This window comes from Cornus florida, unplaced genomic scaffold (genome assembly GCF_030987335.1).
Source record: "Cornus florida cultivar Cherokee Brave unplaced genomic scaffold, ASM3098733v1 CherokeeBrave_3.0.0_Hap2_Chr01, whole genome shotgun sequence".
NCBI lineage: Eukaryota > Viridiplantae > Streptophyta > Magnoliopsida > Cornales > Cornaceae > Cornus > Cornus florida.
This window is the reverse complement of record NW_026775571.1, coordinates 72,725,899-72,870,077: the sequence shown is the minus strand read 5'-3', so window position 1 is coordinate 72,870,077 and position 144,179 is coordinate 72,725,899. Positions and strand designations below refer to the sequence as shown.

At 34.9% G+C, this 144,179-nt stretch overlaps 10 protein-coding genes across 16 annotated transcripts; 6 read left to right on the top strand and 4 right to left on the bottom strand.

The window, feature by feature from the left end:
• Positions 1-27,225: 27,225 nt before the first annotated feature.
• Positions 27,226-28,419, bottom strand: LOC132274577 (F-box protein CPR1-like). The gene is made up of 3 exons (XM_059775892.1): positions 28,340-28,419; positions 27,634-28,231; positions 27,226-27,531 (listed from the first exon to the last, which is right to left on the bottom strand). The coding sequence occupies exons 1-3, from the start codon at positions 28,417-28,419 to the stop codon at positions 27,226-27,228; spliced, it is 984 nt and encodes a 327-aa protein (XP_059631875.1).
• A 5,302-nt stretch (positions 28,420-33,721) lies between these two features.
• Positions 33,722-46,899, top strand: LOC132300500 (uncharacterized). The gene is made up of 4 exons (XM_059797608.1): positions 33,722-35,813; positions 38,446-38,686; positions 44,281-44,458; positions 45,926-46,899. Exons 1-4 carry the CDS (start codon positions 33,947-33,949, stop codon positions 46,514-46,516), a joined length of 2,877 nt encoding a protein of 958 aa, XP_059653591.1. The 5' UTR covers positions 33,722-33,946; the 3' UTR covers positions 46,517-46,899.
• Positions 46,900-48,214: 1,315 nt separating this feature from the next.
• Positions 48,215-48,985, bottom strand: LOC132274569 (B3 domain-containing protein At3g25182-like). Its single transcript, XM_059775881.1, has one exon. It carries the CDS (start codon positions 48,983-48,985, stop codon positions 48,236-48,238), a length of 750 nt encoding a protein of 249 aa, XP_059631864.1. The 3' UTR covers positions 48,215-48,235.
• An 11,765-nt stretch (positions 48,986-60,750) lies between these two features.
• LOC132300475 (kinetochore-associated protein KNL-2 homolog) lies at positions 60,751-65,206 on the top strand. Of its 3 annotated transcripts, none has more exons than XM_059797586.1 (5): positions 60,751-61,250; positions 61,355-61,545; positions 61,650-61,735; positions 63,281-63,425; positions 64,061-65,206. In XM_059797586.1, the coding sequence occupies exons 2-5, from the start codon at positions 61,471-61,473 to the stop codon at positions 64,982-64,984; spliced, it is 1,230 nt and encodes a 409-aa protein (XP_059653569.1). In that variant the 5' UTR covers positions 60,751-61,250; positions 61,355-61,470; the 3' UTR covers positions 64,985-65,206. The 3 variants fall into 3 exon arrangements, with proteins under 3 accessions (XP_059653569.1, XP_059653562.1, XP_059653554.1); XM_059797579.1 differs by having other exon boundaries at positions 61,350-61,545; XM_059797571.1 differs by lacking the exon at positions 60,751-61,250 and having other exon boundaries at positions 61,257-61,545.
• Positions 65,207-66,906: 1,700 nt separating this feature from the next.
• Positions 66,907-77,630, bottom strand: LOC132300494 (uncharacterized). The gene is made up of 7 exons (XM_059797597.1): positions 76,771-77,630; positions 71,088-71,143; positions 69,558-69,667; positions 69,283-69,442; positions 68,813-68,905; positions 67,835-67,966; positions 66,907-67,032 (listed from the first exon to the last, which is right to left on the bottom strand). The coding sequence occupies exons 1-7, from the start codon at positions 77,561-77,563 to the stop codon at positions 66,985-66,987; spliced, it is 1,392 nt and encodes a 463-aa protein (XP_059653580.1). The 5' UTR covers positions 77,564-77,630; the 3' UTR covers positions 66,907-66,984.
• Positions 77,631-103,504: 25,874 nt separating this feature from the next.
• LOC132274558 (NAC domain-containing protein 41-like) lies at positions 103,505-104,539 on the top strand. The gene is made up of 2 exons (XM_059775874.1): positions 103,505-103,636; positions 103,724-104,539. Exons 1-2 carry the CDS (start codon positions 103,505-103,507, stop codon positions 104,537-104,539), a joined length of 948 nt encoding a protein of 315 aa, XP_059631857.1.
• A 2,828-nt stretch (positions 104,540-107,367) lies between these two features.
• LOC132274549 (NAC domain-containing protein 41-like) lies at positions 107,368-108,405 on the top strand. Its single transcript, XM_059775861.1, has one exon. It carries the CDS (start codon positions 107,368-107,370, stop codon positions 108,403-108,405), a length of 1,038 nt encoding a protein of 345 aa, XP_059631844.1.
• A 405-nt stretch (positions 108,406-108,810) lies between these two features.
• On the top strand, positions 108,811-109,425 carry LOC132274542 (B3 domain-containing protein At2g32645-like). Its single transcript, XM_059775851.1, has one exon. The coding sequence runs from the start codon at positions 108,811-108,813 to the stop codon at positions 109,423-109,425; it is 615 nt and encodes a 204-aa protein (XP_059631834.1).
• A 2,515-nt stretch (positions 109,426-111,940) lies between these two features.
• On the bottom strand, positions 111,941-137,185 carry LOC132300463 (CMP-sialic acid transporter 2-like). 3 transcript variants are annotated; one of them, XM_059797539.1, is made up of 17 exons: positions 137,056-137,183; positions 136,786-136,907; positions 136,092-136,298; positions 127,548-127,664; positions 126,927-126,983; positions 125,946-126,023; positions 121,846-121,890; positions 118,941-119,000; positions 118,289-118,411; positions 118,058-118,135; positions 116,949-117,018; positions 115,224-115,331; positions 114,893-115,026; positions 114,732-114,811; positions 114,148-114,196; positions 113,983-114,045; positions 111,941-112,464 (listed from the first exon to the last, which is right to left on the bottom strand). In XM_059797539.1, the coding sequence occupies exons 3-16, from the start codon at positions 136,245-136,247 to the stop codon at positions 113,995-113,997; spliced, it is 1,206 nt and encodes a 401-aa protein (XP_059653522.1). In that variant the 5' UTR covers positions 136,248-136,298; positions 136,786-136,907; positions 137,056-137,183; the 3' UTR covers positions 111,941-112,464; positions 113,983-113,994. The 3 variants fall into 3 exon arrangements, with proteins under 3 accessions (XP_059653522.1, XP_059653542.1, XP_059653532.1); XM_059797559.1 differs by having other exon boundaries at positions 137,068-137,183; XM_059797549.1 differs by lacking the exon at positions 111,941-112,464 and adding an exon at positions 113,348-113,782 and having other exon boundaries at positions 137,056-137,185.
• A 1,324-nt stretch (positions 137,186-138,509) lies between these two features.
• Positions 138,510-141,947, top strand: LOC132300449 (uncharacterized). Of its 3 annotated transcripts, none has more exons than XR_009480440.1 (2): positions 138,510-138,761; positions 141,357-141,726. XR_009480440.1 is itself a non-coding variant. In XM_059797520.1 (2 exons), exons 1-2 carry the CDS (start codon positions 138,657-138,659, stop codon positions 141,823-141,825), a joined length of 459 nt encoding a protein of 152 aa, XP_059653503.1. In that variant the 5' UTR covers positions 138,531-138,656; the 3' UTR covers positions 141,826-141,947. The 3 variants fall into 3 exon arrangements, 1 of the variants encoding a protein (XP_059653503.1); XR_009480441.1 differs by having other exon boundaries at positions 139,453-141,726; XM_059797520.1 differs by having other exon boundaries at positions 138,531-138,761; positions 141,472-141,947.
• Positions 141,948-144,179: the final 2,232 nt, after the last annotated feature.

Here is a 144,179-nt window from a genome sequence, read left to right as displayed (position 1 = left end):
GACTTGACTATTTTCATTATCCTCCTTGTGACTATTACCCTCCCTCACCATTTTATGAAGAACCAAATCCATCACCTTCTAGGTACTCACCTGGATTTGAAGAAAAAGTGTTAGCTTTACTAGATGTGCATATTTCACAAATTCCACTTATTAATTCACATTCTCAAATTTTAGCCAATCTCGAAGCTCAAGTTGAGCAAATTGCAAGTACTCTTTCTCGTGAAGAGGATGAGGAAGAGGCAAATGAAAAAATGGCAAGAACTTCAATGTATATAGATGAGAATGAGGAGAGTGAGGAAGAAGTAGAAAGTGAGCTAATGCCTAGCACTCTATCTTGTATAGAGGAGGAAGTGGCAAGTGAGTTAGTGGCTAATCCAATAGAGCATAACATGATTAATAAGGACTTTCCTTATTTTGATTATAATTTTATCTTGGCCGTTGATACTTTAGAGAGTGAGGAGATGTTGACCACTATAGAGATAGGAGAGAAGGAGAAGGAATTTGTTGAAGAGGACCTTCCTTCTATTATCTCCAAAGACCTTCTTGAGACATGGCTTTTCGAAATGTATAAAAATTGTGGTTTTGACATTGAAAACTCCAAAAATGAAATAAACTCTCTAATAGACTCCTTAGCTAACTTGGAAGGTGTTTCTTGATATTCCAAGTGAGTATTTGAAAGACAATGCCTCACCAATTATCAAAGTAAATGATCATTTGAATGTATTTTAAGAACACAACAAAGAGGCGAGCCCAACCATTATTGATTTTGTTTTCAAGACCGTGGATGAAAGAAACAATATCATCTCTTTCATTTCTTTTCAAGTCATTCTTTTGGAGGATGATTTCATTATCATAAGTGAGGCATCAAATGAGAAAAGTGAAAAGAGGATCAATAAGGATGTCTCATATCCGGTTTTTGATTCTTTTGATTAGTGAGTCGAACTAACGTCTTGCTAGAGACGTTAAACATTAGCATTCGTAGAGTTTTCAACTCTATTCCTCTCCCATTTCTTTTTATCTTTCACTTCTTGTGGCGTCTAGATATGTTCCATTGAGCTTCATTGAAGATTTCATACATGTTAGGTATAAACACTAGTTTTTTTGTAGAGTTTCAAAACTCTATTCCTCCCTAATTTCTTTTTATTTTTCGTTTTTGTGTACATTCTTCCATTCATTTTTCAATTTTCATTCTTGTTACCATCATTGGGGCTTAACATATGATTTTCTGCACTTTCATCTCAAAATTAGGCATTTGGTGCCGGTTTGATCGATCACAAGTGTCCCTTCAATCGATCTAACCTCTCTGCAATCAATTCTCTGCAGAAATCAGCTCTCTGTGTATCGAGCAAATTTCATTTCAGATCGATCTGAGTGTTCCAAGATCGATCGAGATTTTCCTTAGATCGATCTTCATTCCATACTTAGAAAAATTTTAGAGCTCTGCATTTTTCACCTTTCTGTGTATCGATCGAGCTTTCTGCAGGTTTTTACATCTTCGATCAATCAAGTTTAGATCGATCATTCTTCGATCGATCACAACTTTGCCCCTTTGACCTTTTGACTTTTTCTTTCTTTCTATTTTTATTTTATTTTACTTTTCATTTTCTTTTACTTTTGTCATTTTCATTTCTTTTATTTAATTACTTTTAAAAAAAAAAAAAAAATTTTGCATTCTTTATTTCCTTACATTTTTACTTCTTCTATTTTTATTTACTTGCCCTTTTATTTTTGTTTGTGTACATACTTGTTTTGTCTAAAAATAATAAATAAATAAAAAACTTTCAAAGTGGCATTTCGTCTCGCTAGAGACGTTAAACTTAGCACCCATTTTATATATTACTTGCATTTTCGTTTTTCTTTGTGTGTTTCAAAAAAAATAATAATAAAAAAAAAAGAAAAAAAAAACTAGAGTTTCTATTTTTCATTTTTCTTTATTTTGTTCTTGCATTCTTTCTTACTTTTTGGTTTCATTTCTTGTATTGTACATATTCTTTCATTGCATTTTGCCTTCTTTATTTTTCTTTTTGCATTTTGTTTATGCATTTTATTCTTTATTTTTCTTTCATTTTGTATATACTTGCTTTCATTAAATGAAAAATATAAAAAAAATTCACCATTATGCCCTTATGTGTAGTCATGCTACTTTCATATTTTCTATTGGGCTAGATCTCATATCTTTATTTCATCTTGTGCTATATTGCCTTAGATTGCATGCCTTGGTTATTCTTATCTCATTGGATATTTGATGTGAGTTTGCTAGTGTGGTTATTCAAATAGGTTGTTGATTCCAAGTTTGGGGGGAGATCCTTTTCATATTGGATCATTACCAGGCTTCATGCTTTCGCCACCACTGTATACTCTTTCCATCTTTTTCATTGTTCTCATTGCACATTGAGGACAATGTGTGGTTTAAGTTTGGGGGTAAGGTGAATTTGTTGCATTCTACTTAAAGTTGAGTTTTAAATGCACGATTGAGATTGGAGATCCATGTTAGCTATGGTTTTGATCTTTTGAAGACTATATTACTTAAAATTTAAAAATTGCCTGAACCTTAAAGCTCGAGCATCTGTTCTAAAGCTCGAGCTTCCTATGACATGTCAGATTTAAAGTACAGGATTGCCTCTTTATCAGCCGTATCTCATCTTAGATGGGCCAAAAGACCTAAAAACTCACCAGATCCTTATTTTCTTCTATAATAGAAGAGGTCCAAGATTTCAAGTTTTTTTACAGTGTTATTCAGAAGGCTAGTAGTGTGGTGGCTCTGGCAATCACCTGTTTCATTTAATATTTTCTACATTCAGTGAGTTTGACCTCAAATTTGATGCTGCTGGTGTATCTTCTAAACACTAACTAGAAATTTTGCACAATTGGTGATCTTTCAGGTATCCACTTGTTCTGATGGCAATGTTCAACGTCTGGGATCTAATATCAAGTTAAATTCCCCTCGCAAAGTGCCTGAAATTGGAGTCAAGAAAGGGGCTTATGGTTGCAATACTGTCCCGTTTCTTGCTCATCCCTTCACTTTATTTCACTGCAAAATATGGTGATCAGGGATGGATGATAATACTCATATCCTTCTTGGGACTAACCAATGGTTATCTTACCGTTTGTGTCCTTACAGTGGCTCCTAAAGGCTACAAGGTTGGTGAACATTATTCTTCATGAAGCTCTTGGGATACATAGCATCAGAGTCCAAAATCTGCATGAATTCAAAATTTTCCTACTAAATTATTTCCCGATTTTTTGTTTTGTAGGGTCCGGAGCAAAATGCATTGGGCAATATGCTAGTGTTATGTCTTTTAGGTGGCGTATTTGCAGGGGTTGCCCTCGATTGGTTGTGGCTAATTGGGAATGACAAATTTTGAAGAGCCAAATTCTTGATCTTCATTAAACAAAGCTAGTTCCTCACACAAAGTGCTTCAAATCTGGATGGAGATAAAGTAGGAGCCATACTCTCGAGTACTAACAAAATTTACTGAGCTAGCAACGGAATCTTAATCCTTAATCTGGAATGTGTTTCCAAATAGTATAAATGTGATGTTTTTACATCTTTTTTTGATGTATACAAGATGGTAGTTTGTGTGGACATGAAATAAAGATCAAGAAACTTTTATGGAGTATTAAATCAGCTAATGAAACTGAGAAATAGGTTAAGCAGTTACTTAGAAATCTGATGGATTTTTAAGTGGAAGATACAAAATCAGGGCTGAGAACTAAGGACCTTATAGGCCACATGTGGGAGAGGTTCAACTTTAGATAATTCCTAGTGCTGGTCGTGCCTTAATTTTTGTTAGATTTCTAATAGTTAGATAACGGTTTGCAATAAATGAAATAGTTTAGGGGGTTAAGTGTGTTTTAGATAGTTCGGGGGGTTTTTTTGGGAAAGCGAAGAAAGCTCAGGGGGATTAGTTCACTTTACCCTAATTACAATAACAATAATTATAATTATTATTTTCTATTCAATTTAGAATTCTAAGAAACATTAAATTAATTATACCACATAATAATAATAATAAATGTTAATTTTTGTTCAATTTAGAATTCTAAAAGGCACAAAACTAATCACCTACAGAAAACTATTTCCTAAGTTTCCTACAAAATGTAAAAGTAATATATATCCATATAATTATAATAACAATAATTCTAATTGTTAATTCCTATTCGATTTAGAATTCAACAAAAAGTAAAAGTAATATATATTAAAATAATTATAATAAAAGTATTTATAATTGTTAATAAAAAAGAAAACATATTCCTAAGCTTTCTAAAACAAGTAAAAGTAATATATATATGTATGCATATCATTATAATAACAATAATTATGACTGTTAATTCCTATTCAATTTAGAATCCTAAAAGGCACAAAATTAATCACACTAAAAGATTTTTACAAAAAGTAAAAATAATATATATACACACGCAATTTATGCTATAAAATTTAAGTGTCTACGTATTACCTAACGGCACATTCTTACATGTAACGACCTAAACAAATATAACGGTCGACGGTATCAACAAAAAAAATAAAATAAATAAATAAATAAAATTCAGCATGACCTCCGCAGAAAAAGTCCTACTATGACATGTTGAAATACATAAAAATGCAATGGTCTCACTTGAACTTAAAACTAATCTATATTGTCTCAACACACAATGCAAATATATATATATATATATAACATTCCCAATTCAATAACATACATATAAAAAGTTCTGTTCCTCCATCTCATCCAAACAAGGAATCACCAGTTCACTACCTAGTTCGATAATCCTTTACAAGGAACACACTTTAATTATATTAAGTTACAGTTCATGAAATATAGCTAAAATTTAAAAGTCCATAACTTACAACATTATACAAATTAAACTAAAGTTTCACAAAATAGTTATGTAATACCCCTAATTTTCAAAAGGATAGTCTCGGTATTTTGTTTAATTGTTTTCTGTTCATTAATGGTTTTTGGTTCATTAATCGTTTTGAATATGTTTTAATTGATTTTTTTTTAATTATTTGATTTACTTGACTTATTTGTGTTCTTTGAATTACTTAGTTGATTTATTTGTTTTCTTTGCTTTCATTAATTATTTGAATTATTTACATTAATTATGTGTTTTATTGTAATGGTGTTATATTTAATTCTTTATTGTAAATTTAAATTGGTAATTGTCTTGATTTAATAATTAGGGTTAAATTGGAAATTGTCTTGATTTAATAAGTAGGGTTTTACTGTTAATCAGTTTGTAAGCCGTCGTAGGTTTCTCAGTATGTTGGATGGGCCGGTTAGGATTTCAGTTGGGGCTTGAATTAATTTAGGGTTTAGTAAAATCCTATAAATATATGTTAGATGTTTGGTTAGGGTTTGAGAAACATAACAAAACCAAGTATACGACTGTGGAGACAAAGGAAGAACAGAGAGGGTTCACGTTGGTTTTCGTCGGACCTTTAGAGACAGCGTAGAGATTTTTGGACAAAGATCTCAAAGGCAAGTTCTAACCTTACTCTCTCCCTTATACTCGTGTTCTTTGCATACTCAATAGTTCCAGGATGAATTACATGTTTAAAAACATAAAAACGTTAGCTGTTTCATGTTCAGAGTTTCACTGAAACGGAATTTGTTTTAAAATTGTAAACTGTTTAAACTTTGAACTTTCTTGTTTAATTCTTGGTTTAATCCATATTAGTAGCATAATAAGGACTGAATTAAGGGTTGGAATCTTCTGGGATTAAGTTAAACTCTCTGAAAACCTATACTGTGAAGTGTCGGAGGCGTAAACGGCGACCGGAGAGGAGAACACGAAGAAGATGAGGGAGAGAGCCGGCTCCTATTGGATTGGAGCCGGCTCTCCTTGGACTGGAGGCGGCTCCAATGGTCTAGGAGCCGGCTCCAGGGCCATTGGAGGCGGCTCCAATATTCTGGAGCCGGCTCTAGGTTGTTTGTTCGTGGGTTTTTTGGTTCTGTTGGTTGTTTTTCCACTTTGCAGTGATTAGGCTTCCTAGTGATTGTTTTAATATGTTTTAGTGGAGAATGAATACTGTAATGGATGGTTTAGGAGTGGTCTAGGGTAAACATAAATATGCAAAGACCAGATTAATATAGAATTGGACACAAAGCATTAATCATTAGGATTACATGGAGTTAATTACGAATGTCTTGTAGACTGTGTGGATTTGGAGTTTCTAATTTCTTAATTATATTAAAAAATTTCTGTGAGAGCTTGTCCACTCGAATTATATGTTCATGGAAATAGAAATTATGCTAAAAATTTATATTTCACTGAAAGTTAGTTGATGATTAAATTTAACGGTTAGTGCGTCAAGTTGTTAGACAGGAAACTATAAGTATAATAGATTACTTATATTTATTTTGCATGCTATAGATTTGAGTGGGAAAATATCTATTTAGGCTCTGTTAATTCTATGGAAACTGGGAATAGGTCATAATTACAAATAAAGCCCTGTATGATCCAATTATGGATTCTGAATTGGCTTACTTAAGCATGTTTGTTAATCTGTTCTAACATGTTTAGTTTGGAACTGTTGGTATTGACATTTATATAGTCATTATTTTATCAACTGTAAATGTAAATAAGCATGTTGATTATCTATTTCAATATGCATAGTAAGGAGTAGTTGACATTGATATTTATATTTTCAATGTGAATCAATTATTGGTATTTTTAAGAATGGTTGCTAATGCATTCTATTATGTTTAGTATGGAATTGTTGATATTGTTGTTATTATTATCGATGCTTTATCAACTATTGGATGGATTGGACTGTATGTACCGGTATGGGACGGTGACATACTAGGTTTGGACGGCACAAGTTGCTAAGTTCTACCTATTTGGAATGAGGGTACGGGTTATTAAATAAATCCTCCTTATATGTAAGTAAGTCGGTGTGGTTGACTACGCCGAACGACTTAATGGATTTCTTGAGGATGGATGGAATTGGAGTTTAAATATATTTTTATGGTACCGTGACATGAGCTTGAGTCTCAGAGTCAACGGTTAGGATGCGTATATGCAGTTGGATGTGTAGCTGACTGTGAAGGTTGAGGTATACCCTGTTTAGGTTTAGGTACTCATGCCCACTCAGGTGCGTATTGTGTGATGCCTTCTATCCAGGTTGAGACCCCCTTCATGGCCTAGCGAGAGTCCAGTAGTGTGGATATATTTATGTACGGATTATTAGTTATTGTTGAACTATTTAGTATGTACATGCGTATCGAGTCTCTGCTTGGATTGTAGTAGGATAGAACTTGTTCGAGGGCCTGACCCACTCCTATTTTTCAGGTGTACGTTAGTTCCAGGCTTGAGCTTGTTCGTGCTGAGTAGAGACGATCTTCCATTCTACCGACGATGTAGGATTTCTTTCCAGATCTTGGATTTGGGTTTTATCTTTCATTTTACTTTCATTCAGTGTGAGATTTTTATTAGGGGTCCACTAGAGATGGATTCCCGAGTTGTTCAAATTATGGATATTTGGTTTATCAAATTTAAGTATTTAATTATTTAGGGATTATCTTTTAGTTTCTTTTCAGCTTTAACCTTTCATTTCTTAATTCATTTTGTATTCCGTATTCGTTATAAAATATTAATTGTTTGATATTCCCTCGGGTTTGGGCCTGGGCCTGATCAACCCGTGTCTCGGATCCGAGGGGTATCATAAGTTAAGATTACATACACAAAATATTAAAGTACTAATACAAAAGATAGCAAAATATAGATCTCCAATCCCGTCTAAACTTGTGGTGGATCGTCGTCCACTATCTCTTTCCCGTGTCCTAAAAATATTAAAGTAATGGGGTGAGCCAATCGCTCAGTAGGAAATGTCTAAGACACACCTCTTATGACCCCGTGAATTCACATAGAGAATAGAAACAAGTAAATGGGATCATGCTTCGGGAAGTAAGTAAAACAACAATAACATCATCAAGTATGTATACAAGTCATCTGACTACCAAGTGTACACAATATGCCAATAAAATGCCATGCTATGCAATGTCGTTCCCCATTTTTCGAAACCACTCCGTTTCACCTTTTCAAACTGTTAGTATAATCCGACCAATGACAATTCCATAGCGTCACGAGACGAGGATTGGCTAGCAATCCCTGACCACATGCAACTCCAATGCGTCACGGGCCTAGGTAGCTCAACCTCGCTAGGATCTCTTCCTAACTTCTCTAGACCACACTAACGCCACGGACCACTAAGCGATTCCTAGGCGTCCAGGTTTTTGTAAACACTTTTCGAAAATATTTTTCCCAAAACAATTTCATTTGTTTTTAAAACACTTTTTCCCTTTTTCCTTCCCAATGAATGCATGAATGCTTCATATTTTTAAATGCCAATTCGATACTAAAATTTTCACACATTTCATCTACATCATGACATTCTTGATAGGGAGCTCTAAACATTTATTTCCATAATTAAAACATAATTTTTCATTTCAATTAAAATCATAAAACATACAACATACCAACACTAAGCATGCTTCTTTACAAAATAAAAACCATCATATTAACAAGCCCAATTAACACATAACACACATTTATCACCTTAAAAACAAATAGCCCTAACAAACACAATCAAAAGAAATTAAAATTAAGCATGCTTAAAGTCAAATTAAAGGAAAAAATTCACAAAAAAATCCAAGAGATAATGGATTAGAGCACCCCTACCTCAAATTGGTGAAAATGCCCTAAAAATGCCCAATTTTTGAATTCCCAATTGGTGGCCAAACGGAGATTGGCTCCTATCAAAACGATGGCATCGACGAGCTCTCCAACTTTGCCTTAAGTGGCAAAGCAAAATTCTCAAAGGTAGAAGAGATCAAACCTACAATTAGAAGAAGAAAAAAAAAAAAAAAATGTGTGTACAGAGAGACTAACTGACGTCCAGATGAAGACAAATAAGGTCTGCAAATGGCCTTATGATAATTTGTGATGATAAATAAAAAGAGTGGGCCCCATGCCTTTTAAATATCTTATAACTTTAACATTATATATATATATATATAAACAAATCATTTTACAACCAAAATAAACATTTAAATAATTAACTTATGCACAAAATAAGAATGTATGAAATGCAATGGACTTGTGACACAACCCCCGTGCACAACAACCCTAGTAGCGGGTCCTACCTGGGACCTCCCGGCCCGAAAAATAAAAAAAATACTAAAATAACAACCAATACATTTCTAAGAGTTTTGAACTCAAGGAAACGTCCCAATCAACACCCTGACACACCTAGCACACCCTACGGTGTTTGGCACGTAAAACGAGAAAAAACGATAATATCCTCGAAAAAGCAAAAAATTTCAGAAAATGGAAAATGACGAAAATCGGAAACATTACATTACAAATAAATTTTGCCTCCACTTATTCTAAAATAAATCTATATCTATATCAAATTTATATAATTTACAGTATTGACTTATAAAATAATTTATCTAAATTTACAATTTTTGTTAAGATCACCATCACATCAAATACATTAAAAGAATTTTTTTGACAATTTTACTTAGATTTTAAATCACTTGCATTACATGTGCTCTTTGCTAGTATATATAAATATTTCAACAAGTTCCATTTTTAGATGAGTAAGAATCATTTTTATGAATTTAATTTAATTTTCAAAATAAAAAGAAACAAATTGTGTAGCACTACCTAAATTGATTGATTTATGTGGTTATAATTAAACAAACATACATAATATTTAACTTAGACAACCATTTTCATTATTAGATATTCTACTACACTATTATAAATTCATTTAGTTGATTTTTTAATCATGCAAGAACGAAGGCAAAATTTCATTTTAGGCGACATAAAGTATTAACTAGTAAGTGAATATTTGAGTGACAAAATCATGTAAATGTAACTTTATAAATCTGATTACAAGTTTAAGGTTACATTTACATGAACGTGCATGTCAATCAAATATTCACTCATTACAAGACAAGACAAAACAAATATGTCAAATTTACCATATCAAAATATTGTATGTCAAATAAATTAATCATATTATTTTTAATATATGAGTCCCACGTATCGTTATAACTTTCATGAAAATACGTTAAAATATTAATAAATTTAACATATATAAAGTTCTTATATATATGTCACATCATACCCCAGCACAGACTTGGTTAACGACCAGTGGGGGCGCTGGATTTTTTTCTATTTGCATTGTTACCTCTATTTTTTTTGTTAAAATCTTAAAAGTGCCCCCTCATTTATAAAAATTAAAAAATGCCCCCTCTCAATTTGTAAAAATACCCATCCCACTTCATATTCTTGCCCCCACTGATTTTTTTAATACAAAAGATAATAATCTCTTTTTCACTATCTACCACCCTACTAGATTCATGATTCCCTCTCACACATTTTGATATTCCCACTCAATTTTTAAAAATACGCACTATATATATTCTTGCATCCACTAATATTTTTAGATCCAAAAGAAAGTAAAGTAAATCGGCTTTCTTGTTTCTTCACTCTTTACTATCCCACATTCTTGATAATCTAGGAAATACGGACATGGCTGAAAGATCAAAAAATCTAAGTCGAATAAGCCACATGAAAATTAAATTCTTATATTTATTATTTTATTTTTTAAAAAAAATCTTCAATTTTATTTTATTTTTCAATAGCGCCCCCCTCAAAAAAATTCCTAGGTCCTTCAATGATCATACCTCAAATAAATTTAACATATAAAATTTGAAAATTTGGATATAGATAATCTTAGTGACTTTACAAATATGATTGTCTTTCTTTAAGAAGATAGTACATAATTGTTTTTTACGACTAGTTGTAGCAAGTTGGGATTGTTTAAAGGGTCGTTGGTTATCATGTATATATGGGGAGGTGACTAGGATGTACCTCTGCAAAGTGAAGAAAAAAAAAAAGTCCCATAATTGATGAGAAGCATAAAAGCAAAAGTGTTCCTCTTATCATTCTCTATCACATAGCCAAATGATTTCATTTTCGGAGGAGCGGTGATTATTTTACAAAATTTTAAAGTTTTTAGATCTAAGACTTTGGAGCGGTGATTTTGTCGGCTATGTTTACACCAAACATTTTTCTGTTCTGCCGCCGTTGACTGCCGTTAATCGACATTGACCGCGTTGATCGACGTTGACTTTTCCAGTCGGGGATGCATTTTGGCTACTTTTGAGGTAGGGATGTCTAAACCATTAAGTTTTGACTTTAGTTTAGTTCGTATACTTGAATTCTTGATAAACATGCTTAAAATGATAAATTTCAGAAAAATTGAATGTCGGTTATGTGCTTACGTGTTTACGCGACGAAACATACTCTAGATGATATTAATTGTGTATGTATATATATGCTTGGTTGCAAAGTTGTTTAATGAACATGTCTTGCGTTTAATTATTTTATTGAGATTACTTATATATACACGATGATGATGATGAGTATGTATTATTAAATTGATAAAGTTCAAGCATGTTTATATCGATTTCATTCATGCATGATTCCATTCATGGCATGGGCATGGTTTGGGAAAATTGAGGTTAAAATGATTCTTTTTAAAGTAATGTGTTTGAAAAAAGGTTGTGAGAAAAAGTTTTGTAAATGGAACCGAGGTTCGCGAGCTCGGGGCTAATTCGATCTAGAGGGAGCACGAGCTGGTGTAGGGCGTGAAAAAAGTTGATACTAGGCCCGAAACGGTTGCTAGATTTGGAACCGGGGATAACTATCAATTTTGCCTTGGTAAAGTCAGTTAGCAGTTTTCGGTGTACGTTGTGTTGGTGTGATACCCCCGAATTTCCAAATGCGGGTTGGCTAGGCCCACACCCGAATACCCGAGGATATAAAAAACAAATCGGTAATAATCGAACACAGAATACAAATATGGTAAATAAGAATAAGAAAATTGCTGAAAAGACACTAAAATGATAATCCATTAATAAAATCATCAGAATAAATTTTCATAAATAATAAAATATTCTGATATATCCAATCCTTCAATACTAATACAACTCGGGAATCCATACTATGTGGGCCCCTAGAAAATCCCAACAAAACAAGTGACAGTAATAACTGTCTACATCAGAATACTGAAATATAAAGGAAACTTGTGATACCCCCGGATTTCCGGATGCGGGTTGGCCAGGCCCACGCCCGATTACCCGAGGATATCAAAACAATTAGCAATTTAATGAACACAGAATACAATATAGAAAACAAGAATGAATAAAATTTTGTTGAAAAGAACCTAAAATGATAATCCAATAATTGAAAACCTCAGAATAAATAATTTCATTGATAGTTAAAACTATTTTGATACAACTGATCCACCACGAATGGAAATCGTTCTCCAATTTATACAACTCGGGAATCCATTTAGTGGGCCCCTAAAATATCCAATGGTACTCAAAAGACTGGAACAAAACCCAAGTCTTAACATGAAATAAAATCCTACGCCATCAGTAGAGTGAATAACTGTATCTGCTCAGCACGATCAAGCTCTACAACCCAGAACTGACGAACACCTGAAAAAAATAATAAAAGGGTGGGTCAGGCCCACGAGCAAGTTCTAATCTAACTGCAATCCATACAGTGACCCGATACGCAGATACACCATAGATACCTCACAATATCTATCTAGTCCATACATATATATATATCCACACTATGGGACATTCACTGAACTACAGTAGGGATCTCAACCTGAATAGAAGGCAACATGCGAATACGCACCCAAAGGTGGGCATGAGTACCTAGACCTAACAGGGTACACCCAACCTACTATAACCAGCTACACATCCACTGCATATACGCACCCTAACCAACAAGTTTGAGACTCAAGCTCAACTCGTGGTACCATAAACATATATATCTAAACTCCATTCCTAACCATTCACAAGAAATCCAATAAGTCATTCGGCGTATTCAACCGTACCGACTTATATATATATAAGGAGGATTTATTTAACAACCCGTTCCCTTATTCCAAAATAGGTAGGACTGAGTATTTTAAATCAGTCTGTCCCTAGTATGCCACCGTCCCATACCGGTGCATACAATCCACAAAGTCCATATAATTGATAGAACCAGTCATACTGTTCACCAATTAAAATCCATGAGGTAGGAATTAACATTTTGAGCTAAACCATACCTAGTATGCCACCGTCCCATACCGGTGCATACCATCCTCCATATCCATGTAAATTACAACATTCAAATGATAAGCAAGTAATTTACAATGCAAAACCAAACCCAGATAATTGACAGAATTTTAATGTGAGAATTCAGCAATAAAAATCCAATACATAATTCCAAATAATTGGTCAACTTTAATATAAGAATTCAGCAATTATAATCCAATATATGATTCCAAATAATTGACCGAATTAAGTATAAGAATTCAGCAATTATGTTCCAATACATAATTCCAGGTAAATTACAAGGCATAAATAATAAGCACGTAACTTATAGTCCAAAACCAACCATCCATATCATTGCAGAATAGTATTTAGTTTTCCAATAACTTAAATCCAAAACCATGTAAATTACAGGCTATAAATAATAGTACAATAATTTAAAATCCAAAACCAATATCCAAATAATTACAGAAGATTTTTAAATGTTTCAGCAATTTAAATCCAAACAATTAACCATATAGTTGCAGGAGATGATTTAATAAATCAACAACTAACATCCAGAGCCTGCATAGATCACATCTAACACATCAATGACCCTATAATATATTTAAAACCATTTTATAAATATATTACATCCCACTGGAATGCCTAAAAATAAGCTTAAGCATTTAAAACTTCATCCATCCACCAACCGTATACAATTGTACATACGTGTTATACAGTTTGATCCGTTAATTTAGAAATAACCTTAAATCAATATAGGGTCTTAATAACACCCAAAATTAACTATTTAATCCCCCCGTGAAGTCTCATTAAATTTCTAAAATTTAATCAAGCCATTTAGTTCCTTTCTCTGTTAGTAGCATACACTGTTGTATATTTTTACACTGCTTCATCCTTTGTCTTAAAGACTTAAACCATACAACAATAAGTTTAATAACACTTTGAATTAACTACTTAGATCCTTTGTTAAGTCCCTACAGTTCATTAGAATCACTCAGAAGCTCAAACAGTGCTCAAAACACCAAACAGAGCCCTAGAAAACACTTTCTGGGCGTAAAACAAATTGGAGCCGGCTCTTGGAATGGAAGAGCCGGCTCTTCCCCTATTGGAGCCTGCTCCAATTCCCTAGGAGCCGGCTCTTGCTGAAGGGGAGCCGGCTTTTGACTTTCTAGAGCCGGCTCTCTCCCTCTTGAGAGCCTCCAGTTCATCTCTGCTCCGTTTTTACCTATCTGCTCGTTCTCTGGTCAGTCCCTACCCTTCTGTTTATTTCTTAAACTGATCTTAAGGGTTTATTATCACTCTATTAACATCTCCAAGGTTTGATTACAGTAATTTAAAACAATTACAAAGCTTAAGGTTGCTATTGAACTTACCAAGCTTTTAGTATCAAAACTAAAACTATATACAGAAATAGAACCGGAACAGATTGCACACGTATTTAAAACAGAATAATAACATCCCTATGAGTTTTGTATAACCCCAGTAGAGTTCCTATATTGTGTCTACAAGAGTTGCAATCAAATACAGAAACTAAGGCTACGATAGAAACCATATGCTTAAAGTACAGAAAACTGAAACAACACTTACATACACTGTAACAGATATTGCAGAAATCATCACAGAAATAATTCAAAGCATACATATGATTAATTTGATGTATAACATACATGAATGATTTAGTTGTTAATTTCCTTAAAACCCTAGAGCATATCTAGGTGCACAGAACACGGCTCAAAGGGAAAGAGGAAGATAGAACTTACCTGAATAGGTTTGCAAACAAACCCTTGTTGCCGTTGGTCTCAGTTTTTCCGACATCCACTGAAACTTGTCTAACCTCCTAGAACCTCTGCTCCTTCCTTCTCCTTGGTTAAACCTTGGAACCCCAGTCGAAATTCTCACAAACTGCTCTGTTCTCACCAAAACTCCCTCTGTAACTCTCTCTATTTGGTAGACTTTTCCATGTAAAAGTTACGACAATATGTAAACCTAGGTTTAACATATACTGAGGTATTTATAATTGCAAGATTAAAACCCTAATCCACAGAGCCCTAAGTTCGTCGGCCCACAAAGTAACCCAGTTTAGTTACATATCAGATGCTTATGAGACGGCTCCAAAAACCCTAACTAAAACGTATCTAAAACCCTAGTTAATGGGAATTACATAATTACCCTATTCAAAAATTAAATACTTAATAAATAATTAATTTAATAAAACCCATTAATTAAATCAAATAAGCAAGCAACGAATCACTTAAAACACATAAAATAAATAAAACAATTAATTAAAATAAACAAACAAATAAAGAATTACACCCTTAATTAAAATAAACAAACAATTAAAAAAAAATAACAAAATGAATTAAAATAAACAAACAATTGGACACATAAGCATATAGATACAAAATCAATTTAAAATGCACAAAAATAAAGTTTAAATTCCATTTTTATCCCTTTTGAAATTAGGGGTATTACAAAACTCCTATGTAGAAAATCCGGAAGAGTGAAGTAGACTGATCCCTGCTCAGCACGAATAACCTCTACTCTTGACGAACACCTGAAAAATAATGGTGGATCAGGCCCACAAACAAGTTATGCTATACTACAGCCCAAGCAGATATCTGATACACGTATACATCCTAATCAATCCAATAATAACTAGTAATCCGTATATATACATATACACATTAAAGGAACCTCACTAAACTATAGGGTTGCCTCAACCTGAATAGTAGGTAACATGCAAAACACACATATGGTGGGCATGAGTACCTAGACATACCAGGGCACACGACTACACTATATCTAGTTACACATCCTTGGTGATATATACGCCCTAACCACTGATACTGAGACTCAAGTTCATATCATGATACATAATTATATATATATATATATATATATATATATATATATATATATATATATATATATATAAAATCCAGTAACCATCCTATCTAGTAAAAAGTAATCATCTATAAGTCATTTAACTTATTTAGCTGACCTGACTTGAATATAAGTATGACTTAATATTTTAGCTAATCCATTCCCTTATACAAAATAGGTAGGGCTTAACATTCTTTTGGTTAATCCGTCCCTAGAGTGCCACCATCCCATACTGGTGAACTACATCCACATAATCCAATAATCGATTTAACAAATAAAATAATACATCAATTAATCCAACAATTAACATAATAATAGAATATCATGCCATCACAAAATAGAAATAACTTAATAAACCTCTTTAAGCTTCCTACATCCTGTATCCTACATAACTGAATCTTAAATATGCTGATATTTATTTTACAGCCAAGTAAGCATTCTCCATATCCAATTCATGCTACACATTTAATCTCAATTGTTAGAACAATTTAAAAAGATTAAATCCATTCATTCCTTAAAAAACTCAAATAGCATGCATTGTTGCATTTAAGTCCGTTTAGAATTTGTTTAAACTCATACCGAGTCCTTGTTTAATGATTAGGACCCCTCAAAATCAATTAAAATTAATTTAACGCTGTTTACGAAACTTCCTCAGGTAAGGCTCGAGTTTTTGTCCTAATTGCTCGAGCTTCCTGTTTCAGGCTTGAGCTTTTCACCTATTGCTCGAGCTTTTCTTTTTAGGCTCCAGCTTTACCACCTATGGCTCGAGCTTTTCTTTTCAAACTCAAACTTTACATCCCAGGCTCGAGCATTGTAACGGCGGATCAAGCACTGTTACGCGATTCTGTCCAGAAACTCTACTGTAAATTTATTCTTTACTGTTTTAAGAATTCTAAGGCATGTTTCTAGGTTCCATTAATCCACAGATATGAAAATACATCATTCAAACATGTAAAATTTCATAAATGAATCAAATCAAATCCATGAATTTATCAATTCATAAAATAAGAACAAATATGAACCAATTTCATAAAATCTATATTCTAATCCAATTAAACATGCATAATTATTTAGTTTTATGTGTTTAAGAATCCTGAAATCTCCTAGGCATGTATAAAAACACAAATCTAAGAGAGAGAGATGGAAGAAGAACTTGCCTTAAACTTTCGGGTCAAAAGTTAAACTTCTTCTTCCTTGATCTTCTTCTCTAAAGATTCTTCTCCTCCTTCCTTCCTTTTCCTCCTTGTCTCTCTAACTCTCTCTAAAATATATTACGTGATATTTTTTGACCCCCTTTTACAACTTATAGTTATATATTTATAGGCTAAATAAAAACCCTATTCCTTTTCCCAATCCAAATCAACTTAATAACGAAAATAAAAATTAAAATATTGAAAAGGTAACTTAAAATATGTTACGTCTATAATCTATGTATATCCTTATTAAATAAATAAAATATATACATCAGATTATTTATTAACAAATTATTTAATAATACTTAAGTTACCATAATATTAAAAAGTAACTTAAAACATGATACGTATAAAATCTATGAACATCCTGATTATATAAATATATAAAATGTAAATATTAATACTAAAGTTATTATAAAAGTAATTAATAAATTACTTTCCTTTTTATATATGTATATATATATAAATATATATATATACATATACAACTATCCATGGGTAATTATACATACCCATTGAACCTTCTATCTAAGTAGTCCATGGGACCTAATTGGTTGGCCATTACTACTAACCATAACCATAAAATAAAATATATAATAAAAATAAAATAAAATAAAACATTTAATCATTTAATCTACAATTAATTACAATTAATCAAACACATCATTTAAGCACACAATCTAATAAACAAATATTAAAAATAACACCTAGACAATTAGTCAAAAAAATCAAGTAACACTTAATTCAATTAAACACATAAACAATTAGTCAAAAAAAAAAATCAATTAAATAATTAAAAATGTAATTAAAACAAATAAATAAATATCGAGACTATCCTTTTAAAATTAGGGGTATTACATTCTTCTCCCCTAACAAAGGAATCCTGATCCGGTAATGATCTATATCGTTGTACTATAAAACTACTATGAAGTTCTAAAATGAACATTACTCCAATTAATGTTCTCAAACGAAATTTCTCTATCCACCACTCTTAATCCATATGAAAATTGAAATTCTAATTCAATGTCAATAATTTCCACCGACCGTCCACTCCTAGTTTTAGTTCCCTTTAATTAAATGTCTAGTTTTGTCATTTTTCGTTTACAATAAAGAATTGTACTAAATAAATAAAGAAGTTACTTAAAATATGCAAAAGGAAAATTTATTAGTTACTTAAAATATGAAAAGGGAAAGCTTATTAACTAATTGCCGTAGAATTAGATTTTAAGGTTATGATTAAAAATGAGTATACTACTTCCTAGACACTAAGGAGCAATTGAACACCACTGTATAAATTATGTATGCATTTGTAACCATAAAGGGCTTAAGTTTCATCAATTTGTTTATTCAAATTATTGATTGTAACCCTATGAAATTAATGATTTTTTTTTTCTTTTATGTATATATAAATTTATGTATATATATAAATATATATATATATATATATATTATAAATTTTAATATCTTAAGCAGATGAAGATCCAACACTGATCAATTTCAACAATATCCATATTAATAATAAAATTCAATTTCAACATAGTCATTCCTAATTATCAATATCCAAGTTAATTAATGTTACTTGGATTATTAAATTTATAAATACTCCCTCCGTCCAAAAATAAGTGTTCACAGACCACCTATTCATTTTTATCCGTCCCAAAATAAGTGTCTCATTTGAAAAGTCAATAACTATTTTTTGTAATATTACTAATTTAAACTTCTTGACTGAACTTATAAAAAGTAAATTATCACATCACTTCGACTCACTAGGGATAAATTTGATAATTTATTCACTACTAATATAATAAAATAATAATAATAATCATTTTTTTAAAAAAAAGTTAGATTCCCCAAAATGAACACTTATTTTGAGACAGAGTGAGTATTTTTTATGAAAGTGGATATATATACTCTTTAATCTCTTCATTTAAGATAAAACACCCACAAATGGTTAGAGGTGGAAAAAACTACAAATATATGTACTTACAAAACTTATACTACATATTAAATTCCCTTTTATATTTGGCCAAACTTGAAAGAATGTGAGCGTAATTAACCTTTCATTTTAGTATTAAATCTTCTTAAACTTCAATTTTACACCTATGGATTTTTTACTTTTATATTTTTAATTTATCAATTAGTTTTCTTAATTAAGAAATGCCCACAATGGTTGATGGATTGTTTGTCCTCCATGTTATGGCTGCGTGTGTTTTGTGTGGGGTCCACACATTGAAAATAGTAGCAAGCTTCTATAGGAAGCTGCTTGCTGCCCATGATTTGAATGCCTATAAATAGGCATTCTATGTATGAAATGGTTGTGTGGAAAATAAAAAGTCTCTCTCTTTCTGTTATAATTTCTCTCCATTCTCTCACTTAACCTTACTCTCTACTCTATATACATATATACATATATTTATTATACGTTATCTGCACGAGCTCCATCCAACTGAGATTTGAAGAAAAAGCTTTCTCTCCCTCTTTCTATCCCAACTATATATCTATTTTGTGATATTAGTTTTGATAGATTGTTGAGTTGGTTTGCTTTATCGAAGAAAATAGTATTTCTGATTCCAAAAGGTAAGGAAATTTTATTTATGGATTATTACTCATAAAATAAATTTGTTCACTTAAATGATATGTGTGCTCACACTATGGTCGGTTCTACCACCTTTATTATTTAATAATTTATGGCCGATTTTACTGCCTTTATTGTTTAATAATTTATTCCCTATAGCTGATTTTACCACCTTTGTTATTTAAATAATTCATATTATGTTATTGTTTTCATTCAATGTCATTTTATTCATTTATATACTATGCTAAATTATATTTTCATATTGTCGTCACATCTAGTTATTCTAAACATGTCAAATTTGACAAAGCTGGAATTCGTGGCCCTGGATATTTCTGGCAAAAATTATTTATCTTGAATTCTAAATGCTCAGATCCATTTGGATGCCATAGGCCTTGGAGACACAATTAAAGAAAAAAATGATGCATCATTACAAGATAAAGCAAATGCCATGATTTTCCTCCAGCGCTATATTAGTGAAGAACTGAAAACTGAATACCTCACTGAAAGAGATCTACTTTGTTTGTGGAATAATTTGAAAGAAAGATATGATCATCAAAAAACAGTTACCCTCCCAAAGGTCAGGGTTGATTGGCCGCAATTGAGGTTGCAAGATTTTAAAACTGTGGCTGAATATAACTTTGCCCTATTCAAAATCAGCTCTACATTGAAATTATGTGGTGATACTGTTACTGATGAACTTTTGCTAGAAAAAACATTCAGTACATTTCACGCCTCGAATGTACTCTTGCAACAACAATATCGAGAGCGTAGATTTAAAAAATATTCAGAGCTGATATCATGTTTGCTTATGGCAGAGCAAAATAATGAGCTTTTGTTAAGAAACCACCAGTCCTGTCCAACTGGATCAACACCGATCCCTGAAACATATGTTGCCTCATCCTGTTGTCATGGACGTGGTCGTGATAGTAGAAATGGCCACAATAATGAATATGGACATGGTAAAAATAACTACCACAATAATGAATATGGTCGTGGTAGAAATTATTCTTATTCCCGTGAAGGATATCAATCATCACATTTTCGCAATCAGAGATCCACATCATATCATCAAAAGCGAGATTATAATGAAATGAGACAAGTAAAAGGGAAGGATGTGGCTCAACCTCCCAAGGCACGTGATAATACTTGTTATCGGTGTGGCATGACAGGGCATTGGCAAAGTATTTGTCTTATTGGCAAAGTATTTGTCTTACACCTAAGCATCTGGCTGAACTTTACCAAGCTTCAATGAAAAAAAAAAGGGAAACAAAAGGAAATAAATTTCCTTGATCATGATGAGCCAGTTGACATCACAAATTTGGAAATGAATTTCATTGATCATAATGAGCCGGTTAACATCACAAATCTGGATGTATCAGATTTTTTTGAGGACCGTGATGGAAAGATAGACTTTCTGATTGGTGATGAAAATGTCCACACCAATTAATTCTATTTTCTTTTCATGTTTTGTCTACTATGTTTTTGTTATCCTTGTATTAAAGTTTTTATCTTCTAATTTGTATTAAAGTTTCTTTTGTTATAAAAAGTTTTCTTTTCTGATAAAGAACTTTGCATGAATAGGAATGGACTTGATTAGTTCCAAAATAAATGGTGAAGACATATGTCTTGCAGATAGTGGAACAACGCATACAATCCTTCGAGATCAAAAATATTTCACTTAACTCTGACAGACGCTAGTGTCAGTACAATATCAGGTCCCACCGACTTGATTGAAGGCTCCGGATGAGCCAACATCATTTTATCACATGGAACAAGATTACAAATCAATGATACCTTATATTCTACAAGATCTCGGAGAAATCTGTTGAGTTTTAAAGACTTGCGTCGTAATGGGTATCATATTGAGACTGCAAATGAAAGAAATATGGAATATCTCTATATTACTTCCATTACCTTAGGCAAGAAGTTGATATTAGAAAAACTCCATATTTTCTCTTCTGGGTTATATTATACAACTATTAGAACAATTGAGTCAAATGTTGTGATACATAAAAAATTGTGTGACCCAAAACTTTTTATGCTTTGGCATGATCGACTTGGTCACCCGGGGACTACAATGATGCGTCGAATTATTAAAAATTCACATGAATACCCACTAAAAGATCAAAAACTCACCTTACTAAATAATCATCTTTGCACTGCCTGCTCACAAGGTAAGTTGATTATCAGACCATCCCCTTCAAAAGTCATTGTTGAGTCTCCTCCATTTTGACAACGAATTCATCCACCCTCTAGACCATTTCGTTATTTTATGGTCTTAATTGATGCATCAACATGATGGTCACATGTTTGTCTGCTTTTCTGATTACCCAATTAAGACAATCCGTCTTGATAATACCGCTGAATTTTCTTCTCAAATTTTTGATGATTATTGCATGTCAATTGGAATTAATGTTGAACACCCTATTGCACACACTCATACTCAAAATGGTATGGCTGAATCTTTTATTAAACGACTTCAGTTAATTGGTCGTCCTTCGCTTATGCGAACAAAATTACATGTTTCTGCCTGGGGTCATGCCATATTACATGCTGTATCATTAGTTCGTATACGACCAACTGCTTATCATAAGTACTCACCATTGTAACTTGTTTTTGGTCAACAACCAAATATCTCTCACATACGAGTTTTTGGTTGTGCTGTATATGTTCTAATTGCACTACCCCAACGCACTAAAATGGGTCCTCAACATAAACTTGGAATTTATGTTGGTTTTGATTCTCCATCTATTATTAGATATCTTGAACCCATGACAGGTGATGTCTTTAAAGCACGATTTGTTGACTGCCATTTTGATGAGACTGTTTTCCCACCATTAGGAGGAGAAAAGGCACAACAGCAACGTGATCTTACTTGGAATGCCCTGAAATTGTCTCACTTTGATCCTCGCACAAATCAATGTGAATGAGAAATTCAGAGGATCATTCACTTGCAAAATATTGCAAATCAATTACCTGATGTATTTACTGATACAAAGAAAGTGATAAAATCTCATATACCAGCTGCAAATATTCTAGCTCGAATTGCTGTCCCTAAGGGACTTTCAGTCAGTAATACAGCAGATGCATTTAAAACACGCCTAAAACATGGCAGACCAATCGGTGCAAAAGATATTGTTCCTCGTAAGAGGAAATTACAAAGAAAAGCTGGTACTCCTAAAGATGCCACAAAAGGAGCAACAGATATTATTGATCAATCTGAGATAATAACTTTTGATAAAGCAGAGGCTCTTGATGCGTCTCAGGTACCTAAAAATGATTAAATGATAAATATTGATGAGGCAAAGGTAACAAATGATGATATAGCCCTTGATGAGGCACATGCCCTTGATGAGGCAAAGGTACCTAAAAATGATGAGATCTCATTAAATTATGAAACGAGATGGAATAGAAATGAAATTGTTGTCGACAACATATTTTCATATCTCGTTGCTCTTGATATTGATAATGAGGATTCGGAATCTCAAAACGTCTAAGAATGTCGTCGAAGAAATGATTGGCCAAAATGGAAAGAAGCGATACAAGCAGAGCTAAATTCATTAGCTAAACGTGAAGTATTTGGACCAGTAGTTCAGATACCTGAGTGTGTTAATCCTGTTCGGTATAAATGGGTATTTGTACAAAAACATAATGAGAAAAATGAAATCATGAGATTCAAAGCTCGACTGGTAGCTCAAGGTTTCTCACAGAGACCTGGTATTGATTATGAGGAAATATACTCCCCTGTGATTGATGCACCCACTTTTAGATTCATAATACATTTGGCAGTCATAGAAAGATTGCATATGTATCTAAAGAGTGTGGTTACAACATATTTATATGGATCATTAGATAATGATATTTATATGAAAATCCTAGAAGGATTTAAAATGCCTGAAACAAAACCACATAGTATGTACTCGATAAAATTACAACAATCTTTATATGGATTGAAGCAATCTGGACGAATGTGGTATAATCGCCTTAGCGGTTACTTACTCAAAGAAGGATATGTGAACAATCATATTTGTCCATGCATTTTTATTAACAAATCAAAATATCGTTTTTGTTATTGTTGCAGTATATGTTGATGATCTCAATCTTATGGGAACATTAGACGAGATCGAAAAGACGGCCACTTATTTAAAGAAAGAATTCGAAATGAAAAATCTCGGAAAAACAAAATTCTGTCTTAGGCTGCAAGTTGAACATTTTTCAAGAGGTATTCTCATCCATCAATCAACATATACAGAATAGATTCTGAAACGCTTTCATATGGATAAAGCCTATCCATTGAGCTCTCCAATGATTGTCCGATCACTTGACATCAAGAAAGATCATTTTCGTCCTCGAGAGGATGATGAAGAACTCCTTGGTCCTGAAGTGCCCTATCTCAGTGCGATTGGTGCTTTTTTATATCTTGCAAATTGCACAAGACCTGACATAATTTTTTCAGTAAATTTATTAGCAAGGTATAGTTCTGCACTAACCCGCAAACATGGAATGGAATCAAACACATATTGCAATATCTTTGTGGCACAACTGATATGGGATTGTTTTATTCAAAGGCGCCAAATTCTCAATTGATTGGATATGCAGATGTCGGCTATCTCTTTGACCCACATAAAGCCTATTCACAAACAGGGTATGTGTTTACCTGTGGCGGCACAGTTATATCATGGCGATCTGTGAACAAACAATGATTGTCACTTCTTCAAATCATTCTGAGATACTCGCAATTCATGAGGCAAACAGGGAATGCATTTGGTTGAGATCAATGATCCAACATATTCGAACAACATGTGGTCTCTCATCAATAAAAGATAGCCCAACAGTATTATATGAAGATAATGCAGCATGCATTGCACAGATGAAGGAAGGGTATATTAAAAGTGACAGGACCAAGCACATCTTACCAAAATTCTTTTATGCACATGAACTCTAGAAAAAGGGTGATATTGATATTCAAAAGATACGTTCATATGAAAATCTAGCAGATTTATTCACTAAAACGCTTCCAACTACAACATTCAAGAAGTTGGTGCATAACATTGGAATACGTCAACTAAAGGATCTTCAGGGTTGAACTAATGAATGAGAGCAATTGATCGAAGAGGTATTGGCATACTGTACTCTTTTTCCTTCGTCCAGGTTTTGTCCCACTGGGTTTTCCTGGCAAGGTTTTAATGAGGCAGTTTTAATCTATGCAATACCATTTTCAGATACACAAGGATACTGTACTCTTTTTCCTTCGCTAGGGTTTTATTCCACTGAGTTTTCCTTAGTAAGGTTTTAACGAGACATATTCTTAGTATAGTATTGTGAACCCCAAAGGGGAGTGTTATGGCTGCGTGTGTTTTGTGCGGGGTCCACACATTGAAAATAGTAGCAAGCTTCTCTAGGAAGCTGCTTGCTGCCCACGATTTGAATGCCTATAAATAGGCATTCTATGTATGAAATGGTTGCGTGGAAAATAAAAAGTCTCTCTCTTTCTGTTATAATTTATCTCCATTCTCTTACTTAACCTTACTCTCTCACTCTATATACATATATTTATTATACTCCACATATAGTTGTGAAAAAGAAAACAACATTAAAAAAATAAAAAAAATTTGTTTTTTTTAACAGGCGTGTTTTTTTGGGACTGAATCAGTGAAGGGACGGTGGTGTGGTGGTTTGATTTGAAAATTATTTTACAATGTTTATTAAATAAAAGTTTTGATTTAATTATCCTAAGCTGGTCACTAATTAAAAAACTAACTTTTGAGTTTCGCAACTTCTTTATGTATTTTTTTTTGTCATTTTAAAGGTCACGAAAAATCAAACAAATTTTTTATTTTAAATTTGGATCACCAAAATCTAATTTTTTGAATAATAATTTAAATTTTAATATAGAAAAAAATGAAAAAAATTATATTTTGGTAACCAAAATTGAAAAACTTTTAATTTCAGGAAAAAAATAAATAGTAACCAATTTTTAAAAAACATCCACATCCTCATTTAGGACATAAAGAATGGTAATAATGTGTAACGGATGCCATTTGAACACCAATCTGTTGAAAAAAAAAAAAAACCAACGGCTGTATCAGACCCTTACTTTTCAAAAGAAAGTCCACGGTTCCAATAATGGCATGTGGGTGTGAGTACGACTGGCACGAAAAGCTCCCATTCGCAACTAAGAAAAAAAAAATACATACACACACAAATAAAATATGAAATAAGAACCCGAATCCGCGCACAAGTGGGAAACCAAATTATATGGAATAAGCCATTGTCAAAAGCAACAACAATTTACAAATATAAACAACCTGCACCAATTTTACGCTCATTGTGAAAAGCAAGAAAACAAAGAACGGCTCAAGGATACCCACATTGTAGCCCCATCAAAATACTGAAAAGGCGAATTCATTGCCTTTCAAGACATCTATACAAATTCATTGCCTTCATCGCAATGCATTATCGGAGTCTTACAAACAAGGCAACGAAAATAGTAAAGATTATTCTCCTCTAGCAAGATGCAAAACAAGGATCAAAACAAGGATCGTAAGCCGAAACGTAAAATAACAAAAGCATCTCACGAATTCATAACTAGTAAATATGAATTCATAACAAAATCATCTCACGAATTCATAACTATGTCATGTGACTAATGTCATCGATCTCATGAATAAAAAGACAAAATGATCATCGTTCTTGGAGAAAAATGCTAAAGGTTAGGACATCCGTAGACATTAATTACACAAAATTAATATATTCAGAACACTAACAAATATAGCATTGCATTTAAGAATATTTTGTGGAGGAATGAGTGATTCTATTTACATTGAAAAAGCCATTCATATGGTTGGTTTAATCAACCACATCTAATATGTGCAGGAACAATGGTGACTCTATTGAATTTAACATGTAATTATGCCATCTTGATTATAGACATCTAATTATGTGGCTTGAGCACAAACAAGTTTAACTTATAATAAAAAAAGAAATTGAAAACCTACCCAAAAAAATAATAATAATAAGAAACAGATGCACAATTTTTCATCAAAATAATCAAAGCAACCCTCCTAGCACAAAGAAATGGTAAAACAGTGTAATCGTCTCTGTCAACTTTTCAATACACAACTAACATAGATTTTCAGCTTAACTTTTCAATACATAACATTCACGTTAACTTTTCAATACATAACATTCACGGAAAAGAAAGAAGGAAAATCAGCATACCAATTACACATCAGTCTCTAGGTATAATGTCCAACTTTTTTCTTTCTAAGTCTGACATCCAAGACACAACATTCATCCATTCATTGGCAGATAAAGAAGAAGAGCGAAATGAAAATCAGCCACATCAACACCATCATCATTTCTTTTTTTTCCACAATGGGGTCAGGAACGTAATGTTGTTGAATTGGCCCGAGTGTTTGGGCTGCTTGTCCTTTCAATCAAAGCTGCTGGGTGGAACCAGACTCTCCACGGACAAAACTGCTGTTGAAAAATAGGGACAATTACAAATTTTCGTAAGTGAATTTTCTGTAGTACTGTACGATGCTAAGCTTGTCTGATCAAAGTAGTGAGGCCTTTGATAAATATTCAGTAGCAGTTCACGGTTCCTCAAGAAACATAACGGTGTCACCTCGGTAAAGGTGCCCCTGTCACATAGGATTGGGATGGTGATAAACTTACTCCAAGACGCCTTCACGCCATATTCCTTCATCAACCACATCTCAACCCCAGTTCGACTAGCCTTCACGCCATACAAACACAAACATTCTTCAAAAGCTCCCAACACCTAGAAATTCAAATCTGTTTTGCTCTGAACATTATCTAGGGACATCTCACTAAATACCTCCTTTGATAAATCAAGAGAAACAAGTACCCGGGGACGTTGTACAGAACCAGCGCCTGCGGGTATCAGTAGCCAATGAAGGGCTCCATTCACGAAAATTCCATAACCACACATTGTGAATGTCCCCAAATGACCGGAACTCAGGTCTTGTATTCTTCTCCAAGAATTGTGTCTAAGACTGAACACATGGAATCTAATACTTTCACAGGAATTGGAAACGTTAGTTCCCAAAACTAGCTTGTAATCATCATCGAAGGAGTCAAAAGCAAACCCATAATGACAATCAATCCAAGATAGTGGAGAAGTCATGGGTGGTTCTGGCAATTCCTTGCAGACTCTAGTGGAAGGGTTGTACAATATAAATTTGAAGGCATCAACAACGTAACATATCAAACCATTGCAAGAACCAAATGCATAGGTTTTATGGCCAACTTGACAACTCCATAGTGGGCAATTTAACTCTACTAGTGCATTATTATCAACATTAATATTCTCGTTCTTGTTGTTACTGTCAAGTAGTGATTCATAGTCTATTGACTGGGGAGTGAAATTAGGGTTGTTGTTGCCAAGGGCAGAGTCTACTGGATTGAGAGGGAGACTATACCAAAAGATTTTCTGGGAATTTTTAGAGTGAATTGATCGATTGAGATGCAATTTGATGAAATGGGGATGAGAAATAAAAGAGCGAGCTGGTTTCGATACGCACCTGAATTGCAGAAGAGATTTAACAGGAAGCCTGGAGAGTATGTCCAATTCGATTTCTTCAGGTAGGTTAAGGACCGCCATTTGCGTACCCAATTCTTCAAGAGTTCAATCCACTAGCTGAGACCACTCGGCACACTCCAACCCACTTGAATCTCTTCGCCGAAAGCAGATCGATCTTCAATCCACTTGAATCTCTTCACCCATTTTGCTCCACGGAGTTCTCAAATCAAAGCTCGACTGAGTCTGTTAGCTTAATTTGAAAGCGAGATGGAGTTGTTCCTTCACATATCAGTATTGAAGAGAGAGAAAGAGAGACGTTTCTGGGTTTAGCTAAATGTCTGAGAAGGTTTGAGAGGAAAATGGAGGTTCCTTCACATATCAGCATAGGGGGGCGAGAGAGAGGAATTTTAGGGTTTCGCGAAATATGAGAGAAGAAAATCTTCTAAAATTTCAGTGTTTATGGTTTTTTTACTTTTATATTTTCATTTATCAATTATTTTTTTTAATTATAAATTTATTTTTAACTACTTGAAAGTCGGGATTTCCAATTCTCTTGGGCCACTTTCGGAATTTTTTTTCGATAATTACCTAATTTATATGGAATTGGAGGATGGTGGTAAATTATTAGATGCTGTGAGAGCCCCAGAACATCATTAACCAGCAGTTCTAATATTTGAAGCGTTTCAAATAGCTTAAATTAATCATTTTTATGCAATTTGCACTAGAAATTATGGTGGGTTGTTGAATATAAATAAGTATCAAATAAGCTATGCTATGGATTTACATATAATAAATTGGTTTAACACGTCAAATGTTGGTTAAAAACTTGACCCTAGGTCTAAGGTTTGAATCTTATTGGATGCAAACAATTCATTGAGGGAGGGAGTGAATATCAACTAGAAAAAAAAAAAATATTGGTTTTGTGATGTTTGGAAGGTCATAGTAGTTTCTAATTTGAAAGATTATAATGATTGTTATTGTAAAATATGTGTTTTTTAAAGTATAACATTGTTTAAATATTTAGAAAAAATCACTTATGTAATGGAGCAAATTGCACAAATAATCCAATTTTGAAAGCTTAGTTAATTGGAGACCAAAAGTATTGATCACTTGTATAGTGGATCAAATTGCACAAAAGATCCAATTTTGAAAGCTTACTTAATTAGAGACCTAAAGAATTAATCACTTGTATGGTGGAGCAAATTGCAAAAATGATTCAATTTTGAAAGCTTGGTTAATTAGAGACCTTAAGTATTTTCTTGAATTCTTGTAATTAAGAAAGGCAATAGTAATCTTTATTACTCTCCAACAATGGTTAATGGACTGTCTTTCTTTTAGGAGAAAAAATTTATTGCTCGAATTGTATTAGTGACATTGTATCATCATAAGATATTGATACATAGTGATAGGATCCACTAAGCTAGGCTTTGTTTTCTTGCTTTTGACATTTATTATGTTTCCTAAAGTTCTTTAAGAAAACTTTTTAAATTATGCCAATATGCGGTAGTTAATTTAAAATTGAATGAAGCATCAACATTTAACATTACGTGGTGCAAGAGAATTGACATATTTACCCTAATGTTGAGATGATGAACAATTTGACATTATTATAGTCTTTGAATTTCAAGGTTAGACAAATTCTACAGCCAGATGCACCCATCTCCATGCAAAAGTATGGCGTGTATAGAGAATTATGCAAGAAAATATGCTACGTAATTTGTAGTAAGTCACATAATTTTTTTGTAACGGGTGTCGCTCACGCTTCGAGCGCGCTCTCGTTCTCGTACTCACTATTTATAATTTAGTTTTTTCTTTTTTGCGCTCCTACTCTCGAATTCGCTCTTGTTCTCGCTCTCTGTATGTAACTTAGATCATACATGCAACAAGACATTGTTTAGTACACTGTTGACATGCTTGGGTCTTAGACTTATAACAGACTCATAAAACCCAAGCATACTAATCTCTCTATATCCAATTACTTGGATAATTGAATGAATAAACCAACCTAGAAGAATATTTGTTATCTTGAATCTAGATGGGTTATTTTAGGGATTATTCATATTATAAGCAAATATAAGTAAAGTATTCCTGAACTAATTTTGTAATTAAAAAGTAAGGTTTGGGTTGTTGAATGTGTATGAGTATTGAATGAAGACATGATGTGTATTTATAGATAATAAATTGATTGGGGTAAAATTATAAAATCTTTTCGTGCTAATTAAATTGTGAAATGACAAAATTAATTTTATTATTTAATGTTAAATTAAAATATTAATAATTATTATTTAAAATTACGAATTTAATCCTGGCCGGTCTATTCCAATTGAAAGTGTTTGCCTTCAACTGGAATGGACTCCACGAAAATTAAATTTGTCCTTAACCTATCATTTAATTTTGGAGAGAGTTCCATATTCTTATAATGTAGTTCCAGTTCAATGAAGAATTCCATATTATTATAATTTCACTGTATAACATAGTTTCGTGATATATGATATCTTAAGAGTTGTTTCACATTTTTGGAAATTATAATTTATCAAGTATTAAAAAGACAAAAAAAGAAAGAAAATAAAAGATGCTTTCATACCTCCTTTTATTCCAATGGTACTAGAAAGTGTTCACTTGTAATTTTGCTTTTTAAATTATGTCAGATGAACATATTTTCAGTTATAAAATTTTAATACTTTTTATATTAATTTAAATGTAATATACATGATTTTATATAATATGAGAAATTGATATAGATTTTCCTATTAGAATAATTAGAAAAAAGGAAGGTTTTTGTAGTATAAAGTAACCAAGTTCTACGGAGTATTTTTTATTTTTAAAATTACAGACTACTAGAGAAGTCCTTCAGAAATATGAAACAATTAACGGCTCTTAGAAGGTCTGGGGTCGGACAAGCCGTTGGAAGAAAAAAAAATCTTAGCTTTAATCCCATTGTACTAAGGCCCTGTTTGGATTGGCTTTTAAAACGCAGCTTTTGGCTTTTTGGACTTGAAAGCTATTTTGAGTAGTGTTTGATTATATTTTTTTGAACAACTTTTCGTCTGGGAAGAGCGTTTTGGAGAAGTTAGGGGATACCAGCTTCTCTAAAACGCTTTTCGAATATGACATGAGAAGCTAAATGGTGTTTTAATGAAACTTTTAAAAATCCAAGTGTACCTTTTTTATTGCCCAGTTAAAAAATAAAATTCTTAACGTATCCCTATATAAGACGGCTTAAACCCTACTTAAGTGTATTTGGAGAGTTACATTGTACTAAGTGTACTTGGAGAGTTTCATATTCTTATTATCTCGGTATATAGAACAATCACTAGGAGTATTTGGAGAGTTCCATCGTACTAAATGTTTTATGATGTCAGAGTTGTTTTTACATTTGTTGAAAGTATAATCTATCAATTACTAAAACTGAAAAATAAAATAGAAGATACTTTCATACGTGAAGCCTACTCAAGTGAGTTGAAATTAGGTTTAGGCCCGTTTGGCATGCGCCTTTGTTTTAAGCGTATTGTTTTTGGCTAAAACAGAAACAGTATTTTTGTTGTAGGAGGGTTTTGAAAAAAAATTAGAAGCACGTTTAGGAATGCCGTGAAAATGTTGAAAACAGAAACATGCAAACGCATGGTTCTGAGCCATGAACTATTGTCAAAACAAGAAAAAACAACTTTTTGGTGTTTTGGTTTTGGGCCATTGTTCACGAAGTGTTTTAGTATTAAAATAAAACAAGGCTGCACCAAACATGATTTTGTTGTCAAAATCGACACTGCAGCAGTCTAAAAACAAAAATAACAGAAACAAAACGCATGCCAAACAAGACCTTAGTGTGTCACAATGAAATAAATTATTGAATTTTACTGGTTTATATATTAGTAAGGAGGTACCAGAAAAGATGCACGGGCAAATTTTTCACTTTAAATTTTGCTTTGTGAATATGATGAACATATTTTCAATTATGAATTTTTATAGTTTTCATATTAATTTAAATATAGTATACATGATTATACAAAGTACTTGAAAAACCCTCTAAAAATATGAAACCATTTTTTGTTTTTTTGGTCAGGCATCACCACAATTTCAAGAATCAACTATGAACAACCTTTATAAAAAATAAAATAAAATAAAAATTGTTCTAGTTAGGCTAGGGCTGGGGTTTGTTCACGTTGGCTAAAAATCAAGATAGGTTTGAATTTTTCGTTTAAGTTGGCTCATTCAAAAGTTGTACCCTTATTACAAAAAGTTAATTTTATCACCTCAATGAAAATATGAAATAAAAAAAAAAAAATTAAAATTTGAGAAATGTTGACCATAAACATGGGTAGCAATGAAATAAGAACTGTGTAACCACTTTTAAAGCACAAAATGATAATAAAGAATGAGAAAATTAATAATAAAAGAAAAAAAATAAGTAGAAAAATAAAAAAGAAGATCTATTCCTATTGACAATTATCCTAATTGAGTTTTACTTTAAATGACTGACAGAAAAACGCTCTCACCTCGCTCTAACCCAATCTTCGTCTTCGTCTTTTTCCTTTTGTTGTTCCCTACTCCCTTTCATGGGAGTGGGGAGATGCTGGTTGCCTCTCACAGCTAAAATAAACTCGGCATGTTTCAATAAATTCGCTCTGTTGGTGTTTTTATTTATTTATTTATTATTATGCCCTTTTTGGTTTTGTTCGGCTAGATCCACTCATGTGTTGGTTTGTTTTCGGCTTACATGGACAAATCTATTTTGTTTTTCTCCGGCTAGATCTCTGATCTAGGTCGGTTTTTAGTTTTTTCACGCCTAAATTGAATTTTTTTTCCTTGATTTGATCTTGTGCGGTGTTTTGTGTGTGAAACGCCTAGTGGCTATAGCTTTGGAGCGGTTGCCATGATGATGACCAGACTTTTGAGTCTTTCCTGTTTGCTGCGTTTTCCCATGGTGATTCCTTTTGTAGAGTTTGGGCTCTCTTTCCTGCACACATCTGGAACATGTTGGTCATTTTTTATCTATACTTCATGATTTGTATGTCATTTCTGACTTAATTTTATGTTTCTGTAGTACCGCTTTGGCTTAACCTTTGTGCCTTTGAATCACACACAAAAAAAAAAAAAAAAAAAAAAAAAAAAAAAAAAAAATTCACATAATACAAAAATACATGAATTTTAATAATAAGTGTAGTTTACGAAATATTAGGATTCATGAATTTCTTAATATTAGAAGTTGTATGCAAGCAGCCAAGCACTTTCAAGAAAATAAATTTACAAGGTTTAAATTTTTTAATCTACTTTTAATAGGTATATAAAGATAAAAAAAGATTCATTTTTATCAAAAGAGAAACATAATTTTCTTATTTAAAAAAAAAAAAGAAGAAAAAACCTATCACCGCCGTTAAAAAATATTTATCTACTTTTGATAGGTATATAATGGAATAAAAAAAGGATTTATTTTTATCAAAAGAGAAACAGAAAATTAAAAAAAAAAAACAGAAGAAATAACCCACACCACTCTATAAAAACCCCCCATTACCATAATCATAATTCATAAACCCTCTCTCGCTCTCTCTCCCCCTCACTTCAAAGTCCCAAACTGAAGGCTCTTTCTCTCTCTCTAGAAATTGATAGGGTCATGGAGAACGATTTCGATTCCGATACTTGTTTAGGGTCCAAACGAAGAATCTCAGAACTCGACTCTGAGATCGAAGGAGGCACTCAACGCATCGTTGATGAGCAACCCTCCGATTTTCTCTCTCTAGAACAACCATCGTCTGCCATCGGTTCTTCAACGAAAGACGACGAAGAATCTCTCCGAAGCAGTTCTGATTTCGCCTCCGAATCTTGCAATGGCCTCCCGAAGAAGGCCAAGTGTTCTTCGTCTGATGAATCTGAGACCTCCGCTGCTGTTCAAGAGAAGCAAGAAACGGTTCATGACGTCTTGGCTTTGGTCTCTGAAGGTGTGAAAGTGAATCAAGAAATCGATGAAGACAATTTGGGTACTGTTAACGATGTCGTTTCGAAGGTCAATGGTCATGAAGGTCGGTTGGTGAATGAAAAAGACAGAGATTTGGGCAAGTGTGAATTGGGTTTTTCTGGTACTCGAGAACTTGATGAAGTCCATAAGAGTTCAAGTTCATCGTCTTGTGTCTTCACAGCCAGTGAAGATCAGATGGACTCTGTTGTTCGGCATTGCAACACAGGTTTGGTCACTTCTTGTACTGCTTTTGATGAAAATGAATCTGAACTGTTCTTGAGAAACAAAGAAAAGCAGTCTTTTGTGAATGAAAAAGACATAGATTTGGCCAGGTCTGAATTGGGTTTTTCTGGAACCCAAGAACTTGATGAAGTCCAGAAGAGTTCAAGTTCAAGATCGTCTTGGGTCTTCACAGCCGTTGAAGATCAGATGGACTTTGTTGTTCATGATAGCAACGAAGGTTTGGTCACTTCTTGTACTGCTTTTGATGAAAATGAATCCGAACTGTTCTTGAGAAACAAAGAACAGTGTTTGGTGAATGAAACAGACAGAGATTTGGCCAGGTCTGAAATGGGTTTTTCTGGAACTCAAGAACTTGATGAAGTCCAGAAGAGTTCTGTTACAAGATCGTCTTGCGTCTTCACAGCCATTGAAGATCAGATGGACTCTGCTGTTGAGAATAGCAACAAAGGTTTGGTCACTTCTTGTACTGCTTTCGACGAAATTGACTTTGAACTGTTCTTGAGAAACAAAGAAAAGCAGTGTTTGGTTGAACCTGAAGTAGAAATCTTGTCTGATGCTAAGAACCATGTTCTAAAGCCTACCGATTCTGAGAGTTCAAGAACAGTCGTGGATGTTACTATGAGGATCAAAGAAGATTTTGAACATTCTTTAAATGAAGAGCCTGGAACTGAGAAAATAGCAGATACTGATGAAAAGGGAAAGAGTTGTCAAGAAACACAGCAAATTGGGCAGAATGAGAAGTTAGCTGGTCTGAACGGAATTGGAGGGGCTCTTAATCGTTCATTGAAGATCGAAGTAATTGATGAAACAGCGGTTATAGAGACTGTTCCTGCTTCTAAGGTTGGACTTGGCTGTGGAAAGGAGAAAAGATTTATGGGTTTGACCAATCATTCTGAGAGGAGTGGAAACAAGAAAAATATGAAGGAAGAAGCTGATGAAAGGAAGGAGAAACGGTCCAGAAGAAAGGGGAAAGCGGGGAAGAAGGCTTCAGGGGCCAATGAAAAGGAAAAGATTTTGACACCGATTGCTGAAGCTCGAATTGCCTGTGAAATTAAGAGTGGCAAAGCCAAGAGAGCTTACTCAAAGAAGCAAATGGAGTCCCTGAGGTTTGTAGATGTAGAAGCTCAACGGAAGAAGTGGATGGAGGTATACTGTGGGCTTGGACCTTCTGTGGCGAGGGAGTATGATTCCCTGGTTGAGTGTAATCATCAGAAGCACATCCACGTGAACTTTGATCCTCGGAGACAATTTGGGAAGAAGGCAGAGGGCTCTGGAATTTGCAGTACGTCTCTTCTTTCTGTAACATGCTTTTTTTAATTTTTTATTCTTTTGACTATTATTGTTTATTATTTTAATCTTAACATAAAATTATCATGCTTGGTACGTTACGGAACATCATAATCTATGGCAGCTATACCAGGCTACCTATATGTTAATTTTGCAAACTTCCTGTTTCTTTTCACGCTATTGTAATCACATTTGAACAACAGATTACGCTTGACTACTACTTTGAATATTTCCGGATGGTGCTGTAGTATTGAAATGAATTGTCGAAGCTAATAGTCTCAGTGGCCAAAGATTAAAATCTAGGGCTGGCAATGTTACTCTTGTTTCATGGCGTTGTGTTAGGATTGCACTTATGCTTGTTTATTGATATGGCGTATTAGGATCAACTTACTGTTTTTAAATACATCTCAAGCCTTCCACATTCAAGGTGGGAAAGCAATTTGTTATTGCATAGGCAGATTATATTGGACTGAAAAATGATATTTTATTTTTTAAGGTATGGCAGAAATGCTTGCAATTTCTACTTCAAACTGTTTAGATCTTCTTTACTGCTCTAAAAGCTCGTGTAAGAAACAAAATTTGGCATGTTGCCATCTTTGTTCTTAAATGCTTGTCAAGATCACATAATTGTACCTAAGAACCCTTCGTTAGTAATGTTTGAAATGTCAGATTCAGATTTAGAAATCTTCCCTATGTTTTGGACTGACATTTGTTTCTCTGATCACCATGCATACTGTAGATTTTTACTATATTTCAACGTGGTTATAAAATTTCATGTCAACAGCTGTAAACATATTCAACTATATTGTCAACATTTCTTGATTCCATTTTTATTATCAATAAGTTATTTGTAAATAAAGGACCTACACTGAATTAGTAATGTGGGTTAACTTTTGTAGTGTGTACTGTGTCGTTTAACTTAATGTTTTAGTTGTCAATGTGGTTATATTACTGTGATGTGGCTCAGAACATCCTTTTCAATGGGCCTTTCTAGGACTGGGAGCCAGGAGATTGCAGATTTTTAACTATTTTGCATTCTGAGACTTTAGAGAGGAGTTTTTTTTTTTTTTTTTTGGGGGGGGGGGGGGGGGGGGGGGGGGGGCTTTATGTTGAAGTTTTCTCTTCTGGGTTCTTTATATGTGGGTTGTCAACTTGTCATCGAACTTTGCGAGAGATATGTGGCAGTGGAAAGCTCCTCCCAGCTTTGCATTTGGATGTGCAGTATTTTCTAGGTAAATACTGACTTTTGATAATCTTACGAAGAGGAAATATATCCCTGTCAATTGGTGTTGCCCGTGTAAACGGACGGAAAATTGTTGGTCACTTGTTGTTGCATTGCCATGGGGCCAGAGAATGGTGCATCATTCTATTTGCTTGGTTGAGGAGTATGCTGGGTAGTTGGAGAGGCTGCGAGATATGGATGAGGGTTAGAGATATGTGTCGGGTGGCACTCTTCTGCCTTTGGTGGGGCATTTGGGCTGAGAGGGATAGTACATTCTATTTACTCTTTCTTTGGGTTACTGGAAACTCTTCCTCTATGTTAGATTCCTTGGTTGAGGGTTTAGGTGAGATGAGAGTGTTGCTATATGCAGTATGTTGTAGACTTCCTTTGTATATGTCTTTGAATAAACAGCAGAAAGAAGAAGAACAACAACAAATCAAGCCTTTTTGAATACTTTTTTTTTAAAAAAAATTTATTCTTTTCTTGAATGATCAGTTGATCAATTTATATTTCTGCTATTCTGCTTTATCTTCTTTCCAAAAATCCATTCTTGATAACAAGGTTTGCTTCCTTTCAGATATTCTTTTGGGCTGTTTCTTGATTTTGTTTATTGTTTCGCCAATTTTTTTGGATATAATCAACGTTTCTGTTATCAACTGATTATTTGAAAATTTAATACAATTTTAACACCCCCCTCCTTCTACTTCATTTTCTTGCTTTCCTGATTTTTAGTCTTCTTCTTCTTCACTTTCGCGGCCATTGTTATAACTTCAATGAGCTTCTTGTGAAGCCTTTCCGAAAGCTCTGTCATTATGGAAATAGACTCATTCATAATTTTGGAAAAATTGAGTCTATATTGTTTCTCAGTGTTTCTTCTCACAATTTCTTCTCTCTTGGATGTTTGGTTCTGATTGTGTCAATTTGATGGGTTCAATTTCTGTGTACACAGGTGCATTTGCTGCAAAGGGAAGAGGGAACTATCTGAAAATCTTTGTGCATTGAAGATTGGCTTAAAGGAATCTGTCAAAGGCATTATGTGCAATATACCCGAAATTTGACCCTTGATTTGTATACTTAGGCGCATCATGGTTCAAGTTTCTGTGTACTACTTGTATACAATCTCTGTACATGCATTTTATTGCTGTTAGTATAGATGCTTTCTGTGATTGCAATTGTAAATGGAAAGTAATTAGTTGATGATACTACAAATGAAACTCTATTAATGAAACTCAATATTAAAATTGTTGTACTTGAATCTGTGGAAATGCTCTTTCTCCTCTATCTACCAACTGCTTGGGCTTCCTGGATGGTGTGTATATTATTATTTAAATATTTATGCTGGACTAGTACTTCAGGTTTTAAGACTGTCCGATTTTCAGGGACTAAATTTGTTGATACCTTTCAGGTGAAGAGTGTTCCCAAAATGGGGATAATGAAATTGAAAACATGAACCCCCGGGATCCTGCTTGTGGTCTTTGCGTGAGTGATTTAGATGGCTGCACTGCTGTAGAGGGAGAGTGTAGTGAAGATGAAAACAGTGATGAAGATTACAGTAGCATTCAGCGACCTGCTTTCTTTGTTACAGGAAAGCCCAATTTTGATTCTGGGCCTCCAGAAGATGGATTTGAGTATCTTAGGCGTGTAAGGTATCATTCTATTTCTTGAAACTTTTTCCTCTTTTATCTTTTTCATTCACTAATGTTTTTTTTCCCTATGAAATTGATTTTGTATTCCCTGCTTAGTTGCTTTCAGTAACTCTGGTATACAGTGTTATTCAAATCTTACATTTCGATCAGGAGATTGATGATGTAGTAACTAAGATTGGAGTAGGGTGGACAAGATGGAGGCAAGTTAGTTATATCCTATGTGTAACAAATGAATATCAAATAAATTAAAAGGAAAAAATAATGTAGGACGATTATTAGGCCAGCTATATTATATGGAGTAGAGTGTTGAAAGTACAATGCATCCATGTAGCGGAAATGAGGATGTTTAAATTGATGATAAGAAGGGATAAGATTGGTAATAAATGAGTGAGGGAAAAAGTAGTAGTGCATATTAATGATAAAATTAGAGTAAGTAAACGTAGGTGCTGTGGTCATATAAAACGTAGGTCTGAAGATGCACCAACTAGAAGAGAAAGGATTGTTTCTCTAGAAGGTAATCAACAAAGAAGCCAATCAAAACTTACAGGGAATGAATTAATTAAAAATGTTATAAAATAAATAAATATTAGAGGAGACATGGTATATAATGGGAAAGAATGGAAAAGGTGAATTCATGTGACCTACCCCATCCATATGGCACAAGGGCAAGGATGATGGTGATGAAATTCAAATTTGTCTTGTTTGAATAAATTTTTAAAATCTAAATGCTGACTTTTCAATTTTCAGTTACCCCCGCGGGCGCCGCCGTCGTTGTTACCTACCCCATCCATATGGCACAAGGGCAAGGATGACGGTGATGAAATCAAAATTTGTCTTGTTTTAATAAATTTTTAAAATCTAAATGCTGACTTTTCAATTTTTAACAACTTTTATTTTATTTTATAGGTTTCAATTGTTATTTCTGTTGTTGGATTTCTGTTCAACACCTTTTCATAGCATTTGGTATCTTGCATTGTTGAAGTTCTCTTCTCTTGTATATCAACCTCATTTTTCTGTTGTATTCACATGCTCACACTTACCTACTGCTCAAAAACCAACTGATTCAGGTCAAAGTTCTATCTCTTAGAAAATTTAGCATTTCATTTGCTCTTCATCAAATAAAGTAATTAAGTGATTCAAAACAACAGCTTTCAAACAACCAACAACATCAAATGAGTAATGAAATAAAGAAGTGGCGACCATTGAGTGCACAAATCCAAGAAAGTTCTTTTATAAGTAGTGGCAGAAACAAGTTACAGTTAGGATGGAAAAGTTGATCCAATTAATTTTGGTTGTACGATGGAGGTAGGGAAGTGGCTCTATTATTTTCTCCTCCAATAGCTATTTACAAATTTGAGTTAAAACATACTATTTTGCCAATGCAGAAATCAGAAATTTGAAGAGTTCTTAAATTTTGTGCGGATGGTAGCAAGTGTGAATAGCCATTGTATGTAAATTTTCCTCTCTATGTTGTCACTGCTATCATCATGTTACTGCCATTAGTATGCTGCATCCATTATAATCTTCCTCTTTCTATCAACGTTGTAACGTTGGTAAAGCCCTATATTGTGTATGTAAGACTTGTTAGTTTGTGCTGTTGTCTCGCATAGATAGAATTAGTTTGGCTATTCCTTCCCATTACTGCAAGCTATGTTATACTTGGTAAAATTTTGGTGTTTGGATATAAGGGGCATTATGGGTTAATGGGATAACCTGAATATGTTTCAATTACCTGAGGGTCATGGGTTCGAAACTGGAAATAGCCTCTCCATGGGGACGTAAGGCTGTGTATATCTGATCCTCCCCAAACCCCGCAATGGTGGGAGTCTCGTGCATTGGGCTAGCCCTTTTTTTTATTTTGAACTTTACCTATGTTAATTTTGATCTTCCCTTTCACTTTATATTACCCTCAATATGGAGCATGTCACTTTTCTTAGCTGGTGCATTTATAGTAATCTTATTTGTACATGCACAAACTATCTTACTCAATTTTCTATCATTTTATCTTGAATGAGTGCCACTTCAACTATCTCAGAGGTGTTCCTTACCTGTCGTGGTGCTCATTTTTCTTCGCATTTTCTCCACCTTGTTTGTTTATATATTGTTTCTTGGCTGCTCAACATTTTGTCATATAAAGTATGACCGATTGACTGGTCTAATAGTTTTTTATTTTTATAACACCTCCCTATCATTCTTAAAGGGATATGCCGATCACAATCAAACCCACCATGCCTTGGTTCTATGATTAACATTTTATCCCATTTATCTTTCATTGTGAAGAATTGAGCCTAAATAACGAAATTGTTCACTTTTTGGTATCCCTTGATCCTTGATCTTCACATCATCTTCATGATTTACTAATTACACCTTTTGCATTCAGTTTTATTCCTATGGGTTTAATGCTGATTCTTATATTCACATCATCTTAAATTCTTTTAATTTTAGAGTTTCCTTCCAAGCTGCCAACTTAGCACTTACTCCTCTAGTTTTAAAATAATATACCTTATGAAATCTCATCCTGAATGTGTCTCATTAGTTTATCCAAAACTCATCATCAGCTGCCTTTATCCCATCTGAACGGGGTTGTCCACATGAATTCTCCTTTTCCATTCTTTTCTTTCATAATTCATTTCATCTATTAGATTTATTTTAAAAAAAATTATTTCTCATTACTTCATTTCATGATAATTATGGTCTTCCTCTCTTTCTCTTACCATCTATCTGATTGTTGAGGTAAGCTTATAGTAATTGAAAATTCACTTGTCTCACCTAGGGATTCTAACTTCTAACTATAGTCACATTCATTATTGTGGCCCTTTTTTTTCTTCCCCCCGGCCCGCCGAAACCCTTCATATTAGATCTCTAGATACTCTATCCCACAAGCTTTTTCCAAAATTTTAAAAACCACATGAAGATCCTTGTTCTCTCTATATCTTTCTACTAGTCTCCTCAATAAATAAATAGCCTTCATCATTGACTTCCCGACATAAATCCAATTCAATTTTCCTACACTCAAGTTTTACATCTCAATTATTATTCAATCATGCTCTCCCAAAGCTTCGTAGTATGAATCATACCACGGTATCTAGTACAACTTTGTATATCCCCTTTCTGTTGAGTTATAGCTACCCAAATACGTTTGTGCCACTCATTAGGCACTCTCTTAGTTGTTAATATCTTATTAAACAAGCCGGTAGTTGGTTTAGGTAAGTATGCCCCACTAGCTGTATTAAACAATTTTGTTAATCATGACACATCATCATCCTGGAAACACTTCCAAATCTCTATAGGATTGCCGTTTGGTCCTAAAACCCGTCCTCATGTAATTTTTTTAATATATATTTTTACCTTCCATTCTTGGATCTTATGAAATAATGTCTTCTATATTCTCCCTAAGGTTATCTGAGTCTGAACTTCTTAAGTGGTTTTCATTCAACAATTTTTTATTTTTATTTTTTATAAGTGTTTTCATTCAACAATTTCTCAAAGTAATTTTTCATCTTTCTTTAATTTCAGCATCATTTACTGTTACTCATGATACATTTCATATGATTAAAATTCTAATTTTTCTCCCCCTTTGTTTAACAAGTTCATATATTCCCCTGATCTTGTGATTCAGAATAGAAATCATCATATGGCTTTATTTAGTTTATCTCATTGTTTTTTTAACTTCCTTTTTAGCTTCTCTGTATTTTTCAAACGTTTATCTATTTCAAGTATTTGTTTACAGCATACCCTTTTTGTTTTTATGATAGTTCGGACCTGTTCATTCCACCATGAAGTAACTTAGATAATGGCCCTTTTTGTTTTTGATGATTTAGAATGGGTGCTTGTTTTCCCTTTCTTTTTTCAAGGACGCCTTTCCCTTTTTCTTTGGATTCCTGAAGGACATCTTTCCCTTTTTCTTTTGATTCTTCAAGGACATCTTACATTAAATTAGTTTCATCTTTTATACTCCATTTGCTTCTTTTAGCATTCTGTTCTTAAATAATTCTACTTTCTCCCATCTTAAATTCCACCATCTAATTCTGAAGTTTATAATATCCTTTTCCATTTTGGTTGTCCTTATATATATATATATATATATATATATATATATATACAAGTATTAGTTTTTATTGTGATGTTAGGCTCTCTCCTAAGATATCCTTACAATCTTTGCATGTTAATCAATCTACCTTTCTAGTTAGAAGAAAAATCTTTTTGACTCATTTTGATGCACTTTAAGCTATTAATTTTTCATCTCTTTTTATTTTTTATTTTATTTTTATATATATATAAATATTCATTCCCAATTATAAAATTATTGTGACCACAGAGTCTAAAGATATAATCCCAGCCTCATTTTTACTTCCAAATCCATGTCCAACATGTACCATCTCATACCCTCTACAATGTTTGCCTACATGACAATTAAAGTCTCCTCACATGTAAAAACTTTCTAATTCGGGTATCATTTAAATTAATTCATCATATGTTCCCAAAATCGCGCTTTAGTGTGTTCATCTAGTTCTTCTTGGGGTGCATAGGCTTTAACGGTTAACTATATTTTCTCCCATACAAGTTTTACTAATATTATCTTGTCATTTATTTAATAACAGTTACAACGTCTTCTTTAAATTCCTACAACAATTATCCATACTCTATTTGTATGTCCATCATTTCCGGTGTAATAAACTTTTTAAATCCTGTGTTCTCCATTTCTCTAGTTTTTTATTTTTATTTTTTTTCCCCTACCCACACAGTTTATTATAGATATGCTATGTTAACATTCCATCTATATATCGTGTCTACCAACTCCTTTTCTTTACCTGTCAATGCTCCTATATTCTAAGTCCCTAGCCTAGTCTTACGATACTGGACTAACTTCTTTATCTGTGCTCGTCCAAAAAAACAGAACTGTTGCCTACTTTTTACACATCCAGACGACGATACCCCTTGCCAATTTTTTGAGTATAGGAAGCTGATGTAACACGTTGGTTAAGGGAAGACCGACCATCATGACCTGAATATGTATATGGCTTTATATACTGACTGCAACTCAGGGTCCTTCTGATGAAGTATCTCTTGATTATAATAGAAACGTTTTTTCTGTGAAGGTTTCTCTTTTGGTCATCCCCACAGGCAAGACTTATGAATTTGAAAATTTACATTTTTGACATTGATAGATATGATTTGAAATTCACCAGCACGTGTGCATGGGCTATTGCCTTTGTCAAGTTTGAAAGAAAGGCCCAGGCTCTTAGTCACACTCACATGTCAAACAGGGATTGTGAAGAGCTTGGTTTGAATAAATATTAGAATTGAAACAGCCTGTTCAGATTATGACATGATCTATTGATGAGCTTATTGACAAACCATTGCTTCAAATCAGCACCAACTTGAGCATAAGCTTTGTATTTAAATTTTATAACTGATTGAGTGACAAAGTCTATATACATAAAGTTGTGGCATGGTGAATGCCAGTCGTTTTGAATTATATTATTTTGATTTGGCTTTCTGATTGTCATTTGTTGTTGCTATAATTGAATTGTTCCGAAATGCCATGAATCCTTGATTTAGTAATGACTCATAAAGTGTTTTAATTTGCATAGGTGGGAAGCTGCACACATTCCCAAGGTGAAGGTTGCCAAGCTTGAAAGAAAGAAATTAGACAAAGAACAGACTGTTTATATGCCCGAAATTCCCGATATTGCAAAATGCCCAGAGCACTTACTGCCACTGAAACAGTGGGAGGATGGATTTCTTGCTGATTTTTCAGAGCTAAGGCTGGTATGTTTTTCTGCATCCACCTTCTATGGTTTTTAAAATTTGTTGAGGGGAAGAAAAAAAAAAGGAACAGATATAATGAACATATATCTATGTGTGCTGAGACCAAACCAATCAAGAGATAAAACTCTTTTCAAATTTTGAAAGAATGATATATTATTCTTAAATTATTTTAGTGTTCTATTTTCTGAGCCTTTTTCCAATGGCATATAATGATATAATGTCCTCTGAAATGAGAAGGTTTTACTGCTTTCCCCATTTATAATACATGAAAAAACTGAAAACCAAGGCTGATACAGGAAATTGGAGTACCAAAATGGTGATCCTTACATGGTGTGATTAGGTCAGTTAAAAATGTAGAATGCTACTTGTTGAAAACGTGTAAGGAAGGACCCTCTCACCCTTAACATGTCTGTACAGATGCATCAAAAGCTGCCGCATATCCTGATCCATGTTTCATCTCACGTATATCATTTTTGTTCAGTTGACCATCGGTATGCAGCATGCGAATGATTAAATGCCAGTAGCTTGGTCCTTTTTTTGTGTTCTTAGAACCTATAGTTTAAATATTTGGATGAAAAGTTGTGTATAAAAACCTTTAAAAAAAGAAAGAAAAAAAAAAAAAAGTTAATTGAGGAAAAGAGTTAACCATAGGAACATTTTGTCATATACATACAAACTTTCTCAACAACATTTTAGTGTGCCGCTGGGGGTAATTGATTATAGTAAAAAGATTAAACAGTGAAACATAAGTATCAGAGTCCTAGTCCCTTGCAAATCACTTAAATATCTGATAACGTGAATTTAATCAGGCTTTTCACACCAATTGATGTGTTTTCTCCATTGTATTAACTGATGATGATAGATCTCATACAAAATTTTATTTATATATTCCTTCTCTATTATAAATAAACCAGAAGAAATAGTCTAAAAGAAGAAACAATCTCAACCAAAGAGTTGAGATCTGCTATAAATTAGTTCAACAGAAACAACGAGAACATGCTGCCGAGAACGTATGATAGAAGACCTCAAATGACAAAATATGAAATTAAGGTGTCTTCCATAAATCATCTTTTTTATCTTCAACATCTTTTCAAGATACAATTTAGGCTGATTTCCATCTTTTCAGAAAGAAATATCTGTTTGCTTTTGCTTTTAAGTTAGAAGTAGGGATTTGCTTACAAGCTGCTGGCACTAAGTTGCTTGCAATCAGGCCGTTGGCCGGAGAGTAAAAAGCTAATCTGGTCGGACAAGACTCAGCTCTTTGTTAGTCAATTGACTTTTCAAATCATAGCCATGTGCTCATTTCCTAGTCACAGGCATAAATATACACATGACAGGTGGTGGAGCAAGGTAGGACCAATCTCGTCTTGCTCGGTTAGAAGCCATCAGCCATCAGCCAAGTATTGCCCTTTATGTTATCTTAAGCATTAAATGATCTGAGTTTTGTCTATGGCTTTTCCTGTACAGGTTCTGTCACGTTACGAGGGTTCTTGCGCTAAAATTTCTGATAAGGTGCAATCATTGTCCATTGTTCATGATGAAGAAAACTCACAGCAGCTTCCTGACAGTATGATTCTTGAAAATTTTGATAATTTAACCAGCGACAGAGTTGACTCCTGTCAAGCTCTTGACTGCTCCGTTCCTGAATGCCTTAGTGACCCTCTATTGCTCTCAAATGCTGATGAAAATGATACCTCCTCCTCTCACACTCCTGAAAATTCCAGTCATAAGTCTATTCCCGATGGATGTTCCAGCAACAGTCCTACCTTGTCTGCGATTCTAAGGATGGACTCGGTAGCTCGAATTTCAATGTTGAGAAGACGCATTAACGCATTAATGACAATGAGCTCTCTGTCAAGGAATGATTGTGCATGGCTATATGCTCTGTGTGCAGCAGTAGACACTCCACTAGATGGAGACACATCTGCAGCCCTTCGTTGTCTACTCAGGAAGTCTGCAAGCTTACGAGCTGAGAAGTCTGAACTGGACGATGAAGTTATAATGCTTAATATTCTGGCAACAATCTCGGGCAGGTACTTTGGGCAGTCAGATAACTGAAGGTTTTCATTGCATCAAATAACTTCAAGGACAATGGACGGATTATTTTGCAGTTTTCCCTGTTATGTTTGTGCCGGAGTGATGAACACGTTCTAGGCTTCAATGTGCAGTCACTCGTGTTTTTGGAAGTGGTTCTGAATGAACATGTTTGATATTGGAACATTTCAGATTGCAAAGAAGTCTACACTCTATAGTATGGTCATGTAAGCAGGTCTCCTCAGAGGCCTTTTATTTACGAAGGTTTTTCTTATAATTTCTAATTAAGTATTACCTGCCTTCCAAGATGTACCTTGATGTGTGGTTTTCTAGGACTATAAAATGTCTGTAATGTACATTACTTCTGGAAGGACCTTTTTGTCATTATCAGGAACGTTTTCATCATACTTTATTTATTTATGGTAATGGTAGTCCAAAAAACATGTTTAGTAAAAAATATTTTTTTGTACAGTGCTGAAACGTTTTTACATGTTTCAGCGCTTTAACAACGGCTGACAAATAATAATATATATATATATATATTTTTAATTTGAAAAACTCTTAATTGACATTTTTAAACAAATCATTCTATTTTTTAAACTTGCAACACTTTTTTACCAAACATGTTTTATGTTTTTGTTTTAAAAAATCTTGTAACAAATGAACAATACTAAAAATGCTTTCGATTACTTGCTTTTGATTACGTGTTTTATTTTGAATTAAAACAAAATGCGAACCAAACATAACTTACAAAACCAAAATATCCAAAATTAAAGCTCATTTGCTTTTATTCTATTTGAGTGAGTAACATTCAATTCAAGGAAAAATAAGCACCACTTTATTGTTGTCAAGAAAAGCTTATATTCTGATTCAATTAACAAGAGGTCACCAAATTTCCATTACCACCATAGTAGTCAAAATGATATTCATACTAGTCCTTACAATTTGAAAATAGGACTAATTTTGTAAATTTTTCAATGAACTTAAAAGGTTAAAACTCTATAAAGAGCAGGGTAATAACTATATTAGCAAACATTGATATATATATATATATGTGTGAATGAAAGAAAAATGTATATATATATATATATATATGTAAGGAAAAATGGAGCTGAAGGAGCAAAAGCCCACATAGAACAAGGAGCAAAAGCCCACACAGAACAAGGAGCAGAAGCCCAAACAGAACAAGGCACGGGCCTATACAAATCCTAATAGCCCAACAAGCCCATTTTGTTGAAATTCTGTTGAGAAGAGTAACGGTAACAAAAATTCAAACAAGCCTCTTTTAGGTTCTTCAGAACAGAGAGTTTCAGAACAGAGAGTTCCATCTGTGATCACACACAATCTCTTTTGCGAATGTGTAAATATCACCAAACTCAAATCCGATTAAATCAACAACAAAACTTTATAAAACAAAAAATATTTATGTAATGATTGATTCTGTTGAGGAGAGTAACGGTAACAAAAATTCAAACAAAAACTCTGTTGAACTCTCTGTTGAGAACCGAGACTTCCATCTGTGATCACACACAATCTCTTTGGTGAATGGGTAATTATCACCAAACTCAAATCCTATTAAATGAACAACAAACTAGATACAACAAAAAAGTATTTTGTAGAAACAACATCTGTGATCACACACAATCTCATTACATAATAAGCATTTGACTATGTGGAAACAATTACATTGAATTATATACATAAGTCAGTAGAACCCTAAATTTACAGATAAGATTTGAAGCCCTAAAGTTGAAGATGAGCAGGAGTGATTCCCACCTTCACGATTGCAAAACAAAGCTCGGAATGGGGCGATCGGAATGCCCAAACTTGGAGAACATCACCTGCGGCAAAGGAATTGGTTTCGGCAACATGATTCCAAGGACTAACCAGCGCGTACACAAAACTTGATTCCATCTCCCACCGCTTCAATTTCATCCTCCATTCATTCAACTCTGGGTCAATCAGCAGGCATTCAATGGCCACCAAATTCCCATCTCTTCTGGTCTCCAAGATGGCCTTCTCGTCTTCTGTCAGAAACTGGTTCCTGACGGAATTGACCGGAATCGACAGCCGACTATTGCCCTTTTTAAGGTCGGTGGCGAACAACCGCTTCTGTATCACCAGAACCATACCGGAACCACCCATGTGTTGGATACGATTCCTCATGCGTGAAGGCAGTGGTGGTGGGTTCAGACCAATTTCTGCTTTCTTGGCATTTTTCTTGGAGTTTTTCTTGGTTTGATGATGATCAGAGCCTGCAAGAGTTTCCATCTTGGGCAGGTTCAGGAAGTGATTTATGGCCGGCTTCTTGAGAGATGGGGATCGTTTCTTCATCGGCCATGGCGGCGGTCGTAGCGAAGAAGAAAAGGAGTTCTCGGCGTGGTACTTGTGGGTTGCAACCTTCACAACTTCACTTAAATAGTCCATAAGAATCCAGTTTTTCTTGGGTTTGCAGTGAATCACATCGTCTAAGCATATCTCAGTACTCTTCATGATTGGTGAATACAAATGGAAACAGAACAAGTGGGACACAATTAGCGAAGAAGACGAAGAGGAGGAGCGTGATTGAGGCGGTACGTTTTTGGAAAGTGGGTTGGGAAGAAGGAAATATATAGATGGAGGCGGCGGCTAGTAACTTGGAAGGAAAGTAAAACAGATATTGTAATCATTGAAAAAAATCTAAAAAGATATGATCAAATATTTGATTACAATTACGAGTTGTGTTAAGAGAGAGAGAGAGAGAGTAGGGAATGTTTGGAAGGGTAATTACGAGTTGTGTTGAAGCTTGGCTTGATGTCTGCAGATTTGGTATATAAGGCGGCCTATGAGACAATGGAGAAGCAATTAAATTTGGGTTATCAAGTATTGTGAAATACAAAGTAAGTTATGTATCCTGGAATGGACTTATTATACATATATCAACTATATATGGATAATCTTGCTGTTTTCTTCAATTTCAGTGATAAATACTCAACTGCCCAAGGAAATTAGCACCACTTTTATTGAACTCAAGCAAGAGCTTTGAATCTGATTCAACTAACAATAAATTGGTGGTCATCAAATATAATATTAGTGTGTGAATTAATCCCATAAAAATTTGGTAAACTTCCAATAAAAGAGCCATTACAACTTCTTGAAACTCCTCCATAAGCTGACTCCATGTCCTTTTACACATTTAACTACTGAATCATACCAAATAATTTAACTCTGTTGACAAAAGTAGTAGCTATTTCCCTTTTTATTTTCTAAGATGTTTCAAAGACTCTTTCATACAAATATATAAAAAAACTTCACAAACTTGATAAGAGAAATATTGATATAACTTCAGGTAAGGCTAGCAGCCTCCGTTCATTGAATCAAGAGGTTGTGAGCGTTTTGTGGGCGTCTCATGATGTAACGAATAATGGCATGAGTTCTTGCTGAGACCACCACCATCATAAACTAATTAATTTTGAAATTAATTTGTTAAACCATAGTTAAAAATAGATCTCAATGGACAACATAAAAGATGCAGTTCTTAGGAATCTTGGTGGAGCTTTATCATGGATGAAATCTATGGCTGAAGCCTCCTACAACTTTTGTGGGAAAAAAAGATAAGTGAAGAAATACAATCTGAATACAGTCTATACTGCAAATAATTTGATATAATCAAACAAGTTCTAATGGAATTTAAGAACTTTATGGGTGCAGCAATGGAAAAGTGTAAAAGGGTCACTTACAAAATAATGAAGGTGTCAACACACCAATTACAAAATACTTAAGCTATTACACAATATAAGAATGGATACACAGCCTTAAGTATACACAATACAAGAAACCCTAGTTTACACTTCTCTGCAATCAATAGGATAGAACTGTCAAATCACAATGCAGCTTCACTTGATGAACAAACTAGGTTTCCAAAGCCTTGTCACAGCCAAATACACTTGCTTGAATGGAGTACACAGTTAGATAAGCAAGGTAACTCAAGAATAGCTCCCAATAGGCTTAAACCCTAAATTTAAGGGTAAAAAGGTCACTTCACAATGCAGCTCCAAGAATGATCTGCAATTGCCTTCCACATCTCTATATAGCTAAGATACACTTTCTTAAGAGATAAACTCAGTGAAACCATCAAGATATAGCAATGTAAGAACACAACAGCCTTATAGTCTTCAAATCCCTAGTTTTAGCCTCTCAAGTGTAACACTGGAATTTCACCTGAACCTGAAGTTAAACCTGGTTTCCACAGCCTTGATAACTCAATACATACTTGCTCAACAGGCTGAAACAGTGGATGGAGCAAGATAAAATAATCTTAGTTCACAATAGGCTTGAAACACATTAAACCCTAGCTTTCAAGGTCTTCAAGCGTAAATCTGTCAAAACACATGAAACATGTGCTAATACAGGTTCTCACAGCTTCACACAATCATTTTACTCTTGCACAGATGTTCTCAATTAACTCAGCAAGTTTGGAACAATGTACCATAAAACTATAACCAAAAATAGCTCTCAGCGGGTTATGTTTTGCAGCTCTGTAAAGCCTCTGATCCGAGGGTATAAAAGTAATTTTGTGATGTCTCAGGCCTAAACAATGCTCTAATAATCTTGAATCATAATTATAAAAATGCTTAGATAATAATTATAATGATTCAAACATGTTATCTCAGGCTTAGTTCACATATCACATAGATTAGGCTTAAAACCCTAGTTTGTGAGGTTTGCTGTACCAGAACTTGAATGGGTCACTTTCTTGGTCAAGTCTCAGCTTGATTAGCTTCAAATAAACAATGTATTCATGCTCTGATTGTGTACATGATGTTCACAGCATGAATTCAACATGTTATAGATATTTCAGTTGTATTTGCACCAGAAAAACACATTATACTGAGGTTAGAGGCTTATAAATCAAATGCAGCTAGGATATGAAGATAAACTTGATTTCTGAAAATGTAAATAGATGAAACAAACTTTCCTCAACCTTCACTTGGCACTAGAAATGAACAAAACCAGAGTTGTCCTTTCAATCCATAATTCTGCACCAGAAAATCAGCTGCAACTGTCCCCTTCTTGATCTTCATATGAAGCACTCATGATAGATGATTTCTGGGATTAATTTTGGTTCTCTAGGTTAATTAAAATCCCAGAAATACTTGAGACCTTTTTCATTCAAGAGGAGCTTACAAGCTTGCTCAGAAATGCTCTCAAGGGCTCACTCATGTATAAAGTGTTCATACTATCAAGCATGTGAACAAGGTTTTGAGTAATGAGAGTGCAATCACTTTTGGGAAATTATGCCAAATGTTCTATGTACATCAAATTTGCCATTTTTTGCATACCCAATGATGTAACCACCACCATTAATTGGCTTTACTTACCATGTTTTTTTTTTTTTTTTAGTCAGTTCAGTAATATATTCCAATAACTTACCTTGGATCAGTTCAGTAAAAAGAGGGTCAAAATTTTCTGCTGAAGAATAGAAGCTTATAGGTAGTGAAATTATCCTTTTTCTATATTTTTTTTAAGGTTAAGGTGTGCAATTAAAATGATTTTTGGCATGAAGAAGGCCTCTCTCTTTAAATCATGAGCCTCCAGCCTTAGTGGTAAGGCCATATATACTCTCAAAATCTCTTTCCATTGGTCAGTGGGCAAATGCAGCTCCTTTCTATATGTTACTCAGAACCTGCGTGCCATTAATTAATTTGCTAATCAAACACTAGGGAATCTTCCTCCACTGCTTACAGCTTGTGTAACAAGAACATGGAGTCACATTGTCATCTCTTCTTCAATTGTCCGTACTCTCTCTTAATCTGGGAATACTTTGCCCAAAAACTGAACTACCATTATTTTTTGTCATGGCCTCACTTGATTGCCGGAATTGGACAGGATTGGAAACTCACTCTTGCAGCCATGGTTTACTGTCCACTTGAAAAGGTTTGGGAATTCAAAACTGCCAGAAGAAATGAAGCACCCCTTAAATTGAACTCAACCAAGAGCTTATGGTTTATTGTATTTGGAAGGAGAGAAATTCGATAATTTTCAGTCATTCTTCCACGGAAGCCACAGATATCATAGCTGATATAGAGGGTTATGTTTATCAGCTCTTGTAAAGCCTCTGATCTGAGGGTATAAAGGTAACTCTATGATGTCTCAGGCCTAAAAAATAATCTAATAATCTTGAATCATCATTGTAACGATTCAAACATAATATCTCAGGCTTAGTTCACATATCACAGAGATTAGGCTTAAAACCCTAGTTTACGAGGTTCACTATACCAGAACTTGAATGGGTCACTTTCTTGGTCAAGTCTCAGCTTGATTAGCTTCAAATCAACAATTTATTCATGCTCAGATGGTGTACATGATGTTCACAGCATGAATTCAACATGTTATACATATTTCAGTTGTATTTGCACCAGAAAAACACATTATAATGAGGTTAAAGACTCGTAAAACAAATACAGCTAGGATATGAAGATAAACTTGATTTCTGAAAATGTATATAGATAAAACAAACTTGCCTCAACCTTTACTCGGCACTAGAAATGAACCAAACCAGAATTACTGATTTGTTGGTTTTTTTTTTAGCAATCTGTTGAAATGGTAGTAGTTTTTTTTCCTTTTTCTTTTTAAAGATGTTTCAAAGTCTATTCAATACAAATATATAAAAAACTTCTTCGACTTTAGGCCTAATAATCCTTTGAAACTTGGCTTGAGTGTCTCTAAGGCCTATATCAAAATGAATAAGCTTTGATCAATTGTTGATACGATTATGCTTTTGGATTTGGATATTAATTATTGGTGTGCGACAAATTAGGTTATGGAAACTGAAATGGACTTATTATTACTTTGAATGGACTATAAATGGATTATCTTGATGTTTTGTTAGGGATGTAAAGGTCTGTTTATGTGATGTTGCGTAGGATTAACAATGTGCCCTCATTTTTCTAATAACCTGCTATCTCTACTGTGATATTTAGTACTTTTCTTCTATTTCAGTAATTAACACTCATCTGAGTCAATTAATAAGAGGCCATCAAATTTTAATTTATAACAAGGACTCACTCAACTCCAATAAGATGAAGTGAACAAGTACTTAATCTGCAACCATTCTTTAACTTTGATGCTTCAAAGTTTTTGTTTTTCTACTTTCTCATGATCATTGCTTCATTTTCCTGCTGCAGAACAAAAGCACTAATTACGGAAATTCTAGCGAAAAACACATAAGAAGAGCTGACTGGTTGATCTTTCTCAGATTTATCCATTGCAGCTGTTAAGTTTTTCAATTGTATAATCAATTCCCACTACATTAAACTTTGTATGGTCCATATTGAGCCAAAAAAGAAAAAGAAAATAAAACAACATAAAATTTAAAGTTTTTGGCAGTTTAGAGAAATCACCATGTTTTGATATGCTGTTCAATTTTGGAATGTGAATCTGACTAATATCAAGTTACTGAAACCTTGTGGCAAGGTTGGAATGCAATGGAATAGGTTATTGTTGAATTCAAAATTGGGGTTTTCCATGGAAATTTCGATAACTTGAACAATAATGAAATCAACCAGTGACATACTCATATGAATTAACACTCACTTTGAATTCTTGGCAGGAAAAAATTTACTCAAAGAAATGAGGTGAGACCTTTTTTTTATTTTTATTTTATATGTTTTCAAGGTTAAGGTGTGAAATGAAAATTATTTTTGGCATAAAGAAGGCCCTCTCTGTTTAAATCATGAGCATCCAGCCTTAGTAGCAAGTCTATACTCTCAGAATCTTTCCAATGGTCAGTGGCAAATGCAACTCATTCCTATATATTACTCGGAAGTCACAACCTGCGCGCCATCAATTAATAGGGTCACTGATTTGTTGTGTCAGCATCTATATATATGTATGTGTATATCTAAAAATTGGTTGATCTCTTAATGCCACAATCGAAAAGGTGTGCATACATAATAGAGTCACTGATTTGTTGGTTGTTTCTTGAGCAATCTGTTGAAAAAAGTAGTAGTTTTTTTTTTCAAAACAGTCAACTCTTTCAGCGTTCGGCTCAATGAAGTAGTAGAAAGCATGAAGAGGTAGCTTTGCCTAAAAAGGAAGGTGCTTAGGTATAAAAATTTGGCTAGCTGGAATAGAAAGAGAGCTCTTATTGTGAAGCATATTCAATTCCATAAATACTCTTCAACCTGGAAAAGATGAGTACAAATTTATCTGCTAAGGGTATAAACCTCCTGTAGTTAACCTCCTATAGTTTATTGGCTTGGAAAAAATAACTTAAACTAAGGAATGAGGTGAGACCATTTTATTTTTATTTTTTACGGTTAAGGTGCGCAATGAAAATGATATTTGGCATGAAGAAGGGCCTCTCTGTATAAATCATGAGCCTCCAGCCTTAGTAGTAAGGCCATACTCTCAGTGGAAAATGCAGCTCATTCCTATATATTACTCAGAAGTCAGAACCTCCCCATCAATTAATTTGCTGATCAAAGACTATGGGGTCTTCCTCCACTGCCTCTTGTCATATCTTCTTCAATTCTCATTAATGACAATGGCTTCTACATCTTCATATTCTCAACTGATCAATGGTGGAATGAAATAACATTCTTGCAAACGGACCTCACATGATTACGAAAAGACCTCTCATTTAGAAGAAATGGCAGAAAGGTATGCAATTCAACAAAAATTCTTGTAACATTCTTCCTTTGTGGATTAAATTTTACAATATTCCCCTTGAATATTGGACTTCCCCAAGGGTTTTAGTTACATTTCTAGTGTTGTTGGGAGACCCCTATTTCCTGACAAACTCACATAGACTAAAAATAGAATCAGCTTTGCAAAGATATGCATGTAAATTGATGCTTCCAAACCATTCATTGAGAAATTCCAACTGAAAATTTCCCCTGCAAAACACATTGATATCATTGCTGAATTCCAATGGAAACCCTTGGTTTGTTTGAAATGCAGATGTTTTTGCCTCCAAAGTGATAAATGCATTTCTTTGTCAGGGGTGAAAAACCCTAAAAACCAAGCTAATCCAGGTAAAACCACTGAATCAAAAGCTAACAAGGAATGGACCATTGTCCAAATAAGAGGTCTAGCATCCCCTGAACCCTCATCACATCCTACTGAGGATAGTACCCAACATCAAAACCCTACTGCAGAGCCAACTTCCCTTCCCCTTGGCGATAGTGTCTTCAAATAATCTGATAGTCATTCTCCTACCAATGATCCATCAAGCTCCTACATCCCTTATGTCCACATTCATGATAACTCCACTGGAGTTAATACTTTAAATACTGATGATAGTATTGATTTGGTCAACATCGATCAATGACACCTCCTCACAACCTCACCCATAAACCACTCTTTCACCTACACTACCTTCCACGCCTACTCACCACCACATTCCTACAAATCACGTAAACCACATTGAATGTAGTCAGGTTGACAGAGGCTCAAATGCTAATAGAGTTGCCACTAGCAGCTCTGAATCTATAGCTGAATCATCTTTATTAAGCACATCTTTATCCTGCAGTTTAATCTCTATATGGGATGGAGGAGACAACAACCCTACTGGCAATGACAAGAAGAGGAAAAAGAAGGGTGAATCTAACCTTATCCAACCTTTTATACGCTTTACTGGTCTGCTCACTAAGGCTCTTGCCTAATGTTTTTTGCTGCATGGAACATCAGGGGTCTTAATTCCCCTGAAAAAACAAAGAGAAATAAAAAAGTTTACTTTTGAATCTAAACTCCAGATGTTGGCCATTTTGGAAACTAAGGTTCAGGAAGTTAACTTTGCCTCTATTCTCTACTATATCGCCCCTACTTGGCAATTGTTACATAACTATTCTTGCTCTGTTCTTGGTAGCGTTTGGCTTTTAAAAAATCCCACAATTCTCCAAGTCCAAAGGCTTTCTATAACTGACCAGGCCATCCATTGTATTGTGACTTTGCTGGAAGATTACAATCGTATGTTTGTGTCTACCATTTATGCTTTTAATATTGCATCATAGAGAAAAAGCCTTTGGAGTGATCTAGCTATCCAAGCCCCTTGTTTTGCTCCTTCTCCATGGATTCTCTTAGGAGACTTCAACATTATCAGGCATCCCAATCAAAATTTTAGGGGCTCTCAGAGATGGAACCAGACCATTTACGAGTTCAACCTCTGCATCCAAATTGTCTAACTTAAGGTTTAGTGGTATCCTTCACACTAGGACCAACAAAAGTGAAGGTACTACCAATGTGTCCAAGAAGCTTGAGTGCTTACCAATGACAATTAGCTCAACCTCTCTCCAACTGTGTCTTTCTTCCCTATGGTTTATTTGACCATTCTCCAATGGTTATCAACACTGGTAATACAAGCCCAAATAAGAACATATCCTTCAAATTCTTCAACTTTCTTGGCAACCACAGTAAATTCCTTGACACTGTCACATATGTATGGTCTCAAACCATTCATGGAAACACTATGTTTCAATTCACAAATAAGCTCAAGCTCTGTAAGCACCAATTGAAACTCCTTAACACTAAGGAGTATAGTGATATCTCAGCTAGGGTCCTTAAAACTAAGAATGCCCTAAACAAATGTCAAATTGATTTAGATTCCAATCCAATGGACCACCAGCTAAGGCAGACATAGAAATATCTCTTATAGAAATACCATGATTTCTTCACAGTTGAAGAACACATTTTCTTGCAGAAGTTAAGGGTTAAGTGACTAAAAGAAACTGACGAAAACACAAGTTTTTTCCTTAAGTCCTTCAATAAAAGGAAAATTATAAATTTTACTCTACCTAATGGTCAGTCCACTGACTCAATCCTTGAGATCAAGCATGAAGCTATAAGCTACTTCAAGAACCTTCTTTGCAGCCAAGTCAGTACATACCCTGGTATTGCCTCTCTCATAGTTTATTGGCTTGGAAAAAATTACTTAAACTAAGGAATGAGGTGAGACCTTTTTATTTATTTATTATTTTTTAAGGTTAAGGTGCGCAATGAAAATGATTTTTGGCATGAATAGGGGCATCTCTCTTTAAATCACGAGCCTCTAGCCTTGGTAGTAAGGCCATACTCTCAGTGGCAAATGCAGGTCAGAAGTCAGAACGTGCGCCCCATCAATTATTTGTCTGATCAAAGATTATGGGGTCTTCATCCACTTCTTGCACCTTGTGTAACAAGAACATGGAGTCACATTGTCATCTCTTCTTCAATTCTCCATACTCTCTCTTAATCTCAGAATACTTTGTCTAAAAACTGAACTGCAATTTTTTTTTTTGTCATGGTCTCACTTCATTACTGGAATTGGAAAGCTAATACCCTGTTTTAATGGTTCGAAAACTCACTCCTGCAGCCATGGTTTATTGTATCTGGATGGAGAGAAATTCAAGAATATTATGTCATTCTTCCAGGGAAGCCCCAGAGATCATAGCAAATATGACTTAGCCTTCAAGCAAATATGACTTTGCCTTCAAGAAAATTATACAGCAGTATTTAGGTGCAAGCAATAACTTCTCAAAATAGTTAGAAGGATGCACTTCTTTGTTTGAAAATTTTACTTGGTGCCACAATCGAAAGTCTTTTGAAAGGAAAAACTATTCATATGAAGATTTCCGTAAGACAAGCACCCCTCGTTAATTGAATCAAGAGGCTTTGTTGTATGTGTCTCATGATCCAACAAATGAAGGCGCGAGCTCTTGGTAAGACCACCACCATTATAAACTAATTTGTTTTGAAATTAGTTAAATCATAGTTAAAACCTTACTGAGACAGTTTGGTTTTTGGTGACAAGTGGATTGCTGGGTCGAGAGTTGTATCTCCTCTGCAAGGTTTTCTATACTGGTAAATGGTGTTCCTGCAGGCTTTTTCAAGTCAGAGAAGGGTCTTTGTCGAGGATGTCCTGTATCTCCTCTCCTATTCAGCCTAGTTACAGAGTAGTTTTCTAAGCTTGTGGATCAGTAACTTCAAAATGGGGAGCTTGAATTTAGTCCTGAAGTGAGAAATGCGGGGTTTCTGATTGACTCATTTCTTTTTGCAGATGATTTGATCATTTTCCTAGGTTCAATGTCAAATGCTGTTACTTTGCTGGATGTCTTTGATACCTTTAAGCAGGGTTCTGGTCTTCATGTGAATTTTGAAAAAAGCCGCATTTTCTTCTCTCAATATGTTAGAAGAACTAGAGGTATCTTAAGAATTTTGAAAGTCCAAAGAGTCTACCTATGACTTACCTTGGTTTACCTTTGATCTCTGGTGCAACTAAAAACTCTCAGGGCCTCTCATTGACAGGATTACTTATAAGTTGGCTTCTTGGAATGGGCTCTATAGAAGGAAGGGTAGAGCTTATCAAATCTGTGTTGTCTTCTTATGGCTATTATTGGTCCTCTGTCTTTGATCTTCCAGTTAAAGTGATGAGATTTTCTTTGGGGATCTTCTACTGAGAGGAAGAAGATGCGTCATCTGAAGTGGTCCAAAGTCATTCTTCCTAAATTGGAATGGGGTATGGGAATTAGGAGAATTTCATACATTAACAAAGCGTCAAAAAGTGTGTTGGTCTCGGATTTTCTTCAAGGTAAGGATTCTCTATGGGTGGCTTGGTTCAAGATCAAATATGAGAAGAAGATATCTTACTGATCTTGCAATATTAAGAAGTCTGATTCTGCAATTTGGAAGAGCATTTTTACAATGGCAAAAGTGGTTGGCTTTCTGTGTTCCTTAAATATTGCAATCTGGAAAAGATGAGTACAAAATTGTCTGTTGAAGGGTAGAAGGTTATGGATAGTGAAATTAACCTCCTCTAGCTTCTTGGCATGAAAAAAATTACTCAAAAGAAATGAGGTGAGACCTTTATTTTTTTATTTTTTAAGGTTAGGGTGTGCAATGAAAATGATTTTTGGCATGAAGAAGGGCCTCTCTCTTTAAATCATGAGCTTCCAGCCTTAGTAGTTAGGGATGTTAACTACTTTGACTTTAGGCCTAATAATCCCTTGAAGCTTGGCTTGAGTGTCTCTAAGGCCTATGTCAAAATGAATAAGCTATGATCAATTGCTGATATGAATGTCTTTTTCCTTAGAATGCTTTTGGATTTGGATATTAATTATTGGTGTGCTACAAATTAGGTTATGGAATCCGAAATGGACTTATTATTACTTTGAATGGACTATAAATGGATAATCTTGATGTTTTGTTAGGGATGTTAAGGTATGTTTATGTGATGTTGTATAGGATTAAAAATGTGTCCTCATTTTTCTAATAACATGCTCTCTCTGGGGTAACATACTTAGAAAGCTTGGTGAAGCTTTTTCATGGATGAAATCTCAGCTTGAAACCTCCTACAAGTTTGTGTCAATGAAGATAACTGCAGCAGTTGATGCTATCAAACAATTTGTCATCAAAATGAAGAACTGTTTCGGTTCTGCAATGGCGAAAGTGGTTGGCTTTCTGTGTTCCTTGTTTGGCAAGTCTTCTTCGCCAACGGAGGAGATGAAGGAAAAGCTGCATTCTTCATCCAAGAGTACTTTGCTCAATTATCAACTTGATAATGAGATTGACCGGCTTCTGGAGTTGCTAATTATGTTTTGTGCTAATCAACCTGAGGAATTAATCAATTGCTGAAATGAAAGTTGATTAATTTCCTTTTTTATATGGTTTATTAAATATTGGTGTGACAGAAAGTAGGTTTTGGAAACTAAATAGGCTTGTTTGCTTGTTACTTTATATGGGATTATTATCTTGATGTTTTGATTTGCTGGTTTAGTAACTTGTTTATATCAAATGAGTCATTTAACCCGAGTATTAAATATTGGTTATGAGGGGAGGGGGAGGGGAAGGGGCGGATAATTTTAACCCCTTGTCATGTTTGGTTGATTAATGAAGAAAAAGAAAAGAATGAATAATAATCATGTTTAGGGAAAGAAATAAAAGGAAAGAAAATTGTTTTAATAAATTTATTATTATATTTTTTTCTATTTCAAAAGATAAATTTATAAATTTAACTATGCAATATAAAATAAATAATAATTTGATAAAAATAATATTGTTCTTTTGAATTCATCTTATATGCTGGATAGGAAGGAGAAAAAAAAAAAAAAATGTATGCCATATTGGCAACAAAAAAATGTTACTATTTTAATACAAATGAGTTAAATTAAAAGTTACAATAAAAAAAAAAATAGAACTAAAGAATTCATAATATTTATGTGACAAATACATCAAAAATATGAAACAATTATTATTTCTGTGATAAATTATAAAACTCCTCGCAAATAGAATGCAGAAACAATTATTTCAGCCTCCCAATCGCCTCCATCTCGAAATTTATAGGCCATGCAGATGTGGAGTGTTAGTGTTTGTGTTGTTTTGGCTTGTATGTCTTTGCCAAAAATAAAAAAAATAAAAAAATAAAAAAATAAAATAAAAAATTAGGGCAAATCATTTCAGCCTCCCCAATCGCCTCCATCTCTATTCTCGTTCTCAACTCTGAACTTGCCCTCTCTCTCTCTCTCTGCAACTGCAAACTACAAAATCTACAAGAATCAGAAGTTCAAAACCCATACATTTCAGTTTATCTATCAGTCTGCAAGAATCAAAAGTTCAAAACCTATTACCTATATCAAAACCCATATAGGCATATCATTTCAGATTGTTCAAAAAATCAAAACCCATATCTTTCAGTTTCCTCGCCCGCTGTTCCAGTTCGGGTTCGCCGTTCGCAAGCTTCAGCCGCTGGCCCGCTGTCTCTCAACTCTCAAGCTTGCCCCCCTCTCTCTGCAACTGCTAACTTGTATGTATGGGTTTTGTTTATGTATGGGTTTTGTTTTAATTTGTTTTCTAAATCAACTAATCAAGGTCTGCAATTCTTGTTATGCAAACTAAAATCAAGTGTAGAGAAAAACAGTACAGTAGAATGGACCAAATCGACTCCCGCCAAAAACCGTGACAGGGGGGAGAGGGGGAAAATTTTTTGGGGAGAGAGAGAGAGAGAGGAAGGTGTTGCAACTCGCATGGCGAATCCATATCCCAATCTAAATCAGAAAACTTTGAAGGCCACCACCATCTGTTCCTCGTTCATAAAAAATGTAGGTGTTATCCCTTTTCATTAATCTTTATGATATATATATATATATATATATATATATGCATGATTATGTGTATAAATCTTACTCTTGCCATTCTTCTACAGGTGTATTTGCATGATTGGTGGCTGATTAAGGCTGATTTGGGCTCCGGAAGCAGACAATTAGGCGTTGGAGGGTTTTCGAGTAGAGAGTAAGAGTTGCTTTCTTTCCCAATCTTTATTTATCTTGAAATTTTGGTCTAATTTTTGAGCAAATTTCAGCTTCCTAGATCAACATTTGAAGTGATTGAGAGAAATTAAATGAAACCCAAGAAGGGTTTTCACATGTTTGTAGTGTTTTTAGAACAATTTTGAATTCCATTAGAGTAAGAAGATTAGGGTTTTTTTTATTGAAAATTTTGATGGGAAAATATGGATTCCCCTCCCCCTCCCCTCCCCCTATTTCAGTTGCTCCTTCAGTGGCCATGTCAAATATATAAGTCTAAATGATTATTCTAATAAATCTGGAAAAACTGCATAGTATGGCCCTGACCATCAGAAGATGTTTGATATTTACGGTGCATGCCTCATGCTCAATTGCAATATTTACTTGTAATTTCTTACAATCAGTCAATTTGCGGTGCTCAGTTTCAGTGTAGATGGTGCTTCAAGACTAATGATGCTTCATTTTTCTGTTTCCTTCTTTGGGCGCTACTTGGATATGAATTCTTAGGTATATGTCATCAGAAACACTTTAAGTAATTCTCTTTGCCATCAACAATTCTCATGCTGATATTGCATGAATTTCAGTCGAATATATAAAGTCAAGCTTTTTCTCATTCTGCTTTCTCATACCTTTAATTAAATCTCATTTTATTTTTCGTAGACATCTTCAATACTTTCCTCCCTTTAAAAGTTAGGTCTGCCTTCCATTTTTTGTTTATCTTTTTCCAAAAGTTAATACTAAGCTTGGGATTCATCTTTTAATAGTGTTATATAACTACGATTTATAAACGGAATTTGTATTATTGGTAATGTATTTGTTTTTATTTGATTTATACACATTGGTAAATTTTATTTCTTTCCTATTATGTTTATTTAATTGAACTGCGAGTCTTCCCCAAGTACTCCAAATGTTCAAAAGTTACAAACTTACAGTACAGTTTGTCAAATGGTATGACCAAGTAACTAGTAAAAAGTGAAAACATAGCTAAGAATAGTTTAGGTTTGATAGTGAACCTCAATTCGCAAGAGATTAGGGCTTGTTCTCTGAAAACTAGGTAGATGGAATGATTAATCCTGAAATGTGATTCTAAAATAAAACTACTGCTGTTTTGAGTTTACAGTTTATAGATCAATTAATCTAAATTGAATGGTTTAGCTCGGCGAAACCACTGATCATCATATTGCCATAATTCTGATTTGACCTTTATATTCTCTCTAGTTTTTCTTTCTTTTGTTGACACCATAAAGGTTGCTTCTACTCTGTAGTCTGCAGCTTATATACCCTGATAAGATGATTATAATGATGATAATTCTCTTTAGTCATTTTCTTCTTTAATTTAATTTATAGGTGCCCAACATATTGTAATTTTACATCCTTTTAGAAAAAAATTTGTACTATTATTTCTTATAGAAATGTGAGTTTTTGGTAAAAATTGTTTCACTTTGTGGTTGTTGATTGTCAAGATCTATAGCTTAGACATCATCAATTGTTCCAAACTTCCAATAACTGCTTATTGGACTTCCTACCACAGGAGTCGAGGAATAAGAGCTTTTCGAGCTGCAGCAATTGCCAAGAGGCATGACACTGTCACTCTTGAGACGGTTGATGGCATCACGGTTACACTTAGTGGTTTCATAAATAGGTCTCTCACACTTCAGAGTGGCTTTCCATCTGAGGTGAGTTAGTTGAGTGAATCCTTTTGGTTTCAGTACCTTCAGCCTTCTACGCTAATGTGATGATCATATCCTGCTTCATAATATTTCATGGGTACTATATTTAGGTTTCACAAATGACAAGGTTACTATGAGTACATATATGCATCACCCATTAATGGTCATTGGTTTGAGGAATAGCTACATTAAAATGTATTTTCCTGCTACTATTGTATCCAATAATCTGTTTCTAGTTGCTTCTGGGTAACTCTCCCCTCCATTTCTCTGTCCTCCTCTTTTTGAATAAGAGCAATGATATATCCTGTGAATTCGGAGGATGCCAAATAGGGGATATATGAGTTGGGGTGTCGGCCCCCACCACGTGACATCACCTTGACATCATATGGTGGGGCCCACACCCCCACTCACACAATACTCAGTCGGCATCCTCCAAATTTGGAGGATGTATCATTTTTCTTTTAATAATATTTTAATTCTGATCTTGAATTTGAGTATCAAGGGAAAGATCCGTAATATATAGATGCATCTATGACAGACATTGCTAGATTTTAGTTTCTGTATTTAAAAGTAGCTCTTTTACTCTTCCCCCAAACATCTTTCCAAATGGAGTCGAAATTTGAAACTCTTAATTTGAACAGGTTTGCAATCATTTCCTTTTTGGGTTTCCATATTGCTGGGAAGTGTATGCTGCTCGATGTTTTGGTGAAGAATCTACCAGTAGAGCTGTTCCATCAAGGGTTTCTAGTTTAGATGGGTTCAACATGTCTTCCAATGATGGTTCAAACAGTTCTCCGCCAATTTGTTTGGATGATCTTCCAGTGACTCAGATACGTGATATCGTAATGTCCACCCTTGATGATTCTGAAAATTCTTTGTTAGCAAAGAATATTTTCAGTGATATGCTGCGGGAATACGGTGGCAACACTTTCAAAGATAACGGAGCATCATGTCACTCGAACACAGGAAAAAGTAGTCCAATAAAGACTGGTAATTCTGTACTGAATGAAACTCCAAGTGATAAAAAGCTTAAGGTCAAGCGGAAGTTTAGAAGTGATGACGGGATCTCACATGCAACAGATATGGGAAGAGAGATGGGTATCCCGAGCTCAAGTAAAGGTATCGCTACAAGAAGCATGACTAGATTGAAAAACTTAAAAAGCAAGCAAGAAGAGAATCTTTCAGTAAACCCGAACATAAAGCAAGGAACTTGTGAGCCAATTTCTGCATCAGAGGTCTCTGGGAATCAATCTGGAGGGATAAGAACCGGAAGTGATTCAAATATGAGTGATGCAGCCATAATAAGTGAAGAGGAAACAAAAGCCAAGGATTCCCATAATAGATCTACAGACAAAAAATCGGGTAAACTGAAGACTTTAAGTAAGTCATTTTCTAGATCAGAGGCCTCGAGGAACCAACATGTAGGGGTGGTAACTAGAGGAAAGAGTTCAAATGTATTATATGCAAGCATAGTATCCGAGCAGGAAAAGAAAGTCAAGGAAACCCCCGACAAGTCTGCAAAAAGAAGATCCAAGAGATTGAAGAATGTAATGAATGATCTGTAAAAGCCGAGAAAGCCAACAACTGAAACGTAAAATAGTTTTAGCTTAATGGATATTTATCCTGCGAAAGGCTATAAGTGTTGGAAACATGTCTATGAACTACATTTGCTCAAGTTACTTTTATTTTGGAGTTAAATTGAGATCTTATGTTAGAATTTTTCCACAGTGATGATGATCTATGTTATTTTGTTTTCATTCTATATAATGCCTCATTCTTATCAGTTATTTCGCGACAGTTCCTACTGAAAGCTTTTAGTATGTCTGTTGTGTTGCTGTGCTTGGCATTCTCAGAAAATGCTGCTTCTTATTGTTTCAGTTTTTGTCTTCTAATTAGAAAGAAGATAGTATTCATATATCGACCACACTTCGAAGCTTCATCATTTGCTCTGGTTCATATGGCAGTCTCTGATTCTAAGAAAGTTGCTAGACCTGTTGGTTATAATGTTAATGGAAGTCTCAATCTTTAAGTTTGTAAATTTAAATAAACAAGTTGACTAGGAGTTGAGGTTTTTGGTGATCAGCATACATGCACAGCTGTGGAACAAGTTCAAAATTTTCGAACTCGAATCCTTCCAGTTTGCTTCATTGCAAGTATCATTGCAAGTATTATCCTTTTTGCAGTGACGAATGTTATTATGATTATTGAATATTATGTTCAACTTGTTTATTTATTAACAAACTTAAATTTACAATAATAAAGGAAAAAGATCGATTTAGAAATATGAGTATATATCGTTTATGTATAAATTGTTACTTTAATTTAAAGGTAAAGTATGAAAGTAAAGGTCTGTACTAACAAACCTTTTTTCTTTTTTTTTTTGCTTAAAGATGGTATTAGTTGTTTTTTCTTTTTTTAAAATAATAATAATAATAATCACGTGTAATTCATGTTTTGGAAACGGTTGTAAAAACTTATTTAAAGTTACTTTAGTTACAAAATGTTTTGTCAACTTACTATCACATGTAAACAGATAATATATTTATCAACTTCCTTAAAAAATAGATAGTGCACTAAATAAACTCAATGACTTTAGTGTACTAAACTTAATGACTTTTTTTTTGTATTTTAAAAATAATAAAAATGTTTTAAAATAAGAAGAAAAAAAACATAGACTTTTATAATGGTATAAGATAAATTGGTGAATAAAATTAGAAGAATTGGAAAATCTTTTATGCGATCAGAAACCTAGAGTCTTATTATTCGAGTTCGTATTATGTGCCAGAATTTCAATTAGGCAACTTATTTTCTAGCTGTACATGTTGTGATGTCTTCCTTTTGATTCTTAATCCCTTCTGTAAGCCACAATATGAGTGATCGTCCTCTCTACTATTTTGATTGACAAATCTAAGTGTTTTTTTATTTATTATCAAGATTTCAATTTTTTAATGAGCCTCTTCAAAGAATCCCTTTTTTACCTTCCATTTTTCCATGGATTTTTTTTTTTTTTTTTTTTTTTTTGGGTAGAAAAAATCTCAAATTCTAATTTTATTACCACTCCCTACTAAATGCACAAAAACAGAGGCAGCCTTGATAAAACTCCCAAAGGAAAAATTATATAATAAATGGACATTTGACCTTCAATTTAGTATCAGTTGATTTTGTAACCAAAGCCTACCTTTAAATAAAGAAAAAAAATTAAAATTAAAAAAAATCTAACCAGAGTTTCAGCCAAAAATCCCATGATTTTGGTCTATCTAGGCTTAAAAAATGTTGAACTCTAGTCTACCATACTGCCTGGGATAGCAAAATCATGAAACAAAATTACTAGGGGATGCAGTAAAACTGTAAGATAATTGGGTTATTTATATATTTATTTATGATTATAATAAAATCTAACTCATCTTACTAAGGAATCAACCTAAGAGAAAACTATTTTATTTCTGTTTAACAAAAGAAAATAAGAAATTGTAGGCATAGAAGGAGATGATAACAAATGATTAATGTTATACTTCAATTGCTTAAAAAATTAGTCTAATACAATACGTTGATACGTAATTATTATTTACATTTGCTTGTTCTCCTGATAATTGCCAACACCTTCAGTAGTCATCTGAGAGAGAGAGAGAGAGAGAGAGTTATGTCTGATAAAATCAACATGAGAAACATATGCAAAGATGGTAACATAAACAACTAATATACATGTACCATGCATGGAACATGAATCCACATTTCCCTACCATAAATTTCATACATATACAAAATTTAGCCAAATAATCCAACCTAGAAAATAGATATAGCACGGATAACTCAAAGGAATAGCCCAATAATGGCAATATTCTTAGGAGGTTGGGAGTTCAAGTTCCCTTGGGGCGGCCCCAAGAAAATTCCCCGGTGCTTGCCCAGGGCATATAGAACGGGGACTGCATGCTCCCACTAGTGGACTAGGGGTGCTCTAACAGGCCAAACCCCACCATCACCATGTCGACAATATATATATATATATATATATATATATAATAGAAAATTTTGTTAATTTGACAGTCAAGACGGTAGTTTCTGGCTATAGCTCATGCCTGCTTCCTGTTCTGGTAGTTTTGTTGGTATGAATGCGAACAATTATTAAGAAATACGAGATATGGTGGGAATGCAATATATAAGACATGGGGAAATTTTTTAGAAAAAAACAAAGAAAATTTAGACATCACAGAGAGGCCCTCATCATTTTGTCTCTAGAAATATGGTGTATTTCCGTTTTTACCCCTATGGCTATATTGAGTGGAAAACATGCAAAATCTTATCCCAGTGACAAAAACATATCATCTATAATTGGAAAAGAGATGCAGTTTAACACGATAAATGTTCCTGTATCTAGATTTTGCAGCAAAAGTTGAGAAAGAAGCATGTGGATGTACCAGACCCAAAGCTTCTGCCACACTTCTATGGCTCTCTTCGCCACAAACTCCAACAAGCATCTTCATCAAAATTTCCCTTTGTTCCACTTTTAAATGTTTCTCAAGGCCTCTAGCAACCATCTCCATCTCAGGCTGCAGAAAGAGATCCCTCATTATGTACAACAGATCACAATCAGTTTCCCTACCAGAGAAACTGCATATTAGCTATAAAACAGTTCGTATGAACTGGAAAGTTGCTGAACAGAGAATCTCCTCATGGTCAGAAGTATTTTTAGAAAATCCATGCAGGATACTTGCAATGAAAAAGCTAAAAGGAGAGTGAAATAAAAGCACGGGATTTATTGAAACTATCAGACATGTACAGTGTAGAAACCTTCACTTTTTCAAAGAAAGAAAAAAGAAAAAAGACTTCATTGAATACTTCCCTACTTTCCGATATAAGGCGTGGACTGGAAAAGGAAGGAGGGAACAAAAACAAAACTAAAAAATTATAAAAGAGTAAAAAATAATTTCTACGATACCTGGGGAGGTGGGTGCAAAAGGACTACTTAACAGCATTTAAGTAACATATTCATAAAAGAGTGCATTTGTACTGCTTAAAGGCTCTAAAAGGACAACAAGAGCTGAAAAACGACCTCGGTTGAAGTCACGAAAAGGAGGAATGGAAATGTCTTATCTGACAAATTGATGCAAAGCTATAAACTTAGTCCTTGAGAGAATGCTAGGTCAATATTAATGGTATCACATGATAACGAAAAAAGAAATTGCATGGATTATTCAAGCTGCACAATGGAGGGAAGCAGAGAGTTATATAGAATGGAAAAAAGTAGAGGGCATACAGTTCTGTTAATTATCAAATCGATACTTCCAGTTTTCAATAAAAGGTGAACAATTTCCATATGCAATATATAAGAGAGAGAGAGAAAAAGTGATAAGATAGTTTTTCCGAATGAGTCGTGACAAAACCAAAGCACATACCGAACACTCTTCTGGAGGAAATATCCTGTGAAAGAGACATATCTTTGATAGTTCCATCACTGCTTCATAATTTTTACCTTGCATTTCAAAAGCCTGAAATCAAATGGATACCACATAGTAAATAAACTATTTTTAATCAAGAAGCCAAAAGCCATCAGAAGAACCAAAACATGTTTTTCTCAAGAAAAGAAAATTGTAAATGTTCCAAGGATTTTGTGACAGATTTTCAATTACAACATTTGCATAGCTTTAGAAGCATTTGAATTATTATGTTTTAATCTTTTTCTTTTCTATATTACTTAAAAACTGCAAATAACATCTACTTATAAAGAGAGAACGTTTAATATCTCATATTTTCAGCAGTAGCAAAAAACATTAAGCATAAATGCCTTTGCTAATGATATAGTCAATAACAGAAGTGCTGGCACAAAACATCATCAAATTCCAAGTATGAGAATGGAAAAACTTACCCATGCCTGTAAAAAGGATGAACGTGTGCGTGCAGCAACAGCTGCAGACACAATTCTAGCAGCGCGCATGCTCTCAAGCCTGATGTTATCAGCAAGCCCAGCGATGAATTGCCGGGCATCCTCACCATAAATCTGGGCGAAGGTAGAGTAATTTGCCACTCTCGAACACACCAAAACAAGTTATAAAAATGTGAGAAAAGAATAAGTGCGTTAGATAGACTAGTAATAAGCAATTGGCAAGTATGCATGACTTATGCGAGCAGAAAACCAAATACCTGCTGCAATTGTTTAGAACAAAATCAACCGAAGCACGATAAATTGAATTCCGTACATTGATTGTGTCAATGAACACTCTCACTCCAGAGGTCCTGCATATTTGACGCAACTGCTCACCCATACAGACAAGAAAAATAAAGTGCATTATCAAAGGGTCAGCTTATGCACAACGTATTACAATTACAGTTTACAAATTCTCTAAGAAAGTAATTCTAAAATTGATGTGATATCAACTCAATCTAGTAATAATTTGTTTTCTCTGAACTTTTATGGTTAAAATTGACAAAATTTAATGAAGAAAGAGATCATTGTTAACTAGGTTAAATTTCATTTTGGGCATAGATGATGCCTTTAATTTAAGTACTGATTTTTGGGTTGGCAAACCGCATGAAAAGTCAGAACATTTGGGATGTTTGGCTAGGTCTCGTCATGCCTTACTTCTGTCTCTGTAATAAGAGGGAAACTCCCATGGGTGAAGTTGAAGTAAATCATTAGGAGAGCTTTTACTTTGAAGAGCCCCATCAGATTAGGGGGTGGTCCTCTTCGTTGACTTCACAGAGGGAAAAGGAAATTGTTTTTCATTCAAGAAAATGGGAAATTTTCTATACAAATTCATTACAATGGTTTATTACATTAAACATGTGCACCAATTTACAGATATTTTAGTTTCATTTTTAGAAAATAATCGAACACGCGTCCAAGGGCAAAAGAAAGGTGAGAACAATCCCATTCAGCCCTAAAACCAGACCAGCAAGAACATAAGAATTTTTTTTTCCTACTTGAACATAAGATTGTTTGATACGCAACATAACTAACCTTATCCTATTTTTCTTCTTAAGTTACTGTTCAAGGTGTTCACAGCTCCAGTACAGCCCCTACACCATTTCCGATATCCTATTATGTTAACCCTAACCAATCCCAATTTGTTCCTACCTTTTTGACTTTTCTAGTAACATCTAGAACTCTGAAATAGTTGTTATTGAGAATTTCCAGCAATTAGGTATCCCTTTTTATGTAGTTTCACCATAAGTTCACAAATTTACAAGTTCATTCCGTAACATCTAAAACCCTGAACTTTCTATTACCAGGAACTAATCTTGTGAAATACGAATCAATTAACACTAAATAACATCAAAGCAAGCCAAAATGCCCCACCAGAAAAGAATCGTTTTTTAGAATTTTTAAAAAAAGGATCATAAACAATGTATGGGAAAAAAAATTTGTACCTACATGATTATATATGAATAAAAAAAACACCTAAAAAAAGTGTTTCACAAGGAAGGGGGGAGAGAGAGAGGGAGAACTCCTGAAGAAATTAGGAATAAATTTTATCTATGAGTACGATGTATTCTTTTTTTTTTTTTTTTTTTTTTTTTTTAATATATAGATATCTATGAGTATGATGTATTCAGTTGGAAGGCAGAGAAAAGGGACTAAATACATAGTAAAAAGAAATTTATCCACAGCAATGATAGAATGAGTTAGTGCATGTATATAGTAATAATTAAATAAGTCGCAGAAACACTGACTTGAATAATATCATCCTCCAAAATGTCCTGTCCGCTCATTCTATTGTCCATGATCGCTGGAAATCAAGTCGATAAGCTGTGATTCGATGAAGAAAAGCATGACCATAATACTTGTAGAAATTTGAGAATATACATTGTTACCTAGATCAAAGCAAAAAACCCAACTATAAAACCACATCTAATGCAAACCATGCATGGTAGAAGTATGTAAAAGAGGAAGGCATATGAGGCATATGAGAGGAAGGCATATATGACCAGGGTCTCAAGAAACACATCTAAAGTCTAAACATCAAGTTAGATGGAGGTACAGCTGCGGGTCAGAAAATAACTTTATCTCTCATTGATGAACATGAGAGAGAAAGTTCCAATGAAATACACATTTTTTGTTGGACAAAGTTCCAATGAAATATATTTTATAAAAAAAAAAAAAAGAACAAAAAAAAAAAAGAAAAGAAATGGGGCCAAAAAGTTGGGTCGGGGTTAGGCTAAGCACCTATAGTAACATCTATACAATCAACCCCAACTCAAATCCATTTTTAGACAAGTGAAACCCATCAGAAAGCACATCGATGTCTAACATAGTAGAAGGCCCGACAAACTGACCCACATAGCTCATCTACTCCCAACTACTTCCAATTCTACTTGAAAACAAGCCAGAAATAAGAAATATATATTCTTTAGTGAATAATATGTCATTCAATATAACTAAATATGTATGTTACAAGTATCTATCAGTTTACCAGTCAATCACAATGTTAAAGAACTTAAAGTAAAAGATGAGACTGATGACACAGGAATTTTATCAATCATAGTAGTCACAATGGTGGTACAATGACGATGCAAGTTAATAAAGGTGATGCTGATGGTGGCATGATGACTATGTTGATGACTGTTATAAAGCATAAAACGGAAGCGAAGAGACAAATGAAACAAGTAGAACACATAGATATTACGTGGTTCAATCACTAGGGCCTACATCCACGGCACAAAAAGCCCAAAGGGCTACATCACTTTTATAATACTCTCTCAATTCATATACAATACAATGGTGGAGGCTCCTTTACTCAAGTTGGAGCATGAATGCCCAAGTTTCCATTGAGATGACAAGTAACAACAAGTGTGAATGATGAAGAGAGGACAGAAGACAAAGAACAATGCTACCGAACACATCGACAACCCAAACAAGTCAACAAAAAACTGTCGGAGACACGGCAAAGGCGAGGACAATGCTACCTAAAGAAAAATTAAACGAGAAAAACACAAAAATATTACGTGGTTCAGCCACTAGGGCCTACATACACGGCACAAAGAGCCCAAAGGGCAACATTACTTTTATAATACTCTCTCAATTCATATACAATACAATGGTGGAGGCTCCTTTATATAGGAGAAGAAATTATGAGAATGGAAAGAATTAGAAAATAGAAAACATGGAGGATTTTTCTCTACTGTTTCCTCTAACAACACCAAATCTTCAATAATAGGAAACAACATCAATTACTGAAAAAAATTCCTCCACAATAGTAGCACAATAGCATTAATGAGACATTGGCCACAAAGGAGACAATTACAGTGCCTCGGTGAAGGTGAATCTGGGTTTTGCTATGAATCGGATGATGGCTAACAGTGAGGGATCCAAAGTTTGTAGGTGATGTGTTTGGACCAAAGAATGACCCAGGACCGCAGTGCAAGAAAGCAGCATGATGCAGCTGAAGAGGACTTGAAATTTGCTCCTATACCAATTGATGCAGTAGGAGGAGAAGTATGAAATCTGATTAATTCTTCAAATATATATTTATATTTGAACTCTAAAGAAGAAAATACAAAATAACCCTAGAATCCAGACTCTAAAGCCTTGTGTCTATGTTTAGCATATGTGTGGACTGTGCAAGACACATTGGTCCTATCCAAATCCCCATCAACAAAAGACTTCACAAAGCTCCGAGACATGACTAAAAGTGGGGAAGTTTTAAAGTAGAAAACTACTATAGTTGCAAAAAAATATGAACATAATTTGAGGTCATTTTTATATATGTTAAATTGTTAAAGCATAATTATCCATATGCAATTGTTAGTATAGACTAGGATAAACAAGCAAGGTTTATAAATTGTACAATGTTACATGGACTTCTAATTGTATGTACTATGAAATCACACTGGTATAACATACGTGTGGAACATGTCTAGTCTGATACACATAAAAGCGTGTCGGCACTTGGCAAGTCAAAATTTTCCACATTACTATACAAATAACATTCTTATTATGTACGTATCAATATGTTAGCTTCAAAAAAAAAAAAAAAAAAAAAACACATACTAAACACTACATATATACATAAACAAACCACTTCAACCTAGGAAATTCAAAGAAGAATATTAAAGGGCAAGAACATCAAGTTCTCCTTATATCCTTAGATTTGGTAATAAGGTAGATCATGTGACTAAAGACGTATCCATACCTTACACGCATATTTGAGACCATGTAACACAAGATCAAATTATATAATTAAAAATTTTAACATACGCTTTTGAAAGGTTAAAATATTATTTTATGTTATTTTGTCCAAATTCTAATTTTTTCACATTTTGTCATGTTGTTTATCCGCATTATCTGTCCATGTCATGAGTTCATGTCCATGTCCATGTTATGTAGGCCTGCTTCAAAGTTGCAACAAAGAATATCTAGCAAAAATATTTCCTTTTCAAGTCTTGATATAAATTATCCTGAAATTATAGTGTTCCTTTGTCTCCAGTCTGAAAATTACTTAACTGGCCTTTTCTCCAAAATTTATCTTGCTGTAAATGATGGTAATGACAGCAATGATTCTGACTACTTTATTGAACCTTCTTTTATTGCATCATGTGACCTATTTTGGATCTAGTTTCAATTGTCTTTTTCTGATGAAATATCCTTCATCATAGTTGTTATTAAGGTAAGTTGGGACTCATCCATTATATTTGATATTTAAAAAAAAAAAAAAAAAAGTATCTTAGTTGTTTGGTAATATGAATGACTCCTTCACACAGACTTTCTTCCCAAAAACTCCAATACCCAATAAGGTTGCCTTATCATTTGCTGAGCTTGATTGGACAAGATCTTGAGACAGATGATTTGACGTCTATGGGAACAACAGGCTAAGAAGTGCTTTTGACCGCCTTATATTGTCAATGTATCCATGAGCACTAAATCAAGCCTCGAGTATGGACAGAGCCATACACTTTCTTTTCTTGATCTTCATTTTCACAACACCAGCTCCTTTACTGATCAAGATATCAACCAGAATGACGAAACAAGCCACAGATTCCTAGAAGGTCCTAAGTGCCCTCTTACTCAAACAACACCACTATCAGAGAAAGGCCTTTAACGCTGCAATGCAAACTAAGGGACTTTAGAAGGTACTTTGACCTACAAAATGTCCTTCCAAGGGAACTCAGGGCTCTACCTGCCATCCAAAAATCTATAAACCAATCTCACGCCAAACCAACCTTCTTATTAGGGCACCAATATAAAACATCAAATTTCTCCCACACACACCAAAAAACCATATAGGAACTCAAAGAAGGCATCCATAAATTCCACTTTCTAATCTTGAAGAGGGTAAAAATATTGAGGCGCCCAAGTGACCAAAATGGCAAAGATGGATGTGTGACAAGTAGACAAACTCCAAAGCATTCTCTTTATATTAGCAAGTTTCCCTCTAATTTACAGTACTCTCTTCCATCCTGCCAACCAACTCTCAGCCCTCTTGACTACTGAATCTCAAAGCTGGATCGCCTTGAAGAAAGCACAAAGAGGCAAGCCTAAATAAGAAAAATGAAGGAATCCCAACTTGCACCTATTTAAATAATTTCACTTTTTGCCAGATTAATCACTAAGCTTAACACAACTAGATCTTTTAGTTTTTACTTATCAAAAAAAAAACTAGATCTTTTAGTATTGGACTACCAAAGATGACATTAATGTCGATCAATAGAAGACAAGATATTGAAATAGGGAGGCCTCCCGTCATACTGACCTAAAACCCTCCTAAAAAGTAACCACCCACCGACCTTTACTAATGCATCTGGTATATTGAATAAAACTTTCTTGTAGCATTAAAACATATGTATAAGAAAAATAGAATTAAAGATTTGTATAAAATTTACCCGAAGTTTGAAAATATTGGAAAATATATTGTAGAAAGAATTATTAAAGGAGTGAGCATGAGGGTAGAAGAGGAATAGGGTAGAGGAGTCATCAAATTGTCTGTAGATATATCATACATATGTATAATGTATCCATGCACATAAACAAAAACATAAATATCACGTCCTTGTTATGAATCTCTCTATATGACAAACCTGTTTCTATATAACTTATAAGCTATAAATTTCTTCTAGTAATAGTCATAGAACAACAAAATTAATTGTCATAAAGGTAACAAGGTTTGAAGACAAGGATGTGGCCGCTGATGCAAATGTGGGTCATACTGGGTGTAACATAATGGGATCGGTTATCGCGATCGTGAAATTATGTCTTGACTTGGCTAAGACCTTGGAATTCAAAAGAGACTTGGCCGGTTCTCATGTAATTCTGATTCCCACCAATATATCAGCGTGTATCGGGCTCAAACTCTACCAATTTCGTCACCACTCGACATAGTTCTAGTGACTCGACGACGAAAAACTACAAAAGATGGTCACTTCATACAAAATAATGCCAAGTGTTAAGTGTGTCTCCTCCATTCTATCCTCCTGTGGACTCTGCACGGATGGGACATTAATGGGATAATGATCATAATTTACTTTTTTGAATAATACAATTTTCATATAAAAGAAAACATATATTTTACAGTTGTGTCCTCTCCTTAAACTTCTGTAAGATTTGTAGCATGTTTGTGCCTGAAACCTATATCCATCTCCATGCTCCTTACATCTGATCTAACTCCTTCACTTAGCCTCAAAACCCATCCTATCAATAAAATAGGGTGAAAACCCTGATTAACTCTGATTAACGGGATAATATGACTTTTCAACATCAAGATTGTTGAAAAACATTGCACTCCACTTCTTGATCTCGCTCTCATTCACCCAAAATACCACATATCCTCCAACAAAGGCATTATGAGAAAGATAGAATATGACACATGACACATGACCCCTTTCAATCGTATTGCCAAAGTTTACTACGGTCACTACCCCACCAAGCTAACCAGAAGTTCGTCAAATACACCGCTCCCACCAAGGTCCAGCTAATTTGGTTGAACCCCATAAGTTGGAGGATACTATCAGAGACACAAACACACGTGGTTTTAAATGAATTGACCGCAAGTTTAGACATTTGGAAAAATGAGATAAAAATAATATATATATATCTATATATATATATATAAAAAATAATAATTAAAAAAAAAAAACATTTTATTAATTGTACTAAAATAATTAGAATTTTGTAACAATTATTAGAAGATTCATGGAAACTTTGATGACTAACTATAAATTTTGACTTTAGGTTCAAGTGACCACATCAAAGCGAAAAATTAACAGCTGCGAAAAATATGGACCAAGAATATTTGCACATAAAATACCACATAATTTCCAGAAAAAAAAAAAAAAAAAAAAAAAAAAAAAAAAAAAAAAAAAAAAAAAAAAACATAACTAACTGATAAAAAATCAAACTGTCAACTAGAAGACATAAACCAACCTCGAATTAATCTGTCAGCCTCTCTCTGATACTCCTCCTTGTTAAGCGTCAAAACTGGAGGCGGAAGCGAAACCGGCCACCAATCTGGCAACTTCTGCCCCTTCCGAACCCAACTCTTCGACAATGTCTCCGAACCTCTCACCACAGTCGGAGGAGTTTTCGATACCCTAAACTCATTCATCTCCTTCTTCTTCACCCCAACAACCACTTCTCTCCCCCCAAGACTCCGGTCCCTCCTCGTAACGACTCCACCACTATACCCATACCTCAATTGTTCCCTAAACCCTAACCCCAATTTCATCAAAACCCTAAAAGCAACAACAATCACACATCCCCAAAGAGCCAAACTGCCGATAAATTGCAACGTAGACCTGCGGCACGAGACTATAACCTTCCGATCATCATCCACTGTGATCAAAGTCTGCAAGTCCCGTAAAGCCTCGTTACCAGAGTAAACGAATTGATTGTACTTCAATTCAGAGAAACTTAAGAACCTTTCAACAGATGATGAAACTTTGTTCAAGGGTTCGATATCGATGGCCATTTGGAGTTTGGAATCGGACGTCGAGGTGGGTTCGGCGTCAGTGAATGGATTGGGATTGAGGCGGCGACGAGGACGACGGCGGCGGGGACGGAAGGATGAGGCGGAGTAGGACGAGGAGGTTGAGGGGGTGTTGGGATGGTGATTTCTAGGGTTCTGAAGGAGTTGGGTTCTGTAATTTAGGGCATTGAAAAGGTATGGAAGTGATGGTTGTGAAGAAGAGATGGAGAGTGATGGATTTACAGAGTTCATGACAATCACTCACTCTCTCACTCACATCCGAGCTCTCTGTAGTTTGAAGTTTGAACTTTGAAGAAACGACTTTTGTCGTTGAATGTTTGAGGGACTAAAGTGGGTCATGGGCCACTTTGACTGAGCTGGTCTATTTGGACCGGGCTGAGCTGGGGTAGGAGGAGGACAGCCCAAATGAGAGATCACAAACTCAACTTCAGTTTCCTATACGAAGCCTGTGACTTGTTTGGTTTTGTTTTCTTACTTCTTTTCTTTTCCTTTCAAAAAATAAAATAAAATAAAAAATTGAAAATTCATTTGATTAATTTTTTTTTTTTTTTTGGAAACATAATTTAAAATATGTATCCAGTTTCATAAAATACCTTTTTCTTATTAGGATGTGATAATCCATTTATAGTCCATTCAAAATAATAATAAGTCCATTTCAGTTTCCATAACCTAATTTGTAGCGCATCAGTAATTACTATCCAAATCCAAAAGCATCCAAGAGACTTTGAAACATCGTTATTTGTATCGAAGAGACTTTGAAACATCGTTAAAAAGAGAAGGGAAAAAAACTACTACTTTTTCAACAGATTGCATTGCCAACTGGTCTAATTTGCTGGAAACACAAACATGTGCTACTTATTTATGCCAAAAATAATTTTCATTGCACACCTTAACCTTAAAAAAATATAAAATAAAAATAAAAAAATGACTCATCTCATTTCTTTTGAGTAATTTTTTTAATGCCAAGAAACTATAGGAGGTTAATTTCACTACCCAAAACCTTCTACCCTTCAACAGATAATTTTGTACTCATCTTTTCCAAATTGCAATATTTAAGGAACACAGAAAGCCAACCACTTTTGCCATTGTAAAAATGCTCTTCCAAATTGCAGAATCAGACTTCTTAATATTGCAAGATCAGTAAGATATCTCCTTCTCATATTTGATCTTGAACCAAGCTGAAGCCACCCATAGAGAATCCTTACCTTGAAGAAAATCCGAGACCAACACACTTTTTGACGCTTTGTTAATGTATGAAATTCTCCTAATTCCCATACCCCATTCTAATTTAGGAAGAATGACTTTGGACCACTTCAGATGATGCATCTTCTTCCTTTAACTTGAAGATCAAACACAGAGGACCAATAATAGACATAAGAAGACAACACAGATTTGATAAGCTCTACCCTTCCTTCTAGAGAGCCCATTCCAAGAAGCCAACTTATAAGTAATCTTGTCAATGAGAGGCCCACGGTGAGAATTTTTAATTGCACCAGAGAATCAGAGATCAAAGGTAAACCAAGGTAAGTCGTAGGCAGACTCCCTCTTTGGACTTTCAAAATTCTTAAGATACCCCTAGTTCTTCTAAAATATTGAGAGAAGAAAATGCAGCTTTTTTCAAAGTTCACATGAAGACCAGAACCCTGCTTAAAGGTATTAATGACATCCAGCAAAGTAACGGCATTTGACATTTAAGCTTTGAGGAAAATGATCAGATCATCTGCAAAAAAGAAATGAGTCAATCATAAACCCTCCTTTCTCATTGCTGGACTAAGTTCAAGCTCCCCATTTTGAAGTTTCTGATCCATAAGCTGAGAAAAATACTCTGTAACTAGGGTTTCTTGTATTGTGTATACTTAAGGCTGTGTATCCATTCTTATAATTAAGGGCTATTGATCAAAAGACTAGGAATATGTGTATCTGAGTCATTCATTAATAATCATTCCCTTCTACCTATAATACTCCTGCAGACAAAAATTTGTCAAGTTTTAAGGAGTCTTTGAGTACAAATTTGTAACTATTATTATTATTTTTTTTTGGGTAAGTATTCTGTAACATGAGTTTTGTTGGTATAATTGGTTAGTTCATTCCAGTTTACACAACTTTCTTTGTAGCACATCAATAATTAATAACCAAATCCAAATGCATACTTAGGAAAACAACAATCATATCAGCAATATTATAGTTATTCATTTTGACATAGGCCTCAGAGATACTCAAGCCAAGCTTCAAGGGATTATTAGGACTCACAATTAGCAGTCCAACCATCATTATTAATCCCATGAATTCTCCAACCTTTGAGTATATCAAGATGAAATTTTCTTTTTCACTCTTGGACAATTATCCAAACTCTTGAAAGAGTCATGCAGATTTTCCTTATTCTCCTCCGGTAGCTTAGAAGACTTAAGAGACAAGGAACTCGGGAAGTTGGACACTTTTGCCATTGCTGCACGGATAAAGTTCTCGAATTTCATAAGTGCTTGTTTGATAACATCAGATAATTTGCAGTATAGACTGTATGCAGAATTTTTTGCTTCACTTATGTTCATTTTCACAGAGTTGTAAGAGGCTTCAACCTTAGATTTCATCAATGATAAAGCTTCACCAAGCTTCCCAAGAACTGCATTTTTTATGTTTTCCATTGAGAGGTACTATTAATCGAACAGATTGTTCAAATTGGATTATGTGTGTAACGACCCACTCCACCACATGGTATGATATTGTCCGCTTTGGGCCTGAGCCCTCACGGTTTTGCTCTTGGGCTTTACCCCAAAAGGCTTCATACCAATTGGAGATGACACACTTACATATAAGCACTTTACCTTTCCTCTACCCAGGCGATGTGGGACTGTGCACCCGTAACTCGAAAGTGTGGGACATCATTGTATTTATTACTCATTGTAGACACTAAAATTTAGTGGGCTTTGGTTTTAACGAATGGACCCATTAAATATAGGCCTAATGTTTAAATAAATTATTTAATTTACCAGGCTTGGTCCACTTAAATTATTTAATTAGCCCAGCCCAGATAATTAAATGAAACGATAATTATTCCTAATAAAATATATTTTGAATAATTATCTTTAACGATAATTATCACAATATAACCGGCCCGGCCCAGTTATAGTTTTATACTTATCAGGAGATGACACGTGTAATTATCCTATTAATCCAAGAAGCCTATAAATAGAGGCCTGGAGGAAGAAAAAAGGGGAGAGGATTCAGAATTTAGAAGTCTACAAATTCAGACACAAATTCAGAATTCAGAAATTCAGAGACTCAGAAATCCAGAGACTCAGAATTCAGACACAAATTCAGAATCGAAACCCAAAAGCGAAGAACATCAAGCACATCCAACAACGTGCCGTTCTTCATCAAATTCCACAGTGATTCAAGAACAAGCTCGTGCAGCCCTTGGATCCAACCAACCAAAAATAAGGAGATTGAATCAGAGGACCATTCTTTTTTTTGTAAAAGATATTACAAAGGACTGTACTCCACATTCATAAATTAATAAAATTCTATTTTGCTCCATATTTTGTTTCTATTGCAGACTTACAAAATTTGTGTGTACAAATTTGTGGCACGCCCGGTGGGACCACCTTTGCCTCTCATCTCTTTCTCCTACCATCAAGTTTCTTCTCTATCAGATTCTATGGCTCCCCTTAAGATTCAGACAGACAAGAAAGCCCAAAAGAACATCGCTATTGCAAAGGTCGACGCTAAAACCACCATGAAAAGTGGCACGAAGACCAAATTAAGCGATGGAAGTACCTTGACGGGCCGTGTGACACGTAGCAAGTCCCAGGCGATGGCGTCATTCAAACTTCAGCAAGATGTGGTGAAAACTAATCCTGCAACATCGGCGAACGTGAAAACTCAACATGTCAAAAACCTTGACATTGTTCCAGAGGAGGCTCCACCACCAGATTCACTTCGTTCTATCTATGATGCTCACTCTAGTGTCGGTTCACCCCCAGAGTCACCACGTCAGACTTCGGAGCAATCAATCACTTCAAGGAACGTGGATTCTCAAGGCCTATCATACTCAGATGTGGTTGCTGCTATGATGACTGGAGCTGCTACGGTGGAGGAATAACTAGCAACTATGGCTCATTCCATTGAGAACCTTACAAAGACTATTGAAGAAAAGGACTTGCAAATCGCTACACTAATGAATAAATTGGAAGTTCAGACCTTCAGTGAAACACCAATGCTATCCGGGAATCGTGCAACTTTCACACCACCACCGTCTGGGAAACCTACATCTTCCACAGCAATACTAACGGAGAATCCTAATTCTACAGCACAAGGTACTCACAGGGAGAATCCCAAACAGACGCCGGTGACAGAACAAGCGACTAGTCAAAACCAGACGCCGGGGATAGAACAGGCGACTGGTCAAACCAATCATACCTCTTCTTCAGTCTCTTCATTATCTGTCGAACAATTGCAAGATATGATAACAAATATAATCCAAGCTCAATATAGTGGTGTCTCACAGAGCACTCTCATGTACTCAAAGCCCTATACAAGGAGAATCGACAGTATGAGAATGCATGTAGGATACCAACCTCCGAAGATTCAGCAATTTGACGAAAAAGGTAACCCCAAGCAACACATTGCCCATTTTGTCGAGACTTGTAACAATGCCGGAACAGAGGGGGACTTACTAGTCAAACAGTTTGTCCGGTCCCTTAAAGGAAACGCGTTCGAGTGGTACACTGACCTAAAGTCAGAATCAATTGATAGTTGGGACCAGATGGAACGAGAATTCTTGAACAGGTTCTATAGCACTCGTCGTACTGTTAGTATGATAGAGTTGACTAACACGAAGCAATGGAAGGATGAGCCTGTAATCGACTACATTAATCGGTGGAGAGCCCTCAGTCTTGACTGCAAGGACCGTTTGTCAGAAGTATCTGCTGTGGAGATGTGTATGCAGGGAATGCATTGGGGCCTGCTCTACATTCTGCAAGGCATAAAACCTCGCACATTTGAGGAATTCGCTACGCGTGCCCATGACATGGAGATCAGTATGAAATCCCATGACGGCAAAAGTCCCGTGACTATAGAACCATGCAAAGATAAGAAGGACTGGAAAAAGGGCGACAAGTCATCAAAAAATGCGGCTAAAGATTCAATGGCTATCTCAACCACCCCAATCAAGATATCTGTTAAAGATGACAAGAAGGATGATAAAAAGCCTCGCCAGTTTCAAGAGAGGGAAAGACAGCGTCTTACGCTAAAGGAGTTAGAGAAGAAAGAATACCCCTTCCCCGATTCCGATGTTCCTGGCATCTTGGAATGTTTACTTGAAAGTAAAGTTATAGAACTCCCTGAATGCAAACGTCCTCCAGAGATGGGACGTATCAACGATCCAAAATACTGCAAATATCATCGCATTATCAGTCATCCAATTGAGAAGCGTTTTATCTTCAAGGAGGTGGTGATGAATCTGGCAAAACAAGGAAAAATCTTGTTGGATACAGACGAAGTTGTAACTTCAAATCACACTACTGCTACTTTGACAACCTCTGTCGTGGGGAGTGCGCGTTCTCAACCTATAACTTCGGAGGTATCTTGCACAACTATCCAGTTTGGTTCATTGGAACCAATCCCAATCTATATTGGCCAAGGGAGTGTATGTGACATTTCAACATTTGGAAGGGTTTTTCCTCAGGATGATGAAGAAGGATGGACTCTGGTGACAAGAAACAAACCACGGAAGCAACAAGCTGATATTTTTCAGACTAATTATTCTGACAGAGGGCAAAGGAAGAAGAAACCCTAATATCACCATAAACAGTCTGGCCATAACAGAAAATGGGTCAAGAAGACACAGTCAACTAAACACACCTCTATAAGCAAAAAGAGTCAGAAGCCTATTACTTTGTAAGAGTTCTTTCCAAAAGGATATACCTAAATGACGAAGTTGTAACAACTTACATGGTTTCAACTAAGAAAACAAGCCTTAATGATGAGAAGAACGAGGATCAAGATGAAGTCCAGACTGTAGAGAACCATAATACAGCCATCATTGAAAAATCTGATGATGATGAAGTGGTCAGAGGTACGTTTGAGTCATGTTGTGCACCAATTGTTTTCACAGACGAGGATCTTCAATTGGGTTCGAAGCCGCACAACTATCCTCTCTTCGTCTCCAGTTACATAAAAGGACGAAGAGTTACTCGTATTCCTGTTGATGGTGGCTCGGCGGTGAATCTAATGCCAAAATTTACGATGAAAAATCTTGGTATCACAATTGACGAGTTATTGCGTAGCCGTCTTATTATTCAAGGTTTTAACCAAGGAGGACAGAGAGCTATTGGCATGATTCGGGCAAAGCTAACTATTGGCGAGCTCCAAGCAGAAACCTTATTCCATGTGATTGATGCAAAGACGTCCTACAATTTGTTGTTGGGAAGGCCTTGGATACATAGTAATGGCGTCATTCCATCGACTCTTCATCAGTGCTTCAAATTCTACAAAAATGGCGTACAAACGGTTGTGGCGGATCATAAGCCATTTACAGAGGCAGAATCTCATTTTGCCGATGCCAAGTTTTATATCGATCATGATACACCTTCGAAAGTGCCCATCCCAAGTCTTCCGTCTACACAAGAAATTCAATCTACAAAAGCAAAAGAAGCATTAAGTGATCCACTAGACGTTTCAGCGACAGACATTGTAAATGTAGCTAAAACGTGAGGGGTTTCGATAAAAGCACATCGAACGAAACCTATTTTAAAGTATGTTCCAAAATCTCAGCGACAAGAAGGGCAGGCACCTGTTATCGAGATAATTGAAACTAAGGAATTTAAATTAAGGATGTCACAAACCAAGGAAAAAGAAGATATATAAAAGCTTAAAGGAGAGTTAACTCTTCCTCTCCCTAAGATTCAGAAGTCTTCGCCTTCCAAGTCTCCGTTAAAAGGGTTCGTGCGGCCTTCTCAATCTATGGTTGATCATTTATCACTTCCAAAATAAAGGACCGACGAAGGATTCGATCCTAAAGCATACCAACTCTTGGCTAAGTCAGGGTATGATTTTACAAATCCTGCAAGCCTTGGAAAACTGAATGCTGAGGTCACGGGTGAGAAGGTGCACGGCCTCAATGAGACACAGAAGAAGTTGAAAGATCAAGGGCATAAAATCATTTCACCTAAGTCTGGTCTCGGTTTCGTAGCTTCTGAGCCACTTCGAATTCAAATCACAAAGAGGAATAAGAAGTCAAGCACCTCATACATTGGGTTTGAAGAAGTTGAGGATGAACAAGATCAGCAGACTGGGCATCAAAAATCAGTCTTTGACCGTATAAGAGCTCCATGCGATCGAACATCTGTATTCAACAGGTTGTCAAGCCGAGAATCAAATGTTTCAAGTTCTCATATCAGCAATTTGCCTCGTAACTCTGTTTTTAACAGAATGAGCTTTCATGACCAAGGAAGAAGATCTGCACAACCTGAATCTCAAAAGTCAGTATTTTCTCGAATTGGTACTATCCATGATGCACCACTAAAAAACAGCAAGATTGTGAAGTCAGAAGAAGCTAACATCGACGTGGTGAATAATAGTGAGGTTCAGAGTCTAGTGCCTTCGCGAATGAAATGTAAGACAGAGATAGATGTCACCAATGATGTTACATTGAAAGCTCGAAGGCGAACCATTGTATTTACTAATCAATCAGCAGAAGTGGATAGAATAGAAGGCACTGGCGAATCGTCTTGTGTTACTTCATACCACATCACTGTTGAAGAGGAACCCGATTGTGAATAACCAGATGATATCAAGAAAGCTCCACCAACACTAGAAGACAGGGGGCAGGCTACTGTTGATCAACTCAAAGAAATCAACTTAGGAACTGACGATCAACCCAAACCAGTTTTTGTTAGTGCATTCCTAAACCCCTCAGAAGAAAATGATTACTTTCAATTATTGTCTTAGTACAAGGATGTCTTTGCTTGGACATACAAAGAGATGCCCGGTCTTGATCCTAAAATTGCAGTGCACAATCTCGCTGTCAAACGTGGGACACGTCCGATTAAGCAGTCTCAACGTTTCTTCCGTCCAGAGCTAGTTCCAAGGATAGAGGAAGAACTCAACAAATTGATTGAAGTAGGGTTTGTCCGTGAGGTTAAATATCCAACATGGATTTCGAGCATTGTTCCAGTGAAGAAGAAAAATGGACAGATTCGAATCTGTGTGGACTTTCGTGATTTGAATGAGGCATGCCCAAAAGATGATTTTTCTCTTCCCATCCCTGAGCTCACTGTAGATGCAACCACTGGACATGAAGCTCTCTCTTTTATGGATTGTTACTCTGGGTACAATCAAATAAGAATGACTCCGAGGGACGAGGAGTTAACTGCCTTTTGCACTCCTAAAGGCATATATTGTTACAAAGTTATGCCCTTTGGACTAAAAAATGCGGGAGCAATATACCAGTGCGCTATGCAAAGGATCTTCGACGACATACTCCACAAGATTGTTGAATGTTATGTTGATGACTTGGTGGTTAAGACAAAAGAACGAAGAAATCATTTACAGGATTTACGTACTGTCTTTAATCGCCTTCGAAAATATCAATTTAAGATGAATCCCCTTAAATATGCATTTGGTGTGACTTTAGGGAAATTCCTGGGATACGTCGTACGTCATCGTGGTATTGAGATTGATCCTAATAAAATTGAGGCTATTCAAAAGATGCCGCCACCAAAGAATTTACGTGAACTTAGAAGTTTACAAGGTCAACTTGCGTTCATTCGTCGGTTCATCTCAAATTTAGCGGGTCGTTGTCAGCCTTTTAACCGACTCTTAAAAAAAGATATTCCATTTAATTGGGACCAATCATGCCAAAATGCTTTTGATAGTATCAAAAAGTACCTTCTCAATTCTCCGGTATTGGGAGCACCGGTACCTGGAAAGCCACTCATACTTTACATTGCTGCGCAAGAAGAATCGCTGGGTGCCTTACTTGCTCAGAATAATGAAGAACATAAAGAGAAGGCATTGTATTATTTAAGTCGCAGACTCACCCCGACGGAGCGAAATTATCCTCCAATTGAAAAAACATGCCTCGCACTTGTCTTCGCTTCTAAGAAATTGAGGCATTATTTCTTGGCTCATACGATACATCTTGTTGCAAGGGCAGATCCTCTCAAATATGTCATGTCTAAGCCGGTCCTTTTCGGACGATTGGCGAGGTGGTCAATTTTGTTCAACGAATTTGAAATTATTTATGTGCCACGAAAAACAGTAAAAGGACAAGTCTTAGCTGACCATCCTATTTCAGCCGATTGGGAAATTTCTGAAGATTTTCCTGATGAAGAAGTCTTCCTTGTGGACATCCTCCCTCCATGGATGATGTTTTTCAATGGGGCAGCACGATCAGATGGGGCTGGAGCAGGTGTAGTTTTTGTTTCTCCAAAGAGACATGTCATTCCATACTCTTTTGCACTTGCTGAAAACTGCTCAAATAATGTAGCTGAGTATCAAGCCTTGATTATCGGCCTTCAAATGGCGAATGAGATGAACATCACGGACCTCGAAATATATGGAGACTTTAAGTTGGTGATCAACCAACTTCTTAAAGAATATGAGGTTAAGAAAGATGATCTAGTACTGTACCATCGTTACGCCTCTCATTTGTTGGAACGGTTTGATAGCGTCATACTAGAGCACATTCCAAGAAAAGAAAATCGGATAGCTGATGCTTTGGCAAATTTGGCTACAACATTGGCGTTAACTGATGAAGACCTGGTTGATGTTCCTGTATGTCAAAGATGGGTTTTGCCACAAGTCTTGGAGGATAAATTTGAAGAAAGTAATGTGGTTTCTTGTTGGACACAAGAGGAAGAAGACTGGAGAATCCCTATCATTGATTATCTGGAACATGGAAAGCTTCCCGAAGACCTATGCCATAAGACTGAAATACGAAGGCGAGTACCTCATTTCATCTATTACAACGATACATTGTATAAGCGTTCCTATGAGGGCCTTTTCCTTCGCTGCCTTGGAAATGATGAAGCAACGCATGCAATAAAGGAGGCACATTCTGGGATTTGTGGAGCTCATCAATCTGGTCCAAAGCTGCACTTTCGCGTCAAAAGAATGGGTTATTATTGGCCCACCGTGGTCAAAGATTGCTTGGAGTATGCAAAAAGGTGTCAAGCCTGTTAATTCTATGCCAACTTCATACACCAACCACCGGAACCATTACACCCTACTGTGACGTCATGGCCGTTCGATGCATGGGGATTAGATGTAGTTGGTCCTTTAGAAAAGTCTTCCAAAGGCCACTTGTATATCTTGGCTGCAACTGATTATTTTTCAAAATGGGCGGAAGCTGCACCCTATAAACATGTGAAAAAGAAACAATGGTTGACTTCATCAAGTCCAACATTATTTATCGATATGGTGTCCCTCGATACATCATCACTGATAACGGGATGAATTTTAAAAACAGTTGGGTAACTGACCTTTGTGAGAAATTTGGATTCAAACAACGTAAATCCTTCATGTACAATGCCCCTGCAAATGGTCTCGCAGAAGCATTCAATAAGACTCTATGTGAGCTATTGAAGAAAGTAGTCAACCAAACAAAGCGAGATTGGCATGAGCGAATGGAAGAAGCATTATGGGCATACCGCATTACGCATCGGACACCTACTCAAGTAACTCCATATTCTCTGGTCTATGGCGTAGAAGCAGTTCTTCCATTGGAACAACAAATCCCTTCATTAAGGATAGCCATACAAGAAGGTCTTACAAGTGAAGAAAATGCCATCTTACGTCTTCAAGAACTGGAAGCATTGGATGGAAAGAGATTAGAAGCTCAACAACAGCTAGAGTGTTATCAAGCTCGACTTTCTAAAGCGTTCAATAAGAGAGTTCGACCTCGGTCATTTCAAGTTCGAGACTTAGTATTAGCTGTTCGTAGACCGATTGTCATAAATCGCAAGGGAAATAAATTTGTATCCAAATGGGATAGACCGTATGTTGTTCACGAAGTTTATACTAACGGCACATATCTCATTATTGATGAAGACGGATTAAGAGTGGTGCCCATTAATGGCAAATTCCTGAAGCGCTACTACCCATGAAGGCAATGCTCTTGATCGTACGAGCTTAAACTGCACTATGCTCTTGGCCTACATGAGTTAAAACTGTGATTGCCAAAAAAAAAAAAAAAAAAAACCCCTTATCTCTATTTGAACTACGTGATGACTTGATCCCTCTTTTGAGGGTACGTAGGCAGCTTAGACTTTTATTCTAAGTTCAGTGCGCCCAAAAAAAAAATAAATCTTTATAAACTCCAGACCCGCAAGAGTATAAACTGTGAACGGTGAAACAAATAAATAATGATAACATCTTTGTAAATAAAATGGAGATAATAAATCATTTGTTTTATTGCTAAAATTCAAAGTTACAACTTTTTTTGGAAAACAATGATGATCAATACTAAAATTCCATAGCGATAATTTCGTCACGTTCTTGCCAAAATATCTCTTCCAGTTGCTTCACTACTTCAAGATCGCGATTCGAGATGACGTTAGCTTCTTTTATTGATTTTCGATCTTCCCAAAGTTTGGTGATGGCTTCCTTTTTCTGAGATAACTGTGCATCCGTTGTCGATATGAGGACTTTAAGCCCTTCAGTCTCTTCCCTGGCTTCTTGCAATTCTTTCACTAATCTAGCTTCTTTAAATTCAGCTTCACTCAAACTAGATTGAAGTGATTCTATACGCTTAGCACCATCATCTTCTATAGACCTAGCGTTGGTGAGCTGTGCATCAATACTGGCCAATCGTTGGGATTGAGAGTCTGAAGTCATCATACAGGCATATGAAGAAGATGTATTAATATAATTGGCCGCATTATTGGTATATGAGTCAATTCGCCTCTTCAAAGCTGAATGGTCTCCAGGGAGTTTTGCAAGTCCTTCATAAAGTGTTTGAAGTTTAGGTGCTCGAGACGGTATTTTATCGGTAGGAGTATCGCGTATGATATTCTTTATGAAATCAATAAAGAATAAAGCAGCACGACGATGAACATCAAGAACGATCTCTTCCGCATTGAAAATTGATATTTCAGAAGGGGCAACACGATGCAAGGGTGGACCCTGTTCTCTTAAAATCAAAGAAGGGATAGCTACATGATCTTTACCAATATTTTCAATCACCTCCATAGCTTGACTAGTCACTTCAGTAACCCCCAAAACATCCGAGTGTTGACTAACTCTGCTTCTTTGTAGTGAAATCTCTGTACCTTTTCCTATCGCAGTGGCCAACTCTAAGGCAGATGGTCCATAAATAGATTCTTCACTACATGTTGGGTTAGCAACAATGACGACATCTTCCCCAAGAAATCCCTTGCTGTCTTTTATCTATTAAAAAAATAATAATAAATAACGGTAATTTGCAGTACAAAAAATATATATATATATATATATATAAAATAACAGTTACCTGTATAGGTTGTGAACTGCTAGGTACCCCAGTAAAAAATTGATCAAGAGAAGTGGCAACACATTCCTGTACTGAATCAAGTCTCACTTTGTCGGTGACATGCTTCCAGTTACGATCCTCATCATAAGCTTTCACATCCTCATTTAACTCCATTACCAACTGACGACGGCGACGATTATTGATTAGTGGTGGGACATCTTCTGCTGTTTGGTGATGGCTACTAGATCCTTCAACAACGTCACAATCATTATGAGATTTGATGGTTAACTTTGGCACTGGCTTAGATGGGAGATTTGACTTCAGCCCCTTAATTAAAACCTTCCTGATTTTAGTTAGTTTCTCTGGTGGGGAAATCGTGCGTTTAGATTGCTTTGAGGAAGTTTCTTTCTGTGTAAATGGATCAATATATACGCTGGACCACCATTTGGCATATACTCTGGTAACTGAGGATTTTTGGTGGCTGAAGGTTGAAGGAAGCAACGCATCACAACCAGAAGAATAATGAACGGATGAGTTCCAATGCTTTAAAAATTCCTCTAAGGTGCAAGTACGAAAGTCATTTTTTAATTTTCCAGGAATATCTTGATGGTACCCAAATTGTCGGCTAAATCTGTATGGACTATACGGCTCAATGATAAGACGGTCATTTTGGCGTAATGTCAAATAACATGATCGAAGATTGATTAGGGTGTCAAAGTCAGCCTTTTTCATCTCGCCATTATCTACAATAAGTCGCTCTTTTGAAGATCTTTTAGCCATTCGAGTTAAGTTTATTCCTTTACATGATCTGAATAAATTTTGGGCTTCAATATGGTCAAAGTATCTTGCTCCTCTTTCGCCTGCATATAATGTCATTCTAGGCCAATAGTTGGTATTAGGAATGGTGAAATTAGTTCTGAAATATTCACTCAACCATCCGAATACATAGTGAATAGGAAATATCGCAGAGCAGCTTTCAGGATCTGGTGAGGAAACAATCTCGTTCAAGCCTCTGTAAATACTGGCCAGAACTGGGATGGAAAGACAAATGTTGCAGCCATCTGCTAACATGCTTGCGACCTTGAAAGTCCCAGGACGAATTATGTTGCCAGGGTGTGCAGGTAAGGCAAATTTGCAGAGCCAACAGGCTAAAAAAGCAGCTAGATAAGTGGTGTCTCTCGATGTTTCATCTACACCAAGGTTGATAAATACTTCTTTCTCTTTGGTGGACATCGACCGGACAGGAGGGATCACACCAGACGGATTTTGAGTCCTCATAGGGCGGTGAACTTTATTTTTTGTTGATTTCTTTGAAGGTTTGGCATGTCTTGATGCACCTTTAAACCAGAAATTAATCCAGTCAGATATCTTCACATTCTGATCTCCTTTATACTTCTTGGAAAGTCTGTGGAAGGCCAAAAATAGGTGTTGACAACTCAAAGGGATAGAATTTTTGTTGTTGCCAGCTCTTGATAGTTCATCTGCACAAGGAATAACTTCATCATAAATTGTTCCTTGGTGAGGGAGACCACCTAGCATATATAGATCTCGAAGAGAAATTGATAGCTCGCCAATAAAACAATGAAGTGTATTAGTGGCTGGGCACCAACATTCAAGGAATGCTTTGAATACATCTTCATGACGATCATAGGAAAATAGGGAGGCGAATAAAGCACCATATAGTTGTTGTTTTGATAGAAAGTCGTGGAAACGCGCCAAGACATCCTCTAACCACTCCCAATATAATTCGGTGTATAGCAATTCAGCAGGAAGTTTATAGGGAATACTCCATGATATTTCCTTCGCCTGAACATTAAGACCCAATAGTGAAAACTGGTTTTCTTCAACAACTCTCTCATGAAGTGAAGAATTTAGTATAAAGGCTTTAGAGACAATAGATTCTTCATTAATCAGATCAGGACCAAAGTCGGTGAGATGAACAATGTTTATTGTTAGAATCAGGCACGTGAATAGCATTGCGACCAAAAAGTGAGTCATATACACTTAATGTCGTTCCTTGGACTCGTTGACTATTTTCGCTCTCTAAGATAGTTAGCTTTTGCTTTGCGAAATACTTGTACACCACCATGATGGATAACAAAGCTCAAATCGGTGTTGTCTAGAAGGAGGATTCAATTTCTGTTACGGTTGACACAAATCAAGTTGTTATACCCAATCAAGCCCTGCAAAGAAAAAAAAAAAAAATTTGCTCTAGTATGCGTGAAAAAAAAAAAAAAAAAATTCTCCTACATGCGTGGAGAGAGAAAAAAAAAAATAATAAATAAATAAATAAATAAATTGTTCTCCTACAGGCGTGGAGAGAGAGAAAAAAAAAAAGAAAAAAAGAAGAAGAAGAAGAAACACACGTACCAATTATTTATGATCTGACAAGTTTTCAGAGATTTTTGGAATTGATATCAAACCCTACAATATTGAGGGTATATATAGGCAACAAGATACCTCCAAGTTGTATTGGGATTTGGACAATTCAATTTAAATAGGAAAGTACAATTAAGATGGGAAAAAATATATATATATATATATATATAAATAAATAAATAAATAAGGAAACTTCAAGTCCTACTTGGAAAAAGAGACAAGTCTTGTCAAAATTGGGACTTGAAGTGGGGGCAATTTGTAGACACTAAAATTTAGTGGGCTTTGGTTTTAACAAATGGACCCATTAAATATAGGCCTAATGTCTAAATAAATTATTTAATTTACCAGGCTTGGTCCACTTAAATTATTTAATTAGTCCAGCCCAGATAATTAAATGAAACGATAATTATTCCTAATAAAATATATTTTGAATAATTATCTTTAAGGATAATTATCACAATATAACCGGCCCGGCCCAGTTATAGTTTTATCCTTATCAGGAGATGACACGTGTCATCATCCTATTAATCCAAGAAGCCTATAAATAGAAGCCTGGAGGAAGAAAAAAGGGAGATGATTCAGAATTCAGAAGTCTACAAATTCAGACACAAATTCAGAATTCAGAAATTCAAAGACTCAGAAATCCAGAGACTCAGAATTCAGACACAAATTCAGAATCGAAACCCAAAAGCGAATAACATCAAGCACATCCAACAACATGCCGTTCTTCATCAAATTCCACAATGATTCAAGAATAAGCTCGTGTAGCCCTTGGATCCAACCAACCAAAAACAAGGAGATCGAATCAGAGGACCATTCTTTTTTTTGTAAAAGATATTACAAAGGACTGTACTCCACATTCATAAATTAATAAAATTCTATTTTGCTCCATATTTTGTTTCTATTGCAGACTTACAAAATTTGTGTGTACACTCATGATGGGATACATGGACTAGATAGATATTCCTATGAGATGTTATGACATGTGATCAGAGTGCGCAGTGGAAGCATAGATCATTAGGAAGTGGTTATAATATTTTAGAATATGAGAGAAGTTTTAGAAATTTATGGAAGTTTTATAAAATTGTATAGAATGGAATGTGTTGCATGTCCTATACGAACTTTCTAGAGCGTTAATCTTCTCATATCTTTAGATTCATCTAAGTTATTCAATTGAGAGGAGATTCATGTCATAACATCTCATAGGAATATCTATCTAGTCCATGTATCCCATCATGAGTAATAAATACTCTATCAAATCTGCCAAGTTATAATTCGATGTCCCAAAACAATCTAATACCTTTGCTCTGATACCAAACTGTCACACTCCAAAAATTCTAACACAAGAACTATTATCTTATACTAAAATCTGGTGCGTAACTCACATCATACATCCACCAAAACCATGATTAAATCCGTAAGAATACATTTTATTTAAAAATCCATCAATCCAAAGGAAATTTATCACGTCCCCAACTAATAAATATTCCAACAACAAAATGAATCTTATTACAAATGTTTGCTCGGAAACAATAATAAAATCGTAATGTAGAAATTCGAAAATCTCTATCTCCCCTTGAGCCTCCTTTGCAAGCTAAATCCATGTGAATACAGAGTTATAAGCAAGAATTAACTTGCCTGACTTTTTAATCATGGTGAACGGTGAACCCTTACCTTGCACTAGTCAGACTAGGCTAATTTGTTAGGCTACAATTAGAAATGTAATCACCACATATAGTAAATTAAGTTTCAGTCAAACCTTAGTCATGGGCCTAACAAACTAGTCCTGAAAGTCACCACCCAATTATATATCCTCAAAAGCATCACCGTATCATTCTCTAAACTTGCCATTGATACATAACATATATGTAACTCATATATAAAATAGTAATACCATAGATGCAAAACTACCAATAGCCAAGTTGAACTAATTGAACAACTAATCCACATATATGTGTGCAATAAAATACCATCTATTAGATATATCTCTAAATTCTTCAAATATTTATGTACAACACATGCACAACATCAAGAGTTCATAATTCTCCTAAATAAATTCTTACACCCGATTATTAAATAATTATCTCCCAATAAATAATCTAACATTCACTACTAGTGTATCCATGTATATATCAATCAGTACTAAAAACTCTAAACAACAATATATAATTTAATCAATACATACTACTTTCATGGATCAACCCATTATTGTTCATTCACTTTTTGTACTTAAAGATTAAAATCCCAGAATAAGCATACCCACGATCATGAGGGACTACTGTGCGACATTACCCAAATCTCATGTACATATATGTATGTAATAACATATCCATGTAATCAGGAATCAATCCTTTGAACAATTTCAAGATATTTGGGCTACCTACTGAACTATCAATATTCACTTGTTATTCATAACATGAGAGATCTATCTTTAATTAATCGTTAATAGTAGCAAATTAGATTACATATATATATCATACCATGTGTTGGAGTGGATCGTTACAGTTTGGTATCAGAGCAAAGGTATTAGATTGTTTTGGGACATCGAATTATAACTTGGCAGATTTGATAGAGTATTTATTACTCATGATGGGATACATGGACTAGATAGATATTCCTATGAGATGTTATGACATGTGATCAGAGTGCGCAGTGGAAGCATAGGTCATTAGGAAGTGGTTATAATATTTTAGAATATAAGAGAAGTTTTAGAAATTTATGGAAGTTTTATAAAATTGTATAGAATGGAATGTGTTGCATGTCCTATACGAACTTTCTAGAGCGTTAATCTTCTCATATCTTTAGATTCATCTAAGTTATTCAATTGAGAGGAGATTTTCTATACATTACGTCATTACAGGATGGAAACAAGAGTTCGGAAGTTTGAGTTGAAATGATTATTCTAGAAAATTTCGAGGACGAAATTTCTTTTATGGAGGGTAGAATGTAATACCCCGTAAATTATTATTATTAGATATATATATATTTATGGACGCATATTGTTATATAGGAGTTATCTTTTAAAACAAAAAAAGGATAAATAGGTGGTTGTATTTAAAAGAGGATAACAGAGTTATCATTTAATTTACTTTGAAAATTAAAAGAGGTCTTATTGAACTCAACTATTGGATAAATATATATGGATATATCTAGACTTAGTTGTGTATTTAGTTTTTTTTATCTACGTTGCTATCCCGAGGATTATTCGTTGTTGTGGAGCGAAGAAAAGCTCAAGTGGTGATTGCAATTCAGGCAAGTTAATTCTTGCTTATAACTCTGTATTTATTTATGTTTTAATGGTTAGATTATTAAATATGATTTAATTGTATAACTCATGATAATTATTTCTAATTGGAGATATGGAGATTATATAAGGAGTTATTGAGTGATTAGGAATTTTATTTGATTCATTATTTCTTTTTGTTTAATTGGAGTTGCAGAGTAGCATAGATTTATGCTGATGAATTGTGGGGTTATATAAAGGAAATTTAGTAATTGGGGTTAATGATAGTTTTTGTTTTTAGGGTTAATTTAGTAAAGGAGATATGAAAGAATAAGGCAAGGAATCCGTAGAAGTCTGGAAGGTGGAGAAAAAGATTGGAATAAATAATGGTAATGATGATGTGGTGGGACCCGGTAAAGTTTAGCAAAAATCCAAATCTTTGGCTTTGGCTGCATGAGAGTTTTTATTAGGTAATCAGATGCAATGCTGGCTAGGGTGACTGGAATCATAAATTCAAAACAGAAGAACTGGCTTACGAAGTAGGGACTTCTTTGGGAATACGAAAAGGATCCAGAACAATGAAATCGATTAGTAACAGTAATTTAATACAAAACAATAAGAAATAGGTTGTTACAGTTGACGTTATGCTTGAGTGGGATTCATGGATTTGGTTTCAATTGTTTATTTATGGAGTATTGTATATAATTAATGGCAGAACAATTTTGAATGATATTGAGGTTGAAATTTAGAGTATAGTTTTGTAATTTATTCTAATTAGGACTATGCGTTGGTATTAATTAATTAATTAATTAATTAGTGAATGATTAATTAAGGTGTTGGATAAACTCATGATATTATGAGTAAAAGTTGATTAAGTATATTTAGTGTTTAATTAAAGAGATTAAACTAGTTAGAGCGATAGTCTGGAACTAACCCAATGATAAGTTTGTTGAGCGTAATCAGGGACTGTCTTCGGGAGTGAAATACTCTTTTGTTATGGCTATTGGGCTAAAGGTGCCCTTAGTATGTGGACGTGGTCAGGGGCCATCTGGGTGAGTAGACGTACTACCCAGCCACATGTGTGTATTTGGTAGTCAGGGACTATGCAATTCACACCATTTATTCGGAGTGGAGCCAGGGGCTCATGTGAGGTATTGGCATTAGAATGCCAACTGGTTGAGGGGAGTCAGGGGCTCGTGTGAGGTAAGTGGAATTTTAGTAATTTAAATTCTAGATGGGTTACAGGTTCACAATTTGAGTTAAAGTTATAGAATGACAATAATTAGTAAATCTTTTCGAGGTCACTTATTTAAGTACATATATACAGATTATAAGTAAGGATTGACTTGCTGAACAATGATAGTGTTTAGTAATTTCTTGCTGAGCTTGTGAGCACACCCCTTTATTACTTTCAGGTGCACATGGATTTAGCTTGCAAAGGAGGCTCAAGGGGAGATAGAGATTTTCGAATTTCTACGTTACGATTTTATTATTGTTTCCGAGCAAACATTTGTAATAAGATTCATTTTGTTGTTGGAATTTTTATTTGTTGGGGATGTGATAAATTTCCTTTGGATTGATGGATTTTTAAATAAAATGTATTCTTACGGATTTAATCATGGTTTTGGTAGTATGATGTGAGTCACGCACCAGATTTTAGTATAAGATAATAGTTCTTATGTTAGAATTTTTGGGGTGTGACAATGTGAGACCTATATATAGTTGTAATTGGGAAGGCCTAAGGTATCATAGTTAAATGTTAGCACATAGATTGTTCGTTCATGCCATTTAACATTTCCCAAACCTTATCAACTGGAGAATCAATCAAATCCTTGAATGAGTACTGCAGCTTTTCCTTATTCTCCTCTGGTAGCAAAGAAGATTTGCAGCACAAGGAACTCGGAAAGTCAGACACTTTTTTCCATTGCAGCACTGATGAAGTTCTTAAATTCCATTAAAGAAATTTTTTTTTTTCTTTTTTCACCAGAGATTGTTTGATTATATCAGATAATTTGCTGTATAGAGTGTATGAATCTTGACCATAATGCATTGTCAACAGGTCTAATTTGCTGCAAAAAATTACTTAAACTAAGGGATTATTAGGCCTAAAGTCGAAGAAGTTTTTTTATATATTTGTATTGAATAGACTTTGAAACATCATTAAAAAGACAAGAGGTAAAAAACTACTACTTTTTCAACAGATTGCTCAGAAAAAAACCAACAAATTAGTGAATCTATTATGTATGTACACGCCTTTTCGATTGTGGCATTAAGTAAAATTTTCGAACCGAGAAGTGCATCCTTCTCATTAAGGATTTTGGGAAGTTATTGCTTGCACCTAAATATTTATATAACTAACACAATACTTCAATTTGTAACTAGCTTTGAATTGGACAGGAAAGAAAGATATACAATATACATGGTGTATGGACAACCCCAGGATTGACATTAGATGCATCATTGTATATGTTGAAACTCCAAAATAAAAGAATTGACCATTAGCTTGGGGAATACAGACCCCATACACATCAACCACCAAAAACAAAGTCAAGTCACATAGCCTTCTATATTTGCTATTCTAGAACTTCTCTCCCTCCAGATACAGTAAACCATGGCTGTAATAGTGAGTTTCCGAACCTTTTGAAATAGGGTATTAGCTTTCCAATCCTGTCCAATTTTGGTAATAAAGTGAGGCCATGACAAAAACATAATGGTAGTTCAGTTTTTGGGCAAAGTATTCCCAGATTAAGAGAGAGTATGGACAATTGAAGAAGAGATGACAATGTGACTCCATGTTCTTGTTACACAAGGTGCAAGCAGTGGAGGAAGATTCCCTAGTCTTTGATCAGCAAATTAATTGACGGCGCACAGTTTCTGACTTCTCAGTAACAAATATATAGGAATGAGCTGCATTTGCCACTGACCATTGGAAAGAGATTCTGAGAGTGTGGCCTTACTACTAAGGCTGGATGCTCATGATTTAAAGAGAGAGGCCCATCTTCATGCCAAAAATCATTTTCATGAGACGCATCTTAAAAAAGAAAAAGGGAAAAAGCTACTACTTTTTTCAACAGATTGCTCAAGAAAAAACCAACAAATAGTGACTCTATTATGTATGCACGCCTTTTCGATTGTGGCATCAAATAAAATTACAAGTACAATCATTGTATCTGTGTTGGATTTTATCTAAACTAATTATCTGTAGTCATGTGTCCAGGTCATGTGGATACATTTACTACATAAATTAAATATCCATGGATGTGTTGTGGGAAAACCAGTAATGCAGCTAATGGATGAGTTTCAAGAAGTTGTAATGACTCTTTTATTGGAAGTTTACCAATTTTTATGGGATTAATTCACACTTATATTAGATTTGATGACCACCTCTTGTTATTTGAATCAGATTCAAAGCTCTTGGTTGAGTTCAATAAAAGGGGTGCTAATTTTCTTGGGCAGTTGAGTATTTATCACTGAAATCGAAGACAACAAAAAGATTATCCATATATAGTTGATATATGCATCATAAGTCCATTCTAGGTTACATAACTTACTTTGTATCACAAAATACTTAATAACCAATTTAATTGCTTATCCATTGTCTCATAGGCCTTATAGACGCAATCAGACATCAAGACAAGCTTCAAGAGATTATCAAGACTTATAATTAGTGTTCCAAACATAACTATTAATCCATTAGCGCTAAAAAAATTGAGCATACTGAGCTGAAAATTTCTTCTGCATTCTTCTCCTCTCCTCATTTCAGATAATTTGCAGTATAGTAGACTGTATGTAGATTTTGTTGCTTCACTTATCTTCATTTGAACTTGTACACAGTTGTAAGAGGTTGCAACCTTAGACTTCAGCAAGCTTCCTAAGAACTGCATCTTTTATGATGTCCATTAAGAGGTACTGATTAAACAAATAGATTGATGAATTTGGTATATGTGAGACGTCCTATATATAGTTGTAGTTGGGAAAGACTAAGTTCCTTTAATTAATTATCACATAGAAGTGTGAATATCACATCAAATGTTGTTCTCGAGTGGGGAAATGCTAAGGTTAGTGAATTGAAGGGTCATCATGAATCTTTGCAATAGTGCATAGTCAATTGGTCTAAGTATGTTGTTGGAATGAGCTAGTATAGATGGAGTCTTACTGGATAAGGTTTTAACTAATTTCAAAAAAAAAATTAGTTTATAATGGTGGCGGTCTTACCAAGAGCTCGCGCCTTCATTCGTTAGATCATAAGACGCATGCAACAAAGCCTCTTGATTCAATGAACGAGAGGTGCTTACAGAAATCTTCATATGATTAGTTTTTCCTTTCAAAAGACTCTCGATTGTGTCACTAAGTAAAATTTTCAAACAAAGAAGTGCGTCCTTCTAACTATTTTGGGAAGTTATTGTTTGCACCTAAATACTCTTCTATATTTTTCTTTAAGGGAAAGTCATATTTGCTTGAAGGCTATCCTTTATTATCTCTCACGCAGCCTTCTATATCAGCTATGATCTCTGTGGCTTCCCTGGAAGATTGACTGAAAAATTCTCGAATTTCTCTCCTTCCAAACACAATAAACCATAAGCTTTTGGTTGAGTTCAATTTAAGGCGTGCTTCATTTCCTCTGGCAGATTTGAATTCCCAAACCTTTTCAAGTGGACAGTAAACCATGGCTGCAAGTGTGAGTTTCCAATCCTGTCCAATGTATTCCTGCAATCAAGTGAGGCCATGACAAAAAATAATGGTAGTTCAGTTTTTGGGCAAAGTATTCCCAGATTAAGAAAGAGTACGGACAATTGAAGAAGAGATGACAATGTGACTCCATGTTATTGTTACACAAGCTGCAAGCAGTGGAGGAAGATTCCCTAGTGTTTGATCACCAAATTAATTGATGGCACGAAGATTCCCTAGTGTTTGATACGCAAATTAATAGAAAGGAACTGCATTTACCACTAAGGCTGGTGGCTCATGATTTAAAGAGTGAGGCCCTTCTTCATGCCAAAAATCATTTTCATTGCACACCTTAACCTTTAAAAAATAAAATATAAGCTTCTACCCTTCAGCAGATAATTTTGACCCTCTTTTTACTGAACCGATCCAAGGTAAGTTATTGGAAGATATTACTGAACTAATTAAAAAAACATGGTAAGTAAAGCCAATTAATGGTGGTGGTTCCATCATGGGGGTATGCAAAAAATGGCAGATTGGATGTACATAGAACATTTGGCATAATTTCCCAAAAGTGATTGCACTCTCATTACTCAAAACCTTGTTCACATGCTTGATAGTATGAACACTTTATATATGAGTGAGCCTTTGAGAGCATTTCTGAGCAAGCTTGTAAGCTCCTCTCGAATGAAAAAGGTCTCAAGTATTTCTGGGATTTTAATTAACCTAGAGAACCAAAATTAATCCCAGAAATCATCTATCATGAGTGCTTCATATGAAGATCAAGAAGAGGACAGTTGCAGCTGATTTTCTGGTGCAGATTTATGGATTGAAAGGGCAACTCTGGTTTTGTTCATTTCTAGTGCCAAGTGAAGGTTGAGGAAAGTTTGTTTCATCTATTTACATTTTCAAAAATCAAGTTTATCTTCATATCCTAGCTGCATTTGATTTATAAGTCTCTAACCTCAGTATAATGTGTTTTTCTGGTGCAAATACAACTGAAATATCTATAACATGTTGAATTCATGTTGTGAACATCATGTACACCATCAGAGCATGAATACATTGTTTATTTGAAGCTAATCAAGCTGAGACTTGACCAAAGATAGTGACCCATTCAAGTTCTGGTACAATAAACCTCACAAACTAGGGTTTTAAGCCTAATCTATGTGATATGTGAACTAAGCCTGAGATAACATGTTTGAATCATTATAATTATTATCTGAGCATTTTTATAATTATGATTCAAGATTATTAGAGCATTGTTTAGGCCTAAGACATCACAGAATTACTTTTATACCCTCGGATCAGAGGCTTTACAGAGCTGCAAAACATAACCCGCTGAGAGCTATTTTTGGTTATAGTTTTATGGTACATTGTTCCAAACTTGCTGAGTTAATTGAGAACATCTGTGCAAGAGTAAAATGATTGTGTGAAGCTGTGAGAACCTGTATTAGCACATGTTTCATGTGTTGTGACAGATTTACGCTTGAAGACCTTGAAAGCTAGGGTTTAATGTGTTTCAAGCCTATTGTGAACTGAGATTATTTTATCTTGCTCCATCCACTGTTTCAGCCTGTTGAGCAAGTATGTATTGAGTTATCAAGGCTGTGGAAACCAGGTTTAACTTCAGGTTCAGGTGAAATTCCCGTGTTACACTTGAGAGGCTAAAACTAGGGATTTGAAGACTATAAGGCTGTTGTGTTCTTACATTGCTATATCTTGATGGTTTCACTGAGTTTATCTCTTAAGAAAGTGTATCTTAGCTATATAGAGATGTGGAAGGCAATTGCAGATCATTCTTGGAGCTGCATTGTGAAGTGACCCTTTTACCCTTAAATTTAGGGTTTAAGCCTATTGGGAGCTATTCTTGAGTTACCTTGCTTATCTAACTGTGTACTCCATTCAAGCAAGTGTATTTGGCTGTGACAAGGCTTTGGAAACCTAGTTTGTTCATCAAATGAAGCTGAATTGTGATTTGACAGTTCTATCCTATTGATTGTAGAGAAGTGTAAACTAGGGTTACTTGTATTGTGTATACTTAAGGCTGTATATCCATTCTTATATTGTGTAATAGCTTAAGTATTTTGTAATTGGTGTGTTGACACCTTCATTATTTTGTAAGTGACCCTTTTACACTTTTCCATTGCTGCACCCATAAAGTTCTTAAATTCCATTAGAACTTGTTTAATTATATCAAATTATTTGCAGTATAGACTGTATTCAGATTGTATTTCTTCACTTATCTTTTTTTCGCACAAAAGTTGTAGGAGGCTTCAGCCATAGATTTCATCCATGATAAAGCTCCACCAAGATTCCTAAGAACTGCATCTTTTATGTTGTCCATTGAGATCTATTTTTAACTATGGTTTAACAAATTAATTTCAAAATTAATTAGTTTATAATGGTGGTGGTCTCAGCAAGAACTCATGCCATTATTCGTTGCATCATGAGACGCCCACAAAACGCTCACAACCTCTTGATTCAATGAACGGAGGCTGCTAGCCTTACCTGAAGTTATATTAATATTTCTCTTATCAAGTTTGTGAAGTTTTTTTATATATTTGTATGAAAGAGTCTTTGAAACATCTTAGAAAATAAAAAGGGAAAAAGCTATTACTTTTGTCAACAGAGTTAAATTATTTGGTATGATTCAGTAGTTAAATGTGCAAAAGGACATGGAGTCAGCTTATGGAGGAGTTTCAAGAAGTTGTAATGGCTCTTTTATTGGAAGTTTACCAAATTTTTATGGGATTAATTCACACACTAATATTATATTTGATGACCACCAATTTATTGTTAGTTGAATCAGATTCAAAGCTCTTGGTTGAGTTCAATAAAAGTGGTGCTAATTTCCTTGGGCAGTTGAGTATTTATCACTGAAATTGAAGAAAACAACAAGATTATCCATATATAGTTGATATATGTATAATAAGTCCATTCCAGGTTACATAACTTTGTATTACACATTACTTAATAATCCCAATTTAATCACACAATCTTCAGACATCAAGCCAAGCTTCAACACAACTTGTAATTACCCTTCCAAACATTCCCTACTCTCTCTCTCTCTCTCTCTTAACTAAAAATTGTAATCAAATATTTGATCATATCTTTTTAGATTTTTTTCAATGATTACAATATCTGTTTTACTTTCCTTCCAAGTTACTAGCCGCCGCCTCCATCTATATATTTCCTTCTTCCCAACCCACTTTCCGAAAACCTACCACCTCCCTCAATCGCGCTACTCTTCTTCGTCTTCTTCTTCGCTAATTGTGTTCCACTTCTTCTGTTTCCATTTTTATTCACCAATCATCGCCGCGTCTCAGCCCTCTTTTCATCATCGCCGCCTCTTTTCCGGCCTCTTTTATCAGCGCAGCGCCTCAACCTCCAGGGTTTCGGCCCCCTTTTTTTTAATCCTTATCACCGCCTCAGCCCTCTTTTATCTAGCACAGATATGTTTGTGCCTCTAGGATTTCGGTTTATCCCCACAGAAGAAGAACTCCTCACACACTTTCCCAGAAGAAAACTGAAGCAAGAATCGTTGCCTTACGAGGGTGTAATTTTGGAGCGCGATGTTTATGGCGAGGCACCTTAGAATATATTTACGGCTGAAGATCCACGGCATTCATTGAAATCCAATGAATTTGTTATCTACGTCTTCACCCAATTGAAGAAAATTGACCGCGAAAAGAAGAGAATTATTCGGAGAGCTGGATGTGGGACATGGGATGGCCAAACCGGTATCAAGAACATTTATAATAAAGAGAAAGAGCTTATTGGATTCAACAAGATGTTGAGTTTTGAAGTAGATGTGAAAAAAGATGAGTTCTTGATCATGCCAAAAGGTCATTGGACTATGCACGAGTATTCATTGGGTGGTGTGAGTTTGAATGGGTTAGAAGAAGGCACTCGTGATTACGTAATTTGCAAAATCAAAAGAGATGATTCTAAACATCTCAAGAGAGCACCAAAGCATCATGCTCATGAAGTATCCAAAGAAGAAAACCCTAGATGTCGTAAGAAGATGAGATATGATCATGGTGAGGTCTCTACAACTCCACAAAACATTGATCAATCTGTGTCCACAGTAACAATAATGGACAGTCATCCTGATCAGTTGCTTCCACCGAAACTACCCAACAATACACCCTTTGATATTCAGCCACTGCCAACACATGATGATGATGAGACTGCAACACTCTTTGATCTGTCCAACATCACAATCAACTCTTGTGATATGCAGCAGATAGACTCATTTTTTGACAACTTAGATGCAACTGCAACCTCCAATAATCAGCCGCTGCTACCACGTGATGATGATGAGACCAATGCATATACAATAGCAGCAGAAGACTCGTTTTTGGAGGACACTGATCCAGAAATGCAGGAGCAACTCAATGCTTTATCTGAATTTCTTATGAATGATGATGAGCCATCACTTTCAGTCGGCAACATCGATCAAATCCAAGAAAACTTTTGGCTATATTAATTAACATGACCTTTGTATAGTTACTGGTTATGTCGTAGTCATTTGTCTGTCACTTGTAAATTGTGCTTTATATTAGTTTGTTGCTTCTAACTGTAAATGGTAATCTGGAGATTCAGTTGTTTTGCAAGTTATGAAAGTTGAGCCCTTTTAAAGGCTTAATATGTTACCATTATTTTCTATGAATAATATCTTGTGCTGTTGCTTTTGCTCTATCTACAGTAGCATTAGTGTTGTCAATTCTGTGTCCGGGTTACTTTGTATTATTAGACAATACTTGATAATCCCAATTAAGACAACTCGTAATTAGCCTTCCAAACATTCCCTACTCTCTCTCTCTCTCTCATAACAATAGCTGTATTTCTCCCCTTTCTTCTTCGCTCCAACCGCCGCCATGGCCGATGAAGAAACGATCCCCATCTCTCAAGAAGCCGGCCATTAATCACTTCCTGAACCTGCCCAACATGGAAACTCTTGCAGGCTCTGATCATCATCAAACCAAGAATAACTCCAAGAAAAATGCCAAGAAAGCAGAAATTGGTCTGAACCCACCACCACTGCCTTCACGCATGAGGAATCGTATCCAACACATGGGTGGTTCCGGTATAGTTGTGGTGATACAGAAGGGGTTGTTCGCCACCGACCTTAAAAAGGTCAACAATCGGCTGTCGATTCTGGTCAATTTCAATTCTTATCTGCAAATTTAGGGTTCTAATGATTTATGTATATAATTCAATGTAATTGTTCCCACACAGTCAAATGCTTATTATGTAATGAGATTGTGTGTGATCACAGATGTTGTTTCTACAAAATACTTTTTGTTGTATCAAGTTTAAGTTTTGTAATGAGATTGTGTGTGATCACAGATGGAAGTCTCTGTTCTCAACAGAGAGTTCAACAGAATTTTTGTTACCGTTACTCTCCTCAACAGAATCAATCATTACATAGATAACTTTTTGTTTTATAAGTTTTGTTGTTGGTTTAATCGGATTTGAGTTTGGTGATATTTACCCATTCGCTAAAGAGATTGTGAGTGATCACAGATGGAACTCTCTGTTCTGAAACTCTCCAAAAGAGGCTTGTTTGAATTTTTGTTACCGTTGCTCTTCTCAACAGAATTTCAACAAAATGGGCTTGGGCTCTTAGGATTTGTATGGGCCCGTGCCTTGTTCTGTTTGGGCTTTTTCTCCTTGTTCTGTTTGGGCTTTTGCCCCTTCAGCCCCATTTTTCCTTATATAAATATATACATTTTTCTTTCATTCACACCGGAAATATATATATATATATATATATATAGTTATTGCCCTGTTCTTAACAGAGTTTTACCTTTTAAGTTCATTGTAAATTTTACAAAATTAGTCCTATTTTCAAATTGTGAGGACTAGTATGAATGCCGTTTTGACTAGTATGGTAGTAATTGAAATTTGGTTACCTCTTATTAATTGAATCATAATCTAAGTTTTTCTTGACATCAATAAAGTATGTTTGATTACGATCATTTGTTGTAAGATTTTTTGAAACAAAAACATGAAAATATATTTGGTAAAAAAAATGTTGCAAACTTGAAAAATGGTTAATTTAAAAATGTCATATAAGAATTTTTTTTTTTTTTTTTTTTTTTTAAAAAAAATTTATTTTTTAGTGCTCATCGTTACAGTAACAGTTGTTTTAGTGCTGAAACATGTAAAAACGTTTCACTTTTGTATTGATTATGTTGTAGAACTGTCCACTTTTGTATTCACTTTTGTAGAAACACAAATAAATAAAGTAGGATAAAAACGTTCCTGATAATGACAAAAAGGTCCTTTCAGAGGTAATTTACATTACAACACATAAATAATCTGTAAGAGACCTGCTTGCATGACCATACTATATAGTGTAGACTTCTTTGCAATCTGAAATGTTCCATATCAAACATGTTCATTCCTCTCATAACCACTTCCAAAAACACAAGAGTGACTCCACATTGAAGCCCGGAACATGTTCATGGCTCCGGCACAAACATAACAGGGAAAACTGCAAAATAATCCGTCCATTGTCCTTGAAGTCGTTCGATGCAAATGAAAACCTTCAGTTATCTGACTGCCCAAAGTACCTGCCCGAGATTGTTGCCAGAATATTAAGCATTATAACTTCATCGTCCGGTTCAGACTTTTCAGCTCGTAAGCTTGCAGACTTCCTGAGCAGACAACGAAGGGCTGCAGATGTGTCGCCATCTAGTGGAGTGTCTACTGCTTCACACAGAGCATATAGCCATGCGCAATCATTCCTTGACAACAAGATTATCCATATATAGATGATATATGTATAGTAAGTCTATTCCAGGTTACATAACTTACTTTGTATTACACATTACTTAATAACCCCAATTTAATTACCCAAATCTGCAGACATCAACCCAACTCGTAATTACCCTTCCAAACATTCCCTACTCTCTCTCTCTCTCTCTCTTAACTAAATTGTAAAAAGATATGTTTGATCATATCTTTTTAGATTTTTTTCAATGATTACAATATCTGTTTTACTTTCCTTCCAAGTTACTAGCCGCCGCCTCCATCTATATATTTCCTTCTTCCCAACCCACTTTCCAAAAACCTACCGCCTCCCTCAATCGCGCTACTCTTCTTCGTCTTCTTCTTCGCTAATTGTGTCCCACTTCTTCTGTTTCCATTTTTATTCACCAATCATTGCCGCGTCTCAGCCCTCTTTTCATCATCGCCGCGTCTCTTTTCCGGCCTCTTTTATCAGCGCAGCGCCTCAGCCTCCAGGGTTTCGGCCCCCTTTTTCTTAATCCTTATCACTGCCTCAGCCCTCTTTTATCTAGCACAAATATGTTTGTGCCTCTAGGATTTCGGTTTATCCCCACAGAAGAAGAACTCCTCACACACTTTCTCAGAAGAAAACTGAAGCAAGAATCGTTGCCTTACGAGGGTGTAATTTTGGAGCGCGATGTTTATGGCGAGGCACCTTGGAATATATTTACGGTTGAAGATCCATGGCATTCATTGAAATCCAATGAATTTGTTATCTACGTCTTCACCCAATTGAAGAAAATTGACCGCGAAAAGAAGAGAATTGTTCGGAGAGCCGGATGTGGGACATGGGATGGCCAAACCGGTATCAAGAACATTTATAATAAAGAGAAAGAGCTTATTGGATTCAACAAGATGTTGAGTTTTGAAGTAGATGCGAAGAAAGATGAGTTCTTGATCATGCCAAAAGGTCATTGGATTATGCACGAGTATTCATTGGGCGGTGTGAGTTTGAATGGGTTAGAAGAAGGCACTCGTGATTACGTAGTTTGCAAAATCAAAAGAGATGATTCTAAACATCTCAAGAGAGCACCAAAGCATCATGCTCATGAAGTATCCAAAGAAGAAAACCCTAGATGTCGTAAGAAGATGAGATATGATCATGGTGAGGTCTCTACAACTCCACAAAACATTGATCAATCTGTGTCCATAGTAACAATCATGGACAGTCATCCTGATCAGTTGCTTCCACCGAAACTACCCAACAATACACCCTTTGATATTCAGCCACTGCCAACACATGATGATGATGAGACTGCAACTCTCTTTGATCTGTCCAACATCACAATCAACTCTTGTGATATGCAGCAGATAGACTCATTTTTTGACAACTTAGATGCAACTGCAACCTCCAATCATCAGCCGCTGCTACCACATGATGATGATGATGAGACTCATGCATATACAATAGCAGCAGAAGACTCGTTTTTGGAGGACACTGATCCAGAAATGCAGGAGCAACTCAATGCTTTATCTGAATTTCTTATGAATGATGATGAGCCATCACTTTCAGTCGGCAACATCGATCAAATCCAAGAAAACTTTTGGCTATATTAATTAACATGACCTTTGTATAGTTACTGGTTATGTCGTAGTCATTTTTCTGTCACTTGTAAATTGTGCTTTATATTAGTTTGTTGCTTCAAATTGTAAATGGTAATCTGGAGATTCAGTTGTTTTGCAAGTTATGAAAGTTGAGCCCCTTTAAAGGCTTAATATGTTACCATTATTTTCTATGAATAATATCTTGTGCTGTTGCTTTGGTCTATCTACAGTAGTATCAGTGTTGTCAATTCTTTGTCCGGGTTACTTTGTATTATTAGACAATACTTGATAATCCCAATTAAGACAACTCGTAATTAGCCTTCCAAACATGCCTTACTCTCTCTCTCTCTCTCTCTCTCTCATAACAATAGCTGTATTTCTCCCCTTTCTTCTTCGCTCCGACCGCCGCCATGGCCGATGAAGAAACGATCCCCATCTCTCAAGAAGCCGGCCATGAATCACTTCCTGAACCTGCCCAAGATGGAAACTCTTGCAGGCTCTGATCATCATCAAACCAAGAAAAACTCCAAGAAAAATGCCAAGAAAGCAGAAATTGGTCTGTACCCACCACCACTGCCTTCACGCATGAGGAATCGTATCCAACACATGGGTTGTTCCGGTATAGTTCTGGTGAAACAGAAGGGGTTGTTCGCCACCGACCTTAAAAAGGGCAATAATCGGCTCTCGATTCCGGGCAATTGCGTCAGGAACCAGTTTCTGACAGAGGACGAGAAGGCCATCTTGGAGACCAGAAGAGATGGGAATTTGGTGGCCATTGAAACGCTGCTGATTGACCCGGAGTTGAATGAATGGAGGATGAAATTGAAGCGGTGGGAGACGGAATCAAGTTTTGTGTATGCGCTGGTTAATCCTTGGAATGATGTTGCCAACACCAATTCCTTTGCCGCAGGTGATGTTCTCCAAGTTTGGGCATTCCGAGCTCTGTTTTGCTATCGTGAAGGTGGGAATTACTGCTTCTCATCTTCAACTTTAGGGCTTCAAATCTTATCTGCAAATTTAGGGTTCTACTGATTTATGTATATAATTCAATGTAATTGTTTCCACACAGTCAAATGCTTATTATGTAATGAGATTGTGTGTGATCACAGATGTTGTTTCTACAAAATTCTTTTTGTTGTATCAAGTTTAGTTGTTCATTTAATAGGATTTGAGTTTGGTGATAATTACCCATTCACTAAAGAGATTGTGTGTGATCACAGATGGAAGTCTCTGTTCTCAACAGAGAGAATTTTTGTTACCGTTACTCTCCTCAACAGAATCAATCATTACATAAATACTTTTTGTTTTATCAAGTTCTGTTGTTGATTTAATCGGATTTCAGTTTGGTGATATTTACCCATTCTGTCAGGAGATTGTGAGAACTCTCTGTTCTGAAGAACCTCAGAGGCATCAAAAATTTTGTTTGAATTTTTGTTACCGTTACTCTTCAACAGACTTTCAACAAAATGGGCTTGTTGGGCTCTTAGGATTTGTATAGGCCCGTGCCTTGTTCTGTTTGGGCTTTTGCCCCTTCAGCTCCGTTTTTCCTTACATATATGTATTATATACATTTTTCTTTCATTCACACAGAAATATATATATATATATATATATAATATAAAAATGAGAGGGAATGAATATCTTTATGAAATTAACCCCGATATAAATTATACGTATAAGATTTGGTTGGGCTAGGTTTTTAATACATTGTTCCAACCCAACCCAGACTTACGTGAGGTTCAAACTTTTCATCTTAAAATCCAACCTAATCAGCAAAACTAGTTTTCTTGCTAAGATGGGAAAAAAAAATCCAAACTTTTATTAGTAGTTAAATTAGAAAAATGAATAAAATTTTATCATAGAGTTGAAATATTTGACCAAATTTTTGTTTCAAAAAAGTTCAGATTTGGAATTTATAAAAATAAAAAATAAATAAACTTTTAATGTACTATTTTTATTAGTTTGTTAAAATTCCTGGTTAAAAAACAAAAATAGAGAAATTAAAATTTGGAATTTGGAATTTTTGAAATTGACTGAAAAATTAAGTGTCAAGTTACGACTACGAACATAGTTCGAATTTTACTCGATTTGTATGGAGGAGGCGCTTTACACACGTCTCTCTCTCCCTTCTTCCCCAACTTCTCCTTGGAGTTTTGAGGAATTTTAATAATTGGTCAAAGGAAACGGAAGCCTTGGAATTAATAAAAACTGTGAGATCTAATTTGTTTTCATTGTTCAATTTATGCTTTAAGTATCGGATGTTCTTCTGTGCCTATTTTCTTGATTGTCTCATTTAATTACTAGGAGGCCTACTAGCTTATTATTTGTTGCAATCTACTGGGTTATATATTAAATCCGTAATTGTTTGATCCCTCTAATTTGTGAAGCAACTAAGATTTAATAATTTGCTGCGTCAAAAATTACTAGATCTTAAGAAGAACGCTCAACTAAATTAAATACAACCGCTGTGTTTGTATTGTTTAGCTTCATCGATCTCTCTAGTTCTTAAGGTTGCTATTAGATTAAACCTTTAGCGCTTGTATTGGGTTGTTTAGTAATTAAGATTAATTAGATCGCTTGTTTTCTAATTAACTACGACTAAGGAGAGATAGGAAAATAGTTCCAACGATGAATATTCAAAGTATGAATTGATATATACTTGTCGAAGATCAGTTATAAAATTCCAATGGTGGATGTTGACTTGGACCAAGATTTGTTCTTTTGATTGATTTCGATACTTTAATTTGAATTGTTCCTTAGTTGTTTTTCTTGAAGTTGTTTCCGTTTTACTCAACCCCCATCCTTATTCACGTAGCATAAAACTAGGCTAGACACTCTCTGTGGGAACGATCCTTACTCGCACTACTACATGTATATTTTAATGGTTATAAAATTCCAATGGTGGATGTTGACTTAGACCAAGATTTGTTCTTTTGATTGATTTCGATACTTTAATTTGAATTGTTCCTTAGTTGTTTTTCTTGAAGTTGGTTCGGTTTTACTCAACCCCCATCCTTGTTCACGTAGCATAAAACAAGGCTAAACACTCTCTGTGGAAACGATCCTTACTCGCACTACTACATGTATATTTTGGGAGTATAGGTTTTATTTTTGGATGCCTGCGACAGCATACCAAATTTTTTACCCAACTTTGCATCATAACTAGTGGAAAATTAGAGACTCCAAATCAATCTTTTTCTTTTATTTCATAGATAGCTAAGTGGGAATGGACCCTGGGTTGGGGTCCTTACCAATATGGTATATATATATATATACAAAGCAAAATTAGAAGTGAAATTTTTGCACGTTAATAGCTATAATATATAAACCATTAAAATTCAATAATTCATTAAATTTGTAGGTAAATTCCAAATTTACATTTATATGTAAATTTAGTATCTGACCAATTTCAAATGGGTTTCATATATCAACCAAATAAATAAAAAAAAGGTTTCATTTTGAATGTATGAAAGCATCTTATATTAATATTATTTTTATTTTTTTTTCACTTTTAGTAATTCATGGATTATTATACTTCCAACAAATGTAAAACCTTAAGACATCATAAAACATTATTATTCATTGAAACCCTCCAAATACAATGGAATGACAACATTACCTGACAGTGCCCTCTCATCCTATCCAATCAATTATACTCGATATACAAAAATTCTAATTCATTTTTATGTTTAAAAAAAAAAAAAACAAGGCATATGGTAATAGAAAAGAAAAGGTGAAAATTTATCTATAACTACTACTCTAAAGATTAAGAATACAAATGAAACTAATAACACAGCATTTGTATATTTCTTGTCCCGCATGATGGTTGACGAACGAACACACCATTGTTTGCTGGTATTCTGTGTCCATATCTCTTTCACCATCGCACGGTCTATACATCAAGCTCATTCTTCAGAGAAGGTTGTATTCACGATCATGCAAGGGAAACCACAGAGCAAGAAACCCATTTAAGTAAAAAGAATTCCTTTTTATTTCGCCGAGTAATCCTCTGACCTGCTAAATCTAATCCCTTGCAAGTCCAGCAAAAAGAATTCATACCTACAAACAACCCTGCAACAAAAATTTGATACTAAGAGTTTGATTGAATACATGTGATGATGGCAGAGGAACATCTATCTACTATCATACAATGGATAACAAAATTCTTTATTCTACGGTTATTACAATGGATAAGTCGAAAAATTATCTAAAGACAGACTTGGATGTTTGTTTTTCTTGGTTTACCAAGTGGTAGAGCATAGTGGGTTGTTCCTTGAAAAGTTCTTACATATCTGATTGGTGGATCATAAACATATATTTCATACCGCAACATATCAGAATTTCACATCATTGGCATCTAGATTTTTCTTCTCTTGTTAATTTCTCAGCAAATTTAAGATGCACCGTCGTCATGTATCAGATTGATCTCATTTTCAGTAATCTTTTCTAGCATACAACTCTAAAGGTGTCTTAGGTAATATCAGTTTGACCATCAATGATCACGAAAATCGTTAATGCCATTGTGTTTTACATGACAATATAACACAAGTTGGCACTTCAATAATCACGGCAGAAAGAAAGCATATGAAGTTTCCAAGAAACTTTCCAAAATTTCTATGGAACATGTAACATAATGCAACTTTAGAAAGTTCTGGGAACACAAACAAGAAATCAAAGCTTAAAACCATTCAATTCAGCCAAGTAAATGACCTCTTTAAATTATTAACTTACCTACATTTGAGTTAAAGAGAACAAATAAATTAATTATTTTTACGAGATTGTGGTTTCAAAGTCCCAAGTAAAATGGGATAAGATTGACTGCCTTTGGGTTGTACAACAAGCATGTGCAGCCTTCACCATAAGCAGCACATGAAAAGCACATCACAAATTTCAAACATAATTATGCAAAACATAGATGCAAGAAGAATTTATATCAACTCCAATAAAGAAAATATGTACAATCACATTACAGCAGGGAATTGTAAAACCATGATTAAATATCGGACCATGTGAATTCAGATGGAAATACAGTCCAGTATCTAATACTTCGTTGTCTTAAATTTCTGGTTTACTAAATATCGCAGATAAATAGAGAACCAGGGTTTTCACTTTATCTAATGAAAACATGGGTATCTCGGCACAGGGCTATTTCCCCACAAATTAATTTTTAAGCTAAAAAGAATGTCATCCTTTTCTCCTAATAATATAATTTGGTGGATTCCATAAGTCATAATCTAAAATTGGGATCTTCTCAAGAGCATAAACACCCAAAATTGGGAATGAAGACGGTGTCCAAACTCTTTAGGAAGCTCAAACCCAAGCAAATAGTCTTTACCACCAACTTGTCTTACCAGCTATGCTAGTTGGCAACTGCATAAGCAGGTTCTCACTTGGAAAGAAATAGAAAAGGTAAAATAAATTTCTTACTTTTAAAAAAAGAAAAAGAAAAGAAAAACACATGTTGAAATTTTTTACTATTATTAATAGAGATAGTAAAATAATAAATTTGACTATGATTAACATAGATAGTAAAATAATAATAAATGCAATCACAAAATTGATGCCAACAATAAAATTTGAATAACTTACTCCTGAGTGACTTCATCTAGGAAGAAGCGGCTGTAATTCATTAGATTCTACACGATGACTAGCCTGGAAAATTGGTAAATTGAAAAGGAAAGAAATTATGAGTTTCTGTTGAAGGTAGAGAATAGCACTAAAATTGCATCTAGAAGAGATGCCAAAGATACGCACCTCCTCATTTGCTCCTGCTGCCATATTTATGAAAGATGAATCTTTTGATCTGAAAAAGGGAGAAAATAGACATTTTAATTGAAATTGAAGGACGTGACTGAGTTTTAATATTGGGAAGAACAACAATTACAATATAGACTGTGAATACAAAAACTGGAAAACTTCAGGAAAAAAGAGAGTGAAAAGTTGTTCTGGCATGCCACATACTACACTATTGAGTGTAATCGAAAGAGGAAAAGAATTAAGTAATCAGTGTGCAAAGGAAATCATTTGTTTGAAAAGGAATTCTTCCCCTAGAGGTCAACAGCATTCTGACAGCATAGATGAAAGAAATATTTTGCATGGTTAGAATGATTAATCAACCCTAATCTGACATTTTAAATAGAATGCAGCAACATTTACTAAAACATATTGGTGTATGTCCCCGGTAAGAACCACCAGGGATGTTATTCTTGCACTACTCTTAGTTCACACTTCACACAGCGGGAGAGGCAATCTGATTCCACCGCGGAAGCATCTCACTCTAACCATGCTTCATAAGATAGGCACGAAAAACTTGACAACCGAAAAGAAGCAGCAAATACCTGTGATTATTCTTAATATCCAATAATTCCAGCACCCCATTTTGTTGTTCATCCTTGACTTTTGAAAGAGGTGAAAAGAACTGAACAGAAAAATGAATCACAAGGTGAATCCCAAAACAAAATAGTAACAATCAAAAGGATATTTCTCTTTCTTTTATTACCTGGTGCATTGAGATGAACACAATTGAAATTCCTAAAATAAAGTTTATAGTCAGTGTATGACCAAACAAAGCAGCAGATGCTATGCCAGTAAAGATCGTGGCAACAGTCGATGAGTACTTCTTCAAAATTGTATCTGATAGCATCAAATGCAGTATCGGATAAGTATGAGCAAAACTAAAATAAAGTGTCATGCAGTAATTCGTACAACCAAAATATGAAAATAAAAGAATAACAATTATCATTTTTTATGAAGTATTCTATATTAAGAATAGTGCATAATACTGGGGAGCAAGAATAAGAATTTCATAGAAGTAGTGGAAGCAATCTAACCAGCATATTTGAAGAAAAAGGAGGATAGAATTCCTTGTGCTGCATTGTTAAATATTAGAAGCATGGTAGCTTTTGAATGTCCTTGCAGTATATCAAAGCTACTGGGACCTAAAATATTCAAAATAAAATATTAGGGCTACAACTTAAAGATTGATCAACACATCTCATGAACCAAGAGTAACTAATAATTGTCTAAAGGTGTCTTTTAGTGTGCTGTGGAAATTGAATCATCATGAAATGACAGATAATAGATCCATCAGATAGGGTAAGGCCATTAGAATAATGGGAGCCTTCACAATTAGTGGCATTAAACAAATATTAGTATTTCCATAAAATGCAGCCATTTCAATTGTGATGATGACCACCACTTCTTTAAAAAACACTGATAAATATAATGGATTTTCATGTAAAAGCATACAAACAGAGAAAAACACACCTAGGGCAGTAGCCCAGTGGTATCTCCTCTACCTCCCAAGGTGGAGGTGAGGGTTCGAGTCCCATTACGGACAAATGGGTGTGTGAGTTTCTTGCCAAGAAAAGACCTAAAAAAAAAAAAAAAAAAGGAGGACAACACTATCGAACAACTAATCTCCAGGGAATCTAAGCATTTTCTAACTTTGCTGTGCAATTGTCATCCACCCTTGTTTGAAAAAAATCCTGAAAAATATCTCAGTGTATCTTTGTAGAAGTAAAATCTCCGATTCTCCATACGCAATTTTGTTTTAGTAATGTTGCAAAAGGGGAGAGAGAAGAAATAAAAATAATAAAAAATAAAAATAAATAAGTTGCCAGGGACTCTTGATCCCACTTACAATTCTCTATTTATAAAATAGATAAAGGGAAGTAAAATGATCTAAAAATAGCACAAGAAGCTGATAGTTTTTAGTGGATGGGACAAGGTGCTGCCAAACAATGTCATCAGCATTTTATTTTTTCACCCAAGAGGTTGTCACCTAAAGAAAATATGGAATGATCTTTGAGGATAAACACAAACCTACAACATTCCAAGAAGCATAAAGCATATTTAGCTTGAATATGGGAGTCACTTGTTGCTATTCAGGGTAAAACTAGTTCTTCACCCCAACAGCTGCTAGAAAGCACTAGGCCAGCAAGTTGAGTGGCACTACTTACGAAGTTGCACTTTTGAAACACGTTTTATGTTCAATATATTTCATAAATTGAAAAATAAATAAACACCACCATTGTGTTACGTGTGAAAAGAGAGTATTATAAAAATGATGTTGCCAGTTGGGCTCTTTGTGCCGTGGATGTAGGCCTTAGTGGCCGAATCACATAATATCTCTGTGTTCTACTCGTTTCATTTCTCTCTTCAACTTATATTTTATTATTTACAACAAACTGTATAAAATCGAACTCGTTAAACTACAAAGAATAACAAAGATTGACAACAAACTCAGGTAAAATCTATTAAACACTTTATATCAGTAACACAATGAAAAATTAGCACCACCACTGGACCCCAATTACGGAATGTAATTTGACTTGGAGAAACAAAAAGCAGCCGCAAACACACACTTAGTTCAGTTGGAGATGAACTGTATGGAATCTAACTTTTGAGACAACTAAAAGTCCGAGACATAACAAAGATTGAAAAACAAAATAAAATCCTCCATCAAATACTAGTATCAATACAACTTAAAACCACTTCTCTCAAACATACTGACACTATTTGACAGGATTGGACTGCAAAGCTTATGTCCATACCTTTGAAAATGGCAATTCCAATAATAGCAAGAAAGTTGAAAATGGCCCCATATCCATATAAAAACAAGTTCTGCAGACAAAACAACCGAATGTCAAATAAAGAAGATAAAAGTATTTGCTGAAGGAAATGGTTTTTTACACGAAGCTCAAAACTCACATCACTAGCAAAAGTATGACTGAACATATATCTGATAAGCAATTATCAACAATTATATTTTTTTATGAATGGTTCAGATTGAATCTAATGCAAATTGACCCCAAAATGAATGCTGAATCATGCATCATCTTTTAGGTGCCGAGTCCTATACTGTCCACTTGGAGAATTCCATAAAATCAGTCAACTGAATCACTCTCCAATAAACAACAATATAGAAAAGAGAAGCCAAGATTATTCCAGTTTCATTTACTCTAGAAAATTGAAATCATAAGAATGGGACACAAAAAGGCCATTACCCAGTGTGGTCTCACTACACAGATTGTTGGAGTGGAGGATAAAGGGCACCAAGGCCATTGTACTACTAAGACTGAATCATTCAATGGTGTTGAGTAATTTTATTCTTTCAATTGCAATTTTCATAAACTGTGTTCTTGAATTTACAGATTGTTTTTAATTTTGAATCAGAGCTTGTTTATACTGTTTAGATGATAACAACTTAAGACAGCGAATATTACTTGCTTCAATATTCAGTTGGAGATCTCTCTCTGTGCTAATTGCACTTTCTTTTTAGGTATGTTCGGGACTCTTACAGGTTAAAACAGGTCCTTAAACGTGTTATAATTGTCTCGTGATAATGGGACTCGCAAAAAGGGTAAAGAGCAAAACCAGTTCACAAGGCTCCCACCACTGCGGGGTCTGGAGAGGGTAATGATAATGGGACTTGCAAGTTGACCGTAACTGACCCAGCACAAGTTAACAACTTGCTTATTAGATCGACTAGATGCATCGGTTGTGTTATCCATTTAATGAACATGTCGTGTTAGGGTTGAGAATCTTTGACACAATTATTAAATGGTTGTGTTTAATACAATCAAGTACATATTGAACGTGACACAACCTGACATAAAACAATCATATTACAAGCTAAATCATACTCATGCAATTGAATTACCTGAAGGTAGATGCTTGTGTCATATTGACTCTTGAGAGCATATTCATTGTAGACTGAGGCCATCGACGGTACAGTCACCTGTACGTTGAACTCTTAAAGTAAGCCTCCATTATACAGAACCAAGTCCAGAGGACAAAAGAACCATTAAGCCAAAAAGAAAATTTTCAGACCGAATCAAATGCATAGCCAGCAATTCAGTAGTTTAACAGCAAAACGCCTCAAATCACTTACAAAGATTAAAGTATAGATGTATGCACCCATTGCAACTGGAAGACCCAGAGCAGTAGTACCCTCAGGTAGGGAGCGCAGTTGATTTATGCTTATCCCGATCAGCAACAGAGCAAGGGCCTCCCACTGTAACAAAATAATGAATCAAAATTGCACATATCTAAATAGTATAGAAAAGGAAAGGCTTTGAAGCCGGCCTCAAACTTATGTCCCACAAATTTCATGTGTATTGAGATATATTAAATATTATTATTTATGACAAATTTAAGAGTATTAAAGAAAATTAATTTTGTTGCTTTTCCAAACAAATTATGATTATCATAATCAATTAGAAAAAATAAGACTTGGGACTATAGACAACGTGCCCAATTTTAAATAAAATCAAAATTTTAGGACACAAATGAACAAAAAAAAATTCTGAAACTATGCAATCAAATATAAAAAATTAAGTATATTATTTCCCAAAAATTTTTTTACTATAAAAATTGCAATCATATCGCATTTCTACTACTGCTAATATATAAATAAGCATGGCATATTGTGATGTGTCATGAGTGTTCATCCATGATACCCTACACAATTCACAGATTGAGTTTCCTATTTACACCTGAGTAGTCAAATTGGCCATAATAGACTGCTTAAAAAATGAACTAACCTGAATTATGGAAAATCGACGTTTCATTATTATTTTTAGGAGAACAGCAATCACCAAAACCTGCAAACTTTTACAGTCCACAGTTAGCAAGAACAACCAATAAATTGAGACACAGAACATGTATAATATGTTACACATAATACCTTGACAATTTTATTTGTAAGCCGTGTAACATTAAAGCTCCTATTTAAGCATTTTTCAGGGTTGGAGACAAGCTTATAAGCTTGTCAAAAACCTTTTTAGTGCAGACATGCATGACAAATTCATTTTTATTCAAAGTTACCTAGTCAGACACATGGCTTCAGAGCTACTCTGACAAAAAAAAAAAATTGTTTTCCCTAATAGATAATCTTTTGATGTTTGATTCAACCTTAAAATTAGTGCTAAGCACGTAAACTCCAGTGCAAAGTACTCAGAATACTTACTGGTAACACCACAGAAGCAAGTTCCAATTTGGGCCAAAAACCAAATAAGGTGTACTTTGGTGAACTTGACTTTAATATATATATATATATATATATATATATATTTAAATGATGCATAAGAAAATAAAATCTGAAAGGACCTCTCAGCCCCATCTTCCAGTCTGCCAGATCTGCTTATTTAAAAGAGATTAGGCCCACTGCATAATTTTTCTTTTTACAAGTAAGACACAAACCTACATCCCAACTAGGACTTGAACCTTCAGCTTTCCATTAGGAGGTTGACAGGAGATACAATTTAACCAACAATAGGAGTTAGATGAGGTCTAGATAAAGAGCAGACAAGGGAAAAGGGTTGGATTCTTGCTTTCCCGTATTATCGTCAACATTATCTCCTCCTCTTTCTTTAACAGGAAAATGTTGAAATTATTACCCATCAATCAAAAAATTAACTGTGTGAATGAAAAACTGAAAATAATAATAATAATAATAATAATTTGTTGGTCAAACAATGTGATGATTAGGATCATCATAGATTTTATTTGTTTATTTTGGAAGGGTGTGACACTTCGTAATCACCACCACAAAGGCATCCGTCTAGTGATTTTTCTCATCTTTTTTCCCCATAGTGGCATTCATCTTTGTTCATCCTTTTTAACTGCTCACTATCTATTTCCGTATATATTTTTAATTTATCTTTATTTTTATCTAAGATTCATGTAACTGACACCAAATAGAAGGGAGGAGGCTTTTGTTAATTGTCTTCTGAGTGATTTAATTTTTGTTTCTAACCATTGATTTCTTTTTATTTAAATTTTTTTCTAAGATATTAAAAAACAATAATAAATTTTTTTACTACTTTTGTTTCTCACAAAAGACCAAAAAAGAAGGGGAAAAAAAAAAACAAATTTTGACAGACAGATTAGCAGATTGGAATTGTTTGGACTGAATCTGCAGGAAATTCACAGGGTCGAATTTGCAGAGCGTGGGTTGGGCCAGGAACTGGAGATAAGAAAGTTGTATGCAGAAGAGGTTTGAACCCTCACCTTGCATGTGAAAACCACTGACCATGCCTCCAAGCCATAATACCTCTCTTTACTAGACCACAGATACTTAAACCTATTTGTAATAAGTTAATAACACATGTCAATATTATTGTAAATTAGTATAGGACGTATTATATATACTTTTTATATACAATAAAATAAATAAACATGATTCGATAGATGCTCTCAAGGTACTAGAGACCAAGGTCACGCAAGTTTAAATTTTTTGAGAGCGAAAGCGTCTTTAGAGCATGTGCATGTTGTGTATAAATGTACTTGACCTACATATAAGATTTTAATCCATATTATTTCTATCTACATTTATTTATCCTTTTTCGTCCACTTTTTTTTTTTTTTTTTTTTTGATAAGTCCTTTTTCGTCCACTTTTGTTTAATTATTAAGAGTTTCTGGACAAATATACGTGGGAATAAATTACTTATTGGTTTGATCTAACAAAAAATAGTAAATATACAAACTAGTGTAATGTTACCGCAAAAGAGAGTTAGCACAGTGGTGCCCAGTGTAGGTTCCCTAGCAGCAGATTATGAGTTCAAACCTTGTGCCACTTACTTTTGCATATTATATACTCCCTCCATCCCAATATAGTATAGTTGTCCACTTCGTAAACACTCACAATTATGTGAGTCAAAGTTTACGAAGTGGACAACTATATTGGGACGGAGGGAGTAAAAATGAAGCCAGCTAGCGAACATAAGCTTGGAAAAACCCTTACATGGAAAAGTATGGGATCCACAATTTCAAGATAGAAAATTCACTAATTGTAAATTTTGGATCTATGGACTACAGATGCATCTGTTCTCAGTCTGCCGACATGCACGAGGAGCTTAAAAGCGGCAGCCCCATTATGCAAATCCTGTGACGAAGCTCTAGACGACATCATTTCCAAAATTCACGGTCTCAGTCAAGCTTCACACTCGCATCCTAGAGTGGGCTAATCCCAGTGATTTGATATAGAAAATTTGCTCCTTTTTCAGGAAAATAAATTTTGAGTGCTTGTAAGCACGGTACAGTTCATTCAGAATTCGCTAGATGATAATAGGAAAGCAATACAGCAAAAGGCTAAAAGCAGATGTCCATGTCCAGCTAAAACCAGCCAGCAGGACATCTGAAGCCTTAGTATCCAAAAAATAATATGGAGTAATAACATAAAATAAAATAATGTTGTGAAAAATAAAAGATTGCTACACAAAAAAATTGAAAAACTTGAGAAATAAACAGTTTATCCGGCTAATAGTCATGATAATGCAATATATAAAATGTGATATAACAAGAAATCATGCTAGAATGATCAGTACACAGAGAAATAAAATATCAATAACATAAGAAAGGAAAAAATAACATGAAATCACTTAGTTATTATGAAAAAAAATGCAATCACTAAAACATCACGAACAATAAGTTAAATAATAACATACCTTTAGATTGCTAAGCATCTTCACAGTTGCAGGATTGAAATATAGCTGTACAGAAAAAATTTCAACGTTAAATAGTTGGACATAAACATATAGCACTCTGACATCAATGGTGTTAAATTTCAACCAAATCATGGTTCAATGAAGTTTCTCAAGTATGAATTATCAGCTGTAGAAATCAAACTGCCCGGTTAATCAACTTGGCAATTGATCCTACTGGTCACCCAGAGCAGCTTTGAACTCTTGGTGATTGCCTCCTGTATATGTCATATGGTATGACAAAGAGCATGAAACATATGTTTACTTATTCTTACAACATGTTATAAATTATACATGTGCAGGGAACTGATTACGGAGAATGAAATTGTTGCAGAACACTATAAGTTCAGAACATACTTCTATTACCATTACTTATACTGCATAAACATATTGAAAGGGAAATAACAGATTAGTTTTCAATTTAAAATAAGCTGATGTATATGCACAATTGTTCATATAAGCAAATGTAACAAGCAGTCATATTAAAATTTACACTTTTAATTTCTCATTACAACCTTGATCAACAAGCATAGTTTCATGTCAAAAGGTAACAGGCCCAGGTAATGGATAGCACTATTGTTGCATGTATTAAACACACATCCCCAGAGAGAGAGAGAGTGTGTGTATTATATTCCTTGAGTTATATTTGGGAATTGGGGTTAGAAAGCTTGCTATTTTTTATTTCTTTTCTTTATAATAGTGTAAAATAAGTTAATATTATTATTATTTTTTTGATAAGTAATAATAACATAAAAAAGGCGTTCAAAAGGGGAACGCGTCCCTTGTACAAAAAATGGAACCGGGACTAAGGCCCCAAAGAATCCAAAAAAATGATTAAATTAAGTTAATATTATGCATTAGGGTAATAACCATACACCACACCAAACCACCTTCCCCCCCCCCCCCCCCCCCCCAAAAAAAAAAAACTGCTGTTTACTGGTTTAGCATAACTACACTCGGGTGAAAGATACGTGTTTATCACCCTAAGCTCCTATGTCAGGACTTGTCAGATAAATGGTGTTAAAAACATTTTGATTAAAATGAGGATTAACACATGAATTATTTTATTGTTTTTTTAAATAAAATAATAAAATTCAACACGAGGCAAAAAAAATCAACCTTTTCTCTCTCTCTCTCCTCTCTCCTCTCTCCATCTTTCTCCTCCCCTCTCTGTTCACTTTTCTCCACCTCCATAGCAGCACCTCTACATTGCTATCCTCACCACCACATTCTCTACTCTCCTCTGTCTGTATCTCTCTCCCCCTCAGCCTTCATCTTTCCCATTCTATTTTCTTTACTCACCCCTTTCTTTCTCTATACCTTCTAAGAGCCACACCACCTGGCTTGTTACCTAACCAAAAATGCTGTTTAAATTCAGCAGTGTCAACACTCGTCATCTCATACCGATACGGCTCACTAATCAGAAGACCAGTGATCTTATATTCTAAAACAGACTCAGGTCGAGCATCACTAACGGCTTCTCTACGACTACAAGGACATGAAGCCAACAGTGAATTTTGGAGGCAATTGAAAAGCAATTGTGTGATCCAGCTTCTAAATGATAGACCAGTTCAATCTACTTCTACATCCTCGCTGTTGAATCCAAGCTAATGCTCATGTTTCTTACAAATGAAATGGTGTATATGCCTGCTTCGGAGAGAAGTATAGTGGAGGGGAATGTTTATGCAGCTGCCAAGGGATTTCTTAATGTTATTGTACAGTGTTGATATTGGGAATTTCATTCCATGGGTTGCATAGGTCATTCATGTCATTGGTTTGTATGCTAAATTGGACAAAGTTGTGAAAGAGCTGGAAGAATTCTTGGAGCATGTAGTTGAAGATATATATAATTTGTAAGAGTATATTACCCCAACCTCCCCCGAGATTTCGACTTATGACTCTATTAAACTTCACAAAAATAACTCTTGAAACCCCTTGTTAGAGTTTGTCAAGAAAAAAATTAACTGACATTTTTACCCTCAAATTATTTTAAAGGTTTTTACTTTAAAATAACAAAAATGAGTAGAACATGAGAGACCATCATACCCACTATGATCATCCTAGTTTTCTTTTCCATATCCATCCCCTTCTCTCTAAACTGTTCTCTCATTCTTCTACCTTATGCCTCAAACAGCACAATCTCATCCTCTATTCCTCGTTGTCACCGTTGCCACAACCACCACCAATCCCTCCCGCAGTAGTGAGGCTGCTATTATAATTTTCTCTCCTGCTGGAAAGGTCTTCTCTTTTAGTCACTTTGGAACTCCTCTGCAATTTCACTACAATCCAAAAAATGATAACATCTTTGGAACTCCTCAGCGACACTCTCAGGTCAATGGGTAGAGCCTTGATAATCTCAAATTCTTAAACTTCACTAATCTAATCGCACAAGATTAAATACAATACACCGGAAATAAATAAATAAATAAATAAAAACTCACTCATCAAAACACATAAAACAGAACAAAATCAGAGAAACTCTTGCGTATAATCTCTTTACTTTCCAATAGTCATCACCTTTCAAATCAGCCGTTGGCGGGAGGGATTGGTGGTGGTTGTGGCAACGGTGCAACGAGGAATAGAGGATGAGATTGTGCTGTTTGAGGCATAAGGTAGAAGAATGAGAGAACAGTTTAGTCACTTTGGAACTCCTCTGCAATTTCACTACAATCCAAAAAATGATAACATCTTTGGAACTCCTCAGCAACACTCTCTGGTCAATGGGTAGAGCCTTGATAATCTCAAATTCTTAAACTTCACTAATCTAATCGCACAAGATTAAATACAATACACTGGAAATAAATAATAAAAAAAACTCACTCATCAAAACACATAAAACAGAACAAAATCAGAGAAACTCTTGCGTATAATCTCTTTACTTTCCAATAGTCATCACCTTTCAAATCAGCCGTTGGCATCATTTCACACATAAAAACCCAAATTAGAACCAGCCTAAAAAGTAGATATATACCCAACTTAGAGATACCCAACACAACAAGCCTTAATCCTCACTACTTCTGTCAGGCAATATGGATCCATTACCTCAAGCCATTTCTTTGTAAAGTCATATTCTTAGTTAAATCCAGAACAATCATCTAATATATGTGACATATTAATATTTTTCTACAGCCCAAGTATCCACGCTATGAACTCTTACCAAGGATATCATAGCTTTTGGTTCAATTAGATTTCTTATCCAAAGAGGTTTATTCAACCAGACAGATATATACACACACGTGAAGAGCTTGTACAAGGAATCGCATATGTGTATATGTAGAATTGATCGAGAAAGGAGTTTGGTGAAAAGTCTGTATAAATAAAATCCACTCGAGAAATTGTTCCTATATATAGAAATTAGACAGAATATATACGAGGAAAATTAGGAAGAGGAGGGTGAGTGATTATGGGCATTATAGTCTTTTTAGAATGATAAGTAGGGTAATTGTGTCATTTTGTTTCGAAGAAGGGTAAGTTTGTCATTCAACACAATAATTTTTAATGGGTTATCAGTCCGTTAATGGCAAGGGTTATCTGAATTTTTGTAAAACTTCAAGGGTGTTAGACCACAATTTTTTCAAAGGTTTCAGATAGGTTTAGACTTATTTACCCAATTTGTAATATACGTTGTTAAACATCATCTACTCTAAAAGCTTAAGCTATTGGAGAGGGTGTAACTTTAACATTTAAATCCTCTAACACGCCCCCTCACGTGTGGCCTTCTTTTGGTCCAAAACGTGTTTCAGTTTTAAATAATCAAGGTGAAGGTGAGGTTTGAAGACGATGACATTTGAAGTCAAGACCTTGCCTGTTGTGATACCATGTTAAACATCATCTACTCAAATTTTTTAAGCTGTTAGAGAGGGTGTAACTTTAGTACTTAAATCCTCCAACATGCATATAATTGTATATCATTTGTAACTCTACATTTAATAAATTACACAATGTACATTAAATACATACATAAAAAAATCTACAATATATAACTTACAATTTGCAAAGTTTGCAGATATGCTGAATTTACCATATTTCACAAATTAATCAAATTGTACACTAAAGGACTATACCTGCATGGTGAACTTTAGATAGTTATTGATTGCATAGAGAAACGCTGGAACGGCAAGAAGCATATTGCTGCGAGCAGCCTGCAGCAAATGCAAGATGATATTATGATACGATCAGAGGCCATTTGTCATAAGCCTTATCATAAGCATTCAATTAATGCATCTCAAAACTCAGATAGATACAATAACAATATCCTATAAAGTTCTCCTAACTAATGAGAACAAACCATTCTGAGAATGGATTATTTGAGGGTATTCAAACACATATAATGATTCATGTTCCCCATCAATTGGGCAGGCATCCAAGAACTGAGATACTCAATAAATGAAAATATCATAAAATGAGAAACCAAAACACTGCACTTCATGAAATAATCAACATCAATATTAATACCATCACAAAGACAAGAGGCTAGAATCATTAAAAGATCTATAAGGGATATGGATTCCTGAAGCCGCACATCAAAAGATTAATCGAGGATCCATGAAAACAAAAAAATTGCATTGAATTGAGGGCTCATTTTTATCACCTTAGAACCTAGGGTACAGCCAAAGGCAAAAAACAAGGTAGACCCATTTTGGAGATGACTGATTGGATAAATTATATGAGTGTTTTAGACACCAACACCTATTTGTTCTCATTGTTAGCTAGGAAGTGAAGGAGGAAAATGATAAAATATATATCCACAATATATAATAAAAATAAATTAATTATAAGTAAATTAAAACAACATTTTTATTGGCAATGAACTCGATTTTTTCAGGAGCTCCCAAATCTAACATCTCTATCTCAATCTAACCAATTCCAACCTCAAAATCACACGACATAGATATGATGCCAATATATCTATATCTGACTTTATACCTTGAAACACTAAACATATTGCATCATCTAACAAGCCTAAACTAGTTAACATTTTATTAACCTTCTCCTAGAACCTCAAAATGAAAAAGAAAATTTATAATGTCAAAAATAATTTGTACCTGCACAAATGTGGAAACTGAGAGTAGTGGCTTCTCTCCAGCTTTCTGGCGCCTAGCCTGCAAAATTAATGTAAACTATTAGCACTATTTTTCCAAGTTCAGGCTCAGGAAAAATTTTAAGATGACAAATTCTTAGAAATTCATGAAGATTTTGAATTTAAAACATCTCCAGGTAACATCTCTGTGGATGTAATTAAACACATTATTAAGATTCCACAAATATTCTTGCTACAAATAAAATATACCTTTTCGTACTTCTGATGATGAAAATATAACCTACAAACATCCTGTAACATATTCTGCTATTTAAATTTTAAATATATCCCACGCAAGTATATTAACAAATAATAACCTTCTATATGGTTATCTAGTCTTCACAATGCTAATTACGATTTAGATAGCTTAGACCTCAAAACCACCTTTACCTTCTATTACTGGAAAAGAAGAAGCTCCATAACATGGTAGAACCACACAAAATTAAGGAATAATTTACCTCCATTGATTCAAGAAATCTCTCAGTTCTCGTCTTGCTTCAAAAATCACGGTATACATATATCCCATAAAGAAAAATGGATAACAACAAATACAAAAGATATATATATAAGGAAACTTCAAATGTACCTGGATCAAAAGCATAATAATTGCGAAGAGCACCTTCGTAGCCTCCGTCAAAAAGTTGACACTAATTGGACTAAACTTAAATTTCCCATCCACCTTGGACATATAAACCAAAATAGGCTGGACAAGGCAAAAAGAAGGCACAATTATTACATCATGCAATACCCAACACAAAACGTAAAATAAAGTACATTTCACAAGAAGATGCACAGATAGTTCATTTAGAAAAATCAATGTAAACTACCGGTTTGTGAGAATATTAAATCATCACATACTTATCAAAAAAATAATAATTAAAAAAAAAAAAAAAAAAAAAAAAAAAAAAAAAAACCACCTTACATAAAGATTGTAACCCAAGATATGCACACGCAAGTAGAATAATTAGTTCCATACTACAATAGTTTGTTGTCATCAAAATTCCCTAAGTACCCTTGGGTTGAAACCTTGGGGCTAACAAAGATAATCACTAATTTAGAGCTTATGTTTTTTCTTTCTTCCACTTCCTGCACAGACAATAGAGAGAGAGAGAGAGAGATAGAGAGACTTCCATCTCTACCGTGATCATGATAAGTTTTTTTTTTTTTTTTTGATAAGTAAAGTCTGATCATGATAAGTTCACTGTTGTGCATTAATCTCCCCAACTTTTTTCTTCTTTTGGCTACACCAAGGTGGCCTTGACCCATTTTGAGTTGACACTAATCCCTACATATGCATGCAACACCTGCGACCTTCCCTATCACTTTTTGATATGTAACCACTAATGTACTTCACATTTAAAGGGAACAAAGGTAAAATTTTAGAAACTAGGAACCAAGTCAAATGTGGAATCCAAAAGTTGTAGCAAGAAGTCATTATCATCTATACTTAAGCAGATGATTAATCATTTACTTCCGGAATAAATCAAAGAATTTCTCTCATTATCAATGGGATCGGATACTACCAGCAAGAGATGAATCAAAGAGTTGGTGCTGGCCACCATTTCTTGCTGAAAAGGTATTTTCAATTGACAACAGATGATGCTTTGAATGAAATGAAATATAAGGAGCTGATTGGAAACCCAATTACCAGGTTAACGGAGATAAGGTTGATTAAACTATATTGGCCTGTATTTGGTCAAAATAATTTATTTTTGGACTGGTTCAATTTTAAACAGACAATAAAGCAGAATCAAACAATCTTCCAAACCAACTCAAGATGATTATCCTATGAACCGAACGGTAAATGGGGGCCACTTATTGAATTTTTCAAACAGCCCCAAATTATGTATTTGTATGTCAGTGGTACTTTTACGGCCAAAACATTCAAAAATAACATAATGGTTGGCTGTTGGCCAAAAAGCTTCGTGAATCAACACCATGAGAAGTAATTGTTTGCATAAAATATTATATATAAATCCTTCTTCTCAATTTTGGAAAATTGAAAATTTGAATATTTTGACACCTTTATTTTTTTCCAAGGGGACAAACAAGACATTTTTTAAGCATAACATTTTCCAAGTACTGTTGTGGATTTTGATGGCATTACATATATACTTGAATCCGGGGATCATTCAAATTTATCACTTCTCCATATACATAAGATCGGGATCAAGAGAAAACATAACTATTCTTTCTCCCACCTCTTCCTCCTCCTCTGCTCTTCTCCCTCCATCTCAAAATAAATGTGCCTATTTCCATTTCTGGATGATTCCAAAAGAAACGTCTTCCAAGAAAAGTTAATGTACTCTTTTTCTTTTTTTCACCATTCCTTATTGACCCTTTTCTCAAAAGGTAGCGCACAGATCAATATAATAATAGTAAATTTGAAAGTGGTATTTTTTGAAATTTAATCTTTTCTAACACAATGTGAATGCATTAAATGCCACTTTCTTAAAAAGTAGGAATCCCCAAAAGTGACATTAAAATTGGGAGGAGTGACTACTTCAATTCTCCATACATTACATGCATAGAATACATTGCAAACTTGGTAATAAAGCATGATTGTTTTGGGAAATTGGACTAGAGACTTGTAATCAAAGAAGAATAACAGCTCAATGGGCCAATGAAACAAAAAAACACAGTAGCAAGGAACAAGGGCCAAAATTAGCAATTCTATCAAATTCCTATTCTTTTCCTAAACAAATTCCTGATTCTCATGCATTCTTCAGTAATATCTGTGTGGTTTCCTTCTTTTCTTTTCTTTTTTTTTTTGTGGCAGTACACCAATAGCATCGAACCATATCAATGGTGGCTTAACCCATGAATTCTCTCATTCTCCGTTGCTGAATGTTGGTGGGAGGGGAAAAAAAATTCAGTAGAAGTTGGAGGGAGTAATTCCTATGGAACATTACTCAAAAATGAGCGTCTGTATGGTGGAAGTTTTCCACCTTTCACAATTTATCATGTTTTTCTTAAGACTTAAATATTAAGAAAGCTCCTTTTCTTTTTCCTTTTTATAGGTAGCATGATTTTGAACCCTAGCATCTACTCACATTAGCCCCCAAATTACCACCAAGTAAAAATAACATGTAAATAATAAACTAGATAGATTCTATTGCATTCATGAGTAAGATTAATAGATGGAAAGTTATTAGGCCTATAAGGAAAATTCAAGTTGTGTTTGATGTTTCAGTATTTAGCAGTCGTCATTACATAAAAACGAAAACTCCACTAAAGGAAAATTGGAACCTGTTATAGTCAGCAATTGTGTGCCCAAAACACAATGTGAGGGCAAAAACAAGTGCAAAAGCTCAGACGCTTAAAATACCTAAGATGATAGCAGCTCTAAAATGCTTATATGGATATGCGAAATGCTTTCTATCAATATTAGTTTGGTTATTGATTTTTTATATGTCCTGCAGATACGACTCAAACCAGAAGCAAAACTAGAGGGTTTGGGTTGACTCTGATCATGTGTGGGTCACAGAAGATTGACATGATTAACCCCTATAATAAAGGGTAAAGTGCAGAAAACGCCCCTGAAGTATGCATACAGTGCATATCGCAACCCTCGTGTGCAAATAAAACCCCTAAACTAAGACATTTGTGCAAATAGGTCCTCCTTACACATTTAGGATAAAATTGAACTAAAATGCCCTTAGTGACACATTTTATAAAATATATATATGATGTGAAATGACTAAAAAGGTACCCAAAACCCATCTTCTTCAACTCCAATACAGTGAGGAGAAAAAAAAAATCCCACGGAATATCCACCGGCGAAGCTTCACCATCATCCACATTGAACTCACTACACTCGTTGGAGTGAGCACGAATTGGTTGTGAGAGGATCGGTGAGCAAGGATTCAAGGGGTAAGCATGGACTGAACATATCGGCGGCGACGAACAGTAATCAAACTGCACTACTTGATGGAACGAATGCCGAGCAAGAAGCTCACCGGCAAGCAAGCGCAACGGTGACGGCGGTGCGATACTCCACTCTTACGATACAGTCGCGACGGTGGCGATCACTTCACAGCAATCTGCAATCATCCTCTTCGCTGCTATCTGTCGCTGCCTCCATATATGTATATATATACATATATACATGACCGTATGTATGTATGTGAAAATTAGGGCTTGTGGTTTGTAGAAAGAGAGAAAATGTGGGGTTGGTGGCCATGGTGGTGGCAAAGAGAGAGACAAATAGTGGCTGTTGTGGTGGAGGTTGCAGTGGTGGTGCGGAGGATGAAGATAGAGAACGGCTGTGACACGAATTTTGACGACGCGTCAAACCCATTTACTCACCGGTAAATTCATTGCTCGGCGTCAACCATCTTTGCGACCTTAATCCATCTTCTTCTCCAAATTCATCTTCTTCCCCATATATGTATATATATACATGACCGTATGTATATATGTGAAAATTAAGGCTTATGGTTTGTAGAAAGAGAGAAAATATAGGGCATCCTATCATCACCCGCGCCACCACCTCCGAGAACTGCGCCGCCATGCTGTATGCCACGAACCTGCCACCGTCTGCGCCAGAACCGTCGTCGCCGCCACCAGTACCTTTGGCGCGCCAAAACTCGCCACCATCATTCCACCATCTTCCTTGCAACCGTTGATCTCCATCATGCTTGCTTTCATTGCTTGTCAAAAATTGTTAATGAACCCACCGAGAATTTTTTGATGTTCTACAACAACCATTACAGTGGCCTCGTCACCAGTGGAGGACCTTGTAGTGCTGCCTTGCCCCGTCCTTTCTTAAGCTTCGTTGAAGATCGGCGAAAGCTTGGTAGGTTCTAGCCACGCCGTCTGGTCACCCTCAGTACAATTATAGGCGCCATCACATAAGCTCAATCTGTGAAGAAAGGTGTAGGAGAAAATGGACGTTTGGTTACATTTATTTTCTTATCCTAAACTAGTTTTAGATTGAACCAATTCAAGATTTGGTATGGGCATTTTTGGAAGAGTAAGAGGGTAAAATTGGCATTATAGTACTAATTTATATCAAATTTCTGATTGAGGGGAGTTTTCGCACAATGTGAAAAGAAAAGGGGTGTTTTTTGCACACCTTTTTAAATAGGGGGTAAAAGTGCTACAAAAAGTATACTTCAGGGGTGTTTTTTGCACTTACCCTATAATAAATGTCATATAAAGGTTTTTAGTGTCAGAAGGAACATTCTGCCTTGATTTACTCAACATTTTGTTGTGCCAACACAAATTTAGCTCAAACACATCCCGTTAAATTGGTACATCTATTTTTAAACAAAGTGATTGCCCTCGATTGCTTTCACAAGTTTGGCAGTCCGAGATTTTTCCATTGTTCCAAACAATGCTAAATGAAACCATTATCCATCATTTGTATTTTTCCATATGCTAAAACTTTTTTGTATGCTAAAACTAGAGAGTGGATGATCCTAAATTCATTATGTTTGTTTCCTATACTTAGTAGTTGTATCTCTTCGTTTTTTCATTTATAGTTGTTTTGAACAATCTAGTACTTTGTTCAAATTATCTACCCATCGCAACACTCTCATATTACCAAATATTTGATAGACACTTTATAATCAAAACAAATAACTTTTCTACCAAAACTATTGGTTGGACAAATTTTGTTACTACTAAGGTAAAGTACAATGACACCCCCTGAGGTTTGGCATAAAGACAGACATATACAAGTTGGCTTATTTTTGGACAATGGCACCCCCTCAGGTTTGATAAAGTTGACAAAGACACCCTGACAATGGTGAATTGACTTTATTACCCTTTTGACACATTAAATTATCAATTTAAACAATACAACCCTTTTTGATGGACTTAAATACCCTTGGATCATATATGTGTAAATGGGTTACCGGGTATAACACATATAAGAAACCCAATTTCTCTCTCTCCTCACTCCCTTCTTCTTTTTCCCTTCTCAAACCCTAACCCAAACAAGCCGCCACTGCCTCTCCCTCAAACCGACCACCAAATCCCTAGCACTCTCCGCCCCTAAGCCCCTCACCTACACTGTCGTCATCATCAAATGACCCACGGTAATCTCCATCCCCAACATCACCACAACCGTCTCCATCCCCAAAACCACCCACCGCTATGTATTCACCCACCACCGCCACGTCATACCATTACCAAGTGTGACAGGGAGCTACTACTCGTGGCGGAGCTTCTAACTTAACAGCCTCATTTTGAGAGAGAGAGAGAGACGGGATCCTAGAGAGAGAAAAATGTGCCCAATGAAACAGAAAAAGCCAAAGGATTAGAGTTCCATCACCAAACAAGCCTCCGCCGCCGCCGCCGAATGGAGGGACGAAGCAATCAACGGCGTATCTCTCAAACACTTTGATCTCCACACCGGATCCAACGGCTGAGCTTCACCTCCCGGCAACGTTTTCTCTCCATTCCCCAAAAAAAACTTTTCAAAAAAGCAAAAGTCCCCCTCCGGCGCGTGGCTCCTACAGCCTGCCGGCATCGACTGGCAACCAAGCTCGATAACGTCTCGCCCAACCCGACTACCGTGTAATGCACGCGCTCAAAAAGGCCCAATCACAGGGCAAGTATCTGAAGACCTTCCTCATCGCGGTCAACCTCCAAATACCCGGCCGATTAGTTGTCACTATACAGCGGTGGTGGGTAATCGAGAGAATCGGAGTGACGGTACTCCTCCAACTCCAGGTGCCGCCGCGGCGGTGGCGGCGGAGCATAGTAATCCGATTCGCCTCCTACATGAGAGCTGTGGTAGACATGGGTGAGTTCGTTTTGGGTATAATAGGAAGGCGAAGGAGGTGGTGGCTTGGTTTAGGCGCAATAGGAAGGCGGAGGTGGTGGCGGGTGATCGAAGTCGGGCGGTGGTGGTGGTTGGAAGGTATGGAGGTGGATGGCATGGCCGGAGCTTTGGGGTCTTGCTGTATGGTGGTTTACAATATACATATATACAAATATATATGTGTGTGTGTATATATATATATATATATATATATATATAGAGAGAGAGAGAGGCGTAATGAGTATATAAGGGTAAATGCATCATTTAAGAGTTTTGATATTTTATAATTTAAATTAATAAAATATTAAAGGGCAATCTTGACTTTTTACAATTTTTAAGAGGCCGTTTGGATCCAATTTTTGACAAAGTGGTGTCATTGTCCAAAAATAGGCCAACTTGTATATGATTGTCCTTATGCCAAACTTCAAGGGGTGTCATTATACTTTACCCTTGTTTAAATAATAACAAAAGTTGGTCTGCACCCAATCTGTCCCTTCCAACACACTCGATTAATAAGGATCAGAGGACAATAGCCTTCTAGATTTCTAATTCTAAATCTTTTGACAGATTCTACTTAGCTCTTCTATAAACTTTTCTTTCTATTAAAACCTTTATGTGTCTTTATTTCATTTTGCTGTTGTACATCCATAATCCACCTTTGATCAGATATAAGCCATTTGCTTATATCATTTGTGTCTTCATGCTCCTAAAATGTTAAGATAAACCAAATTAGTGTTTAAGTCCTCTCTCTCCCTCCATCTCCCTCTCCCTGTTTGTATGTTGTATTACATTCTTTCTTTTTTTCATCTCACGATGATAAATGAAGGTTATTACCAAAAGTTTCCTACTATTAATGCTATAGGAGTCAGGTTCATTTATTCAGGTGGTTCATTTATTCAGGTGGTCATCTTGACTTTGCCCGTTAAAATTGGTTGTGTTCATCACAGGTGTTAGGTTTGGTGTGTCAACAAGAAATGACTTCAAACCACTTGTTTAATAAATGTGTTACACTAGCTGTGTCATGTCAGTAGCTTTATAATAAGGTGTCTATTAGGCCGTTAAATTGTTGAAGCAATTATGACAATTATTAAAATAGTCCATGTTTGGGTTGGCCCAAATTATTAAATCATTATTAGGCCAACTAAACCCAGCACAACATGCCCCAATCGACACCCCTAATTGATTGAATACATAATGTAATGGGATAAATAGAGAAAATAGCATGAGTTTGCCAAGAAATGAAATGGCACGGTGGTACACTGTCAACTCTTTCTCGAGAACACAGATTTGAACTTGTTCTTGTTATCAATCTCCAACACAATTTATTGTACCCAGAGCTTGGGTCCATAGCTAGAGCAACTCTGGCACATTGTGATTTACCGCAATTGCCACAGTGCAGTCAATATTTTGTTAAAGCAAGGATTTTTTTTTATGAATGCATTTGCATACATACGTATATTTACAACATAATTAAAATAATATACACATATACGATAAAGCACGCAAATTCAGTGACTCCCACACAAATGTTTATGCATAAAAATGTACATGTAGTTGAATATCTGTTTATATCCTTTGCATTGCACATAAATAATTTTAACAAATATATATATATATATATATATATATATATATACGTGGTTAAAAATTAAACACTAGCGGCAACATCTAGCGATGGTTAAGTGCCTTGGCCTTTTTCCAAATATACACAATATTAAAGAGCTGGTTCAATTCTCACTCCTAATACCATGGCAGCCATTTCATAAAGATGGATGATGCATATATTCCAAAAGTTGAAGGCACCCAAGTTTTATGGAACCCCAGTCATTCTTGAATGTGAAGATAATAGATCTAAACCGGCTTAGGTCCCAATTCACTAATCAAGATATGTCATGTGAGAATATTATTTTATTTAATAAATTTGCTTATGTCATCTAGGAGTCTACATACTTTTATGCTAATAATTAATTACGTAATAGAATGCTAAAAAATTATTAATAATAATTAGGTAATAGGATTACTGATTATTCACAGTTGAGTTGGTTTCTCAACAAAGTATTGATTATTTAAAGATTATTTGGTTATTAGTCATCAAAGGGTCAACTAAAATCGACAATGAAACAGTAACGTGGCTTGTGCCCTAAAAGAAAGTCACCTACGCACAGTTCCACTTGGTTGCCCAGTAATCTGCATCCTTGAATTGAACTTAAAGACCACAATTTGAGCCAAACAAATGAATGTAGTTATAACAGAATTGCATGCCACATGGCATATCAATGTTTTCCTAAATTGTCCATTATGAGGTATAATTGATGTGTTACTGTAAACAGATGGAAATGAACAGAAAAGTACAATTACCTGGAAGCCCACTAAAATACAATCACCAACAACCAAAAGGACATTGAGGGCCCGTTGTTTTGATGATATCTTGCTCTTGTGTTGATCGTAAGCCTTTGACACAGCTCTTGTAGTTGGGGACACCAACTTGGAATGACAGACGCTGCACTCTATCATCCTGTTCTCGATCGATTAAACCCCAAAATTTGACTCTATAGAAACTTGAACCTACACAAAGGATTGCCATCAAACAAGTTAACAAAACATAATTTAGCCAACAGCTATTTATGAACTCATTGTTGCCCACATATTAAACACAACTGCCAAACATAAACTAATGCTATAAGGTCAGAATCAGCTAAAACTTATAAGCATGCGTGCACACACAACAAAAATTTAGAAAATTCAATAAGGTTGCTTAATATAAAAATAATAATCTTAATCTTCCCAGATCTTATAATGAGAACATGATCAATTCTCTACATAAAGTAGCAAAACGCATTGTAATTGCATAAATGCACTGAATTTCTACCACCATAATGGATCAAACATTCAATCTCTCTCTAACAAACACATTCAAATCATTAAAAAAAATGACACACTGATAAATAGACCAGATGTTACAACTTTAAAATCAAAATTGAGCTTTGCTCAACAAAATTAAGAAACTAAACCATCGAAACAAATACACAATCATTGAAATTCGAACACCGACCTCAACTATACAATCTCTGAATCGATCGCATCAGATGCAATATAAAAAGCATCCACCTCACCGGACGTTGATTTGCCGGTCAGATCTGACGTCTCCAACCACCGGAACTCAACTGTAGAAGACTGTAAACAAAGGAATTGTAGAGACGCAATTGGAAACAAACGCGAATCGAGTACAGACAGAGATTAAGGGCACGCGAACATTCGATATGTATAACTATGTGTGTGTTGTTGTGTGTGTTTAGAGAGAGAGAGAGAGAGAGGAGGGAACCTGCGTTGAGACCTATGTTTTTAGAAGCCGAATTCTCAGTGTTGTCTCCTGGACCCTGGTTTCTCACTCTACTTTCTCTCTCTACACTGCCGTCTCTTTCCTTGGCTTGAAAATCACAATACGGACTGTGTGCGTTCTTGTTACTACAAATACAATCAAAGTCTCCAACCAATAAAATTATGCAACGAAGTAATTTCAATTTCAAAGAATGTTACTGGATACACAATTGGTGTTTTACACCAATAGGCCTCTTCTGTGAGCTTTGGTAACTCACCGACAGTGATGTAATTTTGGTAGTCCACATGTTTTTGGAAATTTTATATATGAAAATTAGGTTATTTTAAAAAAATTAGGTTAGGTGTAACTCTCTCATATATGATGCCCTCAAAAGCCAGCTAAGAGGTCTTAGCATAGAAATAACATCTTACTATAGAATATTATTTGAATAAATTAATCCTAAAGAAGATGGGAACTTGGTCATCTGGAACATTGTGACTTAACTGTTCAAAGAAGTTCAGGGTTTAAGTCAACAAAAATTGACTGCGTAAGTATATTTTTAACAAATGATAAAAAAATATATTTAATAAATAAGAACAGTGATAGACTTTAAGAAAAAAAAAATTAAAATTATATCACGAGTGATGAATACAATGCCGTATTTTTTTAACAAAAGTCACTCTTTCTTCTTTTTTAAACTAGTTACTCTCTCAATATTTTATGCTTAAAAGTATAAAGATTCATGTTCTTCCTCTAACATAGTTATCACAGAGATCAATATTGAAGTCAGGAAAGGAACGAGAATGTAAGAGAAGGAGGCAAAAATGAATTTTGAGAGGTAATAGTGCATTTTTTTAGTAATTTTAGGGAAGGCAAATGTAATATTTCATGATCAATCGAGTGGCTAGTTTGATTTGTGATTCGTTCACCCGCTTGCAAGCTTTCAAAAGTTTGAAAACTGAACTTGTTGCGACACCCTATGTCACGGCATCGGCCTCCCCGAAGACCTAAAACAGGACCTGTTAGCTTTTCTCCTTACTTTTGCTATTCATTTTAACGAGAAGTGGAAAAGCTTTGTCTCTCTAGTAGGTGGGACCGCCACAAAGTGCTTATCCTCATAAGTTAGAGCATATTCACATACATGTCTATTCCACGTAACCTCTGTCCGTTCTCGTTGTTCTTGGAGTTTGCATTTGAAGTGAAGAAAGAAAGGATTAAAGTACCTACGTGTCGGGTACTATGTGTATAAATGCGAGCAACTTACAAGGGGGAAGCGTTGTTTTACTGTTGTAAGAAGAAGAAAACGGATTGAAAAACCGTAACACTGAGAAAATACATTTTCACATATTGTGTTGGGTTTTATTGGTCTCTATAGATTAGGTCTACCAAAGGCAGCCGAGTGTTATGGAGGGTGGCTTTTCCCTCTATAGTAGTTGATAAATGGGCGCATACTTCGACAAACGAAAGCCTGGGATCATTTTCATTACAGAATTGCATATGAAAAGAAGCTTAGCGAAGCAGGGCCGGCCCTGGCCCAAGGCTACCAAGGCGGTCGCCTTGGGCCTCAGAATTTAGAGGGCCTCAAATTTTGAGGCCCATAGGGGATGGAAAAAATAAAAAATAAAAATAAGTTAGGGCAAGTTTCAGACGACACAATCTGCTTCGACACTCCGCAGGGCGCAGCCTCCGCTATCTCCTCAGGTGACAAGGTATGTTCATCCTCTCTCTCTCTTGTGACAGTATCTTCTCTCTCCTTTTGCGTGAATCGATCTTTTATATATGTTTCTATCTTTCGTTCATCTCATCATTTGATTTGTTCTAACTTTGGTTCGTTTGATTCGGGCCTTTACCTTTGTTCCAATACTGAAAAGTAGCTAGGGTTTTGTGTGTGTCACTGTGTGTGTAATGGCTATCAAAAGCTGAATGAATATATTATGGTTCTCTTAGTATTTTAATAAATGTGTGCCTTTCTACATGTGTCTTTCATGGCGATCGAGTCCATAATCTATGGCAGGTAACTTTTTTTTTTTCCCTCTCCCTAAAGTCCACTCCAATCTCACAACAGCAGCAACCATACCCCTTTTCCACTTTATTTTTTTTGCGTTTTCACATTCAATCCAACGAAAATTAAGGATCCCTTCTAGTGGGTTGAGATAATAATTAACTTTTTCGATCTCTAAATTATGCTCATACTTAAAAGTGCCAAATTATGTATTTTTATTTTATTTTTATATGAAGATACATACCACCATTATTGATGTTATTTGAAGTTGGCTCAGCTAGAATTTCAGTTAATAATACTGTTAAAGCACTTGCCAACAGAATGTACAAACACATGGAAATCAAGAGCAGGCTTTAACAAAACAAAAGTTAATGGTTTTTTTCTATTAATTTGCACAGGTCTTCTGTAGCAATGATCAATCAATCACTGTGGGTAATTGTCTCCCAAAAAACACACACACAAAGTGCAGTGTAGTTAATATAAAGAGTGAAAGAGAAAACTATATATGATAGTGGATGACACATATAACCTAAAAGTCCCACTACTTCTTCAGTACTACAAGTTCAGCCTCCTATATATATATATAGTCACCTCATTACCACATATTTTTGTCATATGTAATCATCAAATTTTAGTAGCTATATAAACAATGAGTGTAAAAGAAGCTGCAATTTGCTGTTCTCTTTCATTTTTTATTTTGTGTCTGTGAAAATTTCGCACTCTTTAATTGATAAATTTATTGTTATTAGTTAGTTATCTTATACACAATACACACCCGCACAATTTGCACACAATTATTTATTGGTGGTGATAAAAATTTATAGTTATTAGTTAGTTGTCTGAAGCACACTGCACAAACGCACAATTATTTATTGGTGGTGATAGATTTGTATTTATTAGTTAGTTGTCTTATGCACATTGTACAGGCGCACAATTATTTGTTGGTGGTGATAAATTTATAGTTATTAGTTAGATGTCTTATGCACAATGCACAGGGGCACAATTATATTAGTTATAGAATTTAAAAACATCGTGTTAAAATTTTGCATTCTTATAATTCTTTTTTGCGCGTGTGAAACGGCCTCACATTTGAAAGTTCGCCTAGGGTCTCTCAAAATATTTGAAATCTCAGGGCCGGCCCTATAGCGAAGGGATGAAAAGTAGACCCAATCTACTTTAGAACCCGACCAAGGGTATATTACTGAAAATAAACAAATTATAAGAGTAGAATACTAAATATATATATATATTCAGTGGGGGAAATTGCCCCCACTCCCTTCAATGTGGATCCGTCCCTAATTGAAGCCCATCAAAGTAGTTCTCATCTTCAATGCATCAGACAGTTGTCTATGACTAATTTCATTTAAGAGATACAAACGTAATCCTAAATTTTGGAGTTATAATTTCATACCAACATATATGAATTATTTACATATCATTCTCTCAATGGATATTTATACATAGCTTCAATATATACATATATATATATACATTCACACATACACTGCATTGAAATAAAAGTTTAGAACTAAGCCGTGTAGTTACCGCCTGCCACTTCCAAAAGGAAATCTATGAATGATTCAGGTAAAAGGAAATTAGCTCCCAAAAGGAAATCTGAGTGAGGGTTTCTCTCTAGCTCTGAAAAGGAAAGCTATTTATGTTATGTCTCATTAGTGATAAAATCATGAAAATCACTTCATGATGTCTATCATTTTCTAATAAATAATAGGACAATATTTAGATTCTCACTAGTAAGGATGTACAACATTCACTACTAAGGATGTACAACATACTGACCATTGAGGTGGACCAATAATAAACGAACACATCCTATTTTAATTATCAAATTATAGATAGTAAACAAATCACTATTTATGATTTGGTAAGTGAGTATTTACCCACCCTATTTGATTTGATAATTAAAGATGATATGTCCATATATTGTTAGTCCACATCAATAGTAGTATGTTGTAGATACTCACTAGTGAGGACCTAAGTATTGTCCTAAATAATATATGTCGGTAACTTTTACGTAGGACACTTTAAGTTTAGTATTTTTTTTTAGTTTAGATTTCTTATTTATTTTATTTTTATAATTTTTTATAACAAATTTAGTTTTATTTAGTTTATTTGAGAAATTATTTTCCTTTTGCTATTAGTTTTCTTTATATTTTTAGTTTCTTCTATTGTTAGGTTTTATTTTATTATAAATATGTGTACTGCCAAGTGCAGAATTTATTTTTATGCATTCAATTATCAATACAAATATCATATTTCTCTAAAATTATCCTTCGTTTTGTAGATTCAAAATAGCTTATTTTGTGGATTCAAAGTAAACCATTCCTTGTAAACAAATTTATCGCTTTCGCTTATGCCAATTGGTATCAGAGACTTGTCTTTTCCTGATCTAATGACAGATGAATGTGGTGGTGATGCCAAACCTCGTTGGCGACGAAGATCGACAGAGAGTGGCTTTTTTTAGGGCTGAATTTCAAGGTTATCAACGTGAAACCCGGCAAACGTTACAAGATATTCAAGCAATACTTGCTAGGTTTGAGTTGGAGCAAAATCACGAGAACAATAGGATGTGTAACGTTAAAGTTGATCCTAGGAATTTTCCTCCTAATTTTGATTGTTTATTTATTGTTGAAGATTTTTTAGATTCACTAGAATATTTTGGGAGATTCTTTGATTATATGGAAATTAAAGAGGAAAATAAGGTGGTACTGGTTGCATATAAATTTGAAGGAATAGCTTTAAATTTGTGGTAGCAATTGCGAGTTTCTCTTGCACAACAAAGAAAAACACCCGTATTATGTTGTTTGAAAATGAAACGTCTTTTGCTTCCACCTTACTGTGAGTGAGATTAATCATGAGAAGAATTTTGTTGTTTTACCACCTTCAGTTGAAGATAATGAATTTATTCCTACTTTAGTCATAGCTGATGTACTTGAGAAGATTTCTAAAAATATGATTTCTGAGATCAATTTGGAGGAGAAAGCTTACGGTTTGTGAGAAATTCGACAAGGGGAGGAAATTATGGATTGTGAAACCAGTGTGCGGAATGAACAGACTCCATCTATAGTCGAAGCGTATGATCATGTCCTTTGTCCTCCTACTACAACACCACCTCATCTCATTAATGCTTACGGAAGACTCACCCAATGCAATGTGATCAAAAGTTCCTCAAAATTATATCATTGGCTATATATCCTATAAAAATATATATATAATATAAAAAAGAAAGTAACACATTTCTTTGTTTGGTAAGTGACAATGAAAAAGAGATTAATAAATTAGATTTGAACAAGTTAATTTTCCTTTTTCCTCGTAAGATCAAGAATTATCACCCACATAATTTATTTTCTTTTGAGTTGCTAAGAGAAAATATAAATATACAGGTGATTGTTTGGAATTGGACAACCAAGAAGGGAGTTTATGAAGCACCATGGTTAAGTCATCAATGGTATCGAATTTTGTTCATACTCGTATATGATCCGTAGTGAAACTCGAGATCGAATTTTTTTTTTTTTTTCAAGTGGAAGGGACTGATGTAGGACACTTTAAGTTTTATATATATATATATTTTTTAGTTTAGTTTCTTATTATTATTTTTTTTTATATAATTTTTTATAAGAAGTTTAGTTTTATTTAGTTTCTTCTAGTGTTAGATTTTATTTTATTATAAATATGTGTACTTAGGGATGACAATTCGTGTTTGCGGGTCATAAACGTGACGTGTTGACTTAAGAGTATTCTACTAAACAGCTCAATCCGAATATGACCCGTTTAATAATCGTGTGAAGAATTCTCAACACTAACCTGATCTGTTTATTAAACGGGTTATACGTATAACCCGTTTAATGACCTATTTACAAAAACAAAACATTATATTATTTAAATTATTAATAATACTCAATAAACAATAAATACTAGAAAAATATAAGTTTTAATTCAACCAAATTACTAAATAATCTCTAGTTTACAAAAGAGTAAATTATAAGACACTAGTTTAGATAGTAATTTTGTAAATTAAATAGAAATTTACTTATGGTTAAACGTGTATAAACGGGTTGAACCCCTCAACTCAAACACGACACGATTAAATAAACGAGTTTTTCGTATCGACCCGTTTACAATTCGAACCCATTTAAGGTCAACCAAAACTCAATTAACTAGTATCGTGTTGACGGGTCTTGTCAAATTTTACCACCCATATGTGTACTGTCAAGTGCAGAATTATTTTTTATTTATTCAATTATCAATACAAATATTAGATTTTTCTAAAATCGTGGATTGAAAACACCAATTAATTTTAAGTAAATCGTTTCTAGTGAACAAATTTATCGCTTTCGCTTACGTCAAAGTTAGTGCTATTTTGAATGAAATTTCTATGGTTGTTGATTATGCCCAAAACTATGAGAGCCAATCTATACTTTTTTTTATTTATTTATTATTATTTTTTAATGCATGCCAAATATTTCATGGTCATTGAGACCCATTGTGCACCACCATATATCCTCTTTATAAAATAGTGTTGAATTTCCCAGCAGCTATCAAGACCGGCTATGGGTATAGTTCACTTATAGCTAGTTGTGAAAAATATATATATATAATTATAGCTAGTTGTCTAAGTCCCCGTGTGACAGACGACAGATCTAATAATTTGGGCCTTAGTATAAGATTATTATTTTTTGAGCCATAAACTTAGTTTGAAGTTTAAATTATAATCGAAAATAATTTTAGTTTGAAGTTTAACTAAAAACATTTGAATTATAATTACTTTGTATTAATTCAACAGAACATAGTTTTAGTATTTTTCAAGTATTTGAAAATTGTTTCAAATTGAGACTGTTTTCTCTAATATATATATATATATATATATATATATATATAGTTTCATTTATAATTTTTATATTTTTTAATACACCTTCCCATTTAAATAAAACCTCGTAAAGAATCTGGGTCCTTTATCATTAAGGGACCAGTGCTATGTTTTATGCCATAAAATGTTACCGTTTTGCAACTCTTTAAAATGTCGAAAGCAAGTCGTTTTGTTTAACGTTACTATTTAATGGATGTATTTACCGTTTTGTGATTACAATGATATTTTTTACTTACAAAT

Bases quoted from the DNA above. Each gene is read 5' to 3' on its own strand.
- LOC132274577 (XM_059775892.1), bottom strand. From the start codon at position 28,419: ATGGCGGTCCTTAACCTACCTGAAGAAATCGAATTGGACATACTCTCC. The intron at 28,232-28,339 runs GTGCGTATCGAA...CTTTTGGTATAG, and splicing joins AAATCTCTTCTGCAATTCAG to TCTCCCTCTCAATCCAGTAG. The intron at 27,532-27,633 runs GTATTTAGTGAG...TATGGCGTGAAG, and splicing joins CTCTTGATTTATCAAAGGAG to GCTAGTCGAACTGGGGTTGA.
- LOC132300500 (XM_059797608.1), top strand. From the start codon at position 33,947: ATGGAGAACGATTTCGATTCCGATACTTGTTTAGGGTCCAAACGAAGA. The intron at 35,814-38,445 runs GTACGTCTCTTC...GATACCTTTCAG, and splicing joins AGAGGGCTCTGGAATTTGCA to GTGAAGAGTGTTCCCAAAAT. The intron at 44,459-45,925 runs GTATGTTTTTCT...TTTCCTGTACAG, and splicing joins ATTTTTCAGAGCTAAGGCTG to GTTCTGTCACGTTACGAGGG.
- LOC132274569 (XM_059775881.1), bottom strand. From the start codon at position 48,985: ATGAAGAGTACTGAGATATGCTTAGACGATGTGATTCACTGCAAACCC.
- LOC132300475 (XM_059797571.1), top strand. From the start codon at position 61,270: ATGTATGGGTTTTGTTTTAATTTGTTTTCTAAATCAACTAATCAAGGT. The intron at 61,546-61,649 runs GTAGGTGTTATC...ATTCTTCTACAG, and splicing joins GTTCCTCGTTCATAAAAAAT to GTGTATTTGCATGATTGGTG. The intron at 63,426-64,060 runs GTGAGTTAGTTG...TAATTTGAACAG, and splicing joins AGAGTGGCTTTCCATCTGAG to GTTTGCAATCATTTCCTTTT.
- LOC132300494 (XM_059797597.1), bottom strand. From the start codon at position 77,563: ATGAACTCTGTAAATCCATCACTCTCCATCTCTTCTTCACAACCATCA. The intron at 69,443-69,557 runs GTATTTGGTTTT...GGTGTGTTCGAG, and splicing joins GTTCTAAACAATTGCAGCAG to AGTGGCAAATTACTCTACCT. The intron at 67,033-67,834 runs GTACATCCACAT...TCTCTCTCTCAG, and splicing joins TGGCAGAAGCTTTGGGTCTG to ATGACTACTGAAGGTGTTGG.
- LOC132274558 (XM_059775874.1), top strand. From the start codon at position 103,505: ATGTTTGTGCCTCTAGGATTTCGGTTTATCCCCACAGAAGAAGAACTC. The intron at 103,637-103,723 runs GCACCTTAGAAT...ACCCAATTGAAG, and splicing joins AGCGCGATGTTTATGGCGAG to AAAATTGACCGCGAAAAGAA.
- LOC132274549 (XM_059775861.1), top strand. From the start codon at position 107,368: ATGTTTGTGCCTCTAGGATTTCGGTTTATCCCCACAGAAGAAGAACTC.
- LOC132274542 (XM_059775851.1), top strand. From the start codon at position 108,811: ATGAAGAAACGATCCCCATCTCTCAAGAAGCCGGCCATGAATCACTTC.
- LOC132300463 (XM_059797549.1), bottom strand. From the start codon at position 136,247: ATGATAGAGTGCAGCGTCTGTCATTCCAAGTTGGTGTCCCCAACTACA. The intron at 126,984-127,547 runs GTACATTTGAAG...TTAATTTTGCAG, and splicing joins TTATTATGCTTTTGATCCAG to GCTAGGCGCCAGAAAGCTGG. The intron at 114,197-114,731 runs GTATTTGCTGCT...TCCCTTTTTCAG, and splicing joins GATATTAAGAATAATCACAG to ATCAAAAGATTCATCTTTCA.
- LOC132300449 (XM_059797520.1), top strand. From the start codon at position 138,657: ATGGAAAAAATAAAAAATAAAAATAAGTTAGGGCAAGTTTCAGACGAC. The intron at 138,762-141,471 runs GTATGTTCATCC...ATCTAATGACAG, and splicing joins CTATCTCCTCAGGTGACAAG to ATGAATGTGGTGGTGATGCC.